Source organism: Cryptomeria japonica, chromosome 1, assembly GCF_030272615.1.
Source record: "Cryptomeria japonica chromosome 1, Sugi_1.0, whole genome shotgun sequence".
Taxonomy (NCBI): domain Eukaryota; kingdom Viridiplantae; phylum Streptophyta; class Pinopsida; order Cupressales; family Cupressaceae; genus Cryptomeria; species Cryptomeria japonica.
Genome location: NC_081405.1, coordinates 404476728 through 404620906, shown reverse-complemented (window position 1 = coordinate 404620906; position 144179 = coordinate 404476728).

The window sequence follows — 144179 nt, the reverse complement described above, 5'->3', positions numbered from 1 at the left end:
GTATGCCTAAATAGTTGATGAAGGCCTCACTGTTTTAGAATGTGTCGAATTGTACAGGTCCTTCATGGTCCCAATCAATAAGTTTTTGGTTTTTACTACGTCATTTATTCCTCAGGACAAGAGTGAGTCATGCTATAAAATTTCCATTCAGAGTCCTTATCTTTCTTGTGACACCCCGGTTCAAGTCCTTAGTACGTCTGTAAATCCTCTTCCAGTCACAAATGTCAAGTTTAAGTAATTAGTTGAAATCTGTGAACAAGTTGAACCATCTTGAACCGAGTTCAACAGGTTCATTTAGGTTCCATAGGTTCCTAGGTGTCCAGGGAGGTTTTTCATACTAATATTTTCTTTAAATATCTTGCAGCGGCTCTCTAAAAGTTTCTTGTTCGGCAATATGTTACTTTATTTCTCTCTGGGTTTTGAACTCATTAAACCATGTTCAAGAGGTTCAAACATGTTCAACATGTTCAATATAGCACAAATGGTCAGTAGCTTGGTATAATTAATTTTCTTGGCAAGATTTTCTTTGAGCACGACGGACACCTTGAACTACTTGAACGCCCATGAAGTCTGTTCAGGATGTTCATATGTGTACAAAGTTGGTGGGTCCCATGGGTTTTAATGATTTGATGGTGCATTCATTACCAAATATGTGGAAGCTAAACCATGTTTTAAGTGACGTTGATTCCTGGCTCTTCGAAGTAAGTAATCATTTCGGGAACTAGCAGTTACTTCAAAAACATCATCATGCATTCAATGCATGCGTGCGATGTCCAATCCACAAACTTAACACACTCAGACTAAAAATTTGAATTATTGCATTCAATGTTTTCATATCATTGCCTTCACTAATAAGATATGAAGGATTATTAGTGCTCCGCATTTGTTCCTCGCTGCTGCATTTTTGTTTTTCCTGGATAGGAGTCTTGTTTGCTGCTAGTCGTCGTCTGGTTGTTCAACTGTGAAGGTGATTCCTTTTCTTGTTCTCTCCAGTAGGTTTTGCTTACATTTTCTCTCTCATAGAAAGTTTTGCTGCAACCGGTTTAGGCTTATTGCTTTGAATTATGAAGTCCACACTACATTTGTTCCGGAATGTTTTTAGCCTAGCATCCACTGAACCCATAGTTAGCGATACCGACCTAAATGGGGAAAATCTTGAGGTGTTGAAAGAGAGGGTGTTCAAGGGAATTAACAAATCTTTTGGTGTGGAGATTTTGAGTAGCGGTCTCATAGAAACAACTACTTTTCCCCCAACCATTCCTTGCCCAGAATTGATTCGAGAATGTATTGCTAGATACGACCCAATGTCTGAAACCATTAGGAGAGATAATGGTGAAACCCTTCTTGCCATAAATCATGAAGTAATTTCCTCAGTCTTCAAGATACCTGATTACCAGTTCTCCAACTTTTCCCCTACTTAGTCAATCACTAAGTTCAATGTAGATAGAACTGGACACCATAACAATGTAGCAAAATTCTGGTTGAAGGTTCCTCAAAGAGGTGGTTCCAGGTTACCCAAGAATCCTAATAAGAATCACATGTTGCCTCACATTCATGATGTTATGCTTTTGTTGCACCGGGCCAAAGGATCCGCTTAAGCTTATAGCTTCGACAACTGGATTTATTGCTATGTGCAGCTCATTTTGGAAGGGAAGCAATATTTGGATTGGGCTGAATTGATTGCTGATTCAATGAGAGAACAATTGAGTATGGCTAAAGAGTTCAAATAGAACTTCTTTATGTCTTTGTATCTCTTGTATTGTTTGGCATGTGTTAAGGAGTTGGTTGGAATACCAAAGCAACTCCTCCGTATATGAGTTCTATCCCATGCTGCAAAAGGATAAGGCTTTACAAGATTTCAGAAGGGTGCACAATGCTTTTCTGGGTGACTTGTGTCATGAATTGAAGAATATGAAAGCCAAAAGAATCTCCGAGGATGCACAAACATTGATAAAGAGGTTTGGTAGTTTTTTATATCCAGTTTCCATGCTTCTGTTACATAAGGGTAGGCAGCTTTGAAGAGGAGCCCTTCAAGCTCCCTCACTTTGTTCAGATTGCTTTGTTCTGGCAGAGATATGCAGACAACTGACCTTCATAATAAAAAAGGCACAACCCAGGGATAAATGGGAGGGTCATTTTCCCATCCACTTGGGCCTGTTGTCCTATAGTTCGATGTCCGACGGTTTGAGTATTGGAGCAGATCTCAGGAATTTCAATTTTTCCCTATATCCTGAAAGGAAAGGTTTCGATAATAAGGGTTTTTCTTGAAGTCTTGGTCTAATGCCATACCTCCCAATGCCTCAACTAGAGGATTTCTGGGAAGATTGTACTAATGAACTCGAGGTGTTCAAAAGGGGAAACATGAGGTTGGTGTTAGAACAAGTCATTTCATTGCAGATAAAATTGGATACTAAGGGGCTCAAAGAGGACTATCTAGAGCTATTCGAACTAGGGTACTTAGACCATGCAGAAATTGAAATGCCTCCAATTGACTGGGATGAGGAAGAGAAAGATGATATACAGTTAAGGACCAAAGGAGTCTTGGAAAGGACCACGGCGTGGGTTTCCAATAAGAAAGCAGTGAAATTAGGTGCTAATTCTAATTCTGCGAGAAGTAATGAGGACCCTCTACATTCACCAAAGCGTCTTTCTAACAATGCTTCTATGCCTGTTCGTACAGGTAAGGATAACAAGCCGCCCCAACTTAGACATAGGTCTAATTCAGCTTTGGATTTTTGTACTCCTCGACATATGTGGTCCCGAAGTGCCGCTCAAAGAAAGATGGATCAAGAAAAGGATATAGGGGTGAAAGATACAATTCTCGATGCCCAGATATTTGAAGTTGAAGACTTGGATGGTGATGTTGCTAATGCCCTGGATTCTCATACGGTGATTGTGGCTATGATGCCAACTTCCAAAGTGATTGAAGGAACAACTAGCTCCAGTGCAACTCCTAAGTGGTTGACCACCTTGGTGAACAAAAAGCGGAGTTTTCTTGTCGTGACTATTCTGATTCAGGAAATGGTCGTTAAGTACACAGAAAAGAGTCCTAAGCCGAAAAGGTTCAAGACTGCTGCTCGCCTGGACAATGATGAGGGAACTGGAAAATGGGTTGCTGAAATCGCCTCGTACAAACCCAAGGATGAAAAAAAGGAGGCTAGCCTCGATGATTTTGAGATCACGAAGGTGGAATTGGGAAACATGAGTAGAGAGACAGACAATAATTTCTTCAAGGTATCGGCAAAGAAAATGTTCACTAGATCGGAGAAAGATGGGTGAGAAAAGAGAGAGCTAAAGTGACACATAAATGTTTTGGCCCAGTTCATCGACAGTATTGGTTGCTTTGGGGCAATCCCAATATCTCATGCTACAGAGAACTTCGACCCAACTTTGCTAGAAAATAAAAAGTTAATGAGCCAAGTTCAATGGGCCAAGAGTATTGCAAAAGCCATGGAGAAATGAATTGAGGGAACAATCAAGGACAACAAGAAGTACATCATTGACTCTTGGAGGCTATGCGATGAGATACAGAGTCTTATTGCCGAAGTTCAAAATCAACTTGTGCCATGGGAGAAGGAGGAACACAAATTGCAGAATATCTTGCCCTTGTTTGCCAAAATAGAAGAATATGGAGTTACCAGGTTTTTGACAGAACACTCAATCAAACTAGTAGAAGATGAATATCAACTCTTTGTGCTGAAGAAAACCATAATGTGGCGAGTGCTTACCTTCAAGTCTGTGATCTCCGATGCTAAGACCTCTGTTTATGAGCTCCAGGATCTCCAGTGCAGTATAGTTAATGATAACAAGGTGGTTAATCCTAACCATGATTGGTAGTTGGGAATTTGCGGGTTGAACACACAGGATGCAATCAAGGCCAAGGGTAATTTCACCCCAGAAGATATAACAAGGGTGGCTAGGATTGAGTCCATGACTTTTATTGGAAATGATCAGTTGCCGAAACATGCCGAAAAGATGGTGAAGCACCAGTGGAATAAGGAGGCGGCGAAGGAAAAGCTCAACACAATGAAAGTACCAAACCAATCTATTATTTAAGAACTCACAACCGCTCATGATGCCCACGAAAGCGGAGAGGATGATGATGATGGAAAAGTGACATAATGCATTGTTTTAGGCCCAGTTTCCTTTATTTTTGTAATTTCTCATGTTTATGCAAAGACTTCGAGACATCTATCCTAGAATACATCTTGTCGGTTTCATAACTATTTTGGGGGAGGTCAAGTTTTCAGGGAGACCTCCCTTGTTCTAAAAACTATAAATGAAGGAAAGACAGATAGAATAGGGGTTAGTTTTGGTGACCAATTTTTGGTTTTTTTTTTTTTTTTTTCCCTCTGTTTTTTGTGAATTTTCTGTTTTGTAGAAGGAAGAATCAAACTGCTAAATCTGGAATGGAAAAAGATTTATACATGTATTTTTTGTTGCATAAGAATATATATATACAAAGATCATACTATTCTTGGGAGAAGGAAAATCTGTGGGTTTTGAATCTGTGTAGATACATATCTTTGCATATTCTTATCTAATCAAATAACAATAAGGATCTTTCCATTGTAGAAAATTATATTTCTTCTGGTATTCCTTCCTTTGAGTGTTTGTTTTCTTTTAGAAAAGATTCATGTTTGAGAACAGATTTGGTTTCTTTAATCTGTTCATTCTTTATTCAACCTGTGGAAATGGTGTATTGAAATTTGATTCAGTTGCTATCATCTCTTGTATTGAAAAGCTAGGAAAGATTGTTTTCTCCTTTTAAGAAACATGTGTGAAATATCGGCCTCTCATCCAAGAATGAAGTAGGCAACCTTACATGCTTTCGAGTTAAAAGCTACTACTCAAATTAAATTAATTAAAATCATTCCTTGAAAAACTGAGATAGGGAGCTATACCTATGGAAAATTCAGAGGGAAGTGGTTTATACAACACTTACTGAACTGTTTAGTGAAACACTTGTCCTTAAAAGAAGGCGACAAAGTTCAAAATTGATTAGTTTAAATATGGACAAATCTGTTCACTAACAGATTTTTGGAGACTTTGCTGGGGAAAGCAGAGGAAAAATGAATATTCAGTAGACCAACATGCCATGGACATAATAAAATTGAACCTATAATCAACAAAATTCACAAAGTTTGTTTTGTCAAAGACAGAGTTCTATAATTCAAGAAAAATGCTGAGATTGAAATTTGCTTAAAGGGGCTTAGGTTTCCTAAGGGTGATAACACTGGATTCTTGTCCATATACCAAATTGCAAAGGAGAAAAGGAATAATTGATAATTGTTTTGAAGAATTACAAGGGTTGTCATTCGCCACAAACTTTACTCCCAAAAGAAACGCTAAAAGTAGACCTTCCTCTCTTGTCAGAGTTACTCCTATACCTTCTTCTTCAAACTCTTGGCAAGTACTAACGCTTACTGAAGTTCAAGCTCCTCCTCTAGTAACCATGTATCCTATGTTCATTATGGCCCAACCATGGGGTGCTGCTATTGGACCTCTTTCTCTCGCAGCTCATAATCCACTTCCAAAAGGGGCAAGGGATGTCCTACCTAAATATAATGGAGAAGGAAAAGTCTTAGTTGAAGAGCACTTGAATTCTTTTAATGTAGCCACTGGTATTCTGGCAGTCCAATATGAAGATGTGGCCGTTAGGCTTTTTGCCCAAACTCTTACTGAGGGGGTAGCAGATTGGTTCAGTCATTTGCGAGCAGGATCCATAACTGACTGGCAAACAATGAAAACCGCTTTTGAGAAAAGGTTCAAAAGTGCTAATGATGAACATTTGTTACTGGCTCAGCTAACATAAATGAAAAAGGAAATTCATGAGCCAATGAGGGACTATGTAGCCAGGTATAATAAGATTATCCATAAAATTCCTCAAGCCAAAAGGTCAACCGCTGATAATCAACAATGTTTCTTCATAAATTCCATGCCTCCTGACATGGGTTTTCATCTTAGAAGAAGCAGGCCGGTTGATCTTGAGACTGCACAAAATGAAGCTATACAGCTTGAAGATGATCTGATAACAACCGGGAAATGGAGGAAAGATGTACAAACCTCTCAGGGTCAACCTCAGGCATCTACCTCTTCCACTGACCCAGTTGTTCAGCGACTTGTCAATGATATGATTGCTTTGAAGAGGTAGATACCCAAGCCTGGAAGTTCCTATCCGTAGCCTTATCAAGATATAAGCAGGAAAACTCCAAATTAGTATAACTATGGATGACCATTGCAATTACCTGCTGCTCCACAAAGATTACAAATAGAGGCACCTCCTGACAAGGGTGTCATGTGTTCAATCCATCTTACCACAGATCACGATGGGGGTTCTTGTCCCGATATGATAAGACATGTTCAGATGCAAAACACAAAAGATGAATTAGGTGAGTTCATTGAAGCAAAAAAAATTCAAGAGGTGCCTGGCGAATCTGGATCATTCTACCTCGAATATGAGTCAGATTCAGAAAGAGGTAGTAACATTTTGGTGACCTTGGAAGGTCCTGCATGTACGATTCTAACAAGAAATCAATGAACTTCCCAGTCTTCTTCTTTTGCAAACCCTTATGGAGGCAATTTCAAACGTAAAGATCTCGCAAATAATAGCTTTTCAAAGACCCCTAAGGTTAGGATTTTGCAAAAGAATCATGAAGATAACAATAGCTCTTCCTCCTCCTTTGACATCATTGAGTTTTGTAAAGTTTCTATTGTTCAACTTCCCACTACTGAGTATTTGAAACTGAATCCAAAAGAACTAGATAAGCTAGTCAAATATGTTAAGGGAGACTCTTCCTCAGAGTCCTTGGTGCCCGGATGTGTGGATACTAGTGATTTGATTGCTACTGAAAAATCTTCATCTATCCCTTGCCCATTAGCTAACTTGGCCGATCCTTGTCCTTTCATGATGCTAAAAATGGGCTTGAGGTTGAGATTCCAAAACCTGAACCTTTCTATATTTCCCTTCTCCTAAATGGTTAGAAGCTGAGCAATTGCATAATAGATTCAGGGGCATCAGACAATATAATGCCTTCACCTGTGGCTAGGTCTCTAGGTTTGACTCTCACGAAAACATTTGGGAGATGCTTTTTGATGGATGGGAAATAGGTTCGTCTTATTGGACAGGTAAAAGACATCCAGGTAGTGCTAGCAACATGCCCTGATAAGAGAGTAAAATTAACTATCCTGGTTGCTGACATTCCCGCAAGTTATGGGATGCTCTTGAGTAGAACTTTTTGTAAAGACCTTGGTGGAAAAATCAAGATGGATTGGTCTGAAGCTATTATTCCTCTTGGAAAACAGAAAGTCAAGCTTGAACCTGAGCTGAAAAATAAGTACACTATTTTTCTTTCGGATAACCCCAAAGCCTAGATTTTGTTTCAAGATGCGAGTTTGGAAACTATCTCATCCTTGCACCTGGCGAAAGGAAACCAGAAGAAGCTGTTGACAAACTTGGCGGGTTGTGGCAGATGGAATTTGATGGAAGTTGCGCCAACTCCGGCTCTGGAGTAGGGGTAGTTTTGCTGTCACCCACTGGTGATATTTTTCTGTTTTCTTTCAAGTTGGATTTTAAGAATACTAATAATACTGCAGAGTATGAAGCATTATTATTAGGATGAAATGAGGCCAGATGTAAAGGTATCAAGTTGCTCAAAGTTAAAGGTGATGCAGAGTTGATCGTCAGACAGGTGAGAAATGTTTATATAGTTAAGAATGACAGATTGAGACATTATAGAAATAGGGTTTGGCATGAGTTAGAATTCTTTGATGCTTTCTTGATTGAAGTGATTTCGAGGGAACAAAATAGCAAGGCAGATTCGTTGGCCGTTTTAGCTTCACTTTTGTTACCGCATCCAGACTTTAAGGATAATTCATATAGGATTGAAATGATTTACAGGCCTAGTGTCCCTGATAATGTAAATCATTGGCAAGTATTTGATGCGGATGCTCAGATCAAAGACTTTCTGGAATGTGTTCAGTCATTCTCCCAATCATATTTTGAAGGCTCTGAAAATAACTGCAAGGAGTTTAGTCCAGACCCAGATGTTGACCCTACAAATAGTTTTATTTAGCTCAAAGGCAACAAAATTCCGAAAGGGCTAGTGACTCTGGAGAGTTTTTTCACTAGAGATGATGCATTCATAGGCAAGAAAGTTCCCAAGGATGATGGGAAAGGGAGTTGCAAGAAAATAAATTTGGGCGATGAGTCTAACCCAAAAGAGATAACAATTGGCAAGTGTTGTTCTATGGAGGAAAAGTGAATACTTGGCACACTGCTGAAACAATACATTGATGTTTTCACCTAGTCCTATGATGACCTGAAGGAGTTTAGAGATGGGCATTTTTAGCATCAGATTCCATTGAAGCCAGGCATCTCTCCTTTCAGACAAAAATTGAGGAATTTCAACTTGATAATGGCAGATGCAATTTTTAAAGAGGTTGATAAAATGCTTAAGGCCAGAATCATATATCCAATTCATCACTCTACTTGGGTAGCCAACATTGTGCCCATAAGGAAGAAGAATGGAGAGATTCATATTTGTGTTGATTTTCACAATTTGAATCAGGCGAGTTTGAAGGACAACTACACTTTACCCAATATGGACCACTTTCTGCAGACGGTATCCGGGTTAGAGATGATGTCGATGTTAGATGGTTTTTCTGATTACAATCAAATTAGTGTTGCAGAGCATGAACAACACAAGACGACATTCATCACTCCGTGGGGAACATTCACATATAACCGTATGCCTTTTGGTTTAATAAACGCCGGAGCCACCTTTCAAAGAGCTATGGATTCCTCTTTTAAGGATTTTTGATATAGAATTATTGTTGTTTACCTGGATGACCTGACGGTATTTTCTAAAGAGAGGAAGAACCATCTCAAGGATCTGAGGGCAGTTTTGCAGCGTTGTTGAGAGCACGGTATTTCCCTGAACCCAAAGAAATCAGTTTTCCATGTCACGGAGGGCAAATTGCTATGACATATTTTCTCAAAGGAAGGAGTCAAGATTGATCCTGAGAGAGTTAATGCAATTCAACATCTCAGTTTACCTTCCAACTGGACTGGAGTAAGGTCGTTCTTTGGTTAAGTGAATTTCTTAAGGAGATTCATTCTAGAGTTTGCAGAAACTACAAAACACATCATCAGCTTGTTGAGTGAACAACATCCTTTCAAATGGACTGAAGAGGCCAAAGAATATTTCGAAAGAATCAAGGGTTCAGTTGCAAATGCACCTACTCTCATTAACCCAGATTTCACAAAGGACTTCATTTTGTATTGCTATGCATCAGAGCATATGATGTCCGGAATACTGTTACAATTGGATGAATCTGGGGCCGAAGCACCTATAGCGTTCATGAGTATTCCGCTCAAGAAGCATGAGCTTAAGTACTCACTCTTGGAGAAACACGCCTTTGCTATAGTCAAAGCTATGAAATAGTTTTGGTATTATATTCTGCACTCTCACTCTTTTGTTTTTGTCCCAGACTCCCCAGTGAAAAGCATTTTAACTCAGCAAGAGGTTGGAGTTAATAAAAGAGCAACTTGGGTAACAAAAATTCAAGAATATGATTTAGATATTCACCCTATGAAGATAGTTAAAGGACAAGGCTTATGCAGGTTAATAGTAGAAAATGAGATGGAAACAGAAGCAAAATTAACATTAACTCTTTTTGTTGGATTGCAGGATACCTGGTTCTCTGATGTGGCTTATTACTTGACTTATGGCAGCTGCCCAAGTCATTTGTCAGCAAAAGAGCAAAGGAATCTTAAGTTAAAGGCTGCTAAGTATGTGATTTGGCAAGATGTTTTGTACAAAAAAGGTTTAGATGGAACATACTTAAGGTGTGTAGATAAACCTCAACAACAAAAACTTCTAGAGATTTATCATGGTGAAGCCCGTGGGGGACATTTTTCATCGTCTATTACTGCTTTCAAAATTTTGAGGAATTGTTTTTATTGGCCAGACATGTTTAAGGATGCATATATTTATGTTAAGGAGTGTGAGAAGTGGCAACTCTTTTCTGGGAAGCCACATTTAGCGGCCCTGCCTTTAAGGCCTGTGGTAGTAGATGAACCTTTCAAATAGTGGGGCATTGATTTCATAGGGCCGATAAACCCTCATTCCAATGCTGGTCATATGTACATTTTGACAGCAACTAACTACTTTACCAAGTGGGTGGAAGCCATTCCCACTAAAAAAGAAAACTTAGAAGTTGTGTGTAATTTTCTCAAGGATTACATCCTAGTTCATTTTGGGGTTCCCCAAAAGATTGTTGCAGATAATGCATCATATTTCTCTTCTAAGGAGTTAACTATGTTTTGCTATGAGCATCAGATTACTCTCTCACATTCTTCTGATTACTTTCCACAGGGTAATGGACTAGCAGAGTCCAGCAACAAGAACCTGATAGCCATCATGAAAAAGTTGGTTGACGAAAATGCTCGAAATTGGCATAAGAAGGTATATGAAGCTTTGTGGGCAAATAGAACCATGCCCAAGAGGGCCATTGGAATGGCACCTTTTGAACTTGTGTATGGGGTCGGCGCAAAACTTTCTTTACCTTTGGAGTTATCAGCAGCCAAGCTGCAGATAGTAGTGGAGGATTCTTTCTTTCAGAATGCTTTAGAGAAAAGAGTTATGTACCTAACAAAGTTGGAGGAAGAGAGGGAGTTGCTGGTGGACATAATCATAGTGCATCAGAGCCGAGTGAAGAGGATTTTTGACATGAGGGCTCGACCAAGAGGTTTCTTGATAGGAGCTGAAGTGCTGTTATGGGATAAAAGGAAAGAGCCAAAGGGTGCTCACAGAAAGTTTGATTCATTATGGAAAGGCCCTTTCAAGATCTATGAAGCGGTGGGACAAAATGCTTTCAGACTCAACTACACTGATGGAGCGGTTATGCCCTATACCTACAACGGGCAAGATCTCAAACTCTACAAATTGTAAATCCTGTGGTCGAGAGTTTTTGTATATAGTAGCTTAGGTGTTCTTAGTTGTGAGTCACCTTATCCTTTTCCCTTTTTTTTTTTTTTTTGGTATGCGAAACCAGAGTTTGGGAGTTCTTTGCATTTTCCTTTGTAAAATACAATCCCCAGTCAGAGCCAATGTTACTGCATCATTTATTCCTTAGGACAAGAGTGAGTCATCCTATAAAATTTCCATTCAGAGTCCTTATCTTTCTTGTGACACCCCCATTCAAGTCCTTAGTACTGTAGCGTCATAAATTGTACGCACTTGCTAGGGTGGTACAATTTCACACCTAGTTTAGCACCCACCTTGGCGCATTTTGCATTTTGCATTGCATTTCCCCTTTAGCACTTAATTAATTAAAGTAATTAGGTCTAAGGTCCTATTTCATCATCTTCCATATCATAAAGTTGGGCCCTTTTCATTAAAGTGTGCCCCTTTCATTTTATTCCTCTAATACATCATTTAACCCTAATTAGGTCCTATTTTGAACCTGGGGGCTTGATTTCGGGGGCCAAAACATCTCAAAATCACCTGTAACTTCGGGATTCGCTCTAAAATCATCATATCCGACGGCCCTAAAAATTTGGTGAAAAGTTGTCGGGACCATGGCGCCCGGCGTGGACACGGTCCCGGACATTTTTCCTGAAATTTTAGGAGCGCAATCCAATCATAAAATAAAGCTTAACCCCAAGAAATTGGCGGGAGATTCAATCTCTAGGTCGGCCAAAAGTTGAAATTAAGACCTAGGGTTTCATATATAAGAGCTCTCTTTCTTTATTTGAAAGGATCCGAATTTGGGTTTAGGGACCTTCTATGCAGCGAAAGAGAAGATCTTTAAAGACTTCAACAACATTCAACATCCATCCATCAAGCATTCATCAATTTCATTCATCCATTTAGGGCTTTGAAGATATTGAAGAGCAATAGGGGATCACCGACTGAAGATTGGCTTGTACCCCTCCCTTGGGGTTGGGTATGATTTCATGTTATTTTCATGTCTTTGCATAAGCCTCACTATATCATTTGTATTCATACTTTAGATCAATTTGCATCTTGATTTGGAGCATTTACATTATCAGTTACAAGCAATTAGGGTTTACTTTCTAGGTTGCTCTAGTTTGCTTACTTTCATTTTAGGATCTTGCACACACACAAGGTTTGCACACACAACTTTGACTATACAACTTGGCTATTCATGGAGGTGGAAATCACCAAAGTGGGGGTTTGACTAAGGCAAAACCCTATATAGCCACCTACAACCCTTTTCAGATATAAGTGTAGATTTCTGAATTCGAAGGACGCCGCAAGTTGCAGATCCGACGGAAGCAGACTGAGACAGGACAACACACCAAATTGCAGAGCAGAAACCTAGGATAGGGGCGTGGGGCACCCTGGTCCTGACAGGACAGGGGCGCTGGGCGCCCTGGTCCCTCAGACAACAACAGTTTTCAGCACTTTTCGACAGCTTTTAGGTTGCCAAAAGGAGCAGTTTCAGGTGCAGAATCAGGTCAGTGGCGCATGCGCCCCAGTCCCGAACATTTCCACTCAGATTTTAATCCCAGGTACACATCTGCATTCTCCTTTTATCCTTGTGTTTATAGCTTTTCATCACTTAATCTCAATCTTGCAATCTTGTTACTAGTTCATACTTACACTTTAGGGTTAGTAGTTGAACTTGCATCATTTTATCTATCATTTGCAACAAAGGAATAGAAATCCTAATAGGTAGCCCGTGGCTCTCTCTTCCATAAAAAGAAGTAGCCAATTGTGTGATACGTCTAGGCTCTTTCGTATTCCACAAGTGTGTGATTGAAAGTGAGATTAGGGCATGTTTGCTTAGTGTCACTTTTTCCCTTACACATTTTGGTGAACCCGACGTGAAGTCCAATCTTCTCTAATTCTGATTTATGTTTTCAAATTTGAGTTTTTATGCTATTTCAAATTCAAATTTGTATTTACAAGTTTTAATTTCTTGCAAGATTCAAAAATTTAGAGGAAATTTTTGCTAAAACCCTAATTTTTCAATTCAAAGTTGAACTTGTGGATAGCTTAATTGGGATCAATAATTTCAAATCTGATTTAGGAACTCATTTGAATCATAGATTTCATTTTCTAAATCTACATTCTAAGTGCTTGCATTGGTTAAAATTAAACATTTCCTTCTATTTTGCATGTGATATCATTTGAAAGAGGAAAATTGTTGTCATGATGCATTCATTTCATAGATGTGATAATGGGTTAGCTTCCCTTGTTTCAATTTTTCCTTCTCCTAAAGAACCTCCCCCCATCTATAACAACATTTTAGTGCCTAAAAGAGTTGCTACCAATCCCTTTGAGACTCTCCCATGCTCTAAGGATGAAGACTTTAAGAGTGATCTTGACAATTCTCCTAAAATGTGCCCTTCCTATTTAGCTATCATAGAGGAAGAGAATGATATCATAAACACCTTTCTTAATGTTACTTCACCTACCCTACATGACGCCTCTCTAAGTGAAAAGGTATTGATGGACATTGACTTATTTTCTCCTAAAGTTGGTCCTTCCAATGGGGGCATGTTAGTGCAACAAGAGGTTATGAACACTTCTTTCAAAGATCTCCTTCCTAAGCATGAATCTTTGGAGAAATATGTTCATGTTCCTCCTAAAAAACACTCCCTTCATGAGGATCCTTTTGTGCAAGAAGATGACATTTCCTAGTGATGGCATTTCCTTTTCCAACAAAATTCCCACTAGAGATGATGAATTAATGATAAATGCTTACCCTTCTCCTAAAGTTTGTCTTACCCATAAGCATCCCTTAGAGAAAGAAGATGAAATAATAAGAAATTTCCTTAATTCTCTCTCCCCTAAAGATCATATTGAACATATTTTGAGGAAAGAGGATGAGTTTAACACATCTATTGATGCTCTCCCTCCTAAGGATGAGGAATTAATAAACAATGTTATCTCCTCTCCCAAAATTGACAATAATTCAAACATTCCTTTCAACCACCTCACTATTTGGGATGAACCATTAGGAGAAGGTGTAGATTATTCTCTACCCCATTAGAGAATTCTAGCCAAAGGGGATGAAATCAAGATTGAAAACTCCCTTGATAGTTTCTCACCTTCCTTGAATCTCAATTATTCTCCCTCTAAAAATAAAGCATCTCCCTCTCCTCAACTTGGTTCTACTCATAAGGAAACCCTAGTTCAAAACAAGATGGTTAACATCTCTTTCAAAGATCTCCATCTCAAAAGTGATACTTTAGAGAGTAATGTTGATCCTTATCCTAGAGAGTTTATTCCCCATGTAGATCCTTTGATGATAGAGGATGATATGACCTTTCCTAGTATTACTCTTCCTACTGGAACATCAATGCCTACCCCTTGTCTCTCTCCTAAAATTGATTTAATCCGTGATAAGATTTTAGTGCAAGAGAAGACTATCAATAATTCTTCCAACACTTTTGTTCATTCCTCTAAACCATCCTCAATCAATTTGATACATGTGAATGAAACACCTAACAAACCTCTCTTCACTGTCCAAGGTGCTTGTCCTTCTCAAAATTCTCAACCTTTAAATAAGCCTATCTTAGTGGTCCAAGGTGGTTATGCTAATGATTCTTTTTTCACTCCTAAGAAACCTATTATTACTGAGCAAGGAGGTTATTCTACTAAGATCCCTTATGAGTATGCTAAGTAACTGACTAGAGAGAGTTATAATGCGGTTGCTCATACCTATAACACAAGAAACAATAGGCAACCTAATCCTCCTCCAGTTATCCCAACTTCACTTCCTCCTTCCCAACCTATTCTTCCTCAATCTCCTCGTATGTCACAAATGCTTAGTAAGGACTATGATCTCATAGAACAACTTAAAGCTACCCCTGCTAAGATATCCCTTTGGGATTTGATCCAAAATTCTTTTGCTCATCATGGAATGTTACAAGATTCCTTGAAAGATTTGAATGTTCCTCCACCTAATACATCTAGTAATATAGTGTCTTTGGTTAACTCTGTGATGAATCCTAAAGCTCAAATTGTGTTTACTCAAGATGAGTTGCCTACTAGTGAAATTCAACATCAATATGATCCCTTGATGATTGTGGTTATCATAAATGACACTGCTATAAGACAAACACTGGTAGATAATGGTTCTGGCCTTAATTTGTGTAGCATTAATCTATTGCATAAGATGAATATGGATACATCCCTTATTGAGCCTGACTCTCATCCCATTCGAGGCTTTGATAATGTGGCTAAGTCTTCATTAGGTATTATCACCTTACCCATCACAGTGGGACATATTACTTTGCCTACTCCTATCCATGTTATGTCTGAAAATCTAACATATAACTTGTTATTAGGGAGACCTTGGATTCACAGTATGCAAGCTGTCCCCTCTACATTGCATAGATAAGTTAAATTTATTTATAATAATAAGACATATACCTTGATAGGTGATACTAATTTTCAAGCTTTTTTGCAAACATCTACTTCCAAAGGGAGTTCTTCTAAGCCTTCCTCTTCTAGTGATGACTCGTTAAAAAAGATACCTATGGATGAATCATCACCCACTGATAATCAAAATTCTTTGGATGAGTCTGAAGTTCCTGAAGAAGATTCTTCTCAACTTGAATCTACACATGAAAAGGCTTTTGATCCTGAGAAGGTTCTCGCAGAAGACAATTGGGGATCTCTTGATTTTAATCCCACCTTTGTAGGTGAGTATAGGGTTCCTCCTAGAGAGCTTAAAGTTAAAAAGAAGGAAGAAACTAGAGATCAATCAGTCTTACCTGAACCTATGAGCAATAATTTTGTGGCCGCTTCTCAAACTTCTAAAGAATTTGATTCTTTGTCTTATGAAAAACCACCTTCTCTTTCTGAAATGGCTAAACGTTATGGTCATGGTTTTCATATTTTGGCTAAGAGTGGCTATAGTGGAAATGGTTGTGGCACAAATGAACAAGGAATTAAAGTTCCTTTAGAACATAACATGCATGAATATTCATTTGGACTTGGATATAATCTTTCTAAGCCCACCAAAGCATCTAAAAGACCATCTCTCAATGTGAATGCTATATTTAGTAGTGATGATGATCTCACTTCAACTAAATCATCTTCTACTTCTATCAACTCTCATTCCCCTCATAAGGAAATCTTGGCGATGAACAAATCTCTTTATGACTCCCCTCAAATTTCTAAATCCAATTATGAATCTTTATCTCCTATTCATCATAAAGTCCTTTCCTCCAGAGATAAGGCTCTAATAAATTACACTCATCCCTCTTCTAAGATTTCTTGTGACTTTTCTTCTTCAATTTTTATCACTTTATACATGTTTTTGATCTCACTTATAGTTGAGCATTTAGCATGTCATATTCAAATACCTCATCCAATCTATCATGTCTTTAAATAACATTAATGGCTATTATGTTGCTCATCATTATGTGACATTGGTAGCTCATTTACTGGGGGCTCATTGTCATTCATGATGGTACAATTTCAAGTGCAATCATATTTTTGGAAGCAACATAATAGCCTAATTTTCTATGTTATCTCTTGTTCCTATGGGGACAAGAGTGATTTCATACATCTCCTCTTTTTATGGTTAAAATTTCCCTTTGGGGTAATAGTGTGGAAATATTGATCATCTTTTCTTTAGAATCCTCTTTTCCTAGATATGGGAGAAGATGTGTATTCTCTTTCTTATCCTACCCACTTCTTGTGAGGAGCATTTTATATACACTAATGTCTTGCTTGCATGAACTCATGTGAGTATGTAGTACATTTTGCTTATGTCTAAATCTCTCCCTAGAAGATTGTGTAAGTCCTTCTCATTGTCCTTATCCTTGGGAGGCAATGATCTTTCCTTATTTTTATCTAAGGATCCACTTTTTCCTATTTCGTGGATGGTGTGAACTTTATTACTTGATGTTATTCCTTGTATGCATTTGTTGTTGTTTGTTCAAGGATTCTCTCTTACAAGAGGTGTAAGTCCTTGACTACAACATCTTTTGCACTTGGTAAAATACATCCATAATGAATTCACTCTCCCAATTGGGTTAAAAAGAGCGTCATCCTTCATTAAGAATCACTTTCACCTCGCAAAAGAAGGAAGTATTGCATTCTTATTCTCTTCTTTGTCTTATTCTAGAAGATGTTATATTTGTCTAAGACAATTCCTCTTGGGGATAGGTGTCTTTTGTACAAAGATCTCTTCTCCTCTAAGGATCTCCTTTACACATACTACAAGATATCCCTTTTCAACTATCTTATCCTTGCCTAAAGAGTGCAAAACTCTCTTGCTTGGATCTATGACATTGTTGCATTTTTGGGGTATCTTCTTTTGTGATGAAGGTAGGTATCCTTGTTCTACTTTGCTTATGACATAAACATTACACTATTTGAGTAATGGGTCATTCTCGGAACCAGAGCACAGACTCTTAGAGCGAGATGTCTCCATTTTTCTTTTATGCAAGGTGATTATTCTCGGAACCAGAGCACAGACTCTTAGAGCGAGATGTCACGCTTTTGTACTATATATATATAGGTTGTAGCATACTCTAGCATAGACTCCTATGAGGTGCTTCTAACCTCCCTTACACACACATGCATGAGGTTGAGTGGAACTAGCGGCATAAGGCTATACTTTCTCACTCTCCTCCCTTACATGGATCACCTAGATAGACTCTAGGGGCTAGTTTTCCATGTCCTTTTCCCATGGATCACCTAGACAAGATCTAGGGGCAAGAAGTCCATGTTTTCTCTCTCACTATTCTTCTCATGGATCACCAATGTGTGTATTCGTGCTTTTTTCCTTTCTTTTCTTCTCTTTGCATTTTGTTTCCATTTACATCCTTCATCCTGTGTTAGAGAACTCTCAAATCCTCACACTCTTTGTTGTGTTGGAATTGAGATTTAGTCCTCTTTCCTACCAAATGATTCTCCATTAGTTTTTGACCTTATATCAAATCTTCTTGTGAGCATTTGTCATCAATATTCTTTAACAATTCGAAGTGGTAAACATGATACCCTGTTTCAACTCACTAAAATTAGCAAGCCGAAATAGGGGGGGGTATATAGCTACCCTCAAATTTTCATCACCTTCCTTAGTAAGAATTAGGTGATTTTGTGATCTAACATGTGGTTTTGTAGGTTGTGGTTCTTAACTGAGTACTGCAGATGCCACTGGGGGCTTCATCCGACAACTTATGGATATATCCTTTTTCAAATAATGTTTACTTTTCTGTACTTTAGCTTGCATATGCATGTAGTGTTCATATGACCGCTAAAGTGGGGGCTAAATGTAGCATCATAAATTGTACGCACTTGCTAGGGTGGTACAATTTCACACCTAGTTTAGCACCCGCCTTGGCACATTTTGCATTTTGCATTTGCATTTCCCCTTTAGCACTTAATTAATTAAAGTAATTAGGTCTAAGGTCCTATTTCATCATCTTCCATATCATAAAGTTGGGCCCTTTTCATTAAAGTGTGCCCCTTTCATTTTATTCCTCTAATACATCATTTAACCCTAATTAGGTCCTATTTTGAACCTGGGGGCTTGATTTCGGGGGCCAAAACATCTTGAAATCACTTGTAACTTCGGGATTCACTCTAAAATCATCATATCCGATGGCCCTGAAAATTTGGTGAAAAGTTGTTGGGACCATGGCGCTCGGCGTGCACACGGTCCCGGACATTTTTCCCAAAATTTTAGGAGCGCAATCCAATCATAAAATAAAGCTTAACCCCAAGAAATTGGCAGGAGATTCAATCTCTAGGTCGGCCAAAAGTTGAAATTAAGACCTAGGGTTTCATATATAAGAGCTCTCTTTCTTCATTTGAAAGGATCTGAATTTGGTTTTAGGGACCTTCTATGCAGCGAAAGAGTAGATCTTTGAAGACTTCAACAACATTCAACATCCATCCATCAAGCATTCATCAATTTCATTCATCCATTTAGGGCTTTGAAGACATTGAAGAGCAATAGGGGATCATCGACTGAAGATTGGCTTGTACCCCTCCCTTGGGGTTGGGTATGATTTCATGTTGTTTTCATGTCTTTGCATAAGCCTCATTGTATCATTTGTATTCATGCTTTAGATCACTTTGCATCTTGATTTGAAGCATTTACATTATCAGTTACAAGCAATTAGGGTTTACTTTCTAGGTTGCTCTAGTTTGCTTACTTTCATTTTAGGATCTTGCACACACAACTTTTACTATACAACTTGGCTATTCATGGAGGTGGAAATCACCAAAGCGGGGGTTTGACTAAGGCAAAACCCTATATAGCCACCTCCAACCCTTTTAAGATATAAGTGCAGATTTCTGAATTCGAAGGACGCCGCAAGTTGCAGATTTGACGGAAGCAAACTGAGACGGGACAACACACCAAATTGCAGAGCAGAAACCTAGGACAGGGGCATGGGGCGCCCTGGTCCTGATAGGACAGGGGCGCTGGGCGCCCTGGTCCCTCAGACAACAGCAGTTTTCAACACTTTTCGACAGCTTTCAGGTTGCCAAAAGGAGCAGTTTCAGGTGCAGAATCAGGTCAGTGGCGCATGCGCCCCCGTCCCGAACATTTCCACTCAGATTTTAATCCTAGGTACACATCTGCATTCTCCTTTTATCCTTGTGTTTACAGCTTTTCATCACTTAATCTCAATCTTGCAATCTTGTTACTAGTTCATACTTACACTTTAGGGTTAGTAGTTGAACTTGCATCATTTTATCTATCATTTGCAACAAAGGAATAGAAATCCTAATAGGTAGCCCATGGCTCTCTCTTCCATAAAAAGAAGTAGCCAATTGTGTGATACGTCTAGGCTCTTTCGTATTCCACAAGTGTGTGATTGAAAGTGAGATTAGGGCATGTTTGCTTAGTGTCACTTTTTCGCTTACACAAGTACGTCTGTAAATCCTCTTTCAGTCAAAAATGTCGAGTTTAAGTAATTAGTTGAAATCTGTGAACAAGTTGAACCATCTTGAACCGAGTTCAATAGGTTCATTTAGATTCCATAGGTTCCTAGGTGTTCAGGGAGGATTTTCATACTAATATTTTCTTTAAATATCTTGTAGTGGCTCTCTAAAAGTTTCTTGTTCGGCAATATGTTACTTTATTTCTCTCTGGGTTTTGAACTCATTGAACCAAGTTCAAGAGGTTCAAACGTGTTCAACATGTTCAATATACCACAAATGGTCAACAACTTGGTATAATTAATTTTCTTGGCAAGATTTTCCTTGAGCACGATGTACACCTTGAACTACTTGAACGCCCATGAAGTCTATTCAGGATGTTCATATGTGTATGAAGTTGGTGGGTCCCATGGGTTTTAATGATTTGATGGTGCATTCATTACCAAATATGTGGAAGCTGAACCATGTTCTAAGTGATGTCGATTCGTGGCTCTTCGAAGTAAGTAATCATTTCGGGAACTGGAGGTTACTTCAAAAACGCCACCATGCATTCAATGCATGCGCGCGATGTCCAATCCACAAACTTAACACACTCAGACTGAAAATTGGAATTATTGCATTCAATGTTTATGTATCATTGCCTTCACTAATAAGGTATGAAAGATTATTAGTCCTATGCATTTATTCCTTGCTACTGTGTTTTTGTTTTTCCTGGATAGGAGTCTTGTTTGCTGCTTGTCGTCGTCTGGTTGTTCAACTATGAAGGTGAGTCCTTTTCTTGTTCTCTCCAGTAGTTTTTGCTTGCATTTTCTCTCTCATAGAAATTTTTGCTGCAACCGATTTAGGCTTATTGCTTTGAATTATGAAGTCCACACTACATTTGTTTGGGAATGTTTTTAGCCTAGCATCCACTGAACCCATAGTTAGCGATACCAACCTAAAAGGGGAAAATCTTGAGGTGTTGAAAGAGAGGGTGCTCAAGGGAATTAACAAATCTTTTGGTATGGAGATTTTGAGTAGTGGTCTCATAGAAGCGACAGCTTTCCCCCCAACCATTCCTTGCCTAGAATTGATTTGGGAATGTATTGCTAGATACAACCCAGTGTTTGAAACCATTAGGAGAGACAATGGTGAAACCCTTCTTGCCATAAATCATGAAGTAATTTCCTTAGTCTTCAAGATACCTGATTACTAGTTCTCCAACTTTTCCCCTACTCAGTCAATCACCGAGTTCAACGCAGACAGAACTGGACACCGTAACAATGTAGCAAGATTCTGGTTGAAGGTTCCTCAAAGAGGTGGTTCTAGGTTACCCAAGAATCCTAATAAGAATCACATGTTGCCTCACATTCATGATGTTATGCTTTTGTTGTACCAGGCCAAAGGATTCGCTAAAGCTTATAGCTTTGATGACTGGATTTATTGCTATGTGCAGTTGGTTTTGGAAGGGAAGCAATATTTGGATTGGGCTGAATTGATTGCTGATTCAATGAGAGAACAACTGAGTATGGCTAAACAGTTCAAATATAACTTCTTTATATCTTCATATCTCTTGTATTGTTTGGTGTGTGTTAAGGAGTTGGTTGGAATACTGAAGCAGCTCACTAAGGAGGATGTTTCTGTATATGAGTTCTATCCCATGCTGCAAAAGGATAAGGCTTTACAAGATTTTAGAAGGGTGCACAATGCTTTTCTGGGTGACTTGTGTCATGAATTGAAGAATATGAAAGCCAAAAGAATCTTTGAGGATGCATAGACATTGATAAAGAGGTTTGGTAGTTTTTATATCCAATTTCCTTGGTTCTGTTACATAAGGGTAGGCAGCTTTGAAGAAGAGCCCTTCAAGGTCCCTCACTTTTGTTCAGATTGCTTTGTTCTGGGAGATATGCCGACAATTGACCTCCGTAATAAAAAAGGGACAACCTAGGGATAAATGGGAGGGTCATTTTCCCATCCACTTGGGCGTGTTGTCCTATAGTTCGATGTCTGACACTTTGAGTATTGGAGCAGATCTCAGGAATTTCAATTTTTCCCTGTATCTTGAAAGGAAAGGTTTCGATAATAAGGGTTTTTCTCAGAGTCTTGGTCTAATGCCATACCACCCAATGCCTCAACTAGAGGATTTCTGAGAAGATTGTACTGATGAACTCGAGGTGTTCAAAAGGGGAAACATGAGGTTGGTGTTAGAACAAGTCATTTCATTACAGATAAAATTGGATACTAAGGGGCTCGAAGAGGACTATCTAGAGCTATTCGAACTAGGGTAATTAGCCCGTGTAGAAATTGAAATGCCTCCAATTGACTGGGATGAGGAAGAGAAAGATGATATACAGTTAAGGACCAAAGGAGTCTTGGAAAGGACTAAAGCGTGGGTTGCCAATAAGAAAGTAGTGAAATTAGGCATTAAGTCTAATTCTGCGAGAAGTAATGAGGACCCTCTACATTCACCAAAGCATCTTTCTAACAATGCTTCTATGCCTTTTCATGCAGGTAAGGATAACAAGCCGCCCCAGCTTAGACATAGGTCTAATTCAGCTTTGGATTTCTATACTCCTTAGCATACTCGGTCCCGAAGTTCCGCTCAAAGAAAGATGGATCAAGCAAAGGATACAGGGGTGAAAGATACAATTCTCGATGCCCAGATATTTGAAGTTGAAGACTTGGATGGTGATGTTGCTAATGCCCTAGATTCTCATACGGTGATGGTGGCTATGATGCCACCTTCCAAAGTGATCGAAGGAACAACTAGCTCCAGTGCAACTCCTAAGTGGTTGACCACCTCGGTGAACAAAAAGAGGAGTTTTCTTCCCGTGACTATTTCAATTCAGGAAATGGTCATTAAGTACACAGAGAAGAGTCCTAAGCCGAAAAGGTTCAAGACTCCCGCTCGCCTGGACAGTGATGAGGGAACTAGAAAATGGGTTGCTGAAATCACCTCGTACAAACCCAAGGACAAAAACAAGGAGGCTAGCCCCGATGATTTCGAGATCATGAAGGTGGATTTGGGAAATATGAGTAGAGACATAGATAATCATTTCTTCCAGGTATCGGCAAAGAAAATGCTCATTAGATCAGAGAAAGATGGGTGAGAAAAGAGAGAGCTAAAGCGACACATAAATGTTCTGGCCCAGTTCATCGACAGTATTGGTTGCTTTGGGGCACTCCCAATATCTCATGCTATAGAGAACTTCGACCCAACTTCGCCAGAAAATAAAAAGTTAATGAGCCAAGTTCAACGGGCCAAGAGTATTGCAGAAGCCATGGAGAAATGGATTGAGGGAATAATCAAGGATGGTGAGAAGTACATCACCGACTCCTGGAGGCTATGCGATGAGATACAAAGTCTTATTGCCGAAGTTCAAAATTAGCTTGTGCCGTGGGAGAAGGAGGAACACAAATGGCAGAATATCTTGCCCTTGTTTGCCAAAATAGAAGAATATGAAGTTACCAGGTTTTTGACGGAACACTCAATCAAACTGGTAGCGGATGAATGTCAGTTATTTGTGCTGAAGAAAACCATAATGTGGCAGTGCTTACCTTCAATTCTATGATCTCCGACACTAAGACCTCTGTTTACGAGCTCCAGGATCTCCAGTGCAGTATAGTTAATAATAACAAGGTGGTTAATCCTAACCATGATTGGCAGTTGGGAATTTGTGGGTTGAACACATAGGATGCAATCAAGGCTTTTCAGATAAACATGGAGAAAATCAAGGCCAAGGGTAATTTCACCCTGGAAGATATAACAAGGGTGGCTAGGATTGAGTCCATGACTTTTATTGGAAATGATCAGTTGCTGAAACACGTCGAAAAGATGGTGAAGCACCGGTGGAATAAGGAGGTGGTGAAGGCAAAGCTCAACGCAATGAAAGTACCGAACCAATCTATTATTCAAGAACTCAGAACCGCCCATGACACCCGTGAAAGTGGAGAGGATGATGATGATTGAAAAGAGACATAATGCATTGTTTTAGGCCCAGTTTCCTTTATTTTTGTAATTTCTCATGTTTATGCAAAGACTTCAGGACATCTGTCCTAGAATACATCTTGTCGGTTTCATAACTGTTTTTGGGGAGGTCGAGTTTTCAGGGAGACCTCCCCTGTTCTAAAAACTATAAATGAAGGAAAGATGGATAGAATAGGGGTTAGTTTTGGTGACCAATTTTTTGTTAGTTTTTTGTTTTTCCCTCTGTTTTTTGTGAATTTTCTATTTTGTAGAAGGAAGAATCAGACTACTAAATCTGGAATGGAAAAAGATTTATACATGTATTATCGTGCCTTTGTTGCATAAGAATATATATATATAGAGATCATACTATTCTTGGGAGAAGGAAAATTTGTGGGTTTTGAATCTGTGTAGATACATATCTTTGCATATTCTTATCTAATCAAATAACAGTAACGATCTTTCCATTGTAGAAAATTATATTTCTTCTGGTATTCCTTCCTTTGAGTGTTTGTTTTCTTTTAGAAAAGATTCATGTTTGAGAACAGATTTGGTTTCTTTAATATGTTAATTCTTTATTCAACCTGTGGAAATGGTGTACTGAAATTTGATTCAGTTGCTATCATCTCTTGTATTGAAAAGATAGGAAAGATTGTTTTCTCCTTTTAAGAAACATGTGTGAAACATTGACCTCTCATCCAAGAATGAAGTAGGCAGCCTTACATGCTTTCAGGTTAAAAGCTACTACTCAAATTAAATTAATTAAAATCATTCCTTGAAAAACTGAGATAGGGAGCTGTACCTATGGAAAATTCAGAGGGAAGTGGTTTATACAACACTTACCGAACTGTTTAGTGAAACACTTGTCCTTAAAAGAAGGTGACAAAGTTCAAAATCGATCATTTTGAAAAGGGACAAATCTGTTCACTAATAGTGGTGAATAAGGAGAAGGCCTTCAATGTTTTCAAAGTCAGCGGGAGTAAGGGTGATGGTACTGTAGACGTCTAAAAATGGTCAACGCTTGCAGAGTCATACTTTAATATTTGCGCATTGCCTTATTTTAGGGTTTTTGCGTCACATTAACATTTCTTCTATGTTGGGCACTTGGTCTTCATCATTTGCGAGCATCAAGGCCTTCTTCTGCATTCCTCATTTTTATCGCTTTCAAATTAGGTCTTGTCGATAACAAATTTCAGTCATGATTTTGGTTGATCCTTGTCCTTGCCAATCTTGTCATTTTGCGATTGATTTGTCATCGATCCTTATCCTCTTCAATCATGTCAATTGGTGCTTTTCAATTTGATCTCCTTGTCAATCTTGGTCAATTTGTCATTGATTTTTGTCAATCAATTTTAATCATTTATCAACATTGGTCCTTTGTCAGTTAGAATCATGATTAAATCGAATCGACATTAATTATCTTTTGTCAAGACCTAATTGTCATCCTTGTGTTTCTAATTCATCTTCCAAGGTTTTATGATTTATTCATTTAATCTTGTTTGTCATTTTCCCTTTAGGTTAAATAATTTATTTATTTATCCTAAGTATTCTTGTCACAATTAAATATTTATTTAATTGGCTAATTAATTCCATCTCTTTTTGTGAATTAATTAATAAATGAAGAATTGTTAATTAATTCACCTAATTTTCTAATTTCCTAATTTTCTAATTTTCCTAATTTCCTAGTCTCCACCTCAATTTCTAATTTTCCAAATTCAATTTCCACCTAATTAATTTCTCTCTAGTCTCTCCCTATTTTTGTGCTTCGGTGGAAGCATGAATTTCTCATGCGTCATACTATTGGCATAGCAAGATGTCGTAAGCTTCTAGTCCTCTAATCTTTGCATTGGCAATATGTCATAATTCATGACATAGAAGGTGTCATAACCTTCTTCCTTCAACTCAATTTTGCCATTTTGAAATCAATTGCCTCTAATATCAATTTCATGCTAATCTTGTCTTTTCTCCAATTTGTCTATAAATTGGATGAATTTCTTCAATCAAACCCCTGGTCGAATCAATCACGCTTCTAGTACCCTTATGCTGTTGTCTCGTCTTGTCAATCTTGCTTTCACATTAGGTTTATGCACTTGAAGGTGAGATCCACAAAACAAAGCAATTTGAAGGAGAAAGAAGGACAATGGAGCCACATGAAGGAGACATCTGCATTTGGTTTGCTTAGATTTCATTTTGAATGTCTTGTCTTCATGTTTTCATTGAATGTAATTAGGATTTATCATTGCAATTTAGTTTTCGTGATTGAGCTAGTCCAATTTGCTATTTGCTTTGATGATTTCCGAATTCATATCTACATTAATTGGTGAACCCGATGTGAACTAACCCCCCCTAACCATGTTTTTGAGTGCTTTTGTAGGTGAAAAATCAAGAAATAGGGCAACTCAGAGCTTTCTGGACACTTTTGCACCTATGTTAGAGTTTTTCGTGCTTGTGTTAGAGTTTTCCACGCTTGTTGGAGTTTTCCGTGCCTATGTTTGAGTTTTCCGCACCTGTGTTTGAGTTTTCCGCACTTGTGTTAGAGTTTTCTGCGCTTGTGTTCGAGTTTTCCGTGCTTGTTTTGGAGTTTTCCGAGCTTGTGTTTGAGTTTTCCGCGCTTGTGTTAGAGTTTTCCGCGCTTGTGTTAGAGTTTTCCACGCTTGTGTTGGAGTTTTCCGTGCTTGTGTTTGAGTTTTCCGCGCTTGTGTTGGAGTTTTCTGCGCTTGTGTTGGAGTTTTTTGTACCTGTGTTGGAGTTTTCTGTGCCTGTGTTAAGGAGATCTGCACCTATGTAAGGCCAGAAACAGAGGTGAAAATCAGTGTTTTTACTTGCAAATTACTTTGTTTTCATTCTGTTCTTATATTCTGCTTTTTTTTTGGTACTGATTTTCTGTGTAACACCTTGGCATTACGCATGACAAAGACAACAAATGAAACTACTAACACATTTTATGCAGGTTCGATAGTCAAAGACTAAGCAAATTAAACTTCTAACTTGGTGATTTTGCAGGTTGCCTTATACTCCTACTAAACCTTGTGTTTGTAATTCATAATTAGGCACCTAGTTTTGATTGCTAAGTAGGATGGAATGAACGTATGTTTTCTTTGATTGTTGAGTTTGACATTGGACTAGGAGAGTATGCTCTCATCCTTCTTAGGGTGATCAGAAATTCAGATCTTCGATACCATTCTCATGTTTTGATTGTGTGTTACCTTTAGAGGGCCTGCCTTCCCAACCATTTGCTTTCTTTTGCAAGCAAGTGACAATCGTGAGAAGGGAACGACCCAAAGTGAGTACGGCTAGAATACCTTGGCATTCTAACTCACTATAAATAAATACCTGATGAGCGAAAGCTTTGAAGGAAGGGTTACGTGGGAATTGTAGTTACTTGGGAAGTGATGACCCTTGAACTCTTTCTCATATCAACATCTAAGTAGGGCCTCAAGGTCTAAATCGTGCTTGCGCAACTACATTTGTTTGGTATCTTGGTGGGCTTAATGTCTCAATCACGCTTGCGTGACACCAAGGAGTAACGCTTAACATAAATCCTTACTAAACACCTTATATTTAGAGGCCAAAAATCCTTCTAGTTGCTTGAGAAGGACAAGTTTGGATACTTGGAAGAGATACTAAGTTCACCATGGGGAGATTTCCATAGGGACTGATGCTTGGCTGCCTTGAGAAGTGAGTGCCATGGAGGGGAGCCCATGGGGTCAAGCATCTATGTATTCTCCTTGAATCTCATAACGAGTCTACCTCTCAAGTACCTACTGCCCTTACCTACCATAAGAAATGTGTGAATGAGCATGATTGTTTTGAGTCTAAGTTAAAATATCTTGTCTTTTTTGCTTGTCAAAAGTTGAGTTGTGTCTCATTTCAAAAACAAGACAAATTGATTTAGAACAAGGTTAAATACAAGAAAATTTCATCCAACAAAGTTCAAAACACCTTCAAACATGGTTGTCAAACATTTTTCAAAATCTTGTCTCAACATTCATGTCACTTAGATTTAGGTTCATCCTAGGTTTGCATTTTGCAAGTTCATTGTCAACTACCAAGGTTAGGTTTAACCTAGGTCATACTCCTTTGCATATCAATAAGGGTCATCCATTTGCATGTGTATTCTTGCATTAGAGTAATACCATTTCAAACTTAGGTTGACATTGTCATACATTTGCATTTGCATACCCTAAGTCTCTTCATTAAGTTTAGGTCATTATCATATCATATTAAGGTCTTTTGCATAGTAATTGTCCCTTAGCATATAGTGTCAAAACTAGGTTTTGTCATACTTGAGTAATCCAAATCTTTGATAAACCGTAAGTCATTGTTAGGAGGTTTAGACCTTATCAAACCTTTTTGTCTTTTTGTCATCAATGTCATTTGGTCAAACCTAGCTTAGTATCCAAGCATATAGGGGAGACATTGTCATTTTGTCCTTTTGTCACTTGGTCCTTTTGTCCTTTGAGCTCTAGACATCATTTCAGTTTCCTAAGGGTCTCTTTCCTAGATTTGCATTCCAGAAAGTTTGTCAAAATCTTGAAAAAAACTAAAAACATAGGTTGCATTCTTGCCATAGATTGCATTTTCATTGCATTTAGTTGCATCTAGTTGTCATTCCAAAAATTCAAAAAGTCCAAAAACATTAAGTTGCATTGTCATCCTTTTAGGTTGCATTCGTCAATCCCATTAGTTGCGTTGCATAGTGACATGTCTATTGAAACAAGGTTCCAAGCACCAATGATGCAACAAAGTTTGACGTATCAACCGACGATGCAATCGAATTTTAATCCAAGGCAATCACAATTCTATCCAACCCAACAACAAAGCAACATTGGTCAAACTTATCATGATGATGTAAATGTCCAAATACAAAAACTAGAGGACAAACTAGCTCAAGAAAATGAGATTTTGGAACAAAGAGTGAAAAACATTGAGAAGAATAGATCACAAATGTCCAAAATGTTTCAAAAATTTCCAGGTCAAAATCCAAAGATTGAGCCAATTGATGTAAGGTCTCTTCTTGAACGATTAGACATACCAGCTCTCCTCTCCCAAATAGAGATGATGAAACAATTTCAAGAAAAGAGACAACATCAATTTCAACATTATGTGCCTCCACAACAAGAACAAGAAGGTGTTTACTATCAATCAGATTTTCAACCATCACAACCAATTGTTCAACAACTCCAACATTTCCAACAGACACAACCAATGGTCCAACATATACAACCAACACAACCAATGGTCCAATTTCAACAATATGTCCAACCAACTATACAATGTCAACAAATAGTTCAACCAATGGTGGAATATCAACAAGTTCAATCAACATATCAATGTCAACAACCACAACCAAACATTCAAAAACAAAGGTTGCAGCACACACCAAGCCAAGTTTCAAACATGTTGGAACAATTGAACCAAGTCCAATATCAAAACATGACATCAAACTAGAACCAACTCCTTGCCAAACAAGTTCAAATTCCAGATACAACCATGTCAAAACCTCGAAAGAAAGGTGGCTTTATTGCAATGCTCTTAAGGAAATTACTAGGTGAGTTCTTTGAGGAAGATCAAGATAATACACTTATGTCTAGCAATGCCTCATCCCCCCACAAACAAATTGACTCTCCAGTGGCATCTATCCCTACACCTCTAGAAGTTTCACAAGAACCTTCCATATTGTCCTCATCAAACAATACACCCAAGGATGAAAACACCCAAGGGCTATCCATAATTTATTCCACGATAATCCAATTCATGATGCACATCCTTGTCATGTTTCATAAATACAAGACCCAATGCCACCATGCACTTTATTGCCATTACCTGTTTTAGAGGACCCCATTCGAAGTCCTTCTTCCTCATGTTCAAGCATTGATTCCTTGCTAGAATCCATCACAAATGTTCAAAGTGCATCTCCTTCATGCCAAAACATTGATTCCTTGTCAGAATCCCCCATGCATATCCAAAGTCCAACCTCATGTCAAGAGGATAATTTAGAGCGTGAAGAAATGAGTCCTAAAGAAAATCAAGATCAAGATCCTAAAACCTTATCATCCCATCCAATTGTTGACCAAGATCCCATTTCCCTAGACACTCATGATGACTCCCCTATTCTTGTCCATCCCATCCAAAGTCCTATTGACACTCCCTTCCCCGAGCAAGATCAAGATATCCCAGTCCATCCAATCCCAAACGATCCCCTTCCATTTCATGAAAAATAAGTCCTTTCAAATCCCATTGGCATTCCACTTCCTAAGAAAGATCAAGATGTCCCTTCCATCCTTTTTGATGATCCCATTAAAAGTCAAGAGCAAGGCACCTTTAAAGAGGATTCCAATGATCTTCCTCCTTGTCAAGATCAAATTATTCCTTCAAATCCTCCACAAGATCCTTTTGTTCCTTCATCTCCTTGTCTTAATGCTCCATATACACTCCAAGAGCACATTTCTTTTGATGATCCCATTATTTCTCCCATTCCATCTCTTGAAGAGCCTCTCATTGAACCATGTCCACTACACAATCCTAGTACCCCTCATAATCCTAATCCCCCTCATGATTCTAACATGTCAGTGCAAGATGTTCAAGAACCCTCGACATGCATAATGGGTTCTTCCACTTTGGTGCAATCTGATCCACTTCAAGATCTCATTATTTCTCTCATATCATGTCCACCTCATAATGGACTCGTGTCTTCTTCCCAAAGAAAAGAGTATCCTACAAGTCAAGATATTCATAAAGGCAAAGGAGTAGATCTCCATAAGCAAGCATCCCTTCATGTTAAAGAAGATCTTAAGGGTCATGTCTACACAACTAACTCTCAAGACGTTGGTATCCCTCCATCACAATCCAAACATATCCCTTCCATCCATCTTAGGTCCTTATATCCCTTCATCCTCTATGCAAGGTCAGAAAAGGCACACATCCTTGAGTAAATTCCATCCATCCAAAAGAACTCCATTTCATTCATAGCCATCCATGCATTCCTTTCCCCCTCCAAGCAATTTGGATGCCAAGCATAAATGTCATAAGTCTAGCAATCCACATGTATTCAAGGATCAACATGTCCAATATAATCGACATGTCAAAACAAAGAACAATATGATCTATAAAGAAAAATAAATATCCAAAAGGCCACAAAGGCCCATTGAGCAAAATAAAGCAAAGTCAAAATCTATATGGGTTCCTAAATCCCTTGTGCAAGCAATGCACTCCAAGGAAACACAAAAGCATGAAAAATAAAAAACCATGTGGATCCCTAAGCGGCTCCTTGAAGCACAAAAGCTTAAAGAAACATCAAAATTGGCATCTAAAATTTCTATTCCTCCATCCAAACCTTCCTAGTCTATTTCTCCACCACCTTCTTCATCCGTTTTGGGCCCTTATGTCCCAAAATCCATAGCCTTCCCTCCATCAAAATCTCAATATCCAAAATACATCTTTCCTCCATCAGTCCATCACCCCTCAAGGTGTGTGCCAATGTCAATCTTGCCAACATTTTTATCCATTCAAGCACAATTCTTCCAATACCCTATCCATTATCCAATGCATATTTTCCATCCTTCGATCCCTCTGGTCCAATCCTTTGCATAAATCCTTGCCCTAGTTTCATCTCATTTTCCATGTCCTTATCCGACCAACATCTTTGAGCATACTTTTAAAGGTCATGGTCCATTTTTTTTTCAAGGCTACTATCCAAAAAAAAAAGATGTTTGATTCCTTCTTCCATCCCCTATCATGTGTCTATCTTCTATTGAAAAAGTCAAAATACAAAAAAAAAAGTGAAAAAAAAAGAAAAAAGAAAAAAGTAAAGCAAAAATAATTCATCCACTGGTGAAAACCTGGCAAACAGGCACCTTGGGCAAGTATCGTGATGAGAATCTGGCAAACAGGCATCATGCGTAATCTATGAACTTCTTGCATACTGTACTTGGGGATAGGTTTTGTCCTATCATATCCTTTTGTCCTTCATTGTTCCATTATCCTATTGAACCCCTGTCATTACCCTTCATATCCTATCATCCCTCATGTCCATTTTCCTCTTTCCACCTTTGATCTTGACAAGGCTGAGGATCATCATGAGCATCATGCATCTTGTTTGCAGCTTTTAGTCCATCATAGCTTTTGGTCTTTATCCATTTGCTTATTACAACCTTTCATCCATATTCCCTGGCTTATTGCAACTTTCTGCCATTATCCCTTATCCTATCCCGACCTTCAGTCCATGTCCCTTATCCATTCTTGGTCTTGCTTATCCTATCCATACACCCTTTTTCATTCCTTGATCTTGATCTGACACAAGGACGCAAAATTTAAACATGGTTTCAAAAACCTCTTGACATGTCCCTCATGCTATATCATTGCTTTACATTGCCATATCTAGTCTCTTGTCCCATCACACAATAGCCCTTGAAAATTGCATCTGTATTGTCTCCATGATAAAAGGCCTTTATCTTCCTTCTATCCACCAACATTTCAGAAAGCCTGTTTATTCAACTATCATATTCCTTGCCTTGCTAGACACTGGGGGCAAAATCATAAAAATTGACAAATGTCCTGAAATAATAAAAAAAAAAATTTGAAAAAAATCCTGAAAACATTCAAAAACATAAAAAAAAATCATGTGTTCATTTTTAGCTAAAATGTCTTGAAAAAATCATAAAAATTGAAAAATGTCTTGAAAAAATCATAAAAATAAAAAAAATGTCCTGAAAAAATCATAAAAATTGAAAAATGTCCTGAAAAAAAAAATCATAAAAATTGAATAATGTCTTGAAAAAATAAAATTTTTTTTGTAAAAACTTGAAAATAAAAAATAAAAAAAAATCCCCTTTGTGCATAGACAGATCGCTGAGCATAACCTCCAACGACACGCAATCACACTACGCTTTACTGAAATCACGCATTCACAGATGAACCTTTTCAATCAAACCAGACATGCAAACTGATCAAAATTGTCACATCAATCCAAATAGCATCAACATTACCATTGGTCCTTGTCAACATTATCATGGGTCTTATACAGGGTGTGGTATACTCGAAACCAGACTGTGTCCTGTCTTAGACGGGGTACCACATTCCTTGAAACCAGACAACATGATCATTCCTATTTTCCACTTTTGACAATGATGATCAGACTGTTTGTTTGACTTGGTCAAATTTGTGAGTCTTATCTTTTTACTGATTTATCTTTGGCTTCGATCATGTTCCTATGTTGCTCGATGATGTCACTGAGTGATTTAGAGTGACCGGGATGGTTCATGGTCCCTTTTCTTTTTTTGTTGTGTTTGCTATTTGTGGAATGTTTGTTACAAACTGGGGCAACTATATCACTGGGTATCTGTGATAAGTATGTTCTCTTTCTGAACGCCACACATACCTTGACCCTTGATGTATGCACCCTAGGATGCTTCACTCATTCCTTGTGTGCGACGTGTCTATATTTTGCAAAAAAGGGTTGCGTTTCAGCTCTGGCCTTCAATGCCATAATGCTAAGCATCCATTTTGCTACATTAAATAAAGGTTCTCACCTACAAAGTGCATTGGTGAAAACAAGTTTTTCTTCATCTCTAACTGTCCTCTGTCCAATTTCTGCTTACTAACATTTCTTCCGTCAGTCTTGGTAGTCCGTTCGATCCTATCATCTTCCATCATTCTTATCGATCAATTGGCCTCTTTTTTGGATATTTCCGGCCAATTCCTGGAGGGGGCATGCATATGTCATTGTCATTGTCTGGGGCATTTTCATTATTTTTCTTTGAAACAATGCTTAGAATCGCATTGTCTCAAAGAGGGGCAAAATGTAGACGTCTAAAAATGGTCAACGCTTGCGGAGTCATACTTTAATATTTGCGCATTGCCTTATTTTAGGGTTTTTGCATCGCATTAACATTTCTTCTATGTTGGGCACTTGGTCTTCATCATTTGCGAGCATCAAGGCCTTCTTCTGCATTCCTCATTTTTATCGATTTCGAATTAGGTCTTGTCGATAGCATATTTCAGTCATGATTTTGGTTGATCCTTGTCCTTGCCAATCTTGTCATTTTGCGATCGATTCGTCATCGATCCTTGTCCTCTTCAATCATGTCAATTGGCACTTTTCAATTTGATCTCCTTGTCAATCTTGGTCAATTTGTCATTGATTTTTGTCAATCAATTTTAATCATTTATCAACATTGGTCCTTTGTCAGTTAGAATCATGATTAAATCGAATTGACATTAATTATCTTTTGTCAAGACCTAATTGTCGTCCTTGCGTTTCTAATTCATCTTCCAAGGTTTTATGATTTATTCATTTAATCTTGTTTTCCATTTTCCCTTTAGGTTAAATAATTTATTTATTTATCCTAAGTATTCTTGTCACAATTAAATATTTATTTAATTGGCTAATTAATTCCCTCTCTTTTTGTGAATTAATTAATAAATGAAGAATTGTTAATTAATTCACCTAATTTTCTAATTTCCTAATTTTCTAATTTTCCTAATTTCCTAATTTCCACCTCAATTTCTAATTTTCCAAATTCAATTTCCACCTAATTAATTTCTCTCTAGTCTCTCCCTATTTTTGTGCTTTGGTGGAAGCATGAATTTCTCATGCGTCATACTATTGGCATAGCAAGATGTCATAAGCTTCTAGTCCTCTAATCTTTGCATTGGCAATATGTCATAATTCATGACATAGAAGGTTTCATAACCTTCTTCCTTCAACTCAATTTTGCCATTTTGAAATCAATTGCCTCTAATATCAATTTCATGCTAATCTTGTCTTTTCTCCAATTTGTCTATAAATTGGATGAATTTCTTCAATCAAACCCCTGGTCGAATCAATCACGCTTCTAGTACCCTTATGCTGTCGTCTTGTCTTGTCAATCTTGCTTTCACATTAGGTTTATGCACTTGAAGGTGAGATCCACAAAACAAAGCAATTTGAAGGAGAAAGAAGGACAATGGAGCCACATGAAGGAGACATCTACATTTGGTTTGCTTAGATTTCATTTTGAAAGTCTTGTCTTCATGTTTTCATTGAATGTAATTAGGATTTATCATTGCAATTTAGTTTTTGTGATTGAGCTAGTCCAATTTGCTATTTGCTTTGATGATTTCCGAAATCCTAGCTACAGGTACAGTTATATTCAGGTATGTCAAGGTAATTGTCGAGGTAATCACTGACACTCTCCTCATCTATCTCGATCATGAACGAGTCCAAATTGTCATCACTAAAAGCGCATTCTAGAATGGGTGTCCTCATTCTTCATGATTTTGACCTAGAACCTAATAACAAAGACTGCGTGGGATCCTCAGGGGCTGTTGCTTGACCAACTCTGAATTTTTTATGAAATTCCTCTTCTTCTCTAGGTTCACCTGGTTCTCTGAATGTCTCAGTGAGTTCATAATCACTAGAGGATTTTTCCAAACCCCATTCCCATTAATTAGAGTCGGTGGAATAGCGGTTCTGTTGTTGATCATTGAAAATCATGATTTGCAATGCTTCTTCTGATTTGCGAGTGTTCACCCTGGAAGATATATGAAACCCAACCCTTTTGAGTGCTAATTTTTAAATGTCAATTCTAGTTGCAAAGGTTGAGTGATACCTTCTTTTCTTAAGCCAAGAGGACTTTTACCATCATACCCAAACTTTTGTAGGATCTTGAATCCTTTGTCATATTTTTCACATGGTATCTTGATGTGATCTTGTGTATCATGTTCATGGTCTTTGTAAAGCATTTTGTATATGTCTTCTTCTTCCATTTCACCCCACTTTTGGAATATAGTAGGATCCCATTTTAGCCTAATGATAGATACTCGTTTAGAAGGATGTGGTCGTCCATATTCTTTAGGTGAACTCATAACTTGCCGCAAGGACATGGTTTGATTTAGAGTGTATTCACCCATGCCTTTGTCCTAATATTTCCCTTTAAGCTCACCTTTCTTTGATGTTGAAGGTTTTAATAATTTAGGGTCAGTATATGCAGGAGATGGGATAGATTCTCTATTGATTGAAATTATTGTCTCAACTTTTGGCCTCAAATTATTGCAGTATATAAATGGATTAGGATCACCATTAACTGTTACTTCAACTCCATTATGAGGAAACTTAATGCATTGATGGTATGTAGGTGGGATTTCTCTCATCTCATGAATCCATGGACATCCTAGCAATATGTTGTATGTGAGATTGAGGTCTAGGACTTGACAAATCACATCCTTTGTAACCGGCCCTATTTTGAGAGGTAAAGTGACTATGCCTTTGGATGAATGCTCTTCATCATCATATTCCTTGATTGTAATTTTGTTTGTAGCATTCACAACTTTGTCTGAATATCCCAATTATATTATTGTGCTCAAGGTACATATATTGAGACCAACTCCTCCATCTATTAGGATTTATTTTATTCGATGTTTGTGTAGGAAGGATTCAATGTGTAAGGATTTATTATGTGGTTGGCTTACAGAGGCATTGTTAGCTTCTGTGAATGTAAGAGAATGTGGAACGGAAAGGCATCCAACTATTGGCTTGAAACTAGTCCATGTTCAGATCAGTGGGGACAAAAGTTTCTCTCAAAGTTCTATCAAGGATGGCTTTATGTGTAGGGGATATGCATAAAATCTCAAGGATGGAGATAAGCATGGGCATCCTCCCTAAGTGTTCTACCAGATCGTACTCAGGTTTAGTTGATGAGGAAGCAGTGGTTTTAGATGGAGCACCTTGTAGTATGACTTTACCTCGATGAGTTTTGACATTAGATTTAGAGGTAGATTCAAAAGAAGGTCCAATGCCTTTTAGGACAACTTTAGGTCTTTGGGTATAACTTTCAGGCGTTTTGTCCTTTATGATAATAGTAGAGACATAATTGTCCATTGAGATGTGATTAATAGTTGAATCATAGTTATAGGATGCTTTTGTATAGTTGGCTTGTTCATCTGTGGCTTTGCCTTTTCCCTTGTCATGTTTAGGGAATGGTTCCTTAAACATCTCATGTTCTTGATTGGATGAATGTCCTTCGATCTCAATGTAACATCTATCAATAAGAACTTGTATAATGTTCTTCAGCCGATGATAATTTCCTATTTTATGTCCCTTGCTCTTGTGATATTCACAGTAATCATCGTTATTCCATGAATTTGGTTTGACCTTTTTCTCACATGTAGGGTTGTCTGGAATTGTTATTATCTTGTTTTCCACTAGCTTCTTGAAATCTGATTCAAGTGGTTCTCCCAATGGGGTATATTTCCGTTGTGGTTTTGTAGTTGTTTGAGTATTCACTTGGTTGTTTGTAGAACTTAATCTATAAAGAATGATTTTGGGTCTCACTATGTTAGCATCAACAACACCATCATTTACTGTGTTCTTGTTCTTGTTCCAAAATTGTGGCTTGTCTTTTCCTTAAAAGTCCTCTTTGTTTTCTTTGAACATCTTAATAAATCATTTATCAATTAAGACCTTCTCTGTTGCTAAATCTTTCTCAATGATGTCCTTGAAAGTGAACAAACAAGCTTTTCTCAAGTCATATCCAATTTCTCTATTGACATTCTGCATGAACATCTCTACCATTTGTTTTTGTGGAATTTCAAAAGAGCATCTGTTGGATAAATTCCTCCATCTTTGTAAGAATGATGAAAATGAATCACCATTATTTTTCTTGGTGTTGCACAAAGTGGTGACTGATATATTTGTCTCTATGTTATATGAGAAATGTTGGATAAAAGCTTCTGCTAGATCACCCCATGACTTAATTCTAGGTGGACGTTGGGAGAACCATTCCATAGCTTGATCACCTAAGCTTTGTGGGAAAAATCTCATCAAGTATGTTTCTTCTGCTGCTACCTCAATGCAAGCTATGAAAAATTATATTATATGTGCCTTAGGGTCTCCTTTTCCTCTATATTTATCAAACTTAGGTGCCATGAAATGTGTAGGAAAAGGAGGCATTGAAATGCTTTTGTCAAATGGATAGGGACATATGTCTCTCATTGTGTATGTTGGCTTTGGTGTATTAATGTCCTCTATTTTCTTTTGTAAGTCCTTTATTTGCTGTTTGAAATTGATTTTGGGTGAAGACCAACTTCTTGGACCATATACCATGCCCGAGCCACCAGGTGGAGGAGGAGGATACTGCATATATGGATGGTATTGATAGTAAACATGCTCATATGGAGGAGGTGTATAATGATACTGCATATAAGAACCACCTGGTATAGAGTCATAATGAGGAATGGAATATCTGCTTTGTCCATGCATATCATATTCTATAGGAATGTCATGAGTTTGTTCTTGTGTAGTGCCCCCAAATTTGACAGGGTTTTTTTTTGTCCAAATTTTGAGCATGCCTTCGGATATCCAATTGTTTTGGAGGTTGGTCCTTAGCATTGATATGCAATTGAGTATATTTATCTGCATAAGACTTCCACAATGGTCTACGTAGATGGAGTTGTTCATGAGATGCTCTTTCATGAGTATCATAAGCTTGACCATGTGTATTTGGGACCTCAGGTTTTTGAAACAAGGATGATGGTGACTTAGGCATGAAATGTGGTCCTCTATTACCTCCACTATTAGATCTCCTTTGATCCATGTTGAGTTGAGTTTCTTGCATAGGTATATTTTCCACTATTTGAGACATGTCAAAATCATGAGGTATCTTAGTTCCACTTTGTGCTATCACTTTTAGAAAATATTATCTCTCTTCTCATGATCTCTTCAACCAATCTATTAAAATGGGGATCTATAATAGAGTCTTCCACTTTTGTCGAATGTACTAAAATGTTGTCCACATTGTCATTGTGTGTATCATTGTTGTTTGTATTATCAAAGTTCTCAACATTCTGAATGTTTCTATAGATGTCCATGTCAGGCAATGTGGTATGATTAGAATTGAAAAATATATCGTTGTTGTACTCATAGCCACTCATGTTTGTGGACTCTTGAGCCTCTTTAGCTTCTCTCCTAGATTTTTGGGAATGAGTTTCAACCATGAACTAGGTCTTGACCAATTTGTGTGAGACTAGATGAAAATGGAAAGAGTATGGAAGACCAAGAGTTGGATGGAATGTAAATGAATCTAAGGTGTACTTACAATATCCAAAGTGTAAGACCAAGTATGTATGTAGTAGAGTAGGTGTGGCTTCCAAAGAGATGATAGATCTTTTGATGAGGTAAGTTGACCTTGACTCTAAGTAAGACCAGATGAGACCCAAAGGTGATAGATCTTGATGAGGGACCACTTAGCAAAATGTTGTTGTATGTATTTTGTTGACAAAGCAAGATAAGTACAAGCAAGTGACCTTTTGACTCAAGTTTAGACAAATGTGAATGTAATTTAAGGTGTAAAGCAATGATGAACTTTGTGAGACCCAAAGATAGGTTGAATGCTAGATGAAAACTCGCAGAAATAACCTAGGAAGCTCAAGAATGCTGAAACTAATTGCTCTTGCTGGATTGTAAGTTTTTCCAATACTGAACATAGATGTGCCTGTATACTTCACAGTCATGGTTTCCCAACACAAACGTGATTAAACACTTATTAGACGCATTTATGAGAATTTTGTGAATGCAGTTTTGCTTATGATAACATAGATGTGTTTCTGTCCTACACAGACGTGGTTACCGGACACATGCATGTTTCTGTCAAACACAGATGTGTTTCTGTTAAACACAGACGTGTTTCAAAAATCTGAGTGCAATTTTTCCAATTTGTGAAGTTGTTGTTGTGACCAAATTTGAATTTTTTTGACTATTTTTTCATGACAAGAGGACACAATGTTGATGAAGACTCAATGTTTCCAAAATGTTTGCAATTGTTTGGACTCAAAATGACTCAAAAGAAAGTGTGTTGTTTGATGTAAAAATGTTTTGCATACACTTGAAGACACAATGTTTTAATGTTTGATCTTGAATGTTTGAATATTTAAAAGAAGACTAGCATAATTCTTATGGTTGGCTAGGACAATAGTTATTGATCCCACATGGGGTTTCCCCCAAGGCTGTTCTATTCAAAGTAGATACTTAGATGCTTGACCCCATTGGCTCCACCCTCGACACTCACTTCTCTGGGGCAGCCAAGCACCAGTCCCCATGAAAACTCCCAGTGGTGAACTTTGTATCTCTACTAGGAACCGTATGTGTATCGACCACTCTAGTGGTCTGACCTCCTGCACCAACATCTAGAAGGATTCTGGATTTCTAAAACAAAAAGGTGCGAGTAAGGCCATCCACTCATGTGGCCATACATGTGGCACTTTCAACTCTATAAATATACAAGGCTCCTAGCCGGTAGGGGTTATGCCCTACTATTGATCAAATAAATTTGATCAAATGGGTTTATGGGGAGACATAGTGTCGGTATGAACTAATCAACACACGTTACCCATGGCTTTCACCATGGATACAATTATTTATAGTGGTTCGCAAGAGGTGGGTGTTCCTCGCTACCACTTGGGTCGTTCCCTCCTCACTAGTAGTCCTAATGACCACACGGGGAGGTAGACCCTCTAAAGATTAAACACAAAGAGCTTATTGCTCAAGACACAAAAGACACTGGTTTAATTTTAGTGCACCAATTTAAGTGTTTGCTAATCTATGAAAACAAGGCACACAATGAAGATCAAAAGAAAACCCTTGCCAAAATTCTGCAACAAAGATTTGTTAATAGTTTTGCAATAATACCCCTCCTGCAAGCACACAAGTTAGGTAAATTTTAGATCCAAAAGACTTTGTGAAATAGGGGCCTTTGACAAGATGTTTTTTGCTTCAAGGAAAAGCTACACCAGTTTGTTAGCTAGATCACAAGATATTAGCTCAAATAAACCAGATTTAAAATCAAAATGATGAAATGAAGCCCTAAAAACTAAAACAAAAACTTAAAAACTGCAATAACCAAACACAAATGCGAACCTGCAACACAAACATGGTTAAAAGGTTTATAAACGTGATTCAGGAACACAGACATGGCTCTACAATCTAAAAAAATGTAAAATAATGTCAGGGACACAAACATGATTCCAGAGGTCATAGATGCGGTAGGAAAAACAAATACGCAGTTCCAGAAGATGCAGACGCGAAAATGTCGAAATATTGTCGAAAATATTAGATCTGCAACTTCAAATACACAAAATTTACAACAAAAAATGTTAAATGCAAAAGGGACAAGAGTCCCACAGGGCGTGCCAAAATGTTTATGGTAAAAATAGAATAAGAATATTGAAAGACTAAATAGATTCAACCACAAAAACCCTAGCCTAACAACAACAAAGATCCACCATAACATATGAATATTATCTAAGACAAATGCAAATTCACAAAAATCACAAAGATTGTACCATCACATGTTCACTAGGGTTTGAATCTCCTTTCTTCCTATCTCCATTGATCTTGCTTGATATATTTGCTCTCAGATTTTATGTGTGCACAAGAGCTCAACAAAGAACGGAAATGTGGTTGATAGCTAGATCGCATATGCAAGTTTGAATGCTAGTCCAGGAGATTATAATGCGTAGGAGGATTGATAATGAAGGAAACATCTCCTCAGATAGAAGACACTATAAGAAATGGAGGGATAAGATTAAGAGGTGTAAAAGATAGATGGTCGGCTAGTATTAAAGGGTAGGTAAAAGAAATAAGAAAATAATAAGAGGGTAGGTAGTGTAGGAATTAAGATATGAATGCCATGTGTCATGGGTAGAAAAGGTTAATGAATTAATTAAAAAAATAAAGATTTATTTAATTAATAGAAGAAGTGAGATCAATTAAATAAATAAACTATTTATTTAATTTAGGGGAAGGATAATTTAAATAAATAAAAGTATTTATTTAAGTGATGAAAAGGCTAGAAGAGGATAAATGAATTAATTAAATAAATAAAGATTTATTTAATTAATAGAAGACTTATGCTTAAATAATTAAATAAATAAAAAATATTTATTTAATTAGATAGGACAATTTTAGGTGTCTACAAGGAGAAACCATTGTTTTTTAGTAAATTTGTTTCATGAGTGTTTTGAGTATACTTATTATTCTTTGTACCAAGTATTGGGTTTGAATGCCCATATAAACATGGATTTGATTCCAATGGTATTAGCTACTAATATTCAAAGTCATGATGCAAGGCCCTATGATTATGTTGGCAAATGCACACTCCAATGAGAAATTGTTAGTGATTGAAGGTTTTGTCATTGATGACAATCTTGCAATCATATGATACTGGCAAGACAATATATCGACACCGGCAATGATAGACTCTACACCAGCACACAAGACACCGACAGACAAAGGAAGGATACCGACACCCTGGCCGACAGGAATTTTGTTTATAATGTATTTTGTAATTAATTGTAAAATCATTGTAAGCCGATATGGCGAGTTGTAATATGACTCATATATGTATGAGATCATTATAGAACATTAATATAACAAAAAAAGGAAGTAATAGGTGAAATTATGTAGATCTAATATGCGAATTTTAGGTTAAGGGTTTATGTATGCAACAGAGCTAAAACCGGTACTGGATCTGGCATAGCAGATGCTAGTTTGAAGCAATACAAGACATTGGATTTATATAATCCATTTTGTAAGTTAGTGTGACTTCTTATTTTATATTTGAGCAGTGAGCTCTAGGCACTTGGCCTTCCTGCATGTGCAGGTCCCTATTATAAGAGTAATATTCACTTATTGGTGAGTAAGCGAATATTGTGGGTCACAAATCCACAATAAACTACTGTGTTATGGTGTGCTTTTCATGTGGTTGTTGTTATCTTTGTTTACTGCATTATTTTTGGTTTACCGGTATAGAGTATTGATATGCTTTACATGTTTTAAATCAAGTAAATTCTTAAACTGGTTAGATACTGATTCACCCCCCCTTTCAGTATCTTTGGGAATCCTCACAATTGGTATAAGAGCTTGGTCCTCTATTTTTAGAAGCCTAACAACTTAAGGAAGATCTTGCAACCGGTAGAGATGGATAACTTGAAGAAACAATTGGAAACAACTCTTTCAGACCATGATACAAAAAAATTGAAGAATATCAAACTTGAAGATGATCTAAAAGCTACTCAGGATATCATTCAAGCACTTCAAGAAAATTACACTATAGCAAGGAATAGAAGAAGAGAACTTTGTGAGAAGATGCAGAAAGAGGGAGATGAAAAGGAAACTGTTAATGATCTGGTAAACAAACTAAGACAAGAGATAAGCACAACATAGAATGAGATGCAGGATATGACTATGAGATTTTGCAAAGAAATTGAAGATAGGAAGAAAAATGAAGAAGATCTGACTAGAAGACTGAATGATGCTGCAAATGAAAACACAAGACTTAGTTATGAAAATGATATGTTGAAGACATATCTGATGCACACACAAAATGACTCAAATGAACTTGTGAGAAAGAAATAAATCTCAGAAAGAGAACTGGCTACTGCAAATTAGCACAAGGAAAAATTTAAGAAAAGCTCAGAAGAACTTGGTGACATGCTGAAGAATCAGAAACCAAATGGTGACACTAATGGCCTTGTCTTTGAAGCTGGTGAAAGATTTGGTACTACAAACATACATGATCATAGAAACTGGTAAGACAACCAATTGCTTATAAATTTAATGGCAAATGCTTTAACTGTAACAAGTATGGTCATAGAGAAAATCCTTTTGAGGGTTTAGCAACTGAATGTAAAACATTCTATTATTCCCTTAGTTGATGGTGAGAAGTTGAGATTACTTCTTTACCAGAAGATAAGTTAAGTTGTGACTTAATCGACAAGCATTAAATGTGGCAGGTGAAGAAAATAACATTATAAAACAAGTATTTTGGCTCCATTTTCATTTCACCGAGCATTCAAATCTTCGAGAGCACAAAAATCCCGAGCAAAGAAGCAAAGCAATCTATCAAATCTTTCATCCCTAAGGAAGATTAAGGTATTTATAGCTATGACATCCTCATCTACTCCTAAATTTATTGCAAACCCTACTGTTGTTGAAGTTATTAAACTCCCTAGACCCGTATTCCAGCTAGTTCCCGAAATTGCAAAGAAAGATGATAGTTTAGGTGCATTTTCTCAAATACCTAAAGGGGTAGTATATGCTGAAGACCCTAGAATGTATATACACTATCATATTGATGAATTAGGTGATGAGGAAATTAAGAATATGTATAAATATGTAATTTGTGATGAATTCAGAAATGTCAATAGTGAACACAAGATAATAGAAACCCTAGGTTTTACAGAAATTCTTAGTATCACAGATTTCCCCAAGGATACCCTAAGAATTGTGCTAAGCAGGGTTCATGGTGAATTCTTTTGGTTGGACTCTATTCACAAGATTACTAAAGAAGCAGTAAAGGCTGTGACAAGGTTACCCTCCATCGGCAACATACCTGACAAAACTAAGAAGGTCTCAAATGACACAGTGATAAATCTAACCGGTACAACATTCAACAAAAGGTCTCTAAGGGTAAATGATGTAACAGATATCAATGTCAAATTTATCAGTATGATCTTAGGTTACAAGACTACATATGCAAATAGGTTAAACTTAGTTTCTAGCCTATGCATTAAAAGTGCCTATGATATGGTAAATAATAATGCAAGGATAGACATATGTGAATGGCTTAAAGATGAACTGATTGATAATTTGGGAAAGATAAAGAAAGACAAGAAAGGAAAATTCAGATTTGGAAACCTACTTGTTTGTCTGATGCTATATATAACCAAACAAGTACCCGATATTGGCACCAAAGATTTTGGATATGATATACCGGTAGGAAAACAACTATCAGTATTGCTGAACAACATGGGAGAGAACAGGGAAAATAACTTAAATGAGTATTTTTCAGGCATTGAAAGCTCGAATGAAAAGAAGAGTAAGGTTATCACAAGCTATTGTAGATAAGTACCAAAAGGAAATTTGTTTTGTAATAAAGAAAGATGAAATTTGGATGGAGGTAGTTGTTCCTAGAACCATCTGGGTCACTGAAATCAGGTATGAGACTGATGACAACATAATAGAAACCTATGCAAAAGCCCTCCTAGAAGCTCCTAAGGAACCTGAAGAAGAAGTATTTGGCAATGCTGAAACTATAGAAAGTCAAATTCAATTAAAGAAAAGAGTTAAAAAGGTTGAGGCAACTGTTAGAAATAGAACTTGGCAGGCAAAAGCTACTAAAGAAGATGTGCTAAAGAAAATCGGTATAACTGAAGGTGAATTAGAAGCAATCCAACTAGAAACACACCTTTCACCGATGGGAACGTCCTCAAAAAGTGACATGCCTGCAGTATTCAAGAGAGTTGAGAGGAAGAGAAAACCTTCACCGACACCTTCTCCTACACCAAAAAGACAAAAGCAACAGGCAGTAAGGCCCCCAACAAAGAAATTAACTCCAAAGAAAAAGAAGTTGACTCCTAAGAAGAAGTCAAAACAAACTATAGCTCCTATTGATAAATTACTGGATGAAATTATTAAGGATGGCAAGTTGAAGAATATCAACAAACTGCATAACACACTATCCGCTTATGACAAGGAGAAAGTAGAGAACAATGTAATATTACACTTAGATATTTTCAAGAAATTTTTGATGCAAGTTGTTGATGAAATACTGGCAGATCTATACAACAGACTAGAAGCTAGAAGAGTAGCTATTATTGATCTTGATAAGAAAATAAAGATTGAAAAATTACTTGCTATACATCCTGTTAACTCACCTCATGAGATAGATCAATTGATCTCTGAGGCTAACCAGTCAGTATTTTCGACTGCTCACCGACATGTAGCACTAATGGCAGGGAGAGTGAATCAGATAGTAGAGGAAACAACAGACACATGGGATATATTCTTGGTAGAAAAAGAAAAATAGGAAGAGTCTCAAAGACCTAAAACCTTCAAGGTATATCAAAAGGATAGGGACAAAGAAAAAGGCAAGGTTGGTGGACCTCCCAGTATAAAGATAACAGACAACTTACCCCCACCGCCTTTAGATACTCCACTGGTAGACACTACTGAAAATCAACCGGCAACAGAGAGTATGAAGACAAGACATGAGGATACAAATCCTGATTCTGAGGTGTTGTACATAATGAATATCGACACATAGGAAGTCAAAATTGTGGTTGATAAGGAAATAAGTGAGAAAAGAGATGTGGCAACTGAGCCATCGGTAGAAGACACAACAACTAAGAAAAATGTTGAAGATACAATTGGAGACATTGAAAATGGGAGTGAGCAACAAACTAAACAGACAACGAATACAAGAAAAACTGATAGCACTGGTATTGAGTAACCGACTGAAAACATTTTAGGGGCAAGCACAGAGAAACCGGTAGAAAATATAGAGTCACAAGTAGAGAAACTAACAGTGGATACCACTAAAAAATCATCAGAGGCACCATCAGAGGCACCATCAGAGAAACCATCAGTAGAGAGCACAAAGAAACAAGAAGAACAACAGGTACATTAAAAAATAGTGCCACCAGCTACAACTAAAAAACCTAAACCTTTGGTATCTGAAATGGAGACACAAACTGATCCTCCAGTAAAAGAGGAAAGCAATGCTATTATCACTACCAACGGATTACAAATTGTGAAGTTAGTTGGACAAACATCCGGAACCTCCATGTTTGAATTCATACCAACAAATGTGACAGAGGTACTACTAGATTCAATTAAGAAAATAACAGATTGTAATGTACTAGCATATAAGGCTATTGATGACACCATACCAATTTTGAAGATGATAGCTCCAAAGTGCAACATAGACAACAAAGATTCCTTGAACCAATTAGACACATTGTCTAAGTATATAACCGGTAACCTAATAACACTGGATAAAATAAATGAGGATACATTTAAGGAGAGATTGATAAAGGAAAAAGAAAAATTCTTTGAGGATATAGTTAAGAAGAACAAGGGAGAGATAGACACTCTTTTACCGGAACTCAATGAAATCATTTTTGACTTCAAGAAACTATACAGGGATACATGCAAAATGGATGTATTAACATAAGATCTTGACAAAGAAATCAGAAAGACACATGATAAGATTAACAATATTGCTGACAATCTGATTGGACCATCAGATTCCTTTTTGGAATTAGAAAAGAAAATTGCAAAGCAAGAAGAGAAAATCAGGAAACTGGAAAATGAAAAACAAAGAATAAAGGACAAAGCAAAGGACTTAAAATGCCAACTTGGTCCAAGATTAGAGTATCTTATTTCTTTGAGAAAAGAAATATCCGAGGCTCTGGTTCCTGGACTAAAGACACCGGAAGAGCAAATGCACATACTCACCGGTATAGTGCAGAGAACCCATGAGGCTATAAAAGACAGTAAAACATTTAGCAACGACATAAATTCAACTTTGACAAATATTTTTCAGAGTGTAACCCACCAGTTACAAGAAACTAGACAGGACTCCACTGACAGTGAATGACAACCTTTGTCATTGATGTCAAAGAGGGAGTAGAGGATATGAGGAAAATGATCAACAAATGGCTCATCAGCTCAAGGGGAGCTCATATTTTTTTGGTAAGACAATTCTGGCAGACTCATTTTTGGATGACACTTTTTGGATTTTTCTCATGAGTGTTTCCATTAATGCCAAAGGGGGAGATTGTTGGCAAATGCACACTCCAATGAGAAATTGTAGGTGATTGAAGGTTTTGTCATTGATGGCAATCTTGTAATAATATGATACCGGCAAGACAATATACCGACACTGGCAATGACAGACTCTACGCCGGTACACAGGACACCGACAGACAAAGGAAGGATACTGACACCCTGGCCGACATGAATTTTGTTTATAATGTATTTTGTAATTAATTGTAAAATCATTGTAAGCTGACATGGCGAGTTGTAATATGACTCATATATGTATGAGATCATTATAGAACATTAATATAACAAAAAAATGGAAGTAATAGGTGAAATTATGCAGACCTAATATGCAAATTTTAGGTTAAGGGTTTATGTATGCAGCAGAGCTAAAACCGGTACTGGATCTGGCATAGCAGATGCTATTTTGAAGCAGTACAAGACATTGGATTTATATAATCCATTTTGTAAGTTAGTGTGACTTCTTATTTTGTATTTGAGCAGTGAGCTCTAGGCACTTGGCCTTCCTGCATGTGCAAGCCCCTATTGTAAGAGTAATATTCACTTATTGGCTAGTAAGCGAATATTGTGGGTCACAAATCCCACCGAGGTTTTTCCCACACTGGGTTTCCTTGTTAAACTACTGTGTTATGGTGTTCTTTTCATGTGGTTGTTGTTATATTTGTTTACTGCATTATTTTTGGTTTACCGGTATACAGTATTGATATGCTTTACATGTTTTAAATCCAGTAAATTCTTAAACTGGTTAGATACTGATTCACCCCCCCTCTCAGTATCTTTGGGAATCCTAACAGATTATGCATAATTTCTTACTGAAGAGATCAACATGAGTTTGAATTCAATCAAAGAAAGTAATGATGTCATTATTTTAAAACATTATTCATTGTAGATGCATCTCATTTGGCATGAGGGTTAGGTGAGGAAAATATGGAAAACCCCGTTAAGAATAATGGATGAAGATGACTATGGGCATATGCATTATATTCAAATATGGACTACTATATGAGATAGGAATTTTTTGTAAAGTAAGAATATATGGAACTTGTTCATCCTTGGGACTATAGTCTATCACTTGTAATCCTAAAGGTTATTAGGCCCCAGGACAAGGAAACATGGGTAAGCATTGACAATAACTGGGGAGATTATCATGCATTTGAAGATTGTACCAAAATTAGAATCTATGGCTATGAATGAGCCCCCTATTTGTTACCTAGGATTGTTCTCGATAGAATTTCTTATCTAGAAATTGTCAGATAGATGATAATGTCTAACCATATGCATCTCAAGTCTTTTAACAAAAAAACATCTTGCCAGAAACATTGCAATTTGGAGATTTTAGAATTAATCTAAAAATCTTTTGAGGGGTATTCTACCATTGACAAGAAAGTCAAGTATTATCAGATGTCATTTAGAAAAACAAGGGAAGGATTTGACCTTGAAGGTTTTGTCAATAGAATAAAAGTGGCACAAAGATTGGGTGGGTACTACCACAAATATTTTATTCATGACGGTTTGATTAGAAATAAAGAGGAAAGATCATGCTGATAAGAGGATAGACATGTATAATAGGATCATGGCAGTAGGATGAAAAATGAAAAATATTCCCACATACAAGGGTTCCTTTGTTGAAGAAAATGACCAAATAAAATGAATTGAAAAGATTCTCCAATATGAGCTAGAACTGACACATGGTGTGCCACCACATATTTTTCAAGAGGATAGGAGAAATACCACATGAACAAGATGTTCAACAAATATAAGCAAAGGTTATTCCTGCTATCAACCATATATCTCCTCAACCTACTCCTGAGACAATTTTCTCAATTGATGTTGATAGTCCTAGTGAGGAAGGAGATGATGGTGATAAAGAATATGAATAGGTTGAGAAACCTATAATAAAGAGATACAATCCCCCCGAGGATATGGATGTGATTAAGGTAGAGCCATCAGATCAATTATTTGATGATGTGAGACATATAAGGCTTGAAATTCATCCACAAATAGATAGAGAGCTATGGTAAAAGGTGGATGAGGAGATGAAGGAAATGACCCCCCAAATTTGAAGGAAGTTGTTGCAAGAAGGGCTCATGATCCCACTTGGATGGAATCTTAGTTCTTTAGTTGTTTTTGATAATTTGAGAGCAAATAAAAAAATGAAGGTGAAGTTAATTATAAATGCTATAGACAAAATATACATAGGATCAAGATTCAATCCTAAAGATATTTCTTTGACCACTTGGGCTATCTACCCTTCGAGGAAAAAATAATTGACCATTGAAGACCCTAGAAGAATATATGGACAACTTGTAGTCCACAAACTTGAAGATACAAATGTTGTTGATGTAGTAAATCTGACAATTCATTTTGTCAAATTTACTAAAGCTCACATGGAGAAGATAGTCAAAGAGAATAAATGGTATATAACAAAAATGAGGAGTTGAGGCACAAAAATGTGAGCCTAAGAGAAAAATTGGGATTTGCACCTAGCACTTCTCGATGGGCTATTGAATATTTTGATAAAGAGAAGTAGTTGATTATGGTCACTGTTGAAAGAACTCATTGTAGGAAGGTGGCAGAGAAGTCCAAGAGGAGAGAGGAGCAATTGACTACAAAATTGAAAGTTGTCAAGTATAATATTGCTTCAATTTTAATAAATAAAATATTTGAGAAGATAATTATACAAGTTGATAAATTTTGGACCATATATGTGAGGAAATGTAATGCTTTGAAGGAGCATGATAGGTTGCAAGGAATATTTCAGTCAAAGAAGGAGAAATTGAAAGGGGAGACTATTGAAAATGCTATGAATTCAATAGATGGATGGATCAATAAGCATAAAAGGTATCATAAAGAACTTGTTAGAGAATTGAGTGAGTGTGATCAAATATAGGATACCCCTCCTCCTCCTTTCCTCAAAGAATATGATAGCCTAAAATATCAAGATGAGGAAAAATGAACTAACATAAATATTGTCTCGAGCACTAAATTTCATAAATGATGAAGAAAAGGTTGTGGAAAATACAAATGTCCATCTTGAAAGGATGTCTTCATTGAAATATGGAATGAGGGATATTAATGCATCAGATAATATATATTACAGTTAATAATACATCAAGCATTTGCTGCAGATAAATTTGTTCTTGTCCCAGTCAACATGAAGAATGAATGTAGTTGGAAATATTTCTCAACAAACATAGAACCTTGCTAGAACCAGTGGTCATGGGGAATAAGAAATTATCATCTTCAACTTGTATTAATTATTGTGAATATTCTCTTTGATAACTTTTAAATTTATCCTTTGTGATAATTGTAAAATTGTTATGATCATATAAGTTAGTACCGAGCCTTTGAAAGTTGTTACCTTGGCATTCAAGAGCCACTTTTGTTTGTTTCTAGCTAAAGGGGTAGTTAGAGAGTTTCTTGTTTCATAACTAAAATTTATAAATGGTTCAAATCTTATTGCTTTGTTATTTTTGTATAAAAGGGAAAACACTACCATAAAGTAGGATTCAAATAATTAGGTTTTGGGGTAGAGGCAATTGATTTATAAAGTTTTGATGTTCAATGGAGAACTACTGGAAAATTGGTGTTCTGATTATGGTTTTATTTGTTTGATGAATGCAACAAAAAGATACCATTGAAACTATCTCCTAACTGTAAATCTCTTCTTCATATAAATCAATATATCAAGGATGTTTGATTTATCGCTGCAATTTCACTCTTTTGTGTAATATGTTGTTGGCATTGTGTTGTCACTAATGTCAACTGGTAATGGTGTCATTGATGTCAACCGACATTGTGGTTATTGGAGTCACCAATACACAAGTTAGTGTTATAGACGTAAGTTGGGATGTTGACCGGTGAATAGGCATTGGAGACGACAGTTGGCATTATGGCAATGCCGACCGGTGAGTAATATGTTGGTAGTGTGTTGTTATCAACCAGTAAGCATGTGACCGGTAAAAAAACAAGGTTTAACTTATGAAGAATATGCAGTGCAATTGGTATGTAGTTGTGTGTAATATGATAGGACTCGCACAGGATGAAGATGTCATCACATGATGAAGATATGACCGACAGAGTTTGGATTGCTACAAGTTAGTAAGGTAGACAAAGGGGATGTCTACCAGGTTATATGCTTTGATTGAAGATGTATCTACTCCATGTCAACAAAATCATATAAGTGCAATGCCATAAGAAGAATGAGCAGGTGACAAGGATCCACTCCCACCCAGTGTTGGTAGGTTTAGTGCACTGGTCCATCTACTCCCATCGGTAAGTAGTAATAATTAGCTTATCTCATAACATGCATGTAATGCATCATAACCTTCTGGGATAAGACAAAGAAGTTAAAGGCAGGTGATTGTGAGCTCACACCAGATGAACAAGTGAAACACAAAGATGCCTTAGGTGCATAAAACTAGAGATGTGAGCCAAATCAACAAGAGTAGGCATGATGAGCCACTAGAACAGAAGAGGAAGAGTAAGTTGTGATGTGTTTGTTACTTTGACAAACCAGTTGAGGTGAGATCCGAGCTAATGAAGGAGAAGGAAAAGCTCAACACTTGCAGACATGGATCTATGTCAAGATGCTGATATCAACCAAAATGAATATGTAGGTTGATGCATGAAAGTTGAAGTTTGATGGCATGATGTCATCAAGGTTATTATCGGTATACAAGCATATGCATTATCAACCGGTAAGTAGGACAATCAGTGAGCTAGCAAAGAGGCAAAGTGGAAAGCTCCTATCTGATGAAGATGAGCATATTGTGGATTGACAAGGTTGGTAACTAGGTTAATGTGTTCCATCGACATAATAGTAAAGTGCATGCATGAAGGTTAACCAGTAGGTAAGCACCAGTAGTATATAATGTGGTTAGTGATAGTCTAAACTGACATATGTGACTGAGCTGAGGTGCTTGCCGATAGAGACGCCATGTGGAGTTGAGGTGGCAAACATACATGAAGTGGCAAATGAACTGTGCATTATCGGTGAGGTAGTTGGTGATTGGTCGACATTAATATTGATTGCGTAAATTATGGGTCAAGAGTAGAAGGATGCGACTCGAGGGAGATCAGAAGGTTGACATTTGTGTTGCAACGATCAATGCAGGTTGTCTTGGTGTAGATTAGATTTGGAGTGGCAACTAAGAGATGATTTAATATGACTAACAGAAGTAGGTTGATGATTAGTTTAACATATTTGCTAAATATAACAAACGTGTATTGGAAGCAGTGAAATTGGTGGTGATGGGTGATCTATTGTAGGTTGACAATCTTAGAGAAGAGATCTGATATGATTTGATACACATCATGGTTGATGGAGAAAACCCTAGCGCGCCAAGTTTGAATGACCATCTTGGCGGGAATGCTCACATATAAATATGTAGACTAGAGATCATAGAGGATTGATGCTGCAGGTGGGATAGAGTTGAAGAAGAGTGCATCAATGGTTTAGTCCAAGTGGAAGATCATAAATGACTAAGAGTGTGTGGAGGTGCAACCAACAAGAGGGCTTAAGAGGGGTTTAACTAGTAAGGTTAGAGTGATCAGTAAGCTGCCAAGTGAGTTTGAAATTGGAGTGAACCGATAGTGCTAGAACTGATAAGAAGGCAACAAAGAGTGAAGCAGTGCAGAGTGAGTGTTAGAAAAGATCAGACATGACAGAGACTGAGTAGCAGAATATTCTAAGAAGGAGAATAGAGCACCAATAGTGACTAGAAGTAGTGGGTCAGAGATCAGTGAACTGACAGAGAAGAGGTAGAGTGACAGAAAGAGGACACAATCGGTAAGGTTGTAGCAGAGAGTGAAGGAGAGAAAGATTAGTGTGAGTAGAGAACCAACATAGAAAAAAGATGAGGAAGACCGGTTGAGAAGTGTTGAACCGGTAGAGTGATTGGATTGTGAGAGGTTATAGAATTCATTTGTAATTGGGTAATAACTATTGTATTCTTTGTAATCATTGTGATCATTGAGTTGGTGCTCCTTTGGGTTGGTGCTCCTTGGGTTGGTGCCCTAAACTTTGTATACAATGTTTATTATGAGGCTGGATTGGAGCAGTAGACTCCAACAACATTTCTCACTGACGTTTTTACCATGTTGGGTTTTCCTCGTATATCTAGTGTTATGTGATGTGCCCTTTGTTTGTGCTTGCATTTTGGTCTTCTCCTTATCTCACTGGTATATTCACTTAGTGTTTGAACAACTGGCCAGCACACACATTTAGGATTAAAAGGGTTAAGTTTGGAAACCACTGATTCACCCCCCCTCTCAGTGGCATCTTGTGTTCTACATATGTCTAATGGGTTTTCTTAATAAGATTAATTTCTATTAGATAAATTATTGTGATTTCAAGAAAAGATTAGGACTAGCAAGTAGGGTTTCATGGTTAAATCATGGTGCACGTTTATGTAAGGCATGAACACTTGGAGTACCAAACAATTTGAATTTAAGCAACTGAAAGAAAATATATCAAGTATAAAATCTGACTTTGTTGCCCTAGGATTAAGGCTCCAATCAATTACATGCCCTAGAACAATAATTATAATTAATTTACATTTTGAAAGTATTTTATTTTATTTAGGGTTTAGTTTTAGTTTTCTGTCTTACATCATGCTAGAGCAGAATAGAAGAAAAGGGGTGTTGAGTTGAAGTTTTGATCAAACAAACCCTACAAATTGTGTAAAGTCATATATGCTAAAAAATAATTGTACATTATTGTAGAATATTTAAATGATGATAATTGTGGTCAACTTGCCAAGATTTTGTAGAGCTTCAAGTGTAGATGATATTAATCTTCATGGTTAAATCTTATTCATTGGCCAAATCTAGCATTGAACTTAATTATAAGACTTGGCATATCTCTAGGGTTTGGTGGTTTGTTGATTTGGGAACCAACATACCACATGTTGATATTATGCAGATAAGCATACTATTATCAAATAGGAAGCTCTCAAGATCCTAATAAAAATAATATATCTATCAAAGGTAGTAGAATATAGTGTTGTAAATTGTACACCTTTAATTAAGGTATCCAATTCTACACTTAGTTAGCACTCATTTTAGTATGTCTCGTCATATTATGCATTATAAGACTTCCCTGTCCATTTAATTAATTAAATAAATCCAAGTCCTCTATTAATTCAATTCATATCACACTCTATAAATTGGACCCTTGATTCTTGGTGTGCCATTTTATCATTTTATCCCAATTTATCCTTAATCACACCCCAATTACAACTTACAAAACACATTTTGCATGTTTATACATCATGGTTTGAGCCACCAAGCCAAAATTTAGCATTAGAAGCTTGTTATCTTACATCCCTAAAAATTTAGGATAAAGATGTCGTGACCAAGTCGGTCAATACCTCTTGTCCCACACTTTTTTCCTTGAATTTCGAGAGGATAATTTTTCGGTCCTAATCAATTCAGATGATGCTTTGTGTAAATAAATATAAAATTTAAGTCAACTTTCATCAATGGTAAATCTAATATTTCATACGTAAGGCAATTCACTTCCTCATTTGTGATAAACTTTTGGCATCTCTGAAGAGCAACAATCATGCAATTGACGGTGTCATAATGAAGTGAAGGTGTTGTTTTAAAGGAGTCTCAAATATGCAAATCCATCAATTCTACATCAAAATCTATTCAACAATGAAATATTCAAGAGACATTGGAGGATGATAGGGAATCAATGACTGGTGATTGAATTGTACCTCTAATTAAGGGATTTGGTATGGTTTTACATTGTTCTTGTGTTTCTATCATTGAGATTCAAATATGAATCATAAGTAATATTGGATTTGCATTATTGATTTAGATTTGCATTCTAATTTTTGTTGGTATTATGGATGACTTCATCATGTGTTGCATTGGTTTTGTCATTGATGTCAACACTTATCTTTCTGGAGGTATACATTGTTGATTTGACACTCTGGTTATATTGGTTTGTTGTTGAACTGGCACATTGTGGTCTCAGTATGGATATTGGCTTATGCACAGTCACCGGTATATGTTTCATCGACAGCTCAGGAAGTTGATGATGACTTGTTATCATCTGGAGATTATTTGGTTATGTCGAAGACATGGATTGGATGTTTTCATTTGGCATTTTTCTTATTGGCTTGATTGGGTTCACATATTTGTCTTAACCAACAAATAAGTCTAGGTTATGGACTCGTACAAGATATCATGTTCCAGATCAACATGACATGTTTTGGAAATGGTTTATTGATTGCATAATGTAAATGTATTGAGGCCGACATATTGTATTGCACCAAGGCTTATTTTGTAATTGATTTAAATGTAATATCTTTAGGGAGCCTACCTAATCATGAGGTCTTAGGTTTTGTATAAATAATTGTAAGATATTATTGAAGATCAGTTGTGAGTGTATGCGAATATTGAAGATCATTGTGAAGAGCAAAAATAAGTAGATCCTTGTGCGAATAATGTAGATATTATCTGAAGGTTGAAGGAAAGGTTATGAAGGTGTTTGACACTCATGGTCAGAGCTTAAACCAGTGCTGAATCCAACATTGAAGATGCTTAATTGAAGCAGTATATTGTTATTGGATTTAACCATCCAACTGTGTAGTTAGTGTGACTTATTTTGTGATTGAGCATTGAGCTCTAGGTAGTTGGCCTCCCTATTATTGTATTCACTTACTATCTGCAGTAGTATCATCTGATTGTGGATAAGGTTTCCCACCGTGGTTTTTCCCCTTATAGGGTTTCCACGTCAAAATATCTGTGTCATGTGTTGTGGATGTTGTTTCTATTTCTGTTTCATGCATTAAGTTGTATTGGTGTTGTAGACACCTAAAATTGTCATGTCTAATTAAATAAATATTTTTATTTATTTAATTACTTGAGCCTAATTCTTCTCTTAATTAAATAAATATTTATTTATTTAATTAATTCATTTATCCTCTTCTAGCCTTATTTCTCATTTAAATAAATACCTTTATTTATTTAAATTATCCTTTTCTTAAATTTAATAAATATCTTATTTATTTAATTGATCCCACTTCCTCTATTAATTAAATAAATCTTTATTTATTTAATTAATTCATTAGCCTTTTCTACCCATGACACATGTCATTCATCTCTTAATTCCTACACTACCTACCCTCTTATTATTTTATTATTTTCTCTACCTACCCTCTAATCATAGCTGACCTCTTTTACACCTCTCAATCTTATCCCTCCACTTCTTATAGTGTCTTCTATATAAGGAGATGCTTCCTTCATTATCAAACCCTGACTATGCATTCAACCCCCGATGATTACTCGACTACACTATGCTTTCAAACTTGCATATGCAATCAAGCCTTCTTGCAACAACATTTCCGTTCTTTGTTGAGCTCTTGTGCACATAAAATCTGAGAGCAAATATATCAAGCAAGATCAATGGAGATAGGAAGAATGGAGATTCAAACCCTATTGGACATGTGATGGTATAATCTTTGTGATTTCATTTGATTTGTATTGTCTAAGGTAATCTTCATAGGTTATGGTGGGTCTTTGTTGTTGTTAGGCTAGGGTTTTGTGGTTGAATTCATTTAGTCTTTCAACATTCTTGTTTCCATTTTCACCATATACATTTTGGGACACCCGGTGGGACATGGATTTTTGATAGATTTGTGTTTTTTTGTAGGTTTTTCTAACCCTATATTGCTATTTTGTAAAACAATTTGGAGAATAACCTTGTGCAGCTAGGGTTTTGGACACAAAATCAAGATCTTGGAGATATTTGATCCGATCTCACAAACGGCTCATAAATTTTGCACCAAATTCTGTTTGTAGGTTGAAGACAATATTAAGAGATTTCAGTCCAAAATTCAAAATTTTTGGAGCACATTTGCATTTTCCATGATTTTTTTTATGATTTTTCATAAAAAAATAATTTTGAGAGCAAATGAGCAAATTTTTTGGATTTTCTTACATTTTTGGAAATATCTCATAATTATACATAGGATTTGTTCTTTTTTATTTTAATTTTGATGCAAAGTATTTCCCTAAAAATCAGATCTTTAAAAATTAGGGTTTTTCCTTATTTTGACCGGATCTCACAAATGGCTCTGAATTTTGGCATCAAATTTTTTGTGCAAGTCAGGAAAATTATCAGAAGTATTCAGTAAAAAATTCATATTTTTTGGATCAAATTTTCATTTTATATGAATTTTTTATGATTTTTCATAGAAAAATTAATTTTGAGAGAAAATTAGCGAATTTTTTGGATTTTCTTACATTTTTGGAAATATCTCAAAATTATACATAGGATCTATTGTTTGTGATTTTAAATTTTATGCAAAATCATTCATAAAAAATTGGATCTTTGAAAATTAAGGTTTTGCATTATTTTACTCATATCTCACAAACTGCTTGGATTTGTTGCAATTTTTTTTTATGCAGGTTTGGAAGGGCCTCAGGACTGTCTAGTAAAAATTTCAGATTTTTAGGATAAATTTTGCATTTTATATGAATTTTTTATGATTTTTCATAAAAAATTAATTTTTGGAGCAAATTAGCGATTTTTTTAAATTTTCTTACATTTTTGGAAATTTCTTGAAATTTTACAGGTGGTCTTTTTTTTATGATGAATCAAATTTTTTAATTGGTCAAAAAACTTGCATTGTTGAAGGCTCCTATTTCATAAAGTCTTTTGGATCTAAAATTTACCTAACTTGTGTGCTTGCAGGGGGGGTATTATTGCAAAACTACTAACAAATCTTTGTTGTAGAATTTTGGCAAGGGTTTTTGATCTTTATTGTGTGCCTTATTTTCATAGACTATCAAACACTTCAATTGGTGCACTAAAATTGAACTAGTGTCTTTTGTGTCTTGAGCAATAAGCTCTTTTTGTTTAATCTTTAGAGGGCCTGTCTCCCCGTGTGGTCATTAGGACAACTAGTGAGGAGAGAACAACCCAAGTGAGGAAAACCCACCTCTTCCAAACCAATATAAACAACTATATTCATGGTGAAAACTATGGATAACGTGTTTTGATTAGTTCATACCGACACTATGTCTCCCCATAAACCTGTTTGATCAAATTTATTTGATCATTTGTAGGGCGTAACCCCTACCGGCTGGGAGCCTTCTATATTTACAAAGCTAAAAGTGCCGCATGTATGGCCACACGTGCGGATGCCCTTACTCGCACCTTTTTATTTTAGAAGCCAAAATCCTTCTAGTTGTTGGGGCAGAAGGTCGGACCTCTGGTAGCGGCCCACACACATATGGTTCTTAGTAGAGATACAAAGTTCACCATGGGGAGTTTTCATGGGGACTGATGCTTGGTTGCCCTCAGAAGTGAGTGCCGAGGGTGGAGCCAATGGGGTCAAGCATCTAAGTATCCGCTCTGAATAGTGTAGCCTCGGGGGAAACCCCATGTGGGATCAACAACTATTGTCCTGGCCAACCATAAGAATTGTGCTTGTCTTATTTTGAACAATCAAACATTCAAGACCAAACATTAAAACATTGTGTCTTTTGTGTCTTCGAGTGTATGCAAAATAATTTTACATCAAACAACACACTTTCTTTTGAGTCATTTTTGAGTCTAAACACTTGCAAACATTGAGTCTTAATCAACATTGTGTCCTCTTGTCATGGAAATACAGTCAAAATTTCAGATTTGGTCACAACAAACAACTTCACAAATTGGAAAAATTTACAGTCCAACAAATAAGAGCAATCAGTTTCAGAATTCTTGAGCTTCCTAAGTTATTTCTCTATATTTTCATCTAGCATTCAACCTATCTTTGAGTCTCACAAAGTCCATCATTGCTTTACACCTTACATTACATTCACATTTGTCTAAACTGGAGTCAAAAGGTCACTTGCTTGTCCTCATCATATTTTATCAACACACTACATACAACAATATTTTGCTAAGTGGTCCCTCATCAAGGTCTATCACCTTTGGGTCTCATTTGGTCTTACTTAGAGTCAAGGTCAACTTAGCTCATCAAGAGAAACTATCATCTCTTTGGAAGTCACACCTACTCTACTACATACATACTTGGTCTTACACTTTGGACATTGCAAGTACACCTCAGATTCATTTACATTCCATCCAACTCTTGGTCTTCCATACTCTTTCCATTTTCATCTAGTCTCACACATCTTGTTCAATAACTAGTTCATGGTTGAAACCCATTCCCAAAAATCTAGGAGAGAAGCTAAAGAGGCTCAAGAGTCCACAAACATGAGTTCCTATGAGTATGACAATGATATCTTTTTCAATTCTGATCATACTACATTACCTGACATGGATGCCTATAGAAACATTCCAAAGGTTGAAAACATTGACACTACAAACAACAATGATACACATGATGACAATATGGACAACTTTTTCATACATTAAGCAGAAGTGGAAGACTCTATTATGGATCCCCGTTTCAATCGATTGGTTGAGGAAATAAGGAGGAGAGATAGACAATACTTCTTACAAATGATGGCACAAAGTGGAGCCAAGATCCCTCATGATTTTGACATGTCTAAAATAATGGAAAATAGACCTTTGCAACAATCTCACTCCAACATGGATCAAAGGAGGCCTAATAGTGGAGGCAATAGAGGACCACATATGGTGCCTGAATCACCATCATCTTTGTTTCAAAAACCAGAAGTCCCACATACACATGGTCAAGCATATGATAATCACCTTCACAGACCATTATGGAGGTCTTATGTAGAAAAATATGCTCAATCACATACCAATGCTAAGGATCAACCACCAAAGCAATTGGATATTCAAAGGCATGCTCAAAATTTGGACACAAGGAAACCCCGTGTCAAATTTGGGGGCAACACATTAGAACATGACATGCCTGTAGAGTATGGTATACATGGACAAAGCAGATATTCCATTCCTCGCCATGACTCTATACCAAGTGGTCCATATACACAACATCATTATAGACCTCCTCCATATGAACATGTGTATGATCAATATCATCCATATATGCAACATGCTCCTCCTCCACCCGGTGGTTCAGGCATGGGGTATGGTCCAAGAAGTCGGTCTCCACCGAAGAACAATTTGGAACAGCAAATCAAAGACTTACAAAAGAAAATGGAAGACATAAATACATCGAAGCCAACTTACACAATGAGAGACATATGTCCTTGTCCATTTGACAAAAGAATTCCAATGCCCCCATTTCCTACACAATTTGTGATGCCTAAGTTTGATAAGTACAGAGGCAAAGGAGATCCTAAGGCACACATAAGACAATTTTTCACAGCTTGCATTGAGGTAGCAGCAGAAGAGACATATTTGATGAGATTATTCCCACAAAGCTTGGGTGATCAAGCCATGGAATGGTTCTCCCAACTTCCACTTGGTATTAAGTCATGGGGTGGCTTAGCAGAGGCATTTATCCAACATTTCTCATACAACATAGAGATAGACATATCAATCACTACTTTGTGCAACACCAAACAAAAAGATGGAGAGTCTTTTTCATCATTTTTACAAAGATGGAGGAATCTAGCCAACAGATGCTCTTGTGAAATTCCACAAAAACAAATGGTAGAAATGTTCACCCAAAATGTTAACAAAGACATTGGTTATGACTTAAGAAAAGCTTGTTTGTCCACCTTCAAGGACATCATTGAAAAAGGCTTGGCGATAAAAAAGGTCCTAATTGCGCAAGGAGTCACCAAAATATTCAAAGAAAACAAAGAGGACTTTAAAGGAAAAGACAAGCCAAGATTTTGGAATAAAAACAAGAACATAGTCAATGATGGTGTTGTTGATGCCAATATAGTACGACCCAAAATCATTTTTTCTGGATCAAGCTCTACAAACAATCAAGTGAATACTCAAACAACTTCCAGATCACGAAGGAAGTACACCCCATTGGGAGAACCACTTGAGTCAGTTTTTAAGAAGCTAGTGGCAAACAAGGTAATCACAATTCTAGATTTTCCTCCATATGAACCAAAGGTCAAACCAAATTGGTGGAATGATGATGAGTATTGTGAATTCCATAAGAGCAAGGGTCATAAGATGGGAAATTGCCATCGACTGAAAAACATCATACAAGATCTCATTGATAGAGGTGACATTGAGATTGAAGGGCATTCATCTAACCAAGAACATGAAATGTTTAAGGAACCATTCCCAAAGCATGACAAGGGAAAAGCTAAAGCCACAGATGACCAAACCAACTATACCATAGTGTCTTATAACTATGATTCAACTATCAATCACATTTCGATGGATAATTATGTCTCTACCATTATCATCAAGGATAAAACACCTGATAATTCTACCCAAAGACCCAAGATTGTCCTAAAAGGCATTGGATCTTCTTCCGAACCTACCTCTAAATGTAATGTTACAACTCATCGAGGTAAATTCACTTTGCAAGGTGCTCCAGCTAAAAACACTGCTTTGTCATCAACTAAGCCTGAGTATGACCTTGTAGAATAGTTAGGGAAGACACCCACACTTATCTCCATCCTAGAGCTTTTACGCATATCCCCTGCACATAAATCCATTCTTGACAAAACTTTGAGAGACACTTTTGTCCCCACTGATCTGAATGTGGACCAGTTTCAAGCCATGGTGGGATACCTTTCCATTCCACACTCTCTTACATTCACAGAAGCTAACGATGCCTCTATGAGCCAACCACATAATGCACCGTTACACATTGAAGCCTTCATACAAAAACATCGAATAAAATGAGTCCTAATAGATGGAGGAGCAGGTCTAAACATTTGTACATTGAGCACTATTAAACAATTGGGATATTCTGATAAAGCTATGAATTCTACAAACAAAATTACCATAAAAGCATATGATGATGAAGAGCATTCATCCAAGGGAACAATCACCTTACCTCTCAGGGTTGGGCTAGTTATGAAGGATGTGGTTTTTCAAGTCCTTGATTTAGATCTCACATACAAGATACTTTTGGGACGCCCATGGATTCATAAAATGAGCGCAGTCCCATCTACATATCACCAATGCATTAAGTTTCCTCACAACGGAGTTGAAATAATAGTTAATGGTGATCCTAATCCATTCATATATTGCAACAATTTGTGACCTCGATCAGAAATAACAATCCTAGTCAATCGAGAAGCTATTCCTTCATCAGGATATGTGGATCCAAAATCCTTGAAACCTTCTACATCAAAACAAGGAGAGCTCAAAGAAAAGTTCAAGTTTAAAGACATGGGATGTGGTGAGTATATCTTTCATGCTGATCAACTCCCACTATCTCCTAAGGTATTCAGTCAACAAGAACAACCTAAAAACAATTTTCAATGCCAAGGATTTGGGTATGAACCACCTAGTGTTGTGGCTACTAAGTCTGAATGCAAATCTCCTCTAGTGGTGCAAGTATCTCTTGATATCAATAGTCCTAAGAGTGGTTCCTGTGAAGAATCTATTGAGCGTATCGCTAGCCCTCTTGAGAACTCATATAGCCTTACCATTTCATCCACTCATTCCATTTCCACTCCACTTCCAGACTTGGATCAACAAGAATCACAAAAACCCTTACTCATTAGGTATGAAAAATCAAGATTTGAAAAGAAAAATCTAAAAGTCAAAAATAAAGAAAAGTCCTTCAGTCGAAATCAAAATCAAAAGCTATTGGACTCTGAAAAAATCAAGGTCAAGGATAAAATTCCTATGAAAGAAAAACAAAAAGAGTTGATCTCCCCTAATATCAAAATAACTGGGGGCAAAAGTTCTAAAATTTCAAGTCAAAAAACATACTTGTTGATCCTAAGTCTCCATCATACTATCCTACTTTCACTTCTTTTCACAATCATAAGCCTTCATCACTCATCTACTTGTTCCGCACATCCTTCCCCTTCTCATGATACATCATGGACCTTTAATGGAGCTTCCTTGAAGGACTTTGTTATCAGGGATTCCCAAACTTCTTTAGGTGACACGCATATGGGCCTGTGTAGTGCACACACTAGTAATTCTATCTCAGTTCCTTCATTAATTAAGATAGTCACTCAAGATACACATCATTTAGTCAAGGAACATTGCAGTTACAATCATAAGGTTAAGCCTCACACATTTGAGGTGGGTGCCTTGGTTCTTAGAGAAAATCCTAAAAAACAACAAGACAGAGAGAAGAAGCGCAAGTTCGAACCAAATTGGCTTGGTCCTTACATCATCACAACAACATATGGATCTGGTGCATATCAGCTTTCAACCACAGAGGGTGAATCTTTGGAGGATCCTATCAATAGCATGCACCTTCGCAAGTTCTACACATAGCTCTTCAGAGTATCCTAATTCAAAAAATACAAAAAAAAAAAAAAAAAAAAATTCAAAATACAAAAAAATCATAAAAACATAAAAAATCGTTACTTGGTGAAAACCCGGTGAACAGGCACCTTGTGACACAAAAAAAATTGAAAAAATTGAAAAACAGAAAAACATTTCATCCAACGGTGAAAACCACTTCGATGGTGCCCTAGGCAAGTACCATGGTGAAAACTGGGTCACCAGTGCCATGCGTAGAGATATTGCTCCTCCCTCCTTCAGGATTCCATCTCATCCTTTCACTTTTTCACACACTCACAACCTATCCATTCATAATAAACTTACCCACTCCCATCATGGCTTGTTATTGATCTACCTAAGATTGGTTCGCCATCCATAATAAACCTCCCTTTTCACCCCTTTCCATCCATAATAAATCAGCTCCTATCTGTGGCTAAGGCAAATCCTACGTCTAGTGATGGGTGTGGAACTAAGAACATCACATGTTTCAAGGAGTACAGTTTCTTCCACTTTTCTTCAATCTATACGCGCACAATCCGCAATAAAGAAACATTTGCATCGCTAATCCGCAATAAAGTTTCATCTTCTCTGCAATAAAGTATCAGTTGCATGGATTTAGTTAGTTTTAGATGAGGTACAACAACAACAATGGGCTTCAACAAATCAAATCTTTCAACAAACTCAGACAACATTATGGTTCAGTGCTATCTATCCTTTTTATGAAAGTAAACATTGTGACCACAATCAAATAGACTTATACAAGTGACAAGAGACACTAAACTTGAGGACTATAGTGGATGTTGGTGTCGAGTCTTGGTTTTATTTTGATTTTATCTTTAGGGTGACATGTCTTTTAGCTTTTCCAGGATGTCTTTGACTAGAGATTCTATCTCCAGGATGTCTTTGACTAGAAAGGCGAGGATGGGGTATCATCACCTATGTTTCTTTACTGTCTGTGGATTGTCTCTTAGTAATGCTATGACTTGTCCAAGGATATGAGGACACTGTGAGTCTAGTGTGAACTGGGGCATTCCTTGTTTGTGATTGTCTGATTTCCATGCAAATAGGTACAATGACTTTCTAGGTCGAACATATGCTTGGATTGTCATAACCTATTTTGCCATAATAAAGCTCAATGATGATAAGCACAAGAATCTCTTTCACTTCCATATCTTCTATCTTCCACCCCCCTTTCTTGATTGACTTCCATTGTCCTTCTTGAGTCCGTGTAGCCTTCTATCACATGACTGAGTACAATGACACACCAAAAACATTTGTATCTCATGTAGTTTGTACCTGCATTATCACATATAAGCATACATATAGATATCACAATTGCATCACATCCTGCACACAACACATGTTAGCACATTTTACATTCTCATCATATAAATAGTTATTTGCATCATCATATGCATCTACATTTCATACATTCACATTCACATTGGCATAACATATTAAAAACATAAAAGAACAAAAAAAATATTGCATTTCATTATGTACATATTTGCATCCATATCATAACCATCACATAGAAACATACATCATGAAACATCTCATCACGTATGTTCATCATAGAACTTCCAATTTGGCCTTGAACACATACACGCGCTTTCATTACATAAACATTCTTTCAGAATGCACAAACATGCCTAGCCTACCCAGATGCGCCTAGCCAACCCAAACGCACTTGGCACCAACACAGATGCGCCTTAGCGTTTATTCCCCCCTGCTTGACATATCTAGAATACATTAAATGTGCTACCTAACATGCATTAATGACAACATTTATTGCGATAAAGTACAAGGAGGTTTTGTGGAACTTACCGGCTCTCCTACATCTGCTAGCCTCTAATATCGGCGAACACGATCGAATCTATGCACCAATGCCATTGTTGCTCACTACTGCTGCTCTATTCTTGCTCTGCACTCTAATCTCTTGAATGTGTGGATGAAAATGAGGATGTTTTCCCCTCATGGTCTATCTTATAGACTACCCTAGCCCTAGCCCTAGCCCTCATTTCCTGAGTTAGTCTTCATTATCTCGTGACTCTATCACTCTATCCTATCCGGTTAGTCCATTCTAGCCTTTTCTTTCTTATCGAGAGATTGTCTGCAATCTTTTCACACATTTTCATCCAGTCTCTTGAGGGGGCATATCATTCCCATCTTGGGGCAACTTTGTATCTGTTTATATTATCTTCTTTGAAACAACGCAACAAGCTACATTGTCTCAAAGAGAGGCAAAATGTAGACACCTAAAATTGTCATGTCTAATTAAATAAATATTTTTATTTATTTAATTACTTGAGCCTAATTCTTCTATTAATTGAATAAATCTTTATTTATTTAATTAATTCATTTATCCTCTTCTATCTTTATTTCTCATTTAAATAAATACCTTTATTTATTTAAATTATCCTTTTCTTAAATTAAATAAATATCTTATTTATTTAATTGATCCCACTTCCTCTTTTAATTAAATAAATCTTTATTTATTTAATTAATTCATTAGCCTTTTCTACCCATGACACATGTCATTCATCTCTTAATTCCTACACTACCTACCCTCTTATTATTTTATTATTTTCTCTACCTACCCTCTAATCATAGCCAACCTCTTTTACACCTCTCAATCTTATCCCTCCAATTCTTACAGTGTCTTCTATATAAGGAGATGCTTCCTTCATTATCAAACCCTGACTATGCATTCAACCCCCGATGATTACTCGACTACACTACGCTTTCTAACTTGCATATGCAATCAAGCCTTCTTGCAACCACATTTCCATTCTTTGTTGAGTTCTTGTGCACATAAAATCTGAGAGAAAATATATCAAGCAAGATCAATGGAGATACGAAGAATGGAGATTCAAACCTTGTTGGACATGTGATGGTATAATCTTTGTGATTTAATTTGATTTGGATTGTGTTAGGTAATCTTCATATGTTATGGTGGGTCTTTGTTGTTGTTAGGCTAGGGTTTTGTGGTTGAATTCATTTAGTCTTTCAACATTGTTGTTTATCCACTTTCACCATATACAGGTATTAATATAACTATTAATCTGTTTTACCGGCACTGAGTTTTAAGTTGGAAGAATTTGTTTTGGGTTGTAATGTATTGACAACTGATTCACCCCCCTCTCAGTTGTCCTTCTCAGTTCCTAACAATTGGTATTAGAGCCTAGTCCTCTTTTTGTAGAAGCCTAACAACTTGAGGAGATCCTATGGCAACAAATATCTTTAGGAAGGACAATCCCAAACTTGATGGAACTAACTATGGTATAAGGAAGATCAAAATGTAAACACATCTAAACTACATTGGAAGAGATATATGGGATGTTACAAAGAATGACTATGTTGCTCCTAATCAGAATAACCGTAATCCACCGACCTTGGCTAAAGACTTGGAGAATGATTGCAAAGCAAGAGAAGCACTTTTGAGCGCATTATTTGATCGACAAATCATGAGATTATCAGCCAGATCTACTGCAAAAGCTATTTGAGATAAATTGGAAACATTGGATGAAGGAGATACCACTGTCAAAATTGCAAAACTGGAATGTTACCGGGCCATGTATGTAAATTTAAAAATGGAAGAGGATGAAAGAATTTCTGCATTTATGGAAAAAGTTAATGAAATTGTTTTAGGAATACAATGTTGTGGAGGATCTTTTAGTGAAGATGAAATTATTTCTAAAGTTTTAAGAGCTTTGCCACTGGATTACAAAATGAAAGTGAAAACTATTAATGAGTTGAGAACAATGCCTAATACATCAATATCTAGAGATACTTTGGTTGGAAAACTTTCAGCATTTGAGCTTGAATAATTTGGTCCTATTGCTACAGTCAAGAGTGATATAACCTTCAAAGCATCATTATTAGTAGCATCATCATAATCATCTGACAAATCTGATTGGAAAGAACTTTATGGAAAAGAACTTGAAGATATCAGAAGAGAAAATGAAGAATTTAAAGAGCTTGAAGCACTATTCACAAGGAATATGCCTAAAGGTCCAGCAAGAAGTAAGTATGAAGGTAAAACACCTTTCAAATGTTTTAATTGCAATAAAGTTGGTCATATGGCATCTAGGTGTCTTGATAGACATTCAAGACTAAGAGAGGAAGCAAAAAGAACATATAAGCCTAACCCTGAATATCAGAGATACAAATTTAAGAAAAATAGAGATAAGTCATGTTACTATGCAGATGAAGGTATTACAGATGATTCAAATGAAGACCCAAAAGATAGTGGATGGGAATTTGTTGCATTAAAGGAAGATCAACCAACACCTATTGTCAAACCGGTAGAGCAGGCATTAGCAACAAAAATTGAAGAATAGGATGAATGGATCATTTATAGTGGTTGCTCACATCATATGACTAATGATAAAAGTAAATTCTTATCATTACAGGAAATTCATGGAGGTCTAGTAATATTTGGATATGGCAAAGCTTACTTAATCAAAGGAAGAGGTACTATATCTTTGGATGTTACAACACAATACTGATAATGTTTATTATGTTGAAGGTTTAAAGCATAATCTTTTGAGTGTTGGTCAGTTATTGGGAAAAGGATTTCAACTACAATTCAAGAATGAAAAATGCAAAATCATGAATAAAACTGGATTGGAGATTGTGATTGGTAGTCAGACTAAAGGTAATATCTTTCATTTGAATACTAGTGATAAGACATGTTTGATTGCTCAAATTGATGAAAGTTGGTTATGGCATAAAAGACTCTGTCATGTGAATTTTGATTGCATTATAAAGATCAGTTCAAGCAAGGTAGTAAGGGATTTACCTAAGATTGTGAAACCTCATAATCCGGTATGTAAGGAATGTCAAATGGGAAAGCAAGTTAGAACAACATTTAAGAGCATTTATGAGTGTAGCATAGGAAATCAAAAATCATCACAAGCAATTCAATATTAGTCATAGCTCAATCACAAAAGCTCAAATGCAATGATCAATCCTAATTACATCCAATAGAGACATGAAAGCAAAACATTCAAGATTAAAAACTAAGCAAACCAAATGCAGATCTGAATATCTCCTTCATGTGGCTCCATTGTCCTTCTTTCGTCTTCAAATAGCTTTGTTTGTGGATCTCACCTACTAGTGCATACACATGAGATGAAAGCAAGTAGACAAGATAGTAGCGCAAGAATACTCGAAGCATGATTGATTCGATAAAGTGATTAGTCTTGATTGAAGAAATTCATCCAATTTATAGATAAATTGGAGAAAAGACAAGATTAGCATGAAATTGATATTAGAGGCAATTGATTTCAAAATGGAAAAATTGAGTTGAAGGAAGAAGGTTATGACACCTTCTATGTCATGAATTATGACATATTGCCAATGCAAAGGTTAGAGGACTAAAAGCCTATGACATCTTGCTATGCCAATAGTATGACGCATGAGAAATTCATGCTTCCACCAAAGCACAAAAATAGAGAGAACTAGAGAAAATTTAATTAGGTGGAAATTAAATTTGAAAAATTAGAAAATAGGTGGAAATTAGGAATTAGGAAATTTAGAAAATTAGGAAATTAGAAATGATGAAATTAGAAAATTGATGCAAATTAGGTAAATTAATTAATAATTTCTCATTCATTAATTAATTTACAAAAATAGGAGGAATTAATTAGCCAATTAAATAAACATTTAATTGTGACAAGAAGACTTAGGATAAATAAATAAATTATTTAACCTAGAGGGAGAATGGAGAGAAAATGACAAACAAGGTTAAATGAATAAATCATAAAACCCTAGAAGATAAATTAGAAATGCAAGGACGACAATTAGGTCTTGATGTAGGATTGATTTGATGTTGATTAGATCATGATTTTGAATTGATAAAAGTCCAATGCTGATAAGTAATTTGATTGACAAATGCACTAAGGAACAATGACATATTGATCCAAATTGACATGATTGAGAAGGACGACGATCGATGTCAAATCGATCGCAAAATGACAAAAATGACAAAAATTGATGACAAAACAAATTGCAAAATGACAAGATCAAAAATAATAACGATCGATGACAAATCGATCGCAAAATGACAAGATTGACAAGAGGACAAAACCCTAATTAGGATTGACGATGTCCAAAATGATGACAAATGAGCACGCACATTGATGCGACAAGATAAGATTGAAAATCATGACAAATATTGTTATTGACAAGACCAAATTCGAAAGTGAGACCATTGAAGAAAGTAGAAGAAGGACTTGATGCTCACAAATGATAAAGACCAAGTGCGCAACATAGGAGAAATGTTAATGTGACGCAAAAAAACCCTAAAATAAGGCAATGCGCAAATGTTAAAGTATGATTCCGCAAGCATTGACCATTTTTAGGTGTCTACATTTTGCCTGTCTTTGAGACAATGTGATTTTAAGTGTTGTTTCAAAGAACAATAATGAAAATGCCCCAGACACTGACAATGACATATGCATGCCCCCTTGAGGAATTGGCTAGAAACATGCAGAGAAGAGGCCAATTGATTGATAAGAATGATAGAAAATGATAGGATCAAACGGACTGCCAAGACTGACGGAAGAAATGTTAGTAAGCAGAAATTAGATAGAGGACAAGTAGAGATGAAGAAAAACTTGCTTTCATGAATGCACATAAGTAGGTGAGAACCTTTATTTAATGTAGCAAAGCGGATGCAGAGCATCATGGCATTGAAGGCCAGAGCTGAAACGCAACCCCTTTTGCAAAAGACAGACACATCGCACATAAGGAATAAGTGAAGCATCCTAGAGTGCATACATCAAGGGTTGAGGTATGTGCTGCATTCACAAACCGAATGTACTTATCACAGACACCCAATGATATAGTTGCCCCAGTTTGTGACAAACATTCCACAAACAACAAACACAACAAAACAAGGAAAGGGACCATGAAGCATCCCGGTCACTCTAAATCACTCAGTGACATCATCGAGCAACATAGGAACATGATCGAAGCCAAAGATAAATTAGTAAAAAGATAAGATGCACAAATTCAACCAAGTCAAACAAACATCTTGATCTGCATTGTCAAAAGTTAAATGTGTTGATAGGACGATCATGTTGTCTAGTTTCAGGGAATGCGGTACCCCGTCTAAGACAGGACACAGTCTGGTTTCGAGTATACCACACCCTGTATAAGACTCATGATAATAGTGACAAAGTCAAATGATATTGATGATGACGTTTGATTGATATGACAATTGTGATCAGTTTGAATGTCTGGTTTGAGTGAAAAAGTTTATCTATTTATGCGTGATTTGCAGTAAAGCGTAGTGTTGGATTGCGTGTTGTTGGAGGGATGCTTAGTGAGCTATCTTATGCACAGAGGGGTTAGTTATTTACAATTTTTTTTTGTGTTCATTTTTTCAGGACTTTATTTGACTTTTTAGGGAGTTTTTTCAGGACATTATTTGATTTTTTTATGATTTTTTCAAGACATTTTTCAATTTTTTTGGATTATTTCAAGACATTTTTCAATTTTTTTGGATTATTTTAGGACATTTTTCGATGTTTATGATTTTTTCAGGACATTTTTCAATTTTTTTGTTTTATTTTAGGACATTTTTCAATTTTTTTGAATTATTTTAGGACATTTTTCAATTTTTTATGATTTTGCCCCCAGTGTCTAGCAAGGCAAGGAATATGGCAAGTGAATAAATAGGCTTTCTGAAATGTTGGTGGATAGAGGGAAGACAAAGGCCTTTTATTATGGAGACAACGCAGATGCAATTTTCAAGGGCTATTGCATGATGGGACAAAAGACTGGATATGACAATGTAAAGCAGGAACATGGCATGAGGGACATGTCAAGAGGTTTTTGAAACCATATCTAAATTTTGTGTCCTTATGTCAGATCAAGATCAAGGAATGAAAAAGAGTGTATGGATAGTGATAAGATATGGATAGGATAAGCAAGACCAAGAATGGATAAGGGACATGGACTGAAAGTCAAGATTGGCTAAGGGATAGTGGTAGAAATTTGCAATAAGCTAGGGAATATGGATGAAAGGTTATAATAAGCAAATGGATAAAGACCAAAAGCTATGATAGACTAAGAGCTGCAAACAAGATGCATGATGCTCATGACAATCCTCAACCTTGTCAAGATCAAAGGTGGAAAAGGGGATATGTACATGAGGGACAATAGGATATGAAGGGTAATGACATGGTATGATAGGATAATGGAAAAATGAAGGACAAAAGGATATGAAGGAGGAAACCTGCCCCTAAGTGTGGTGTGCAAGGAGTTCATAGATTACGCATGATGCCTATTTGCCAGGTTTTCATCATGGTACTTGCCCAAGGCGCCTGTTTGCCAGGTTTTCACCAGTGGACAAATTATTTTTCTTTACTTTTTTTCTTTGTTTTTCTTTTTTTTTCTCACTTTTTTTTTTTTTTTTTGTATTTTGACTTTTTTGTCATTTTTTAATTTTTGACTTTTTCAAGAGAAGATGGACACATGATAGGGGATGGAAGAAGGACTCAAGCGTCTTTTTGTTTGGGTAGTAGCCTTGAAAAAAAATGGACCATGACCTTTAAAAGTATGCTCAAAGACGTTGGTAGGATAAGGACATGGAAAATGAGATGAAACTAAGGCTAGGATTTATGCAAAGGATGGGACCAAAGGGATGGAAGGATGGAAAATATGCATTGGATAATAGGTAAGGTATTGGAAGAATTGGGCTTCAGTGGATGGAGATGAAGGCAAGATTGACATTGGCACACACCTTGAGGGGTGATGGACTGATGGAGGAAAGACGTATTTTGGATATTGAGATTTTGACGAAGGAAAGGCTATGGAATTTGGGACATAAGGGCCCAAAATGGATAAAGAAGGTGATGGAGGAATAGATTTGAGAGGTTTGGATGGAGGAATAGAAATTTTGGATGCCAATTTTGATGTTTCTTTAGGCTTTTGTGCTTCAAGGAGCCGCTTAGGGATCCACATGGTTTTTGATTTTTCATGCTTTTGTGGTTCCTTGGAGTGCTTTGCTTGCACAAGGGATTTAGGAACCCATATATATTTTGACTTTGCTTTATTTTTCTCAGTAGGCCTTTGTGGCCTTATGGATATATTTTTTTCTTTATAGATCATATTGTTCTTTGTTTTGACATGTCGATTATATTGGACATGTTGATCCTTGAATACATGTGGATTTTTAGACTTATGATGTTTATACTTGGCATCCAAATTGCTTGGAGGGGGAAATGAATGCATGGATGGATATGAATGAAATGGAGTTATTTTGGATGGATGCAATTTACTCAAGGATGTGTGCCTTTGCTGACCTTGCATAGAGGACGAAGGAATATAAGGACCTAAGATGGATGGAAAGTATGATGGGGAAGCGATATGTTTGGATTTTGAAGGGATGTTGGATTTAGTAGGGGTACCCACGTCTTGAGGAATTTCACTGAGGCCATGACCCTTAATATTTTCTTTAACATGAATGGATTCTTGCTTATGAAGATCTACTCCTTTGCCTTTATGAATATCTTGACTTGTAGGATACTCTTTTCTTTGGGAAGAAGACGCGAGTCCATTATGAGGTGGATATGATAGGAGAGAAATAATGAGATCTTGAAGTGGATCGGATTGCACCAAAGTGGAAGAACCCATTATGCATGTTGAGGGTTCATGAACATCTTGCACTGACACGTTAGAATCATGAGAGGGATTAGGATCATGAGAGGGACTAGGATTGTGTAGTGGACATGGTTCAATGACAGGCTCTTCAAGAGATTGACTGGGAGAAATAATGGGATCATCAAAAGAAATGCGATCTTGGAGTGTATATGGAGCATTAAGACAAGGAGATGGAGGAACAAAAGGATCTTGTGGAGGATTTAAAGGAATAATTTGATCTTGACAAGGAGGAAGATCATTGGAACCCTCTTTAAAGGTGCTTTTCTCTTGACTTTCAATGGGATCATCGGAAAGGATGGAAGGGATATCTGGAATGTCAATGGGATTTGAAAGGACATTCTGTTCATGAAAGGGAAGGGGATCATTTGGGATTGGATGGACTGGGATATCTTGATCTTGCTCGGGGAATGGAGTGTCAATAGGACTTTGGATAGGATGGACAAGAATAAGGGAATCATTGTGAGTGTTTGGGGAAATGGGATCGTGGTCAACAATTGGATGGGATGATAAGGTTTCAAGATCTTGATCTTGATTTGTTTTAAGACACATTTCATCATGCTCTAAATTATCCTCTTTACATGGGGTTGGACTTTGGATATGCATGGAGGATTCTGACAAGGAATCAATGTTTTGGCATGAAGGAAATGCACTTTGAACATTTGTGGTGGATTTTGGCAAGGAATCAATGCTTGAACATGAGGAAGAGGGACTTTGAATGGGGTCCTCTAAAATAGGTAATGGCAATAAAGTGCATGGTGGCATTGGGTCTTGTATTTCTGAAACATGACAAGGATGTGCATCATGAATTGGATTATCTTGGTAATCAACTATGGATAGCCCTTGGATAATTTCATCCTTAGGTATATTGTTTGATGAGGACAATATGGAAGGTTCTTGGGAAACTTCTAAAGGTGTAGGGATAGATGCCACTGGAGAGTCCATTTGCTTGTGGGAGGATGAGGCATTGCTAGACATAAGTGTATTATTTTGATCTTCCTCAAAGAACTCACTTGGTAGGTTCCTTAAGAGCCTTGCAATAAAGCCACCTTTCTTTCGAGGTTTTGACATGGTTTTATCTGGAATTTGAACTTGTTTGGCAAGAATTTGGTTCTGGTCTGGTGTCATATTTTGATATTGGACTTGGTTCAATTGTTCTGACATGTTTGAAACTTGGGTTGGTGTGTGCTGCAACCTTTGTTTTTGAATGTTTGGTTGTGGTTGTTGACATTGATATTCCACCATTGGTTGAACCATTTGTGGACATTGTATAGTTGGTTGGACATATTGTTGAAATTGGACCATTGGTTGTATTGGTTGTATATGTTGAGCCATTGGTTGTATTGGTTGAAAATTTGATTGATAGTAAACACCTTCTTGTTCTTGTTGTGGAGGCACATAATGTTGAAATTGATGTTGTCTCCTTTCTTGAAATTGTTTCATCATCTCTATTTGGGAGAGGAGAGCTAGTATGTCTGATCGTTCAAGAAGAGATCTTACATCAATTGGCTCAATCTTTGGATTTTGACCTGGAAATTTTTGAAACATTTTGGACATTTGTGATCTATTCTTCTCAATGTTTTTCACTCTTTGTTCCAATATCTCCTTTTCTTGAGCTAATTTCTCCTCTAGTTTTTGTATTTGGAGATTTGTTTCATCATAAAAAGTTTGATCAATGTTGCTTTGTTGTTGGGTTGGATAGAATTGTGATTGCCTTGGATTAAAATTTGATTGCATTGTAGGTTGATATGTCAAACTTTGTTGCATCATTGGTGCTTGGAACCTTGTTTCAATAGACATGTCACTATGCAATGCAATATTTTTTTGGAATTTTTCAAGGATAATGTATGATATGCAACTAATTGCAACCTAAATAAATGAAAATGCAATCTATGGCAAGAATGCAACCTATGTTTTTGTTGTTTTTCAAGATTTTGACAAACTCATGAATGAAATTCTAAAAATGAGACCCTTAGGAAATTGAAATGATGTCTAGACCTCAAAGGACAAAAGGACAAAATGACAATGTCTCCCCTATATGCTTGGATACTAAGCTAGGTTTGACCAAATGACAATGATGACAAAAAGAGAAAAGGTTTGATAAGGTCTAGACTTCCTAACAATGACTTAGGGTTTATCAAAGATTTGGATTACTCAAGTATGACAAAACCTAGTTTTTGAGACTATATGCAAAGGGACAATTACTATGCAAATGATCCTAATATGATATGATAATGACCTAAGCTTAATGAAGGGACCTAGGGTATGCACATGCAAATGGATGACTTTTATTGATATGCAAAGGAGTATGACCTAGGTGAAACTTAACCTTGGTAGTTGACAATGAATTTGCGAAATACAAACCTAGGATGAACCTAAATCTAAGTGACATGAATGTTGAGACAAGATTTTGAAAAATGTTTGACAACCATGTTTGAAGGTGTTTTGAACTTTTTTGAATGAAATATTCTTGTGTTTAACCTTGTTTTGAATCAATTTGTCTTGTTTTTGAAATGAGACACAATTCAACTTTTGACAAGCAAAGAAGACAAGATATTTCAACTTAGACTCAAAACAATCATGCTCATTCACACATTTCTTATGATAGGCAAGGACAGTAGGTACTTGAGAGGTAGACTAGTTATGATATTCAAGGAGAATACATAGATGCTTGACCCCATAGGCTCCCCTCCATGGCACTCACTTCTCAGGGCAGCCAAGCATCAGTCCCCATGGCGAACTTAGTATCTCTTCTAAGTATCCGAACTCGTCCTTCTCAAGCAACTAGAAGGATTTTTGGCCTCTAAATACAAGGTGTTTAATAAGGATTTCTGTTAAGTGTTACTCCTTGGTGTCATGCAAGCGTGATTGAGACATTAAGCCCACCAAGATACCAAACAAATGTAGTTGCGCAAGCATGATTTAGACCATGAGGCCCTACTTAGATGCTGATATGAGAAAGAGTTCAAGGGTCATCACTTCCCAAGTAACTACAATTCCCACATAACCCTTCCTTCAAAGCTTTCGCTCATCAGGTATTTATTTATAGTGAGTTAGAATGCCAAGGTATTCTAGCCATACTCACTTTGGGTCGTTCCCTTCTCATGATTGTCACTTGCTTGCAAAAGCAAATGGTCGGGAAGGTAGGCCCTCTAAAGGTGACACACAATCTGAACCAAGAGAATGGTATCGAAGATCTAGATTTCTGATCACCCTAAGAAGGATGAGAGCATACTCTCCTACTCCGATGTCAAACTCAACACTCAAAGCAAACACACATTCATTCCATCCTATTTAGCAATAATACTAAGTGCCTAATTATGAATTACAAACACCAAGTTTAGTTGGAGTATAAGGCAACCTGCAAAACCACCAAGTCAGAAGTTTGATTTTCTTAGTCTTTGACTAGCGAACCTACATACAATGTGTTAGTAGTTTCATTTGATGTCTTTGTCATGCATATGCCAGGGTGCTGCACAGAGAATCAGTACCAAAAACCAAAAAAGAAGAAACAGAATGCAAAACAAAACAATTTGCAAGTAAAAAAAACATTGCCTTTTACCTCTGTTTCTGGCCCTACATAGGCGCAGAATGTCTCACACAGGCGCAAAATGCTTGACACAGGCACAAAATGCTTGACACAGGTGCAAAATGCTTGACACAGGCGCAAAATGCTTGACATAGGCTCAGAATGCTTGACATAGGCACAGAATGCTTGACACAGGCACAAAATGCTTGACACAGGCGCAGATTGTCTCACATAGGCGCAAAATTCTTGACATAGGCATAGAATGCTTGACACAGGCACAAAATTCTTGACACAGGTGCAAAATGCTTGACACAGGCGCAGATTGTCTCACACAGGTGCAGAAGTTCTCAGAAAACCCTGCATTACCCTGTTTCTTGGGTTTTTCACTTGCAAATCAACTCAAAATCACTCAAAAGCATGATTAGGGGGTTAGTTCACGTCGGGTTCACCAATTAATGTAGCATAGGAAATCGAAAATCATCACAAGCAATTCAATATTAGTCATAGCTCAATCACAAAAGCTCAAATGCAATGATCAATCCTAATTACATCCAATAAAGACATGAAACCAAAACATTCAAGATTAAAAACTAAGCGAACCAAATGTAGATCTGAATATCTCCTTCATGTGGCTCCATTGTCCTTCTTTCTTCTTCAAATAGCTTTGTTTGTGGATCTCACCTACTAGTGCATACACATGAGATGAAAGCAAGTAGACAAGATAGTAGCGCAAGAATACTCGAAGCGTGATTGATTCGACAAAGTGATTAGTCTTGATTGAAGAAATTCATCCAATTTATAGATAAATTGGAGAAAAGACAAGATTAGCATGAAATTGATATTAGAGGCAATTGATTTCAAAATGGCAAAATTGAGTTGAAGGAAGAAGGTTATGACACCTTCTATGTCATGAATTATGACATATTGCCAATGCAAAGGTTAGAGGACTAAAAGCCTATGACATCTTGCTATGCCAATAGTATGACGCATGAGAAATTCATGCTTCCACCAAAGCACAAAAATAGGAAGAACTAGAGAAAAATTAATTAGGTGGAAATTAAATTTGAAAAATTAGAAAATAGGTGGAAATTAGGAATTAGGAAATTTAGAAAATTAGGAAATTAGAAATGATGAAATTAGAAAATTGATGCAAATTAGGTAAATTAATTAATAATTTCTCATTCATTAATTAATTTACAAAAATAGGAGGAATTAATTAGCCAATTAAATAAACATTTAATTGTGACAAGAAGACTTAGGATAAATAAATAAATTATTTAACCTAGAGGGAGAATGGAGAGAAAATGACAAACAAGGTTAAATGAATAAATCATAAAACCCTAGAAGATAAATTAGAAATGCAAGGACGACAATTAGGTCTTGATGTAAGATTGATTTGATGTTGATTCGATCATAATTTTGAATTGATAAAAGTCCAATGCTGATAAGTAATTTGATTGACAAATGCACTGAGGAACAATGACAAATTGATCCAAATTGACATGATTGAGAAGGATGACGATCGATGTCAAATCGATCGCAAAATGACAAAAATGACAAAAATGTCAAATCCAATAATATTCTTGATTTAATTCATACTGATTTATGTGGTCCAACAAGAACAAGGAGTCTTCAAGGTGATAGATACTTTATGCTAATAATTGATGATTATTCTAGAATGTGTTGGGTTAGTTTTCTTAGGGATAAATCAAAAGCTTTTGGAAGATTCAATATATACAAGGCAATGGTAGAGAATGAAATCAGCAAGAAAATCAAATCTTTGAGATCTGATCAAGGAGGAGAAATTACATCTAGGGAATTCAATGCATTCTGTGAAGAGAATGGAATCAAAAGACAACTATCAGTACCCCTGACACCTCAATAGAATGGAGTTGTGGAAAGAAAGAAACATGATGATGGAAGCAAATCTACCTCATATGTACTGGAGAGAGGTAGTGAATACAATGGTCTATACTTTCAACAAATTTCACATTAAAGGTGAAACCGGTAAGACTCCTTATGAACTATGGTTCGGTCATATTCCCACTCTTAAATATTTTAGAATATTTGGAAGCAAATGTTATATTACGAGAGATGAGTCTATTGGAAAATTTGATCCTAGAAGTGATGAAGGAATATTTCTTGTTTATTCAACTAGAAGAAAGGCATATAGATGTTATAATAAAAGATTGTAGAAAGTCATTGAGAGTACTAATGTGAAGATAGATGAACATTTTAGAGGAGAATCAAGATCTATAGGTTCTGAACTGACAGTAGAAATGATTATAAATGAACTGACACAGATTGCACCAAAACAAAATGAAGAACCAGTCACATCGACATCAGCAGAAAACTCAACTATGAGTGAAGAAGAACAACCTGTAAGTGGAAATCAGATGAAACTTAGGTATGTAAGATTGAATCATTCAAAATATCAGATAATTGGAAATAAAAATCAAGGTGTTATGACTAGAGGAAGATTGGCAAATGAAGTGAGATTGGTTTATGTGAATAATAAAGAGCGAATTGCAGATATTTTTACAAAGCCTTTGCTTAAGGAAACATTTGAATATCTCAGAGAGAAGCTTGGGGTAATCACCCCACCGAAAAAGACTTTAATGATGCAAATTGGCATCAAACCGACAAGAACTAACAAAAAAATCTTTTTCTGGTCTTGATGAAGGAGAGCTACTGCTCAGGGGGAGTAGTTAGCTGTATGTTATTTTTTGATTCTTAACTATTTTGACATTTGATGTCAAAGGGGGAGAGATGTCTATGGAAAAAAATTATACTTTGAAGATTCGAGAGATGTATTTTTGGTTTTGGTTATACTGTTTCTATTTTGGGTACAAAACTTTGTAATGATCTATTTTAGGAGATTGTTGGTATTTGGCATTCTATTTTGGCACTTAAATGTTTTTCCATCTAGTGTTTCTATCAATGCCAAAGGGGGAGATTGTTGGTATTATGGATTACTTCATCACGTGTTGCATTGGTTTTGTCATTGATGTCAACACTTATCTTTCTGGAGGTCTACATTGTTGATTTGGCACTCTGGTTATATTGGTTTGTCATTGAACCAACACATTGTGGTCCCGGTATGGATATTGGCTTATGCATAGTCATCGGTATATGTTTTACTGGTAGCTCAGGAAGTTGATGATGACTTGTTATCATGTGGAGATCATTTGGTTATGTAGAAGACATGGATTGGATGTTTGCATTTGGCATTTTGCTTATTGGTCTGATCAGGTTCATATATTTGCCTTAACCAACAGATAGGTTTAGGTTATGGACCGATACAAGATATCATTTTCCAGATCAGCACGACACATTTTGGAAATGGTTTATTGATTGGATAATGTAAATATAATGAGGCCGACATATTGTATTGCACCAAGGCTTATTTTGTTATTGTTTTAAATGTAATATCTTTAGGGAGCTGACCTAATCATGAGGTCTTAGGTTTTGTATAAATAATTGTAAGATCTTATTGAAGATCAGTTATAAGTGTATGCAAATAATGAAAATCATTGTGAAGAGTGAAAATAAGTAGACCCTTGTGTGAATCACATAGATATTATCTGAAAGTTGAAGGAAAGGTTATGAAGGTGTTTGGCACTCATGGTCATAGCTTAAACCGATACTGAATCCAACATTGAAGATGCTTAATTGAAGCAGTACATTGTTATTGGAATTAACCATCCAACTGTGTAGTCAGTGTGACTCTTATTTTGTGATTGAGCAATGAGCTCTAGGCAGTTGGCCTTTTTGCTCATGCAAACCCCATTATTGCATTCACTTACTATCTGCAGTAGTATCATCTGATTATGGGTAAGGTTTCCCATCGTGGTTTTTCCCCTTATAGGGTTTCCACATCAAAATCGCCATGTCATGTGTTGTGGATGTTGTTTCTCTTTCTATTTCAGGCATTAAGTTATACCGATATTAATATAACTATTAGTCTATTTTATCGGTTGTGAGTTTTAAGCTGGAATACTTTGTTTTGGGTTGTAATTTATTGACAATTTATTCACCCCCTACCTCTTAGTTGTCCTTCCCGGTTCCTAACAATTGGTATCAGAGCCTAGTCCTCTTTTTGCAGAAGCCTAACAACTTGAGGAGATCTTATGGAAGCAAATATCTTTAGGAAGGACAGTCCCAAAATTGATGGAACTAACTATGGTATATGGATGATCAGAATGGAAACACATCTGAACTGCATTGGAAGAGATATATGGGATGTTACAAAGAATGGCTATGTTGCTCCTAATACGAATAACCCTAATCCACCGACCTTGGCTAAAGACTTGGAGAATGATTGCAAAGCAAGAGAAGCACTTCTGAGCGCATTATCAGATCGACAAATCATGGTATTATTAGACAGATCTACTGCAAAAGCTATTGGAGATAAATTGGAAACATTGAATGAAAGAGAAACCACTATCAAAATTGCAAAACTGGAATGTTACTGGGCCAGGTATGCAAATTTAAAAATGGAAGAGGATGAAAGAATTTCTGCATTTATGGAAAGAGTTAATGAAATTGTTTTAGGAATACAATGTTGTGGAGGATCTTTAAGTGAAGATGAAATTATTTCTAAAGTTTTAAGAGCTTTGCCATTGGTTTACAAAATGAAAGTGAAAACTATTAATGAGTTGAGAACAATGCCTAATACATCAATATCTAGAGATACTTTGGTTGGAAAACTTTCAGCATTTGAGCTTGAATAATTTGGTCCTGTTGCTACAGTCAAGAGTGATATAACCTTCAAAGGATAATTATTAGCATCATCATCATCATCATCTGACAAATCTGATTGGAAAGCACTTTATGCAAAAGAACTTGAAGATATCAGAAGAGAAAATGAAGAACTTGAAGAACTTGAAGCACTATTCACAAGGAATATGCCTAAAGGTCCAACAGGAAGTAAGTATGAAGGTAAAACACCTTTCAAATGTTTTAATTGCAATAAAGTTGGTCATATGGCATCTAGGTGTCCTGATAGACATTCAAGACTAAGAGAGGAAGCAAAAAGAAAATATAAGCCTAACCCTGAATATAAGAGATACAAATTTAAGAAAAATAGAGATAAGTCATGTTACTATGTAGATAAAGGTGTTACAGATGATTCAGATGAAGATCTAATAGATAGTGGATGGGCATGGATGTAATGAAAAATGTTGAATGTAATGGCATGAAAAAAACATAAATAGGAGAAAGGAAACCCTAATCAAACACATATGCTTGCATGAAGATTGATGTAACTTTGCTCCATAAAGCTTGAAGGATAGAATGTTCTCTTAAATATTTCAAAATGATTGATGATGAATTCTTGAATGCATGAGCACGAGGTATGGAGTCTCTGTGGATCTTAAAATGAATTGATAGGATGTCTTTATATAGGGTTCCCTGGGTAAATTATAAATTAGGATGAAGTCTAATGGTCAAGTGTAGCCACAGGGACCAAAATCCTTTAGAGAGGGAAAGAGCCTGCCTAGATTTTAATTAGGTTTTGTTTAAGGAGGACCAGGGCACTTTGGGACACCATGGTCCAAAATGAAGGTGCTCCACACATTTGTCCTCTAGAAATAGGACCAACAAATTAGGAATTAGGGGAAGAAAAATGTAGGATGGGGACCACTCAATAGTGTCAACAAGTGACATCAAATTTGGAGTAAAGAGGACCAAACTTGACCTAGGGAGAATAGAGATAGGACACGCTAAAGTAGGAGCACAAACATGAGGTGTGAATTGTACCGGTTACAATTTATGGTGCTAAATTTAGCCCATACTTTAATAGGAGTATGAGCCTATGTAAATAGTTGTAGTAAAGTAGAGAGATGTGTGTGTGTGTGTGTGTGTGTGTGTGTGTGTGTGTGAGAGAGAGAGAGAGAGAGAGAGAGAGAGAGAGAGAGAGAGAACTAGGAGCAAGATCATAAGAAGATACGACATCGCTAATTTTGAGGAGCTAAACCTCCAATATTATGATCTTATCTCATAGAATCAAATGCAAGGACACACAAAACAAGACAAAGTCAAACAAAGAAAAACGATACACAATACAAGGGGTTAGTACTAAAAAGAAACAAAAAGGCTCCAAGTCAATTAGTTGAAGATACCTTGATAATCAAAATGTCCCAACCACTAATCTCATTCTTGAAAAGCTATCCCAAGAACACAAGTGGTCACATGAAAAGATCAAGAGCATACATAAAGTGATGAATCATGATCCATAAATAATAAATCTATGAAATCATGGAGAGGAGAATAGAGAGAAAATGGGTGCCATAGGTTGGCAAGCTACATTAAGCTACATGATCCATGAGAAGAGAAAGTGAGGTTGTGGAATTGATAGGATAGCAGTTTTATTGTGCCAAGTGACCCACAAGAACATGAATACTCATGGGACAACAAATTGTGTTATGTTGTGTGATTCATGTAAAAGAGGAGAGTCAGAATAGTCTAGAAAGTTGTGTTATGCTAGTATCACTCATCTTAAAAAAGGAAGAGTTTAAAGGTTTAGCAAGCTATGATATGCTAGTCAACTCACCCTATTGCATATGTTGTCATGTAGTTTTGAAAGTTAAGCATCTCATCTAAGAGTTAGGTCTAGTTTCAAGCATGCAAAAACCTATGTAAGACCTACAATTGAAAAAAAAATATGCTTGGTTTTGAGAACATCATGTATTAGAGTTAGGTCTTGTTTCAAGAATGTATACCCTATATAAGACATACAAAAGTGTTGAGTCTCCTTTCAAGAATGAAACATCTCATCTAAGAGTTAGGTCTGGTTTCAAGAATGTACACCCCATATAAGACATGCAAAATAAAAAATACAGTACAAAGAGGGTGGTATGTATGCCCTCCACTTAAGATGTCAGCATAGAGGTATGTTGATGTTAAGGAATCTATTAAAAAGGATACACACGTTCAACACCAAGGAGATATCCTTTAGGAAACCATATACATAAATCCAAGCTAAAGAGGTATGAATCTTATAAGCAAGGAAAATATAGTTGTAAAAGAGATATCTTGCAACAAGTGTGAAGGGAAACCTTTAGAGGAGATGGAGGAAGAGGTATTTGCTCAAAGATATCTATCTCCAAGAGGAGATTTTGAACAAAAATAACATCATTGACCAAAAGAAAGGAAGGAGACTGAGAGTTCATACCTTCCTCCTATTGCTAGGTAAAACAGATTCTTGATGAAGGATAACATAGTTTTGACCTAAAGCGAAGGGTTTGTTTATAATATATATACATTACCAAGTGAAAAAGAGGTTGTACACAAGGATGCACACCTCTTGCGTAAGAGAGAATCCTTGAGAAAACAAACAACTTCACACAAGGAATAATATTGCATCACAAGAAAACACCACTCAACAAAGGAAAAGTGGATCCTTAGAAAGGATAAGAGATAGAAAATAGAATCAATACCCCCAAGCATAGGGATAAATAGAAGGATTACACAACCTCCAAAGAGTTATTATAGATAAAAGATGTACCACTTTAAGCAAAGAAAAAGGTCCTAAGCAATGAACACACATGTGTTGCTATTTAATAAGTTGTCATTAGTTTTATGTCCAAAGTCATCCTATATAGTCTAGTCGGTTAATACTATTGAGAAGTCCAGTCGGTTAATACTACCGAGAAGTCCAGTCAGTAATTACTAAGGCTATCGGTGTCGGTTACAAAAGAGAGACTAGTCACCGAGATGAGACACACTGAGCTATCTACCGAGTAAAGTTCATATGTCTACCGAGTAGCAAAGAAGGTATACCGAGTTAATCTGAACTAAGTGGAAACATGTTACCAGATTCAATGAACCTGGACACACATGTGAAACGTGTTACAAGATTTGAGAAGCTAAAACCGTTATTACATAGGAAATTGCATTTAAAGATTTCGTATGATTTTAAGGAAGAATATCCAATGAAATAATTTTTATGTTTATTCATTCAATAAAACATGTTTGTATGATCGAAGCATGAACAAATCATCATCTCATAGATCTATATAAACATAATGATTTGAGTATCTAAAGGAGAGGATATGAGATGGAAATAGAAAATCATGAGAGAAGACACAATGTGATGATATAGTTAATAAAGAAGATTGACAAAGATATTTAGAGGTTACCGAGAAGGTTTCAGAGAATAGTTTAAGGGACAGAGTATACAAAAGTGGTTACCGAGTTGATTTATCAATTACCGAGGAATGCTATGAGCAAGGTAATTTCATATTGAGCACATAGAGGCTGCTATAAAATTTCAGATGTGAAGTTGTAGATATTTTGTAAAGATTTTGATTGAATTATTTAAGTTGTGTTAAAAACCTTTAATAGGGTAAAAGACTCTAACAAAGTATAAATTGTAAAGACTTTAACCAGGTACAACATTTTGTAAAAGTGTTTGTAAAATCCTCTAGCAAGGTAGATCTAAATATATTTATACTCCTAACAGGGTAAGCTATCAGAAATAGCTAAACATGTAGCTCTAACCGAGCAATCTTGATTATTGTAGTAGTGAAGTTGTGGGTGCCATCCCCACCGCAGTTTTTCTCTCTAACCAAGAGTTTTTGCGTAACCAAAATCTTTGAGTTATGGAGTGAAATCTTGATGTATGTTACTTCTTGATTATGTTTCAGTTTCAAATATTTATAAGATCAACTATACTTAGTTTATGTTTATCAGTAAAATTGTTTTTGAAGAAAAGTTTTAAATTACTGATTCATCCCTCCCCTCTCAGTACATTAGCTTTCCAAGTTGGACCTAACAATTGGTATCAAAGCTTAATTTTTGGTAAAGGGACTAATAGCCTAAACAATCAATGGAAGGCTATAAACAATCATGCCGAACTGTGAATCTTCAAGAAGAATTGGATCATGCTAATCAAATGATTGCAGATATGCACAGGCAAATGCAAAGATCACTGAAAGTGAGAAGAAGGTTGTCTGATGATTTACAGGACTCACAAGAGTTGGTGGAACAAATTGAGACATCATCTGAGAACAAGATATCAGAAGAATATGAAGAAATGATTGTAGAATTGAAAGAAAAGAACAAAGCACTGAATGAACAACTAAAAGTAATGAGAAGGGAACATGAGTATTTCAGGACACAGTTGACCGAAAATCTTGATGCATTGAGAACAACTGAAGATAATATGTGAAATATAGAAAAAGAAAAACAAAAGCTAGAAGCAATGGTGTCTGAAAAGAATGATGAAATATCAAGGATGACTGAAGTTCAACATAATCTGTTTGATCAATTGGATTATGCACATCATGAAGCTACTCTAAAAGAAAATGAGAACCAAGCATTGAAACTTGAATTATCAAGATTGATCGATGAACTAGAAGCAGAAAAGAAGTCAAAAGAAACACTAAAGAAAAGTTATGAAGTGTCAAGAATGTTGGATTAGAAACTAAATATGCGATCACCCAACAAATCTGCAGGACTCAGTTATAAAGGAAACAACTCTATCGAGAAAGGGATCAACACCACTGAGAAAGGAGAATCATCAAAAATGGCTGGAAACAAAGATAAGATGAAGGACAAGAAGCCTATTTGTAGCCACTGTGGAAAACAAGGACATACTGCCAACTTTTGCCGGATCAAAAAAGGTAAGCAACCGAATGTTACTAGGTTTGATGGTTATTATTACAATTGCAATAAGTATGGTCACACATCTAAGAAATGTAGGAAAAAGTTTGTTAACAATTATCAGAAGGCAAAATTCAATGGGTTTTGCAAAAATTGCAATAGATATGGACACAATACCGAGAAATGTTGGTTTAAGCAGAAAAACTATATGTGGACTCCACACTGAGCAAACACTAGAAGCTACCGAACTCACACAGATCTCAATCGACAATATACTTCAGTACCATGGGATTACGATACAAGAATATGGTGTGAATGCTGTGGAAGATACAAACACATAAGTGCAAACTATATGATAAGGTTTGGAATGTACAACTGGAGATTATGGAGAAATCTCAGAATGACATGTTTTCATTGTCACAAAGTTGGACACTTGGCTAAAGACTGCAGAGATCAACCTAGAGGAGATACTGAGGAAATAAGAAGCAAATTATAGAAATTTTGGAAAAAGAAGGAAAATGTGTTAACTAATGAAGGAAGCACCTTACCTACCAAGTTAGGTGCATCTACTTCAAATTAATCAATAAAGGTATGGAGGGACTGCATTCTCACAAGGTTAGATCTTAACAGTTCCTATTTAATCATGCACACAATTCCAAAATTTTCATAGCTAAGATGCAATAGCAAGTTTGAAATATTATCTAGTCTTCTGAATTACCAGAGAAGTCGGTAAAAGTTTGAAACTTGTCTAGTCGGTAAAATCTTATAAGGGAGATAGTCAGTTTAGTGGAACTGAGTGCATTTAATGCCTATTATACCTAACTGCACGAAGCTCGATAAGGTCAAAAGGAAGTATTTAAAGTACTTTGCGCGGTCATTTTTCACTTACCAGTTTTCAAAGAGAAGGGCAAAGCGAATCAAAGGCAATCAAACATTTCCAAGAGTGAATTCAAGGTATTTAGCATAATCTAAACTGCATTTTTAGCAGTTAACCGATCAAAGTCAAGTTGTGAATATTTGCTAAGTATTTTGGAAGCATTTTCTGGTTATTTAAAACCCTAAGCTATTTCATAAGTAGAATTTAAGTTTGAAATGGCTCCCAAGGTAGAGAAACCCATTGTAGTAGAGACCATTGAGAAGTCTACACTGAAATACACCTTACCTCCCAAAGTGGCATCCGAACCCGATGAGAAAACTGCATTCTCTCTTATTCCGGATAGGGTTCTGTTGATCGAAGATGTTAGATTTTATACCAAGTGCCGTGTTGAAGAGCTAGGTCATACTGAGATTAAGGATATGTATGATGAATTGTGCACTAATGGAATACTAGATAGCAAGTTTGAGCATATCAAAGTTAAGGGATTGATCAAAGCCCTAACCTATCCTCGAGTCTTCAAGCCCCAATGGGTCAAATTTGTCTTGAGCCTAGTGCATGATGATTTTTTGTGGTTAGAGGATCAACCTTTCAAGATCACCAAGGAGATTATTCACATAATAACTGGATACCTTATATTTGACCATGCCCGAGCACAGAAGATGATTTCATAGAAGGAATTGATAACATTAACATGAGTTGAGTCTGATTGTTGAGGTCTTAAGTTGAACAATGTGACTAATGCATAACTCAATTTTGCTATTAGAGTTATTGGTTATTGTTTCTTCCAGTCTGCAAGAGAAAATAGTGTACCATGTGTAGCTATAGATTTGGCTTATAAAATTGTTAAAAAGGGTATGCAAATTGATTTATGTGAAGTGTTATTGAAGAATCTTTTTGAAAATCTCAATACAATAAGGAAACCGAAGAAGAATAATACTGCTAACACACTAAAGTTTGGGTCACTCTTAGTGTGTATGTTCTTCTATTTTCAGAAATTCTTTCCATCAGTCGGTAACATTGTTTGGGAATTACACGGACCAATCACCCATCAAATAAATGATTTCATCAATCAGCTAGGTGATAATTTCAACATGATAATAGATGATTACTTCAACAAATTTCAGGAAAAGATGCATAGCAGGTATAGGATTCCGCCTTAGCTAGTGGAAAAGTACAAGGATACTATATGTTTTGAAGTGGATACCGACTATTGTTATGTCAATGCAGTAGAACCCAGGACTCAATCTTTACTGCCTATGGGTTATGAGATAGATTTTGACATTGCTCAATAGCAGATAGAAGCCTTTTTGGCACTTCCAAGGCATGCTACCGAGATCATATATGGCACCTATGAAGAGGTAAAAGAAAAAGTAAAAATGAGCATTGTAGTACCGAAGGCTACTAGAAAAGCCACCAGAATGATCAAGGATTTAACTGAAAAATTTGGAGAAGGTTCTACCTCCACACCCACTAAGCTAGCAAGTAAGATTAATGATAAACTTTTGATCAAGGAAGAATCTGAAGCTCAAGAAGAAGCAATTACTTTGAGCACCGAGTTGCCAAAGGGCAAAATTTTGAAAAGAAAGAAATAGGATACAACCAAGGTATCACCGACCCCGCCAGTAAAGCGACCAAACACTAGATCATCTGCTGTGTTACTTGGTAAGAAGCATAAAAATGTTGAAATGCCTAAGGTTACAAAAACTTATAGAAAGAAGACCAGAAGACTAATTTTGGATAAAGAGGAAAGGGACACAAAGTCTGAAGATGTAAATAAGTTTTAGGTTGTTAAAAGCACAAAGGAAGATGTACATAGTGTTGACAATTTTTGTGCAAAATTAAAGTAATATGGTGGATTTGGGTCATTTAGATATGTAAAATATGACTCCAGAATAGAAGAAGAGAAGAGGAAAATAGAAGAGACTGTAATTTGTACACTTCTCAAGTTCCGAGTAGTTCCATTGGAAGTGGTTGGTTTTCTTCCAAAAGCATTGTACTCACATATTGATAATAGATGGAAATATGCTATGGACTCAGAGAAGTAGATAAGAGAAAGAGTTTTGGTACATCTTTTTCCAGATATGTCGGTAGATGATATAAGAGATCATTTGAAAAACTACTAGACAAATTTTCAAGTAAAGCAAAGGGCCTTGAAAATGATGAATGGCCTATATCTTGAAGTTGAGAATGAAACTAAAGAAAAATGGAAGGAAATATTGAGAATTTAGACCAAAGAGCATAAAGGTGAAGTTGAGATAGTTGACATCACCAAGCAAGATCTAGCTTCCACTATTCAGTTAGATGAGGATGTAATAGACAATGAGGCACAAGAAGAAGAGATGATAGAAGGAAGCACCTATGACAAACTAGTATCAAGTGAATCAATTTTCAAACAAGTTAAGTCCTATCCTCCATTAACCCAACAAGTTTCAGCCGAGAAACTTCAGGACACAGATCAAGGTACAGAGGGTCAATAGGCTAAACAAGATGAATCTATCTCTCAAGCCACCGCCGAGCAAACTTCCCAAGTACCCATTGGCATTTTTGATGTTTATGTTGTGATTGTCATTTATGGACACACACTTGCATTAAGATCCTCTTTATATGTATGAGTTAGAGAACAACCGATATTTGTTTCAACCGGTATGTTGCAAGTATGTTGTATTATAGTCATTAGACTATTGATGTTTTGTAGAATGTGTTTACCGGTCTAAAGCCGTATGTTGACCTCAAGTGGTATGAGGGATTAAAGTGGCATAACACATTTTGACCAGTCTTCATTTTTGTCAAACCGGCAACCGGCTTTTTGTATGAACGGGTAATACTCTGTGATGAGTTACCAACCGACATTTTGTGATGAGTTATCAATTCACCGATTGTTTGAAGGTGCCGACACACTGGCAGTGCTTCTTGTGTCGTGTTACTGAGTATGTCTAGATTCATTGAACCTAGGAAATTGAAATGTAATCCTATTGGACTGACATGAAATCAGATTCCTTTAAAAGGACATCATGTCTAGGGTTTTAGGTTGTTGTTGAAAGGGTTTATGTTGTGGCTAGGGTTTAAGGTGGTTGAGGAGTTGAAAAGAATATGAATGTGTAGAAGACTAAAGTAATGCAGGAGTGCATTAAGAATGAGCTATCAAGGATCTAATTGAGCAGTCTGTGCTATTAGATAGATCAAACATTTGTTGATTACTCACATCTTTGACAAGTCTGCAACCCTTAACTGGGTAGGCCCAAAAGCCTTTTGTAAAATCCTCTAACAATGTGGTTCACCTCTGTGAATCTAAAATCCTCTAGCAAGGTAGTCCTTGATCGGACTTATCTCCTAACAGAGATTGAGATTCCTAACAGGATCTGTTCTGGTGAAGAATATTGTAAGACCTTAACCGGTCTGGTTTCTATTCTACAGATAGTGACTTGTGAGTTCCATCTCACCGTGGTTTTTCCCATTTGGGTTTCCATGACAAATATCTTGTGTTATGGTTGTATTGCTTTTGTGGGTGAATGCTTTATTTGCATTTTGGTTTGCATGTGTGATAACCAGTCTGTCTGTTAAACCATTTTACCGATTTATCTTTAGACTGCTTAAGTGTTTAAGAGCAGTGTTTTTTGGTATACTAATTCACCCCCCCTCTTAGTATTCATCAATTGGTATCAGAGCCTACCTTTCTATAAGTTTAACCACTTGGAAAGAGATATGGGGAAATACACCTTGAGGGAACTTACTCAATGGATCACTCAGTCTGAGTAAGCCTATGATGCTCTTATGGTCAAATACAAGGCATCTCAAGCAAAAAGGAGAGAACATGCAGAAAAGTTGATGGAGCTATCTGAAAATAGTTCTGCAGATGAAGTAGACATGGAAGCCCTAATTGTAGAAGTAAATAAGTTGAATGAATCAAACTCTAACTTGAGAAAGGAGTTGGAAGAACTGACTATCCGGATGTGTCTAGAGCTTGAGAACCAGAGAAAAACTGAAGACCTAGTGAAAGAAAGAGATTTTGAGATCTCCAAGTTGAAACAAGAGATGAGTGCCCTAAATGCTCAACTCCATGCAAGCAAGGTGGAAAAGGAAGACATGCAAGGAGAACTGAATACTGCCATATCTGAGAATGAAAACCTGTTGGAAACAAATGCTGCTATTTCCAAAGAACTCTCTAAGTCAAAGGAAATACTTGCTAAGTTCAACAAAAGTACTGTCAAGCTAGAGAAAAAGCTTGAGTCGACTAGACCAGTAAAGAATACCAATGGACTTGGTTTCTCTGGACATGAGGAAGGAGAATCCTCAGGAGCAAATGCTGAAGTGTCAAAGAAGCAACCGACATTCAAAGGTAAAGGTAAGCAAAAATCAAACCTGTTTGCTTTAATTGTCTTAAAGAAGGACACACTGCCAATGTATGTAGGAGCAAAGCCTACAATAATTTTCCTTACTTTATTAACAATGTACCTAGATCCAATAAGTTCAATGGTCATTGTTATGCATGCAACAAGTATGGGCATAGAGCATTTGAATGCAGGTCTGTCATGAATGACATTGGAAGATATCCTCAAAGGACCCAAGGAGTTGGTCCTAAACCTTTTGTGAACTGGAATCACAACTGGTTTAATGTCTTCAATCATCAGCCAAGAAGTGGTGGCTATCAAGCAGCAATCGGATGGAGAGAAAAATGTATGTTATGTCATGGTCATGGTCACACTGCTGCAACATGCATAAGGAAGAATGGAAACATGAACAATGGACCTTGGAGAGCACCTGGAATGGTTTGCTATCACTGCAACAAACCGGGTCACATTGCAAGATTTTGCAGAAGTAGAAAGAGTATATCTAATGATATACCGGTCACTCCGAAAGGAGGAATTCATGTTGAAATAGTTCAAGCAGACATGAAAAAAACCTAGAAGAGGAAACCAGTAATGTTGGAAGAGGAACCGGTTTCTGCACCTAGTGTGGAAATATCAGAACCGGCAAACTAAGCTTCAAAAGGCTTAGGGGGAGCAAACGACAAAATATTTTCAAACCCCCAGTTTATACTGGCAAAAGACCTTAACCAATATATGATACCTATCGCTTGGCAAAAGACTGGAAATGGTAAAATAGGCAAATTAGGGTTTATGCCCTAATGGAGGAGCATTGATGATGGTAGGTGAGGACTATGTTTAAAAGCATTTTTGAAATCATTTCTCACTATCAGTTTTCGAGCGAAGAAAAGTTTTTTAAAGAGCAGAGCGACGAAAAGGTGATTTGAGCAGAGATTTGGAGAAATTGAGAAACCATGAAGGAGATTCAAATTCAAATAGCAAACGGTCAAGTGGAGAACACAAAGCGGTGATTCAGCTACCGATGAAGTGAGGAGTGAAGGAGAATCGGAAAGCCCTAAATTTGCATGTTTTAAAAGGTATTTATCGAGTTCTTAAAATTTCTACAATGGCTTCCACATCTCATACCAGTTCTAGTGCATCTATTGAGTCTGAAAGTTTTATTCAATGAAAGTCAAAGTATAATGGCCTATCACAAGTTCCGGCTGGAGTGATAGTAGAAGAGGGAATTTTTGACTACATAGATTGCAAGATTGAAGACCTAGGGTCTCTAGCCATCCACTCCCAACTAGGTCTGTTTTGTGGAAAGGATAAGAAAATCAAACAGGAGTATAGTATCTTGGAGAAGAAGAAACTCCATAATACTGTATACTTCCTGGAAGAATTTACAAAGGATCATATAAGGATAATTTTGAGCAGAGTCCATGGTGACAAAATGTACCTAGAGAGGACACATGATATCACGCCGTAGGCAATTCATGTAGTCACCAGTTTCTGCAATACAGGGGAAGTACTAGCCCTAAGGACTGTTAGCAAAACTAAGATGTCCAAGCTCACCGGTTCAGTGAGTGACTCATGGGGCATGACTGTAAATTAAATCAAGGATGATCTGGTTAAGTATGCCTGCATGGTGATAGGCTACCAGACGTTCTCAGCCAGCAGAATCAACTCTGTATCTGCTATAGTGGTAAATGCCACTTACCAAATTATAAAGGAGGATGCATCATTTGACCTATACACTGGTATGCAGAGAAAACTCCTATTGAACCTGAAATCAATCAAACAAGATAATACACTGAGGTACAAGTTTGGACAACTATTGGTTGGGTTGTTCTTTTACTTTCAAGGATACTTCCCAGGAGTAGGATACATTCAGTGGTCTGGTGACCAACTGGTAACCAAGCAAATCAAGGAAAGCATTGAAGCACTTGGAACCGGTTACCCTGATATTCTAAACAAGTATTTTGATGATTTCAGAAGGAAGATGAGCCAAAGAGTGAGGATATCAGGAGACATTGTCAAGAAATATGAAGATGATATCTGCTTCACCATCCAAGTAGACAAATGTATAATGGAGGCTGTTGAGCCTAGAATGGAAGAAGTGGAGTCAATGGGCTATGAGGTGATGTACGACATGCTAGAAGGGTATGCCTCTACCCTTATTGCCTCACCACTTGATCCTAAGGCGAAGAGAACCAACACCTACCTAGAGAGGATAGCACCGGCTGAGGAACCACTAGCAGTGAAAGAAAAAGGACTGACAGTAAAGAAGGCAAAGGCAATGCCTACAACATCAACACCGGTTACTACTGCAACTCCAAAAGTGACCAAGTGGTCACCAGCTAAGAAGAAATCAGAAGTTGCACTAGCTAAAGTGTTCCAGAGAAAGATGAAGAAGGATGAAGAAGAGAAGTGAAAAAAGGAAGAAGAAGAGAAGAGGAAAAAGGATGAAGAAGAGAAGCAGAAGAAGAAGGAAGAAGAGAAAAAGAAAAAGGATGAAGAGGAAAAGAAGAAGAAAGTTGAAGAAGAAAAGAAGAAGAAAGATGAAGAGGAGAAGCAGAAGAAGGATAAATAGGAGAAAAAGAATCTAGAAGATGAAAAGAAGAAGAAGGAAAAAGAAGATAAGGAACAGGAGAAGAAGAAGGAAGTAGAAAAGAAAAAGGCTAAGGAGGACAAGGAAACAGAGAAGAGGAGAGAAGTGGAGAAGAAGAAAGCGGAAGAGGCAGGAGAAGCGGCGAAGAGCACCTAGATGGAGACTCCGAAGGCAACCGGGAGTCAAGCCAAACTGGCTGACCTCTCCAGTCCTATAGATCTCTAGTCTGCAAGTGAATCAGAGCTAATGCAGAGCATCAAGGTTGCTCAAGAGCACCTTGAAATCATTCGAAGGAAGAAGGAGCAGGATATAATTCAAGCAGTTGTGGACACACTTACAGGTTTGATACCCGGTGCAAATCTTCCCAACACTGAATCATCACTAGCAAAACTCAAGCTACTATGCACAATAGTAGATGATCAGGTGCAGAGATTGGAAGAAGCAACTGAGGCAAATGTCAAGAAAGAGCATAAAAAAGCTCTTAACATTGCTCTGGTAAAGAAGTTGAATGAGCTCCGGTCTGAATTGTAGAAAGACCAAAAGGATATAAGGGACGCTTTGGATGAGGGAAATCTGCTACTTAGCAAAATTTGCCAACCCCATCTGTTCTATGATGATGTGCTAGCTCAGAAGCAAAAGCTTCAAATAGACTTACAGTCTTACTTGACCACATTCAAGCCACCCTATGATTCCTTCACAACTTATGGGCAAACCATTCACTGGTTTCATATCCAGTCCACCAAAATGGAGCAAGAGATCAGCACACGGTCTAGAGATTTGCAGAAGCTTCAACTAGTTTTACTTCCACATCTACAAATTCTTCAGAAGTGTTATCTAAACTTGGATTCCTTGACAATTGTAGAGGAGATGAGCACAGTTGATGCCATGGAAGAATAGGTCTCCCAGATGCAAATAGAGAAAGAAGTGGCCACCTCCCTACTTGAGTCCTGGTCTCTATCAATGAAGCAATTCTTGCAGGACTATAAATCTATTTTTGACAAGTACTATTCCTTATTGTCATAAACTTTTATTATTTTTATATATCAAATGGCAACAGGGTTGTTTAGCGGTACTTTGTCATTGTTGGCAAAGGGGGAAAAGTATTCTATTTTGGAGAAGTATAGGGGAGAAGTATCTGGTATTTAAGATTTTGCCATATGCTTTGATATATGCTATATGCTCTAATATCTCAATGTTTATGCTTTGTATGCAAAATTGCTATACATTATATTGATTAAGGGATAGTGTATATGCTTAGGGGGAGCAATTTTGCTAATGGCATGATTTTGTTGTAAAACACTTAGATGTCAAAATTTTATTTCCTAAGTGTTGCCATCAATGCCAAAGGGGGAGATTGTTGGCATTTTTGATGTTTATGTTGTGATTGTCATTGATGGACACACACTTGTATTAAGATCCTCTTTATATGTATGAGTTAGAGCACAACCAGTATTTGTTTCAACTGGTATGTTGCAAGTATGTTGTATTATAGTCATTAGACTATTGATGTTTTGCAGAATGTGTTTATCGGTCTAAAGTGGCATGTTGACCTCAAGCGGTACGAGGGATTAAAGCGGTATAACACATTTCGACCAGTCTTCATTTTTTTCAAACTGGCAACTGACTTTTTGTATGAACCGGTAATACTCTGTGATGAGTTACCAAATGACATTTTGTGATGAGTTATCAATCCATCGATTGTTTGACGGTGCCGACACACTGGCGGTGCTTCTTGTGTCATGTTTTTGAGTATGTCTAGATTCATTGAACCTAGGAAATTGAAATTTAATCCTATTGGACTGATATGAAATCAGATTCCTTTAAAAGGACATCATGTCTAGGGTTTTAGGTTGTTGCTGAAAGGGTTTATGTTGTGGCTAGGGTTTAAGGTGGTTGAGGAGTTGAAAAGAATATGAATGTGTAGAAGACTAAAGTAATGCAGGAGTGCATTAAGAATGAGCTATCAAGGATCTAACTGAGCAGTCCATGCTATTAGATAGATCAAACACTTGTTGATTACTCACATCTTTGACAGGTCTGCAACCCTTAACCGAGTAGGCCCAAAAGCCTTTTGTAAAATCCTCTAACAATGTGGTTCACCTCTGTGAATCTAAAATCCTCTAGCAAGGTAGTCCTTGATCAGACTTATCTCCTAACAGAGATTGAGATTCCTAACAGGATCTATTCTGGTGAAGAACATTGTAAGACCTTAACCGGTCTGACCTTAACCAGTCTGGTTTCTATTCTGCAGATAGTGACTTGTGAGTTCCATATCACCGTGGTTTTTCCCATTTGGGTTTCCACGTCAAATATCTTGTGTTATGGTTGTATTTCTTTTGTGGGTGAATGCTTTATTTGCATTTTGGTTTGCATGTGTGATAAACGGTCTATCTGTTAAACTATTTTACCGGTTTATCTTTAGACTGTTTAAGTGTTTAAGAGCAGTGTTTTTTTGGTATACTAATTCACCCCCCCTCTTAGTATTCATCAGTACCATCAAGCACCAAGACAATTTCCATTGAAACCCCGAGGAAGGAAACACCGAAGGATACAACAAAGGCTACATGAACCGACAAAAGTGTTTCCTCTACCGAGCAACATATCAAGGGAGGACAAGTCTCAAAAGCCATTGTACCCATTCAACTAGTGAAGGCACCATCATAAAAGGAGAAGAAAGTAAAGAGACATAATTTTAAGATAGATCTATCAAAGCCTATTATGTTGCCAAATGTTGACATTACAAAATTGAAAGGGCAAGCACTAATAGAATTCGGTGAGATTTGTAAAGCCAACGCAGAGCAGGAAAGACAACTAGCTATTCAACAAAAGAACTGAGTACTTCAGAAGGTCAAATCATTATTGACAGACATGATACCTGAAGCTACCGTCAATAAAGATGCTGCCATCCATATGCAACTAGATGAACTACTCACTCAATTGGAGGAATCAGGAGTAGAAGCATCAGAATACCTTAGCAAATTAAAAGATAAAGAGCTAACTGCCAAGATGATTGAAGAAGTGCAGAAAGCAATTGCTATAGGTAAAACAAAGCTTATTGAAATCATTGGTGAGTTGTCTCCTCAACTCAAGCATGTCATTTATTTATTCCAAAATTTATGCACATTCTCATTCTTTATCAAAGATATCAAGAATAAGACTGAAGTCATTGAAAAAGAGATTACCGATCTTTCAAGTAAATTTACTACCGAGCCAAATTCTATTCAGAATTTTTATACAAAGCTACAAACTCTTATGGCTCAATAGTTAGAACTTCGAAATGAAGAGCATAAAATAAGGATGGATGTCATGACTCTTCAAACATTATTTATTCCCCATTTGTCATCAGTTCAAGAGCGGATCAACCAAGCTACCCATTTGTCCACTCAAGTAGAGGGAAGAACTTTAGATGGTTTGATCACAATGTTAGTTGATATTACAACTCAGAAGTCACTAATGGAAAGTGTCAAGGATGCACTTACCAACACTCTTATAGATGCTCGTACAAAGTATAAATCTATTTTTGAAAAGTTGTCCCCACTAAATGGTAACTAGTTTTGATGTTTGTCAAAAAGGGGGAGTGTACCGAGTATACAGAGTATCTGAGTGTACAAAGTTTATAATATATACCGAGTGTATAGTTGAAATTGATATGGGGAGCTTGGATCATCAAGAGCATGAAATACAGAGTATGGAACATTAAGTTATGTACAAAACATTGATAAGGGGAGTATGCATTTGAGTATGTATTTGATCAATGTATATACTGTCATTTCAGTTTATTTTGCAAGTATATAGATTTTGTGTTATGAATTTGAAAGGAGTTTTCTCAAACATACCAAACTAATGTCAAAAGGGGAGATTGTTGCTATTTGCTAAGTTGTCATTAGTTTTATGTCCAAAGCATCCTATATACTCTAGTCGGTTAATACTACCGAAAAGTCCATTCGGTAATTACTAAGGCTATCGGTGTCGGTTATAGAAGAGAGACTAGTCATCGAGATGAGACACACCGAGCTACCTATCGAGTAAAGTTCATATGTCTACTGAGCAGCAAAGAAGGTATACCGAGTTAATCTGAACCGAGTGGAAACGTATTACCAGATTCAATGAACCTGGACACACATGTGAAACGTGTTACAAGATTTGAGAAGATGAAATTGTTATTACATAGGAAATTGCTTTCAAAGATTTTGTATGATTTTGAGGAAGAATATCCAATGAAATAATTTCTACGTTTATTCATTCAATAAAATATGTTTGTACGATCGAAGCATGAACAAATCATCATCTCAAAGATCTATATAAACAAAATGATTTGAGTATCTAAATGAGAGGATATGAGATGGAAATGGAAAATCATGAGAGAAGACACGATGTGATGATATAGTTAAGAAAGAAGATTGACAGAGATATTCAGAGGTTACCGAGAAGGTTTCAGAGAATAGTTTAAGGGACAAAGTATACAAAAGTGGTTACCGAGTTGATTTATCAATTACCGAGGAATGCTATGAGCAAGGTAATTTCATATTGAGCATATAGAGTCTTCTATAACATTTCAGATGTGAAGTTGCAGATATTTTGTAAAGATTTTGATTGAATTATTTAAGTTGTGTTAAAAACCTTTAACAGGGTAAAAGACTCTAACAAAGTCTATAAATTGTAAAGCCTTTAACCAGGTACAACATTTTGTAAAAGTGTTTGTAAAATCCTTTAGCAAGGTAGATCTAAAGATCTTTATACTCCTAACAGGGTAAGCTATTAGAAATAGCTAAACATGTAGCTCTAACTGAGCAATCTTGATTATTGCAATAGTGAAGTTGTGGGTGCCATCCCCACCACAATTTTTCTCTTTAACCAAGATTTTATGCATAACCAAAATCTTTGAGTTATGGAGTGAAATCTTGATGTATGTTACTTCTATGATTATGTTCCAGTTTCATATTTTTATAAGATCAGCTATACTTAGTTTATGTTTATTAGTAAAATTGTTTTTGAAGAAAAGTTTTGAAGTACTGATTCACCCCTCCCCTCTAAGTACATTAGCTTTCCAAGTTAGACCTAACAACATGTACCCACATGAAGGAAAAAACAATGTGAGAAAGACATCAAGTTATGAAAAATACAACTCAAATTAGGAGGCAATCTTCAAAAGGAGAGAAGATTGAATATATTATCCTTGCTCCCCAATCAAGGAGACAAGGAAAAATTATGTTGTTGCCTAAGTGTGATTGGAATAAAAAATGTATCACCACACATAAAAAATTGCCCCCAATAAAGTGAAACTAATAATGTCATAGGGTGAGGAGAAAAATAATAAGGTGAATGGAGTGATAAAGCACTATCTCTTCACCAAGAAAAACCACAAGATCAGTTGTAAGAGCTATGCAAGCTCAATCATATTGGTTTTGAACAAATTCTTTAAAAGATTTATGATTTCCAAGAGAATGAGAATAACAACGATGAAAAAGATGATACTCATCACCTTATTTATTCTTATTATTGTATCTTATGAAAGGAGAACCAACATTCTTATCATACTTCAATCTCCAAAATATTCTTGTAGCTAGTTTGTCTTGATTGTTAATGTTTTAGTTATCTTGTATTAGCTAATAATTATTTATTTAATTATTAGTCTATTATACTCTACGCTTAAGCTAAACTTAGGCATTTAATAATATTGTAAGTATTTAATAATTATTCTAATTATTAAATACACATTATCCTTTTAGGGTTGCATATTCTCCTTTGATAAGGATTGTATTGTATTTTTCTAATTGATTCCCTCTCCAAATGATAATATTTTTCTTCAGAGCCATTATTGAGTTTTTGCCTCCAATTTTCCCTTATGACAGGTATTTTTCTTACAGGTGTTCTTGGGATCTTAGAAGTTGTATTTTCTCAACTTTTTCATGGTATCAGAGCCTACATCTGCTGCTGCTTGTTCCTGATTTTTCAGAAGATTTTTTAGAGGTTACGATTTTAGTTTTTTCAGAGCTTTTTTATTGGATATGGGGTAGCTATTTTGTTTCTAATAATTTTGGGCTCAAACTGACCTCACCGTTGAGCTCAGAGTGCCCAAAAACCCATATTTCCATATAAAATCTGTCAAATTTCGACAAATTTGGGTTCTGGACATTTTTTTTGGTTTTGCTTTTTTTGGCATGAATTTCGAGAAATATGTCAGAAAAAACGTTATTTTTTTTTTTGAGCAGTTTGGGCCAAAAAAGACCTCATTGTTGGCTTCCAAAGGGCATTTCCAATTATTTTGATATATGATTTGACCTATTTCGTTGACAAGGGCATTTGGGCCATGATTTTTTCATTGACATGCTTTACGAGGCACAAAAATCCGTATAGTTGTACCTACAAATGTGTCAGAAAATTTTTGTCAAAAAAAAAAAAAAAAAAAAATTTATAACCCTCTTTATGACCTAAAAGAGGGTTTTTTTTTCTTTTGGTTGTAACTTGGTCATACGGAGGCCCTTATTCAAAAATACTTATATCGTCGAAAAGCTCTTTTCGAGCTCTCTTCAGATCTAGAGGTTTGATCTTCTGATTTTTCTTTTTTGATGGTGTTTTTTTCTATCAAAGTCAGAAGTTTTTTTTGCACTCCGAAAGACATAACTTAAGTATCCAAACACCATTTTTTGAAAACTTTATATCGTTGGAAATCTTGTTCTATGCACTTTTCTGTAATATGAGTTTTCTTTCTAGATTCTTTTCTAGGTACATTTCATTCATTTTTTTTTCTTTTCAGCACTCTGGTGAATATCTTGGATGTTTTAGGTCCTAGGATCTATGTCTTTGAGTAGGATGTCTCATCTTTGGCTGTTCTTTCTGTATTTCCAGCCTTATGTCTCTTTTGATCTTTGTAGACATCATTTTGTAAGCATTTCCTTTTATGTAAACGCACTGAGATAAAGTGCCACTATGCATTGTATACTTGGGATCTTGCACATCTTGTGCCTTATTGTACATGCACTACATTATAAAGTGCCATGGGGGAGTTGATGTTTGCCTTTGTTTTCCATCTACCTTTGTCACATGAGTGTTCCTTCCGTGACATTAGCCTCATGATGTGTGTCAAGTGAGTGTTCCTTCCACGACACTATGTACTTTTATTTGCACCTTCAATGTTCTTGGTTCTTCGTCATGCAGTTCTTGTTGGCCATTCTTTTCAGTATACCTGTCCCTCTCCCTTGTCAGCATTATGGGGGGGTTTCTCCTATTATTCTAATTCTTCATTGGTTCGTTGGATCAACTCTTCAGGCTTTGGTGTTTTATGCCATCTATATCTTCGAGTTCAGTTATTTGCCTTTGTTTTCCATCTGATTCGAGTAGTGTTATTTGAGGGTACTCATGCATATTACAATCTTCTCTACCTGATCATCTTCTATTTCAGTGGAGGTTCTTCAGATCGATATTTATTCTTTGACAGTGTTTGCAGGTTCTTCATGCTTCAGTGATTCTTTTGCTCTTCTTTTGTTTCTATCTTTTGGAACATTCTTGTTTGGAGGCTTCTCCAGTCCTTCTCTTGCTTTATCCATCTCTTTTTGGAGTTGGGTTTTTTCCCACATGGTTTTCTCTATTTCTCTGGTTCATAGAGATTTGGTTGCGCTTGGGTACCTCATCAGGCCTTGTTGCTGGGACCCAATTTTTTTGCCTTCTCATGTTGTTGCATTTTTTTTGCTTCATGCATTTAGTTTTTTAGCTACTCCCTAATTTAATCTTAAGGGGAGGTGTTAGAGTTATCTTGTATTAGCTAATATTTATTTATTTAAGTATTAGTTTATTATACTCTACACTTAAGCTAAACTTAGGCATTTAATAATATTGTAAGTATTTAATAATTATTTTAATTATTAAATACACATTATCCCTTTAGGGTTTCTTTAGTGTTTCATATTCTCCTTTGATAAGGATTGTATTGTATTTTTCTAGTTGATTCCCTCTCTGAATGATAATATTTTTCTTTAGAGCCATTATTGAGTTTTTGCCTCCAATATTCTCTTGTGACAGGTATTTTGCTAACAGGTGTTCTTGGGATCTCAGAAGTTGTATTTTCTCAACTTCTTCAGTTAATATGGCTAGGTCTTATATCTTGAGATGTAGGACAAGGTGTGATAGTGGAAGGAGATTGATTATTTTCTTAAGGAAAAGGAATTGGTAAGGAAGGAGAAATATTATTTTCTTGAGGTAAAAGAATTGGTAAAGAAGAAGGATGATTATTTGATGTAGAAGCATTTTTGGATGGGCGATAATTTTTACATCTTGCAAAAAACTCCTTAAGTATTTGAACCTTAATGAGATCATCCATAGGTGAGTGATTAGGATGTCCTAGACCTTCTATACTAGTATTTTAAAGAGGATTTATAGGGGCTTTGATTCATTGTTCATGTTTTCTAAGTCCTTGTCCACTATAACCTTGTTTTGAGATTATTCATATCCAATCCTATAAGAATTTTTCAATTGTGAAGAAGGAATATTATCATGAATTTATTTAAAATTTATAATGTGCATATACATAGGATAATCAAAGGGATAATTAGATCAAGAATTGATATCCCTTGTGTGGAAATTCTCTTTTCTGCCATCATTCATGTCTTCTTTGATAGGTTGGGAAGGAGGGTCCTTATCATTTAAAGTTGCATCTTTGCTTCGTGTTATATGAGGAGATAGATCATGAATGAAATGCATAACATAATCCTATCTACAAATATGCTGATTATCAAGATAACCTCTAGGATAATAAGGAGGATCTAAAGAGATTGATACACCAACATTTTGATTTTTTCCCTCTTGCACTAGAGTATGCACATGAGAAGAAGATGATGCCATGTTTCTCTTCAATGGTTGATCTACATTGGATAGATAATTGATAGGATCATTGACTCTTTCCTCATTCTCATGAGATATCCTAGGAGACATACAAGTGTTAGCCTTTCCAATGTCATTTCTAGGATTTTCATTATCTACAAAAGCTTTTACTTGATCTACACATGTAATGCATTTTATTAAAAATTTCATCATAAAACAACATAAAATATGGATAAAATCTTTGAGAGATGATTTGCAAGTAAGAAATATGTTTCAAATTCTAAAGATGCAATATACAAGAGTATTATCAATGAAAAGAAGTAATGTAAAGTGAAAGAAACCATTATCCAACACATGATTTTGATAAATATAACTAAAGAACAATGCAATCACATGTGAAATAGAAAACCAATCATATTTAGTAAATTCCATTATAAAAACCTAAATCAAATATTAAAACACAATTGAACAATAATGCAACCCACAAGTTAATTTAAAAAAATAAATTAAGGTTTTTATGAATTCAACCTCTAAATTTATGTATTTCAATCGCAAATATGAGTGCAAAACTATTTATAGGAATCAAATCTAAAAAGGAAAAATCAGAAGTGTTCTAAGCATGAGAGTTAGGTTCACCAACTCAATTAAGACTCAAATTTAGTCCTCACAATTGTCACATCAAGTGAGTGGGAAATTAGAGTATAGTCATGCTATCTCTTATGGATCACTTCTAATTTTTAGCATGATAGATTTTATGGAGCACTTCTAATTTTTCCACCATTACATGAGAGGAAAAAGGTTGTTAATAGGGGTTTGCCATAGGTCAAACCTCAATTTAAAAATTGACCTTGAATGACCTTGGTTTAGGAACTAACCTTGAAATTCAAGTGATAATTGTAATGGAAAATTGCAATAAGATGGTTTCCTTTCGAGGGAAAGGCTAGATTTGAAATGGTGGTAAAATTAGAAGTTTTGATTCTCTTCTTTTACTCAAATCCCTATCTATGGCTCTGTTGGATACCCGTAGCAGTCTATTTTTACTATTTCATCTCATTTATCCATTGCTTTATCCTAAATCATACAATCGAAATCCCATTCAAACTAAAAAGGGTGGCGAACAAAAATAGCGAGTCTAATCAAAATTCTATCCCTTTTCCTATTTGTATTATGGCTATATCTATTGGATTCACCCCTCTTTCAATGTTTTCATCTCCTAAGGTAAGATTAGAACTATCTTAATTGTTGAAACCCTAAAGCTTTCAAAAAAATATGGAGAAAAATCATGATTAAAATAAATAATCTCATACATATGATTAGAATAATTAGAATCAACATTGTTAGCATGAAAAATATTATCATCTAGATTAATAAAAAACGGGTCTCTAATGCGAAAAAAAATTGAACCATCTTTTTTCTTAAGCATTTTTAATCTTGGTGATTTAGGTTGAACTTCCTCCCTAGGGTTATGTGTGTTGGCAATTGGAGGAATTGATTATGTGTTGAATTGATGTTTTGTCATTGATGGCAACACTGGCTGTTTTGGTTATTTACTGACTTCCGATAGAGTGGTTGATTTATGATATTGATCCGGTATACTTTGGCTTGTGGATTTGGTTTGGATCTATCAATCATTCTATTTAGATGGGTATCATGATTAGTTAGTTCAGGATTTGATGACTCGAGAGATATCATTTGTTCTAGTAAGCCTTTTGGTCACCGATATGGGTTCTACCAACAAAGCATTGTTGAAGATCTTTTGATGCACATGATAAGTGGTGTTGGTGCGGCTTCTAGATGTCTTTCAGGATACTGTTGGTTATCTTGTTCATATTCATGTTAATCGATGGTATTGGATTTGGGTCTGGACCTAATGCTATCTTATTCGGCTAGGTTGTGGACCAGTTTATGTAACATGTTGGTGGATGATCCCGATGCATTAATAATTGGGTTTATTGATTGGATTATGTTGTTTTAGTCTCAGGCCGACATGGTTGATCATTAGATTGCAGGTTTAAGTTATGAATTTATTGTATTATCTTTTAGGTGGCTGACCTAATTGTTTAGGTCTCGGGTTGGTATAAATATGATGTAAGATCTCTTTGTAGATCATGGGATTATGGTTATGGGATTATTTGTGTGCGAATAAAGTTATAATCATATGCAGAGGTTTTTGGTTGATCATAGGTGATTGAATTGGGTTGGTGAAAGAGGTTTAAGACCTTCGGTACTAAGCTTAACTGAAACTGTACTTAGGCATAAGAGATGCTATTCTTTTAGTTCATTCTTATTCTGAATTGTAGTCTAGATTTAGTTTGTAGTCAGTGAGGTTCATTTTATGATGAGTAGTGTGCTCTAGGCTGTTGGCCTTCCTGCATGTGTAGGCCCCTCTTATTGTAATCACATACTTACTGCAAAAGTATTATTTGACTGTGGGTAGGCTTCCCACCATGGTTTTTCTCTTTACCAGGTTTTCCACATAAAAATCTTGGTGTTATCTTTTGTGGATGGTTGGTAAATATTTTGTGGTTTATATTTGTGCTTAACTGTTATATCTGCTATTCTAGTAATAAGGATTTAATACTTAAAGTTCTAAAATATATTGACAACTGATTCAACCCCCCTCTCAGTTGTCCTCTGGTTATTTGAGTTTTATAACAAGGTGAAGGCTGGACATATGGGATAAAGTCAACATTTGGTGTCTTCACGGAAGAGATGGTTTGGGAAGAAAGCTCACGAGCCTTAGCATGACATCTTCATCAATGTTCTTTGGTACAATGATTTATTTTAGTTTTAGCTGAGACTTGCAAGGTTTGAGGATCAATGGAAATAAGTTTCTTTTCTTCTCTCAAAGGAGGAATGAGAAAAAATCCACTAAGTTGAGACACTGAAGATGCCAAACACTTTTCTTTGTAAGATGTAGGAGGTGGGATTGAGGGATATATAGGAAAAATAGGAGTAGGAAGAATACCAGGTCCATTATGGGGAGGAGGAATATCCAGAGGTATAGGGTCTCTAGGTTTAATCAAGTACATGGTCATCTCATTTTTCCATTTTTGATAAGATAAGAAAAGGATGTCACTTCAAGGCTTGAGAGATTCATGTTTTTGAGGCCAAAAGTAATCAAGGGTGAAATAACCATGCTTTGTTGTGGGTTGGTAAAGGCTATGATTAATTGTTATGATATTGTCATTATGAAGGAATTTCAAACAATTATGAATTGTAGAAGGGATAACTTTCATGGAAGAGAGCCAAGGATGTCCCAACTTCACATAAAATTGATATGATGTAGGAATAATAGCAATAGTAACATCTAAGCACTTAGTACCAACCTTAAAATGTAGAGTAATGGTACTAATAGTAGGGTAAGAGAAACCATTAGATACATTGATCACAACATCATATTTATCATGGGTAACTTGATGTAATGGTAAAATATAAAGATATTCTTTATTGATCACATTCATCATACACACTAGATCTATGAGCACCCCTTGTGACAGTTTGTCTTTGATCTTCACAGTGATATACAATGGGCCATCAAGTGCAGCAATAGTTTCACTAGGATCAAAAGTAATGCATAGATCTTTAGGAGGTGTAGGTTTGTCAACAAGATTCACAACATTATTAGATTCCATACCAAGGTCATCAAAAGAAAAGGCAAGAGACTCAAACTCAACAATATTGGTAGAGTGAGAAGGTAAAGGATTGGTGAAGTTTTGGAGGTTTTGATTAGGAGGAGCTACAAACTTGTTTCCTTTGTCATTCACATTAGCTATGAATATAGTATTATTATCAATGAAACCTTAAATTTTACTCCTGAATGTATAACATTTCTTGGTATCATAGCCAGGTTGATCATGATATTGATAAAAGGCTTTGGGATCATGATAGGGTTGTAATGGTTAAGAAATGTTAATTGGCTTACTAAGAGGAAGTTTCAACATATTAGCATTTATCAACCTCTACATTTTCCTATTCAAAGATATAGAAAGAGGATTTAGTTCTTTTCTAAATTATTTGGATAAAGGGGCCACACCTAAAGTCATGGCTACCACTTGAGTGTTGATGTTGTAATTTATCTTGATGCAACCTTTGTTGGATTTAAATTTTTTAAGTGATTGTTGAGCATCCTCATTCTTATCAACTTGAGCCATTGAAGGAGATGATTCGAATTGACTCACTTGAAGTTGATAATTATGAAGCACTTTACACAATTGCGTAAAGGAAGTAAACATAGAAAATAGAAGCTTATCTCTAATGTATTTTTATAAGTTAATAATAGAAATTCTTTGCAAATAATGATTAGGAACTCGATAAGCATATTGAGAATGCAAATATTTATATCTACCACTTTTTCTTTAACTCCTTGTTTACAATTAATCAAATCATTCAAAGTAATTTTAGGATCAATATTGTTTTGAAATTGTTGAATGAAAGCATTAACCAATTTTTTAAATAAGTAATAGAATAAGGAGACAAAGAACAATACCATTGCAAATATTTATCCCTAAAGGTTCCAGTAAACAATTTAGCCATAAGTCTTTGGTCAAGAGAAAACTCAATACACAAAGTTTAAAATGTCTTCACATGAGTCAAGGGGTTACCTTTTCCATTATACAACTCCAATTGAGGGACTATGTCGTGCCTAAACTTTTGGGTAAAAAAAATGGAACAATTTTTTTTTTTGACAACATAAACTCACAAAATAATCTACATTTAAAATGAAATCAATTAAGTTTTGTCTTAACTAAGGTGTAAATAGAAGTGTTTACTAAAGCTGGAATGATTAACTCCATCAATGAAGTGATAATATTTAATGAAGACTAATTATTCCCTAAGAGGGTCATCGCAATTTAATTAGTCAATTTAATCAACCTAATTAATTTGCCGCTAATTAAAGTCAAGGGATGTTTAAATATCTCAATTGCATTTAAAACATTCCACACCAAAAATAATGATAATGCTATCTTAAATTTAAAATTAATTATTTGGGTGCATGCAAATTCATTATTTAAATTTAACCAATAAGGTTACAAATTCAATAATGTTATTTGCCAAATAAATATAATTTATAGTATAGCCAATTTTAATTTCCCCTAAACCTTCAAATTTTGACTATTAAATAATCTGGCCAAAATTGGCCTCATAGGCTAAAAATTCGTATAAAATAATTAATAATTTTCATTTACAAATTTTCCCCAAATTAAATTTAACTTGACGTCCACATTTAATTAAATACACAAATTATCTATGAAATATCCTTATTAATAATTCTTGATAAAATTACGTCAATAATTGTGATATTAGAACTATATAAAATTAATCCCCCAATTTAATTTCAGCTAAAAGTGAAAGGGGTCTAATTATTACTTAAGAGTTCATTAATATTTATTAATAAAATAAAATCAAATAGGTTTCAACTTAACCTCTTATATATATACCTATATGTATAAATATAGCATATATAAAAAATATATATATATAAACAATTAGAAAAACAAATCTAAATTTATACGTATATATACATATATTTTTTTCAATAAAATAAACCAACTATACCCACTAAATATTATATTACAACTTACAAATAAACTCTAAATTTAAAAGTTATAAATAAAAACTATAATTCTACTCTCTCTTTATTCTTATATGCTAACCCTAACCCGAATATGGGCCAGGGTTGCATTTCTAATATACTTTTATTATTTAAATGCTAACCCTAACCCGAAATTGGGTTAGGGTTGCATATTTTTATTATCTAAATATTCTCTCTTTGTCTATTGCTTTTACCCTAACCCAAAATTGGGTTAGGGTTTATTATTATTATTATTTTTTTTGTGTGTGTGTGTTGCAGGGTATGACGACCATGAGGCAGCGGCCATGGAGACGGGTTCTCATGCAGGTGGCGAAGGTTTTAGGGTCTAAGTGGGGGTGAAGGAGACCACGAGGATCCACTGTGGTGGCCCCGTCACCGCCCACTGTGGTCACCCAAAGTGGTGGCACCGATGCCGCCCATTGTGGTTGCCCACAGTGGCGGAAGCGGCTCCACCCACTGTGGGTACCCATAGTGGTGGTGCCAATGCCACCCACAATGGATGCCCACAGTGGTGGACATGGCCTGCGGCGCCTTCCGAGGAGGGGTAAGGGTTTTGGCCCTCCCAAAACAAGTCTTTTGTTTAATTTTTTTTTTTGTTTATATATATTTTTTAATAATATATATATATATCTTTCATTCTCTAGGGTTAGAATCTCTTCTTTAAAAAACAAAAACATGCAGGAAATAGGAAATTAATGACAGCATAAAAAAGGTACACATTCATTTCTCCTTTTCTTTTCTTTATACAAAATGTGATCTAGTTATACATATATACAATATTCATCTAGTTGGATTAAATAGATTTTTATTATGTAGCATTGACAATATTATGACTGTGAGATTTAACAGTTTGTTAAATATGTCAAAAGTTCATTTTTGCATTGAAATTATTCATAAAACTATTTGTAATTTTTGGTTTTCTAAATCTATGCATATATAAATTTTCTTTTAAAACACATGACAACAAACTTTTTAAACTAACAGGTTTATCTACAACATTTCTTTTCATTTTAACTTCTAATAGATAACCATAGGAAAGAGGTAAATTTAAATTTGTCTACTTTAGCTTTTTGCATTTTTTTGAAGTAGAAAAATGACAGTAATAAAGACAATAACAACAACATTTAAATAGTACAGAAAAACACTTAAAACATTATCATTTCACTTTCTGCATTTTTTTCTTTCTTTCTTTATATATATTACAGAGATAAATAGATGATGGATTTTCAATATAAGACAGATTTAAGTAAAAGACAGATTTAAATAAACGACATATTTAAATAAAAGACAACAACATAATACATTTCCTTTCCTTTGCAATTTATACAAAACAGAGTTAACCAAATGCACTCTTTTTATTCATTTTAAATGATCCATACATCAATAAAATACATCTTAAGGTTCAGTCAATAATACAGATTTCTAAATCATTTTATAATATATTTACAGTAGAAAACTCTTTCTTTTCCCTTCCTTTCTTTACAACAATACAAAATTACATTCTTATTTCTTTCTGCAACTAAAAATAAATGAGCAACTCCTAGCTTTCCTTTTTCTTCTTTTCCAAGCAACCTACATACAAATCTTAAGGCTGTGACCGTGGAGTGCTCACCTCCCAGCCTAGGTTTACTATAAGCCACCCCCGAGCTTGGAGAAACAAGTCCTAGATGGGTTACACTCAAGAAAACACAAACAAGCATGGGAAAAACTCAACAAACACATTCCCATCCCAAGGCTGAAACTTCATCACATAATGTGATGTTTACAAGGGTGGAAGTGGACCAAGTACCTTGAGGAGAACTGCAAGATAGTAGATCACAACCAAATCATGGCAACCAAGAACACAACAAAAATCCATCATAACCCAACATCCTTATGATCCCCAAGGCATACATGCCATACTTTCTCCCCTTATGACCCCCAAATGTATAAACAAAACTATGCAGCAAGGGTCACATAAACAAACCCTTGAGCCTCTCATAATGAGAGCCTCTCACTCTAAGGCTGTCAAACTCCTTCCAACCCCAAGACCATTCTACCCTCCCAAGGGTAAGAAGGCCTTGGATACTCCCAAAACACAAGAAAATGCATAAAAAAGAAATAAGAGAAAGATTACATAATACTTTCACAAAGGAAATACAAAGAAAGCAACATTTACATTCAAGAAATCCTACAACCAGATTTCCATCATACAAGTAAGAAAATGCACCAACCTTGAATCTGCCAAGGGTTTTCTAGGGATAGCTTGGAGAAGAGCAGCCCAATTCCACAATTCTTTTCTATAACACTTAGCCAAAATTCTATTCTAAAAACTAGTTTTTTTTCAAAATTGCAAGATCTCCCAAGATGGAGAGTGGGTGATTAACTCACTAAGTCTCAATCTCTTGCCTAAGAATCCTTCTCCCACTCTTTCCAACCTCTTGGAGAGAGTGAGAGCCTCCCATTGGTTGGTCTTCCCTAGGTCTTACACACTCCCTAACCAAGGCACCTCAAGAAGAGGAATGTAATGGGGAAGACGAATGACACATACCAAGAAGGTTATCTACCCAAGGATGGCACTCCTAAAGATGAAATTCGGCCATCTAGGAAAACCCACTTTTTTGGGAGGTAAAACAAGTCCTAGGGGAAGGACACATGGCCAAATTTGGCCTTCACCCATAGGTACCCCATAGGGCCCTCTAAAAGTACTCCAAAACTGACTCTAGGAGTTGGTTTAACCCTTATAAAGTCCACCTAAAGTTAACCTACGGGTCAACTTTGAGTTGACCCTTCTTATGGCTCACTATCCTAGATTTCTTGTAACCTTCAAGGATAATTTGGAAATATATCAATTAAACAAAAAATAAATCTCTCAAAAAGGTGACATGACAATTGCCAACACAACATACAACATATGTGTCAAGTGACACTACAAAAATAATTCCACATCACCAATACACACATGGCAATTGTCTTTTGAATGATTTAAACAATTTAATAAGTACAATTTACACACATGCAAACATTTACGTTTACGAATAAAATATGATACATATGGGGTGTTGTCTCTCCAAATAGACAACCCCTGGTTTTACGAACGTACATAGGCCTAGGCTTGATTCTCCATAATGTTTCCATGGTCACATGGATAATTTTCCTGCACATCTCATTTACACATTAGTAATTCCCAAATAGTCCATATAATTTCAACACATAAATAAGAATACAAATCAATCACTCTGCATAGAATTGACATCATACAATACAATTTACCATATATCAAAGCAATTCACATAAACAATTATCATAATCCTCATAAAATTAATCCATTCATAAGATATGCATCATATTTTTAGCATCATAATAAAGTCTTGCAAATCAAATAATGATATACACCATCTCAATGTTATCCTATTCTAGAAGCATATAAAATTCTATATCCATAATGCATAGAAATGAAGCATCAATATATCAATGTTATCCAATCTTGGGATCATATAAAGTTCTATATCCATAATGCATAAAAATAAAGCATCCATAATAGTTCCAACATGAAAATCACTAAAATGCTAGGATGGGTCAGGGTAGGGCCTCACAGACTACCATATGTTTAGGGAGAATTGCATGGAAAATATCATTGGATAATGAGCTTGCTACATCAATTGTGAGAACACTGAACTTAGATTGAGTAATGGACGCCAATTATTGTTGTAGGGATGTAGCAATTTGGGATAGATTATTGATGGTTGCTTTGGTGGATGGATTGAAATTGGACATGTTGGATTGTGATGGAGGAGTAACATTGTTATACATAGGTGGATGTTGAGAACAAGGAGGTGGAACATTATGGTATGTTGGTATGGGGGATGATTGAGATACAAATGGAAGACTCACAAAAGAAGTTATGTAAGAATATTGGTTAATAGGATTGCTGTCATGATTAACATGTATAGGATTAACATTTTGTTTGGAATTAGACATGATGGAAGATGTAAATGTAGGCACACTACACAAGGATGTAAGCATAGGAATGGAATGATTGACTTGACTAGTGGGTTGAGAGTAACCAAGGACTTTGGAACAAGTTTTTATTGGCATGATATTAGTGTCAACAATATGAGAAAGTCCACATAACAAATCAACACTAATTTTATCACTTTGCAACATTATTTTTAATCCTTCAAGAAAAGCGATTGCCACACTTTCTAGGTATTTTTTACGCATCCATTGTTGAATTTTTAAAATTAATTGTCAATCTTCTCCAATTGGTCAATAGCCCTAGTTAGTGATTCATCCACCTCAAGAGAATTATGAGGAGAATGGGGATAAATGATGTCATTTGTTGGATTATAGGAAGCATCAAGAATCTCATGGAATAAGTGGTCCAATTGAGGCTCCATACACTTAGTGGTCAAACCTTGGGAAGCCTTAATTATATAACTTCTTCTTAGAGGAATATTACAAGTAAGAATAATGGTAAAAAAACTCATGCACAAAGGAGGGAAATTTGATTACAAAAACTGAAAAACTATGATTAAGCAATGCAATTTGTTGTAATAATGATTGATTAACCAATTAATTAAGAAATTTTATTTGTGATTTTGAACAATAAATGCCTTTAAATCATAACATAACATGTCATAATAATCAGATCTGAAAATATACTTGAAAAATTATGCAACCCACAAGTTAATTTTAGAATAATAAATTATGTTTTTTTTGTGAATTTAACCTTTAAATTTATGAAATTCAATTGAAAATGAAAATTATGAGTGCAATTTTGAATTCTAAAATGCATACAAAATCAGATCTAAGGTAAGAAATCAGAATCAAGCATGAAGGATATTGGGTTCACCAAAATGTAAAGAATGAAAAATTGGGAATTAGGGTTTCAATAATTAAATCCACTAAATAACTCAATTAACCAAATTAAATTGAAAGAGGGTTGAACCCAATAGATATAGGCTCAATCCTAATGAGGAAAGGTTTGAGATTTTAATTGGATTCAATTGGTTTGTATTGATTATCCTCTTTCTTAGCTGAATTTGTAAGGTAATTGTGAAATTAAGGCAAAACAATGAATTATTGAGGTAAATTGATGGAAATAGTAAGCTACAAATGTCCCACTGAGCCACAAACTTGGACCTGGGAAAAAGGAGATGTCTAGATCCTATTCTCAAAAGTTTGACCTGATTTTTTTGGACCAGTTAGTACAGATTCACCCTACTCCTCCAAATTTTTTGTCATTGAAAGTTGAATCTATTTGTCACTACTGACTATGCTAAAATTCTTGTGTACAGATCTTGCACTTGTTTTCTACACACAAAAAGAGAAGGAAGTTGGGGATAGGGTTTTTCCTTAGGTCAAAACCTGGTTTTGGAATTAACCATGAAATTGAATTGACAAATGTAATGAAAAACTATAACAAAGTACTTTCCTTTTGAGGGAAAGACTGAATCTAAAATGTAATGCTTGAAACCAAAATGTTTACCTTGATGATTTTTTTTTCTTCACACAAAGTTTCTAGGGTTTCATGTAGGATGTCTTCATTAAACATTGATCTTGAATGCCATCTTCAATACTTGAACTTGACTTCACTTCCACTCCAATGCTTGATGAATGTTTGATTGAGATCATCAAAGTTGCTAGGTTTCAAATGAGAGGAGTAGACCTCCTTTTATACTTGTCTGTCGAAAAATCAAATTTAATTTTTGACATAGGCTAACATAGGATCCAAATTCCCATTTATTTATGATGACCATTATGAGGTCCTAATTTCAGGCCTAATTAAGAGGCCCAAGGCATTGTATGTCTTGGTCTTGGAAATTAGGACTCCAGCATGGGGGAGAATTGAGAGGATGATGAAAATGTAGGATAGATAGGTGGTGTGAGAAAAATCAACATCTCAATATGGCCTTGGAAATCAAAACGCCAAAGTGAGGCCTAGATGAGGACAAAAGTATAGGTGAGTACAATTTAGGACTGTAATGTTGAAAAATTAGGGTTTCCTCGCTAAGAAGGATGAAAACAACTATTTTATGACTTGGGGTCCATTACATTTAAAAGAGGGATGCATCGAATAGATTTAGTAATAAACCAACTATTGGGACCTCCAAAATTTAGCTAAATTTTGAGGGCCCATGTAAAATTTTGTCCAATGCACACAGAAAGTACCCTACTGATTAAACCCAAGTAGCTCACTTTGAGAGCTTATAATTTTGCACCCCATGAATTTTCATGTAGAACCATTTTGGGGAAGTTTTGAGCACTTATCAGGGATGGTATATGATCACTTGCAACCTCCTGTGATTAATTTTGATGAGTTTTTGAGGACCCTATTTTGAGGTCCTGAAGTTGGTTTGTTGTTTGCAACTGTTACACCTTTTTGAGGAAGCCAACTTTGAGATATTATAATTTTGCACTAGTTGAAGATTAAGTCCAACTGATATTTTTCCATGACTCTCTACATTTTTTTGAAGCCCAATGTCAGTTGGCATAGTCCCATGTATCCATTTGATCAGTTTTCAAAGTCAAATTTGTTTGCAAAAGGTTCAAATTTGCAAGTTGACTATGTGAATCTACAGATAGTGGCCTAACATTTGAATTTTTATCTCACACCCTAATGACGTGCACATCAAAGTAAAAGTTACCCATGATTGTTTGTAATATTATCTATAACTTGGCCAGTTTGTAGCTCCCTAGCTCCTCGTTTGATATTTTTTGAGACCCATTCTAAATGGGCTTTTTCAGGGTTTCACAATAAGCTTTTCCAGATTTTTTAGAGGGGTTAGCTTTGGGCATTAAAATTTTAGACATGTGGTGGAATTAGGCCAAGCCCTCTTACACGCATGCTCAGGGTATCTAGATATGCCAGCTTGCCAAGTGACAGCTCTTGAAACAAGGGTTTGATATGATTTCAATCCAAGGTTTGAATGGGTTTTAGTGCGGTTTTATAAGGTGCACTTTCAGATATGAATAAGTAGATGACTTTGCAGATTAAAATATTGTACCTCAGAAATCATTTTGAGAATCTATTCGATTCTCTGAATTCTCTATATAATACTCTGTAAGTGTGCCTGCTCTTAGGGCTTAAGGAAGTGTTTTAGTTAGTTTTTGAAGCTTATTCTAGGAGCTACTCAGGTGGTTTTGGTAAAAAATCAAAAGGTTAAAAAATGTTAAGACAAGTCATCAATTGCTCAATTTCTTGGGTCCAAAGCATATTCAATTGTTTTTTTAGAGTATCTCCATAGGTTAGTTCCTCAGAAGCGAAAATTATTTTTAGTCAGGCCCACCAGGGACCTGACTAAAACTGTGGCTCGATGAGACCAAATTGATCTTTATTTGAGAAGGTGTTTATTATTTTAATCGTTATTGATTTAAATAATAGTTTGATGTGTCCTATGAGATGAAAGGAGGAAAATGAAGAATTTGGGTATTTTGCCAAAGTGCTAGTAACCTAGCTAAGTTTGTGCCTAGATAGGATCAATGAATGGTACTCAAAAGGATGTATATTATTTGAATTATTTTGCTTCACAAAAAATCACACATAAGGTTATTGTGATAAGGACTAGGCAAATCTCAAGTGAAGATTTTTCAAGTCAATGAATTGATTTTGATGTTTACCAAGCAAAAGAAAATAGATTAATAAATCACTTTAAGTGAGAATAAGGTAAAGCTCAAATCTCTTGGATAGTGATTTAAAAAATTAAGACTCATGTATTGCTACTCACTTGAAAGGTTAGTGGGCCTGTACAATAATTTAAACTTTAAATTCCTTGTGAGGAACTTTTGCTTTATTTTTTTGATGAATAGGCCTTCTCTATTAATTAGAAATATTAAAGTACATATTCACAAAATAAGGCCAGGGGATACGAGATCACCCCATGAGAGTCACTCGGCTAGCGACCTAAAACAAAAAAACAACAAGCTATTCATCAAAAAACATCCTCAAGCAGCCAAAGCAGAGGTAGTTGAGGGTGGAGGATAAGGGTCATATTTTTTGTCCCATACATCAGTGGGGATAGTAGTCGGATCTAGCACAGACCACACATCTGCAGGATCTCTTTCAATTTCTCCTTCCTCTTGCCTAGGAGGCGAGATCGCCAAAGCCAGGAGAGGAAACTTGGAGGTGGTGGCAGAGGGCCACCCAGAATCAGCAGCAGTAGGAGCAAAGGCCACATGAGCATCAGAGGGCCATGCCACGATGGGGAAGCTGAGCGGCGATGCCAAGCATCATCTCTCCCGCCTGAGCAGTGGTGGGGAGGCTGGGACTGCGGGGTTTGAGAGTGGCGAGTAGAGGAGCCATGACCACGGTGGTGGCCACGGGGTGGAGTATGGTCGATAGGGACAAAGTCTAGTGGTACTAGAGCAATCGCACAAGGGGCATTGCCCCAGTGTTGAAGGATCTCCTGAAGGTGGGCCACCTCAAGGGCCACCTTGTCAGCTTGTACCTGAATCTGCATTAATACTGTATATGGTGAAAATGGATAACAATAATAACAATATTGAAAGGCTAAATGAATTCAACCACAAAACCCTAGCCTAACAATCAACAAAGATCCACCATAACATATGAAGATTACCTAAGACAATGCAAATCACATGAAATCACAAAGATTATACCATCACATGTCCAATAGGGTTTTGATCTCCATTCTTCCTATCTCCATTGATCTTGCTTGATATATTTGCTCTCAGATTTTATATGCACAAGAGCTCAACAAAGAACGGAATGTGGTTGCAAGTAGGATTGTATATGCCAAGTAGTCAATTGATCAAGTAGTTAGGGTTTGATAATGAGGGAAGCATCTCCTTATATAGAAGACACAATATGAAATGGAGGGATAAGATTGAGAGGTGTAAAAGGAGGTCGACTATGATTAGAGGGTAGGTAGAAGAAATAATAAAATAATGAAAGGGGTAGGTAGTGTATGAATTAAGAGATGAATGACATGTGTCATGGGTAGAAAAGGTTAATGAATTAATTAAATAAATAAAGATTTATTTAATTAATAGGAGTAGGATAATTAAATAAATAAAAATATTTATTTAATTTAGGAAAAGGATAATTTAAATAAATAAATGTATTTATTTAAATGAGAAATAAGGCTAGAAGAGGATAAATGAATTAATTAAATAAATAAAGATTTATTTAATTAATAGAAGAATTAAGCTTAGATAATTAAATAAATAAAATATTTATTTAATTAGACATGACAATTTCGGGTGTCTACAAATACATTGTTACAAATGCAAGCTTTAGCATAAAGAAAAACATTAATATCCAAGCAGCTATGAGAAAAAAATAACATTTCTATCCTTCCAAGGAGTGAAAAGGATCTCCATTCTGAAAGCATGCCATATCTGGGAGAATTTATAGGGAATTCTAGGAAAATCACCCAGAAGAGCCATGTGCCAAGAAAATGGCTCAGGTTGAAAAGGCCAAAAAAAGTCATGAATCCAACTCCAATACTGTTGAGCTCTTCTACAGAACCAAAAGATGTGCATAAAAGTTTCTGGGTGACCACAAAAAGGGCATCGAGGACCAAACACTGCCAAATGCTTGAGTCTGGAACCCAAAGGTAGACCTTGAAGGAGAACACACCAAGCAAAGTGTGCAATCTTAGGTTCGATGATGGCAAACCAGATAGCTAAAAACCTGAATCTCTAGGTAGTCTGGGAAGACTGCAAGTGCCACTACTGATTAAGAGTATTAACCATAGGCAAGTGAGGAACCAACCAGAGATAACCCATTTTGGGTTTGTAGTTGGTAAAAGGAGTCCAAGGATACCACTTCCAGTCTTTCTACCAAGGTCTAATAGACCAAATACCAAGCTTATGAAGTAAATTTGAGGGAAGGGCTGAGATCAGAAGGTCATAAGTCTGTCGATCTGGCTGAGACAGACAAAACTGGACCTGGAGGTCCTCCCAAGACCGGAGGCTCATAGTAGATCTAGAAAAAAGATCCTTAGGGGTACGAATGCCATGCTTGTGAAAGCGCATAACACTAACACCTTGTATTTTGGCCAAAGGTAACCCTTGCACCTAAAAAAGAGGGGACCACCAAAGGTTGTGCTAATTCATGGATAAGTCATCCTGAAAGCCATCACCAACCCATCATAGCCAAGGCTTTATAGATTCCCAAGCATGCTAGAAACTTTTAAGCACAAAAGTACCCTGTATCTGAATAGGGTCTTTCATGGTGAGTAAGGTTTGCAAGCCTATCCCCTTCCAGGCTGGCCTTTTGGAAGGAAAGTATGAAGAAATGCAATGTCAGAGAAGAATTTTCTAGGCTTCGTCGCCAGATAAGGCTCTGATAACCCATTTAGCACATAAGGACAACCGTTGGTTCTAGGTAGAAATAATGCCGAGTCCTCCGAATTCCTTGGGGAGACAACAATAATCCCAAGAAACCCTATGAAAACCATGATGGTCAGACCCAGAGGACTAAAGAAAGGCCCATAGAAGTCTTTCCAACTTCATGTAGGAGGCCTTTGAAGGATCCCAACATGAAGAATAGTAAACATGGGTGGCGGCCAACACTTTGGAACAGACTTGGAATTTACCAGCCAAAGAGAGAGGCTTGGTGATCCAGTAGGCAAGATTTTTCTCGATTCTGGCTAAGACCACCTGCTAGAGATCCTTAGGCAAAGCTTGGAAGGCAAAAGGAATGCCTAGAAAGTGAAATATTTCACCATGATGAAGCCATTTCCAGTCATACTGAAGGATCTAAGTCAAAGCAAGAAGAAAGGACTATCTGTAACATTGCATCTTGTGCCACTGAATGGCCGAACTAGAAGCCAAGCAAAATGTGTTAAGATGCTGAAGAGCGGACTATACATTATCTTCATCCTCAACGAGAGTGAGAAATGAATCATCTTGAAAGTGGCCATTAACAAGTTGGGAAGGTGACTCAGGAAGGGAGATACCATGAACATGCACAACAATGATAGCATTAGCAAGTAAGTAACCAAACCCTTCCACTGCAAGAACATATAAAGCAGGAGCTAGAGGGAACCCCTGGTGAATGGATCTGAAAAGGCCAAAAGCATTAGATTGTCAACCATTAATGGTGATGCAAGGTGAGGCATCTCCGAATAACATCTGAACAGACTAGATGAATCGAGGACCAAAGCCAAGGGCTTTGAGCATAGCCAAGATAAAAAGGCCATTCAATACGATCATACACTTTAGCAAAGTCAATCTTAAGAAAGATTGCCCGCTGTTGAGAGTGTCTGGCCCAATCCATTCCTTCCCAAACAACAGTAATATTGTTTAGAATAAACCTAGATTTAATAAATCCAATCTGTTCTAGGTGGACAATAAGAGCTAGAAGATGCAAAATCTTAAGGGCCAAAGCTTTGGCAATGATCTTATAAGAGACATTAAGAAGGTGATAGGCCACCAATTGAAAATGTCCTCTGGGTCCCTAGCCTTAGGGATAAACTTGATGTTTCCTTGATTAATCATTTTTCCCAAGGAGCGGGAATGAAAAGCTTCCAGATAGACCTTATGAAGGTCAGGACCAACATAGGGCCAAAGAGTTTTGTAGAATTCACAAGGGAAGCCATCACAGCTTGGGGCTTTGTCATCTGCCATAGAAAAAGTGGCTTCTTTGAGATCACCAATGGTCAGTAAGAGATCACAAAAGGCCTATTGTGAATCAGAGAGCCATTTGGGAACAACAACTAAGAAATCTTGTAAGGCTTGGGTTCTACCCGGAGAATCTCCCCGCGCTGTGAACACCTTCTGATAATGATGGACAAAGGCTTGCAATATGTCAAGCAGTTCGGTGAGAAGAGACTATCCCTCTTTTTTTTTCTTAATCCCAACAAAGGTATGATGGGCACGTAGACCCAGGAAGAATTACTTAGAAGCCCTATCACCCACCTTAAGCTAGTGCAATTTAGCTTTGATTTGAGCTCCTTTAGCAGAGTGATTATCAATAACTTGCTTCTGATGGCAGAGTTGGGATAAATGGAGTTGCAGGGTAGAATCAAAGGGATTCAAAGCCAAAGATTTTGTGGCAGCACATAGAGCTTTGGTAGTCATATCATATGATCGCCTATGGTAGATGGCAAGTTGCCTACCATAAATGCACAAAAACCTCGCATAGTGGGAAATGGAATCATGCCACCACTCAATCCAACCAATGTGATGATGGGGCCTTGGAACAAGATTCCACACTCTTTGAATGTGGGCCATCGTGGTCTGGTGGTGCAGAAGAGACGTGTTGAGGTAGAATTGCAGTTTGGAAGGATGCTGCCTAGCTATCTGCCATTCAATGCTAAACGTTATGGGGAAGTCATCTGACAACATTACATCAACAAGAGGAGTGACACGTAGCTCATGATCTTCAGAAAAAGAGAAAAAAGATTGTGTAGATATCATAGCACGATCAATCCTTTTAAGAATTCTGTTAGAGCCAACTTTGAAATTTGACCGAGTGTGCTAGACCCCACTAGGATGGTGATGGTTGGTGTTGGGGTCGAAAAGACCCAATTTATTATGCATATAGTACTAGGCTTCCCGCTCTCAAGCTATCCAACAGAAAGGCAAAAAACCATCCTTATCAGAAGCCACCTCAACGATATTGAAATCCCCACACATGACCCAAGTGGTAGGTGGAAGATTATTCATGATCTATTGCCAGAGGTATGATCTTTCAACCAAATAATTGGGAGCATAAACATTAATGATCCCAACAGAATGATTGTCAATTGAAAGCAAAAGCCAGATGACATGTTGCATGGGATCAACCCCATGAGAAATAACTGCAGTGCACCACCGAGGTGAAATGAGAGTGATAACTCCCCCTCGACCAACTTCATGCTAGGAAGAAAAAACAAGGCTATCAGGCCAAATAACAAGACATGCAACATTTAGCATGAAACCTGAAATTTTAACTTCCTGGAAGCAAAGAACATCCAGGCCTACAATACGTTGATGAACATCTCGAACAAAATACTTTCCTGGTGAGGTCTATGAGACCTCAAACATTCCATGAGATGTAATTCATGACAAAACTAGCATATCTTCCTCATCCCCAATAGAGGAGAAGCTATTGCGTAAAAATCCTAGGTCCCCACTGAAGATGACTCGTCATTTTTCTGAACCACCATCTACAATCTCAACACGCTCTGAAGGGCAGCGAGAACAACGTAGAGAGTGTGGAGTTGAAATCGCAGACACAACCTGAGGAGTGTGCACCCAAGGAGGGCAAGCATCACCCTTAGAAGAAGCATTCCCCTATTAAGAAGGGTTTGAAACTAGTGTGAGAGCTACCTGGGAGGATGAAGACTGCATAGGAGGATCCATCGTCGATTGAGAACTGGAACCAACAAGAGTCTTTCAGGCCGAAACCGCAAGGGTTTTTCCTTTACAAACTACCATGGTCCATTCATCCTTCTTGGCTCCCTCCACTAGTCAAGAGCCAGACTCCTTAACAAGGGGTTTCAATTTCAGAGTTGCCAAGGGACAATCCCTAATCTTGTGATCCACCGACTAGCATCAATAACATGTGTTGGTAAGGTTCAAATAAAGCACCTTCTTTGTGAAGGTGTTACCACCCAGTTGAATATCAACAGTTTCTTTCAGGTCGCAAGAAAGGTCGACCTCAACACATACCCTCTTTTGAGGATGAGCATTAAAAAAATGGTCTGGCTTGAGGCGGACAACTTTTCCAACAGACTAAGCAATAGTTTGTATGAAAGGCCAACAAGGCAAAGGAAGACCAAGGAACTCAACTCAGACTAGAACTCACAATTTTTTATCATCTGAGATAGAAAAATCATGAGACCAATGCTGAAAGACCAGAAGGGATGACCTAACAGTCCACAGACCATGGGAGAGAATGGCCTCTACATGGGGAAGGGTTTGAAAAGTGAAACAAAAAAAAACCTTTCGTGAGGCTTTGGACACCATCAAGCCTAATGCCATGAGGAGACCAGGCTTTGGCGACCCAATCACAAAGCATGCTTTTAGGAGGGATCCTACCCACAAAATATCTTATCAAAGTACATTTTTCAAGCTAGTCACAGGCATTGTCAAAATCCCAAATAGGAAGTACAACATTAGGCGAGGACATACCTCGTGAAACACTTTCAGAATAAACTTGCAAGGGCATTTGCTTGGTGGCGCCATGAGGGTCCCTTGCAGCAACTCTAGCACCAACATCAATTGCTAGGCTAAAGTTGACTGGAGCCATAATAAACACAAAAATCTTGCAATAAATGCGGTTTGAAACACACAGGATGAAACACGGAACCTCAAACCCTAGCAGAGCTCAATCCTCATACTTTTGCTTTATTTTATTTTAACCCCATGCAAAGAAAGGAGTTTGGAAGGCTCTTGAAGGTCTTTGAAATTCCTTACCCCGCAACATTCATGTAGGGAGCACGTGAAACTCATGGGATGGAGGGGAAGGGGAAAGTATTCCCTTGCCACCCTATGACCTTCCATCAACACCAAGCATGACAATGCGGGATAACAAGAGATGCAAGGAGTATAAGTACCCTGCCGTCCTGTAGGGGGGATCGGGGGAGAGGAAAAATGGTTGTGGGACAACAAAAAGAAAAATTAGGACAACTTGAAATTCAAGAATATGAACATAAAGAAGAAGATAGGGTTCATCCAAGGCACAAGAGAAAATTTATACAACCATGTGAGCAAAGAATATATGAACTCAAATTTATTATTATTGGCAATTATCAAATCTAAATTCAAGCTATGAGCAATACCAGATGATTCCAGTGCCTTGATGGCCTTTTGCATTTTATATGTGCCTACCAACATTCTACAACTCAGAAAGTAAATAAATTTAGAGCTAAGAAATTATGTGTGCAAGTCAAATCAATTTCCTTCTTCAATGATAGGAAAGTAAAGGGTGAAGCTACAAAGATTCAAGAATTGACATAGAGAATGGAGGGTAGTGTAAAATGTGTAATAGGTTTGATGTAATTAAGCAAGCAGTGCATTTGCAGACCAAATGAACCACAGTCCCATGTTGGATGAAAGTTTTGAATAAGAATGGTGATTGCTTTGTAAATATAGCTCAACGTGTGTGATTATTAGAGCAATATGCTCTTCCATACCAATGCTAGATCTTGGCAAAGAACCTGAATAAAAATTGTGTGCGCTTGGCTCATTATGATGGCCATGCCAAAAATTTATTCACTATTGTTTTTATAATGGCAGAGGCTGCTCCATGCCAACGGATTGGAAGGGCAGTATTGTCTTGTTTGCAGATTTCAATGAAGTGTCAAGTAATGGTCTTGTAAAATGATTAGTTTAGTTGATTGATCTGGAATCCCATTGTTCCTATGGATCTCAACAACTATGAGGTTTTTGTCCACTAATTTGGTCAACACTGGAAAGGAAGGGGCAAACACAAAATTAATGCCATACCTCAGATCGATAGCACATGCAATTGGAGAAGGCATTGTAGTATGAATTATGCCATTCATAAATCTTTTAGCAATGACTTTGGTGAAATGTATTGTAAAAAGGAAGGCATGGTTTGGTGCAAAGCGTATTATTTTTCTTGAACCCATCTCCAACTAGCGTTGATGGGCGTATATAAATGTTGTATGATGCATCTAGTGAATCCGAGAAGGCATTCTTTAACAACATAGGGCTTGATGGAGTGTCTGACATGAATAGTTTTAAATAAATGTCCAAGATACAATGCACTACCTTTGCAGGGAAGGCATACTCAATTATGAAAAATAAATGGATAGGTGATTGAGATCATTTTGGAATTATTGCTTCAATTGAGTGATGTCGCCTATTGCCAAGCGGGTTTTTCCCTTTAACTACAATGTTGTGTAGATATGTCAAAATATGATCAGTGGAGAAGTGTGAAAATGACGTAATGTTAGAAGTACCAAATGAAGCAAAGGTCAGACAAGAGGCGTGTAGATCTTGAATTGGTTTCCAATACTAATTTAGATGCAGATCAACTGAGAGAACAATTACATATATGGAAGTACGACATGATCAAATGATATTCAATAAAGAAGACTTTTTAGGAATCTATAGCGAGTCTAGATGGCATGGGGGAGAATGTGATACTTGTGGGTACTAGGAAATGGAGGCGCAAAAGTAATGAATCTTCACTTGTTTTAAGTTTAAGGGATGAGAAATATGCTAATGTGTGACAGTCTGCACATTCCACTACTCCTATGTATTCCCATTATGAACTTTGTTGAAGAGAATAACAAAGAAATCCCACAGGCATTTCATTAATCATGTTTATTGCCTTAACTTGAAGTATATTTCAGGGTTGTGATGTGTAAAAGAGGAAAGCATTAAAATAACCATTTGCAATTGTATCATCTATTGAGGTATAATTGAGATTGAGATTCCCTAGATTAAAGAGTCTCAAAGAGCAAACATAAACCAATATCCCATGACATCTGTCCTTAATGATACAATAATGCAATTATGATATTATGGGGGAGTGTTGAAGATAATATTGAAAAGCAGGCCACTGAAGATAGGGAACAACAATTAATTAAAATGTGACAATCGAAAGGGGGAAGTTTTTGTCAAAGTTCAAAGGGAAAGCATGCAGAGAAAATGACACTCACTATCACCAAAGAGGGATTTTCTAATTCTAGATAAAGAGAAAATTTTGGGCTAAGTTAGAGTAACCACAACAGGAAGGAAGGAAAATTGCCATTTTTAGTCTGAGATAAAAAGTAGCATGCTAATAGAGATGGACAGGAACCCAAAAGTAGAAATTTTTGGTCAGAGGCAAGGGCAAGAGTGTTGAGTGTGACAAGTCTCTTGTCACAAAAAATCAATGAGAAAACAATTGCATTTTTTTATGTGCAAGAATGGAGGGGAAAAGATGTGTGACTAGAGAGGATTTTTCCATATTTTTGAGGTGTCACATTCAGATTTAGAGTGCACATCAAAGGCAAAAAATGGGGGAGAAAAGTGTAGATTTGGAACTTAAGTAATTCAACACAAAGAGAAGAAGACATGTACCAATGTAGAACTCATTTTAGGGTTTTTATAAGGTTTCTCTTTTGTGTATTTATTATCTTTTCTCCTAATTTTTAAGGGTTTTAGTTTGGATTTCTACAGAGGTAGACATAAATTTTGTAAACTCTGTAAAGTGCTCTTAGCTAGGGCTAGGTATATGGAAGATAGTCTTGAGTTTGTGAAGTCTTTGTAATTTGAAGCTTGTTTCATAGTTTGTTTCATTAGTTAACTATCTCTAAATGGAATGTAAATTTCTTGGAATGGAAATAATCAAGTGTTATCTACATTCTTCTAGCACATTTGTTGTTGTGATTTGCATATTACGATTTCTTTAATTTCAAGTATTAGAGTAAATGCTTTCATGCATGTGAGGGGATTTTTATGTTCTGAAATGGATTCTATGAATGGTTGAATGGTAATATTTAGTAATCTTGTTAATATCAGGTATTAACTTGTGTATGATATTCAAAGCATGTTTGAATGTAACAACATAAGTTGATTTTTCATTAGACTCTGCTGCCCTTTCTTTGGCACTAGTCAATACTTTGCAAGTTCTGGTTTAGTTAGTCCCAAATATTTTTCAATATCTTTTTATTTCTACTTGTAGGAGTAGTGTTAGTTTAGAAAACTAGTCCCAATGGTTGCATAGATGCTTGTAAAGTGAGGTTGTAGCCAAAATCAGGAGTTTATTTATCTTTTCTTAGTATATTTTCATTGGGATAACCTATTGTAGTATGAAATGTCTAAGCATAAAGTTGTAGGTTATTAGGACATTGCAAGGGAGACCCACCTTGGTTTTGCAGAGCCTAAAGTGTAGGAGATCTTAGTCTTGTGATTAAATATCATTCATTTGCCAAATCCTTTTCAGAGTCTATTGATAAGTAAATGAGCTATAGATGTCAGACTTAGACATACACCAGGATCTGAGGATTATAAGTAGATTCAGATATGATCCCCCAAAAAACTCCAAAAATGTTGAGACTGGAATGCTCATCACTCTGGTCCTTTAAAATTTTATGCCAACACACAAAAAGAAAGGGAAATAGGTTGGGAATAGGGGCTTTCCTAAGTCAAACCTCGGGTTTGGAATTAAGCATGAAATAGAGAAAAAATAATTAAATTGTTGTAAATGAAGATTCTTCTTTTGAGGGAGATGCTAAATAATGACTAAAAACCAAAATGATATATACCTCTTTGTGAAGTTTTGTTTTTCTCCATAAGGGATTAGGGTTTCATGAAGTCTTTGACAAAATAGGATGTAAATCTCCACTTTAATTCTTGAATCTTGACTTTGTTGTTTCTCTAAGGCTTGAAGGAAGATTGATTACTTGCTCAATTGAATTCTTGAAGGAATGCTTGAATTATTGATCTCATGTGTGCTCACTTATGCCTTCTATTGTCAAATGATAGGGGAAAGCCTCCTTTTATAGCTAACCATCAAAAAACTTTCTAACTTCCCAACATGAGTAAACACAAAGCTAGAATTCTCGCTCAAATTTGAAATAGGGAAGAGGGTTTTAAAATAGGGCCCAATTAGGGAGGACCACAACGAGGCACCCTGGTCTTAATTTGGACTAGGGAATGGCGCTTTGATCCTAGAAAAAATTAGGTATTGGATAAGGTGCCATGTTGATGCAAAAGTAAAAAATACACTCATACTTAAGTGATATGAGTAGAATCAGACCCTAGTCAGGCCTAGGGGCGCACACGCTAAGGTAGGGACCCAATGCGATCAAAATTGTACAAGGTTGAAATTTTAGGATGCTACATTTAGCCCCTACTTTAGTGGGAGTATGAAATCAATCATACTATCGATAAATTACAAGGGATAACATTAAAAAACTTTCAAAAAGTCACCAAGAAGGCAAGATACACCAAGCCCCTAGTGGACTTTAGGATCTGACAACTTTGATGACAAGATAAAATGGAGATCATGAGAGAAAGAGAAAGAGAAAACCATGAATACAAACTAGTAAGGTTCTCTTACTATGAATTATGAAAAGAAAAATACCAAAATTATGAAGCAAAAGACTATGTTCTCTAAGTAACTTAAATATCAAGATATGCAAAAGAGAGATACATTGAGTGGAGTGTATGCCCCCATGTTAGAGAAATTATGTACACCTCATCGGGAGAAATTTCTTTAAGGTAGGATATACCCAAAAAGATAAGCACGTTATCACAATAATATGCCCCCAAGAAAGGGAAAATCAAAGGATAATGATCACAAAACAAAAACATAGGGTGGTTTCACTTAACTTTGGGGTCAGGATGCATTTTATGATAAATAATATATATCATATATATATGCATAGAATTTTTATTTTCCCCCGAAGAAAGAAAAACCACCATGGAAGAAGGGTACATGTGTATTTTGAGTCAACATGGGAGAGACTAGAAGAGATCTCAATGGTTTGCATTGTTGTCAAGTAGACAACACTAGGGACAAAAAATAAAAAAATTGAGAGATGGATAGAAGATCAGGAACAAGAAAGAGAAGAGAGAGAGAGATAATATACAACATGAATAAAAGTAATCAAGAAAATCATCCACCTCCCCATCTTGCTGAATATTATTTTGGGAAGGTGGACAACATGAAAGAGGAGCAACATCAAGCATAGTAGATGGAGCTATCACAAGTTCCAAACAATGACCATGCTCTAATGATGGATCACTTTGTCTATTACTAGGAGCTAGGATTAATTCTTTTGAAAATTATTTTGATAAATCATTGTCAACATCAACATATTGATATTCATCATCTAAAAATTAGCATCAACATTCTCATTATGAACAACATTCTGATCTATTTCATCATCAAGCTTAATAAAAAAAGGAGCTCTAATAGGAGTAGAACTTGAACCATCATTTATCTTAATAATTTTACATCTTGGAGATCTAGGTTGAACCTCTTGATTAGGAGAAGGTTGATAAAATGTTTGTATGTCAACAATTGGTGTCTTTGGAGAAGAAATGGTTTGAGAAGGAAGTTCATGAGCTCTAGCATGACATCTCCATTGGTGTTCTCTCACAGAATAGTTGCATTTAGTTTTAGATGAACGATATGATGGTTTAGGTTCAACAAGTATAGACTTCTTCTCTTCTTTTAAGGAAGGATGCGTAGGAGAACTTTTCTATGTTGAACAATAGGAGATGTCGAGCACTTCCCTTTGTAAGATGTAGGAGGGAGAACCACACCATATAAAGGAGGAATAGAAGGTGTAGGAAGGAGACCAGGTCCATCATAAGGAGGGGGAATAGGTCTATCCTTACAAAGAATAAAGTGCTTATCCTTAGGAGGAAGAGTAGGTTTAGTCTTAGGAGGAAGTGGGAGAGGATCCTTAAGGGAAGGACTATGGTTCTTAGTAAGAGGAACACTAAGTGTTGGATTTATAGGTTTTCTTAAGGATAAAATCATCTCATTTTTCCAACTTTGATAAAATTGAAACAAAGCATCACTTCAAGGTTTAAGAGGTTGCAATTTTTTAGACCAATAATAATCAAGACAAATGTCTTTATCTAATCATGGGTTGGTACATGCTATAATTAATAGTTATGATCTTGTCATCAAGAGGAAATTTCAAGAATTAATGAATAGTAGAAGGGATCACTTTCATGGAAGAGAGCTAAGGATGTCCCAACTTCACATGAAATTGTTTCGATGTAAGAGTAATAGAAAAATTGACATCTAAAGATTTAGTACCAACCTCAATGAGAAGAGAAATAGAACCAATAACAGGACAAGATAAATCATCAAAGATTTTAATCACCACATTGTATTTTTCATATGTCACTTGGTGCAATTGTAAGGTACAAAAAAATTCTTAAGTTATCACATAACCATACAAGATAGGTCAATGCGCACCCCTCGAGAGGGCATGTCTTTGATTCTTGCAATGATACATAATGGGTCATCAGGTGTTTCAATAGTATCACTAGGATCAAATGTAATGCATAAGTCCTTAGGAGGTGAATTTTTATCAATAAGGTTCACCATATTATTAGACTTGTTGGTTCCCAAATTAACAGATTGGAAAGTTCTAAAAGTATGCTAGGTTTTATGTTCAAACTTCCCAACTAACTTGGCCAACTGATAGAGTGATCCCTTAGGACTACTCACTCCCTGTACTTTAGGCTCTGTAGGACCTAGGTAGGTATACCTATTCACCAAATGACTTCTTCAGGCTGATGCTTTTTATAGTAGATTATCCTTTACACTGTATTCAGATTTTGATATTTATCTCCAAGTGGCAATTGCTTTTGAGATAAAATTATTTATTTTTAACTTCTAACTTCTATTTGTTCCTATTTCCTACATTTATGCCCTACTTATACATTCAAACTGAAACTAAAAATGTAAATGTTTTGAATGAGAGTAAGTATGATTTGATAACTGATCAATGCCTTCTATTGTTCTCAAATTTTGATTCCCCTTAAAAAACCTTATAATAAAATAATAAACTCTGTCTGCAGAAGAGAAATCAAAGAGAAGGAAACTTCAGAGCAACATATGACAAGGTTTTAAAACCTTCTACACTTTGAACTTATCCAAAGTTCAGGCGGGTATACCTTATGTGAATTGACTTCACACTTTTAAAAGATAGATCCATAGTAAACCAGTTTGAAAACCAATGAATCCTATCACCTCAAAACTAACTGAAACAAAGAAAGAAAGCTTATACTCATGTTCAGTGTTGACCTACAAGACATGTAAAAAAGACAACTACAATTGATACGAGTGCCTTATCTAGGCCACATAGTCATCTAAGTTTAAACAATACTCCCACAATCAAATGTCTCCACACATCCCATCACCTCAGCTTCTATAAAACCCCACATATACCTGACATACATAAGAATTTACCCTTATTAAACTAGACTACATTCATCAAATTAAAAATCTCCCACAAGGAATTTACTGATAGAAATGCTTCATGCATATTTAATTTACCTCCTAGAGAGAAAAGCTAAGAAATGCCTCTATTTAAGACTGCCTTACAATTCATACCCAAATGAATAACCCTAGATTACTCATATTGAAAACAGTAAATATTTGCAAGTAGAACATAAGACAACACAAAATTTAGGCTCGAAAGTTGATAGTCTGTATATTGATATTAATTTTGAGAAAATATTACAAAACTCAAAGTATTCTCCATAAGACTAGAAAATCCCAGATATATTTCTGCAGAGTTTTCTTAGAAATTATTGCAATCCCTCTTTAACTAGTCCTGGTATCCATTTATAATATCATGGATGCATACAAGCTTCAGACCTTTCAAAAGAAAGTTTGTTACAAACAAGAGTCTTTTCCAAGAAGCGGTTACAAGTCCTTTTCAACATTTGTGGCTTCCTCTGCTTGTTGTTCTATTGCAACCTCTTCTAACTGCTCTACATCCAACACCATGTACTTTCTCTTCCACTCCTAGTATACATCGTCAACAGGCCATGAGAAGTTAATCACTTTTCCCTTCGTCTTGGCTAATCTTTTCCAGGAGTTCCTCATTTTGTTGACCTCTGAATTTAGAAAACCATAGTGTGATTTGATTTTCTCTATATCCTCAATTGTTCTGACAAATAGGGAAGTATCATCTGAATCAATAATTCCTTTTATTCTCAATGATAGGTTTGTTTCTAATTTATTAAGCCATATTTGTTTGTCCTTCAATTGAGTTGGACTGGCAAAACTCCTCGGGAGTAATTCAAATACTTGATCAGTGTACTCTTTCTTGTACAAGTTGATCTTTCTATCTACATTATCTACTCCTTCTGCTAACTTTACTAGATCCTTTGCCATGTCACAGGTGGAATTGATAATGGGGTCAGCCCCTGCCTCATCATAAGATACACAAATAAGTTCTAGACCCTGCTCCCTGGGTTTCCACTTGTCAAAAATAGGCATCAGAACAGCCTTGTCTCCATTGAGCTCATTCCACATGTCCAAAATTTTTCTCATGTTGTTGTACACTAATGAGGACCCTATGGTGTCAACAAAAATCAAAATTGTAGCCCTCACTCTCTCTTCATATTTCTTTGCAAACAGGGCTTGAGCCTGTTTTAGCTTCTCCAACTCATGGGGAGTGATCTCAACCAATTGGGAACTAGAAGGTGCTAGAGATGGTAGGAATTCAATAATGGGGCTAGTAGGTAGAGGCTGTGCAGGAGAAGAAGCGATCATCAATGTTGAGGACTCACCTTGACGGTATTGTCCTGCCAACTGGATTTTCAACTTGGCAATAATGCTATCTTTACCCATTACCTCCTCCTTGGCATTGTTGTAAGCTTTTAAAACTATCTCCAACTTAGCTTGGAGAACTACCTTTTCCTTTGCTTCTTTCTCTACCACTGTAACACTAAACTTTGCAGTCTCTAGGACTGTGCTTGCAGCTTCTACTACCCCTGTGTCTTGGACTCTCTTAACATTCATGCCTCCAAGGTAACTTGACCCTGGGGTATCCTTTTTCTTTCTATTTTTATCTCTTTTCAGAGACCACATGACCAAGGCAACATTATCCTTGCTAAAGGTCACTCCTTCCATTGGCTTTGTCTCCCTCCTTACTGCATCAAGAATCAATGCATCAACTATATCCCAATCAAGGAGAATCAACACACCAAATTTATCCAACATCTCTCTTCCTTTCTCAGGAGTGATTGCTTTGAACTCCTCCATCATTTCTTGCTTAACCTCTTCCTCCACTTGGGCTGCATCCTTAAGAGGCTGTTCACTTACCTTTTGCTCACATCTAATCTTGAATTGATCAATATTTTGCTTCCATAAAAACTGCATAAAAGCTCCTGATGTGATAAAATTACTGTCAGCTAGGAATTCTTCACTAGCTTGCTTAACAGTAAGGTCCAATTCTTGGCCCTTCAACTCACCATCAGTCAAATCCATTTCAGCACTAGGTGGCTCTTCGGGCATCCCCTCTTGGGTCTCCTCATAGGTATAGGCAATCTCATCGAGACTCCCTAACTACAACAATTGTTCAGCCACAACTTGTTTATCTCTAAGTTTTAGACGAGGGTTCTTGGGTACTAGCTCTTTGGCCTTAGCCCTAGCGTTGGTGGACATGGTTAATTTCTCTAAAAAATTATCACAGATATTCCGGTCCTTGTAATTCACCTTCCCTATTAATTCTCTTTTGGGTGCCATTCTAGTCAAACAATTATACCTCTAGAAGCTAGCACAATCCTCCAAATGAAGTAATTCACATAGCAGTATTTGAGAACAAACCAAGAGTTATCAAGAAAAGCACAAAAACCTGATTATTCGCTTGAAGAAAATTGCCCTGCAACAATTCACTCTGCAATAATTCACTCTGCAACAAAATTTGATGAAACAATATTTAGCAATCAAGTTGATGCGAACTCAAAAGGACAAGTTGGAATTTAAGTTTTTAGAAATTAACTCCGCATGCTTCAACTTTCTTTTCAGAATTGAATTCGCCAAATTGAATTCAAAACTGGCTCCAACGGGCCATAATTTCTCTAAGTCTTTCCCCTGTTTTGCTCTTTCGCTATTTCGCAGAACATAAAACCTGTGCTCTTTTCTTTTGCGAAACAATGCTAGTTGTTGGATCATGAGAACTTACATCGCCTTTATCTTTGTTTGATCTCTTTTCTTTAGTATCGAGCCCTACCTCCTTTTCGCCACTTCACGGACTTTAACAGTCATGCACTTTTCCTTCATGAAGCCATGCTAAGCATTAGATTGAACTCAAATCACCTGGTCTTTAACTCCAACTGGGATGGTCAATCTTACTTACTAACTGCGCCTCATCTTGACAACTAACGGTTTTCGCCATTTTGTTGAAGTTAAGTTGCGGGCATCTTTGGGCCATGAAACAATGAGAAGTGTTGGATCAATCTTGAGATGAATGCCTTTTAAGTGGGCCCTTTATTCAGGAATTACTTACCCCACTTGTTCTCTGATTAATAAATGCCACACGGTAGTTGGCCATTAGCCCTAGAAACTTCTCTGGGTTCCACCTTTAATCCGCCACGTGTTATCTTTATTATTCCCACATAACTGCCGGTTACACCAAGGCAGACCCTCAACCACTTTTTTAAAACCACATGTCACTCGACACATCACTATCGATCTCTACAAAAAGTGACAGCTATTATGTCACGTCATGCCTTCGTGTGATCTCCATCTGTCTTTCGTGACTTCACGAACATTATTCTTTGTTTGGCTTCCAGCCACAAAACCATGAGAACCGTTAGATCAAAATAGACCTGATCGGCTTTTAACTTTGGGCCCTGCTTGTCTTTGGGTCCACTGGCCTTTTCACCACTTCACGAAGGTTAACCAGCTAGCATCTTATCTTCACAAATTCACGCGGGCCGCTAGATCTCAAAAACTTTCTCATTTTTACTCCTTTCTATGGCAACCATGCTCGGGCCCACTGCAGACCGCCAACTGAGCGCCTCGTCACTACTCTGTCATTGCCAGTTGGACCTACCACATTCATTGCCACCTTTAGTGAGACCCTTTACCTTTTCACTATTTCACGAAGGTTAAAACATGTTCATCTGCCGACCATGAATCAACGTGAGCCATTGATCCTTTTCCAACCCAATCACTCTTTAACCAAAGAAGACCGCTTGTCTCTGGGACCCGCCAAACCCTTTCGCCATTTCACGAAGGTTAAAACACGTTCAACTTGATCTCACGAAACCACGCTGTCGGTCTGATTAGATGAAACTTGATTGGTGTTTAGCTTTGGTCCAAACCTATATGCCGGTTCACTTTTGCCTTTCGCTACTTCGCAAAAGCTAACTTTCAAGCACTTTTTGGTCGCGAATCAACGCAGGCCATCAAATCAACAGAAAGTTGCATGATGCTTATAAGGCCCGATGGAGATTAGAAAAGACAGATTAAAAACGAACAATAATTAAAACATTTAAAGAGACCACCTAGGTAAATGACAAGGGGGGAACACCTTTTATGATAAATGGACCCATCACTTAAGTGAATAAAGTAACACCAAATTAGAAACCAGAAAGGGTTTTTCTCAGATAATGAAGTGACTTTAAAACCTAAACCCTGAATCCCTTAGGACTCAAAACAATTTTTGAAGAACATGGGCGATACCGGACTCAAAAACTTCATAAACTTAGCCAATTATGGGAAAAGAATACCCATATTTTGAATAGTGATAACACCTTCCTATCTGTTGGGCTACAAAGCCACTCCTTTCTAGAATCTCACGTGTAAACCCAGTGAGACAATTTTTAAACCCACCCCTTGGATGGATCTGTCAACTTGTCTAACCCTCAATACTATTAGAACCATTGTTTCCCACAACAATAAGTTTTATTGAGTTTAACTTCTCCTTGAAAAGACCAATCAACAAAATCAAAAGGATATGGTCATCACAAATGATCTAGTTTTATCAGATTATTATGACAATTAAAAATTCTTTCGTAAGAGAATTTAAGATAGTATTCATCTATTGGAAATAAAAATCACAAGAGAACTGATATCTAAAACACAAGATCTTCTTTAGCACAATTTAATTTAAGCACCAGATTAATTACCAAAAAATGAAAGTTGCAGAAAAGTATCTATCTTCTATTGATTCTCTTTGAAAATAATCTACATATTTATAAATAAGTGAGGGGTCAAGCCCCTTCAAAGATTCTTTTGAAACTAAACTAATCACAAATATTACATGATAACTAAGTTCTCTAGTGTCTGATTAGGCACATATGTACTTTAGTCAAATTACCCACATACTTTTGGCTCAGGTAAGTGTCACAGTATTCAATGCATTTAACTATGCTCTCTGCAGTGAACATTTCGTCCATATGATTGCTGATTGTGTTTGGATCTCCCTTTTGGGCTGCTCTTATTGCATCACACATGTACTTTTGACATTCCTCAACCCACCTGATCTTCTCTTTTAGTTCTCCATCCTTTGTCATTAAAGGAGGTATCCCTTTTCCTTCATCAAAAACAAAATATCTTGACTCCTCCATTAGCTGTTCTGTATATTTATTGTGGGCCTCCATCAAATCTCCAATTTTCTTGATCACAGTTGGAACCGGGTTACTCCTCTCTTCAATGTCATCAAGTTTTTCTTCCAACTGATTATCCAACCTCTTATGTTATAAGACAGAAAGATTATTCTTTGAACATGTGGTCCAACACTTATCAATCCATGTCATCATGGTATCAAATCTTTTCTGAATGAATATCGACATGACATCAAATCTAGCAGTGGCCAATTAGTTTTTCAGTTGTTGTTTCTCTACTTTAAGCTTACTAATTTTATTTCTTGGCTATGAGCTATCTCCTTGTGTAAGCATGGGGGTCTGCCCTACTATATTCATCATGTCCTTCAAGAATTTAATTTCTTTAACCAATCTTTCATTCCTGAGCCTATAAGAATCATTTTCTTTCATGACCAATTGAACCTGGGATTTATTTAATTTGGCTATGTTAATACCTAAATCAATAGTGACTATAGAGCCCATTTCTCCTACTTGAAAAGTCATTATATCCCCAAAGGCTTTATCGATGTCTACAACCATAGGATTTTGTGTGTGGTGGATATAGTGCCCAAATTCAGAGGGAATGTTCATCTAGGTTATATCCCTATCCAATGAATATTTGAGTCACTCCTGTAGGACTCAGCTTGTGCTTTGCACCACTATTATGCAAAAAACTATCAAACACCAGGGCAGATTTCAAGTCCCATCCCAAAAATATCAACACACCTACATCTCCCAAGAGATTTCTCCCCTTTTTAGGAGTCATTGTGTCCATTTCTTGCTCTATGTCCATCCTCAAAGTCTCCATAAGATGTCCTTTATTGCTATCAGTGATATCATCAACAATTTCTCTTACTACTTTTCCTTTTAACTTATATAAAAAATATTTAAATTCTCGTGTCTTGATGAATTGGTCATCAGAAATAAAAAGATTACAAGCCAGTTGTCTAGAATCCTCCTCAACAAAATCTCCAACTTTGGATTCTTTGTTCACTGGCTGATATGATTTAATCCTAGAGACTGGAATCCTATTAGGTTCTGGAGGTGGACCCTCAACATTAGATGACTCCACAGTATAAGAGGAAAGGAGTTGTACACTTTGCATTTCTCTTATCTTGGCTTCCACCTCCATATTATATTGTTGGCGAGACCTAATGGCATCTTCCTCTTCTATGTTTCTCATTACATCTTTCTCTAGGCAAGGGTTGTGGGTGTATCCACTTAGCTTCTATGCTCGGTCAATGGAACTATTAGTGAATCCTTCTGGGTCAAAATCCTTCCTTGGTGTAGCCCTATTCATGTTATAATGCATTCGCTTTCCTAATATCTGATCATATCCCTCATTGGAAAGCACAATCAAATATTTGAAACACAAAGTTGCTGGCATGAAAGACTATTTTTCATAGGACGTTAAATGCTTGATATTGGAATAGTCTAGTTGCCTCACTATCTCCAAGTAAGCTATTATGTTTGACACAGTGCTAGGAAATATAAATGGTGTATCCTCAAAGCCATAAACCCTTATTATAGTAGCATCCGAGTAGTAGTAACAATCTCCCCAATTGTGCTTCAATGTCTCTAGGCCAACATAGTCCTTTGGCTTCAAGAACCTCTTGATTTAATTTGACAAATAATGGTCACATGGATGGTTGAACATCCTAAAGGTTTTCACAAAATATTCTTCAAAATAAGCATAATTGGACCTACAAAACTTGTTGTCCCAAATGGATGTCCATAACTGAACTGGTAATGGTTTGCCTTCTTGATGAAGCTGTTGTAATTTTAGCTCCTCTGGCCACATACTCTTTTCATATCGATAGTACATGACCATATGAATCATAATAGAGTAATGCTTAAGGGATATATTAGAGGGGTTTTTCTTGGCTATTGTGAGGGCCAGGTCAATCAATCGATGATCTAATGTTGCATAGTCAAAGTTTCTAGGGTTGTGGCTTTGGATGTCTACAACTATCACCGTAGGCTCAATTGCCTTGAACCCAGGGACTTCAACCCCTAGCACCTATCCAACAATATAGTATGTATATCTGAAATAATTTTCAAATAGGTCCACACTTAATTGTGACCCATCATCATCAACCAATGGTATTCTATTCCCATCCACTATTGGTCTATATAATGGTAGTCTCCAATCCTTGTAGGTGGTGTCTAGCCTCCAATATTTATTTTTCAAATCCTCATAGACAATTTGGTGATCACATACATCCTCAAAACCAAAAACCTCCTCAATTGCAGTTTTAGACAAATACACAAATGGTTTTCCTTACAAATCACAAATAGCATTTAGGTTTGAATTGTAGTGTTTGGCTAAAAGCTTAATTGATTCTATGTCTACAAATACATTTGGGACAACTATTTTACCTAAATTCATCCACCATGGGTTACAAATAGGGTCATGTTTGGTTCTTCTACAATAGTGGAAGATGAATAATTCAAACCCCTGAGTATCAGTCCATATATCCTCCACATTGTGGTATTTGTCTTCAAATTTTTTAATACTAGGGTTTAATTGAACTGCTCTCCTAGGTTTTACTCTTGAACCAGATGATTGGTCAATTAATTTTGACACAACTTTCTTTCTTCGACTGTTTCTTTGAAGTCAATTACCTCTGGTTGCTTTGGAGGCTTATCTGTTTATGTTTTCTGCTTTTTCCTTTAGTTTTACTAGTTTCCCCCTTTCTTCTCTTCCATTTTGATGTTGTAGGAATATCCATTTTATGAATGATAGAGCATAATTTGAAAATGAATTCACAGAGTTAAGAAAAGGCCTCAAATTCTTACTTTTTACTGCTTGAATGCTCTGACCTAATCTCTTGCTTCTGCTGCTCGCAACACTATGCCAATTTGCTCTGTCTGAATTGTTTACAATTACCCTTCTGAAAGAAATTTGACTGTGTAGCATTAATGTTGCCTACAACAATTGATGCTCAATAAATTTTAAATTTTGAACGATCTGGTTGATGTGACAAGTTCCTTTTATCGACATGAATTTATATGTTAACACATCGTCAAGACCTAAGTGATGCATTGCTTATGGGAGATGTCAATCAGTCATCTTGTTTGATTTGGTTTGACAATTGTTAGTCTTACCAATCCATTTCATAACTTTTCATCTCGTGATTCTGTAAGGAAATCCATGTGCGGAAAACGCTCTTCTATCATCAATTCTAAGGGGATTAGCAAGCAAGGAAGTATTTCAATTTCAGTTTGCAGTACATTAAAATAAACACAGACAAAAGGTCAAGATGAACCAGATAGAACAACACAAGAGAAAGACACCAGATATACGTGGGAAAACCCTTATGGGTCAAAAACCCACCACCAAAGAGAGATCACTTTATTCAATAAACACATGATTACAATAAAGTTATCAGATCCTCTTTTTTAGACTCTGATCTGAGAGCTCTCTTCTCCCTCCTTACAGACACATCGACTTGGCTACTTATAAAACCATCATCTTGATGGAATTGAAAAGCATTGAGAGGGGAGGGGGGGGGGGGGGGGGTGAATCAGTGACACCAAAACAAACACAACTTCAAACACTAAATGATAGATGAACTTAACCAAGAATTTAAACAAAATACATGCTATCCAAAATGAAATAATAGCATCCACATAAAGTAGAACATCCCCCATAACACAAGTGTTTATATGTGGAAAACCCAAATAGGTAAAAACCATGGTGAGATGGAACTCACAAGTTAACTATCTACAGTAATAGATAACTGACCGGTTAAGGTTTTAAAAAGTGTTCTGCTAGGAGAAAATCTTGTTAGAGATCCCAAGCTTGATTAGAAGCTTATACCCTATTAAGAGTAACCTCAATGGAGGATTTGAGAATCCAAACTAATGGATCACCTTGTTAGAGGATTTGTACAATGAAGCTTGTTAGATCTTACCCAGTTAGGGGATTTGATTTTGTTGTAATAATTGGAAAACAACAAAAAAGGTTTGATCTGTTCTGAGTAGCACAAGACTTGCTTGATCAGATCATTGAAAGTACATTCAACACCGCTCTTCATCTTAACACTTATGGTTCTTCAACAAAATATTTCACTCTTTATGCATATCAGTATTCACATAATCTCCTCTTCTATATCAGTTCTCTCTCTCTCAAAATGATTCACTAAGATGTGTTTAAATAGACATACAGATCTTATGTCGGCCATAGGAACACAATTTCCTAGGTGCAGTGTATCTAGAAAATTAAACATAGTTCATCACAAAAATGACTGTCAAGAAAATGGTGCTGGTAACTCACCACAAAAATGGTACCAGTTAGAAAAGTCAATACCGGTTGGAACAAAACATGTGAACCATTGTCTTGGAATCTTCTGCTTGATCTTCATCTTCATCTTCATCTTCATTTTGATGCCAACTTAATGTAATCATAGGTTATCTCTTAGGCACATATCAGTTGACATAGAGTACCGGTTAGAGATAGACCTTAAACATACCAGTTAACAGTGTAAACTGATGAAGTTACACCGGTAGTCAATGTAATCATATGTGTGTGAGAGAGTGTTTCATCAATGACAACAAGTGATGAATACATGACAATCATCATCAAGTCAACAATCTCCCCCTTTGGCATTTATGGCAACGCTTAGAATTTTTTTAGAGTAATACAATACCGCTAAGTGTGCGTACACATCATATTTACATATGTACTCATATTCCCCTTTTAATGCAATACTCCCCCTTAATGCATACATAAATACAAAATTATCAAAAACAAATACATATTATTACTCCCCCTTTGACAAAAATGCCAAAATGATAAAGTAAAATATATACATATATATAGAAAATCTGTATCAAAGTGTTCAACATATATTATAATTTTAAAAAAGTTCATGCATTGGCTAGTCTCATAAAAATATTATTGAAATTCTGCTTCATCTGGGATAAAGAATTTTCCCATGATTCCAGTATTTTAGTAGTATACTCAGAGGTAGACATCAACTGGGAGTACAATTCTTCCATTGAGTCTAGCGTGTAGGTTTTAGGAGTAGCAAGAATAGCTTCTGCATTGGAGTAGGCTCTCTGAAGAATGTCGACCTGTGAGGTGAGCTGACTCTTGAGCTCTCTTAGAGATTGAAATCTCTTAGCCTTCTCATTATCATTCCTGTTCACTCTGTCATGCAAATCATCTATAGACCGGTTAAAGGCATGAATGGAGTCCTGGAGTGGGACATATGCCTTTCATAACCTATATATTTCCTACTCAGTTTCAACTTGACTCTTAGAAATATCAGAATAAAAGAAAGTAACATTGGAGGTAGAGGCAAGATACTTCCCTCCAGATTCAATAGCTTTCTTCAATAGACTTCCATTATAAGATAAAGCCATTTTGCCACTTTCAATGTTCTTAGCCAATTTACCTCCATATTCCTTCTCGTGGCTCTTCTCAGTAGACATTTGAGCAACATCTTTAAGAGATTTGATTTGATCAGATGAATCTGCAACTAATTGACCAAGTTTGCTGATGGGTGTGGGAAGATGTGCAACAACTGTTTTCGGTAGTAAACCAGACAAAATTTCTACTGCAGTCTTGATTGTCTCTGCTTCAATCCTTTGCTCTATCAGTCTCTTGTTGTGTGCTCAAGATTGCATAACATTGGAAATCTTCATCATTTCTGATGCACTCAAAGTGTTCATATCAATGGGTCCTAAGATACTTAAAGAGTCATCATCATCATCATCATCATCAAGTAGTTTCTGCTTCGCCAGTTTAGGGGGTACACTCTTAATGATGGCTCTTTATGTGTTCTTCTCTGTGGTATCTTTAGTTTGCTAAGTGATAGCTTCCTCAATAGACTCCTTTTGATTAGTCTTTATGACCAGTGGAGGTTGGCGTTTCTCCAGTTGTTTTGTTGCTGGTTCATTGTCCACTGTTACTTGAATGCCCAGTTGTTCAACTGATGTAACATGTACTTCAGTGATTGTAGGCTGATCCATATCTGGTGTAGTAATATCTCCAGATAGGTCTACTCTATCCTAAACATCTTCATCAACAAGAATAATGGAATCATCCTTCTTCTTGATTGGATAGACTACGTGAACTTGAACAATTTCCTCTTCAATCCATTTCCAGTCAAGGAACATCATTTGTAGTATCATCCTTATTTGTAGAGTGGATGAATTCTTCCCTCTTTTTGATTATAGAGGCTAGCTAATGTGTCTCAGACTCAATAACTGACCTTTTTTCATTAAGAGGCTTCAATCTTCTCACTCTAAAATCAAAATATACTTTGCATTGCTCAATAAGAGCACTAATTCCATCCGATGATAGATTGGGAAAATACTGTACAAATATTTCATCAATAATCTTCTTTTCCATTTGAATTGCTTCCTCCCAATTATCTAACAAAGTATTATACAAAGAGATTGAAATATATTTCTCTAAATCATGCGGAAATATATTGTAATGACCCAAATAAGTAATTACCTGTTTGATTATTTGCTTCTGCTCATCTTCAGTGAAAGAATCAAAATATTCTTTGACATTATCAAACCTATTTCTTTTGAATGTCTTCATTGTCCTCTCAAAGACTGTGTCAGGTTTGTAGGTACTATATCTATAGGTGTAGTTGCCTTTGACACTACCTTTACCTTCTTAGGTGTTCTATCGGTTGCCTTTTCCTTCTTTGGTTCTTCTTCAGAATCTGTACCCTCAGACTTTGGTTACAAAATCAGTTTCAGATTTCTCTTCTTTGGTGCATTCTCCTTCTTTACATATACTTTAGGTGTTGGTTCCTTCTTGGTTAGGACACTCCAAGTCACCCTTGTGGTCTTTTTCATAGGAGATTTTTCATCAGACTTCTTTTGCTTTCCTTTCACTTTAGCTACAGGTGCAATACTGGTTTTAGTTGGTGCAACTTGGACTGCCACAATGTTCAATTTTGCCTTCTTTTTATCTTTAGGCGATGCTAATAGGGTATTAGCATAGATGACCAATAAATCATGATTAACCTCATAGCTCATATCTTCCATCTCTTCCTCTCTAGGTTCAATTGCTTGCATCAAGCAAAAGTCAGTGGTAACCATGAAGATTATGTCTTTTGCAAAGTGATTTACCACATCTTCAAGTAACCTCATTCTCATGCTCATATTTTTTATGAAATTCATTAAAATACTTGTTCACGACAGCTAAAAAAGTATTCTTCACAACCTTAATGTTGTTCTTGATCTGTGCATTGACCGGTTGTTCCTTGGACCATTCAATATCTCCAATACCCAGTAGGAAGTTCTGAAAATAGAAAAATAACCCGGCTAATAGCTGACCATATTTGAACTTTTGTGTATTGTCCTTCTTAATGGATTTCAAACTTTGAAATAATTGGTCTCTGATGGCTCCACAAATATCATAGTCTACATTATCAATAATCATTCTATGTGTTGTGTGAATTGCTGCAGATGGAACACTATTAAGTCTACTGGAGTAGAATACCCGGTAGCCTATTACCATTGCTGCCAGTTTCACTGCAGGGTCTCTAATATTGTTGATAGAGAAAGCATGCTAATCAGTTACATAACCGGTTAACTTGAAGACAATATCCTTTGAAATTATTCTTAACACAGGAATTTCACCGGTTGAGCAATAACTCTTTACCACCCTAATAGCCTCCTTGGTTATTGTATGGGTCCTTTCCAAATACATATTCTCTTTGTGGACTCGACTCAAGATGATTCTTATGTGTTCATCCTCAAAATCTTCAAGAAAATATGTGGTATTATGAAACCCTTTTTCAAAAACCCTAGCATATTTTGTTTCATTCTTTCCGCTCTTATCACAGAGTGATTTCAGCTGAGTACAGCTGAGTAAAGATGTGTAGAGTTCCTAAATCTTCTATTTTGTAATCTATATAGCTGGACAAGTCACCTTTGACCACAACACCACTTGGGACTTGTGACAATGCATTATAAGACATAGTTTCATCTTCCTTTAGAGCTTCCTCAGGCTCAGCAGTGATCATCAACCTCTTTACAGACTTAGAAGTAGATGCCATTCTAGATAACCAAGTTTCAAAGTGGTATACAAAGAAATACCTTGTGTCTTGCACGTCGCTCTATTTCTTGGTTGAAATGTTCAAGTGCACACCCGTTCGCCTCTTTGCAACTTTTGATTCAACTTGATTTCTCTAATCACAAAGTAATTCACCAATTTACATCAAGACAATCTTGTTTTGCTCTACAATTGCTTCAAATTTCTTTTTGGAAAGAGTTAGGGTAAAAATGATAAAGTAAAACTTGTTTATATCCTCTTTACCAATTGTAATAAATGCTCGCACTTTAGGTTACAAACCCTAATTTTTATTTACTGCTTAAGTGAAATACCGGTTGATAACATGTTAACAAAAAGTCACCAAAAATTTATAATTCAAAAATTCTTTCCCGCTCATTTTACAAGGGGCCCGGAGATGTTTTACCGTTAAGCTCCCCTTAGCCGTGTTAGATAGG